The sequence below is a fragment of the Calonectris borealis genome, chromosome 2 (assembly GCF_964195595.1).
Source record: "Calonectris borealis chromosome 2, bCalBor7.hap1.2, whole genome shotgun sequence".
Taxonomy (NCBI): Eukaryota; Metazoa; Chordata; class Aves; order Procellariiformes; family Procellariidae; genus Calonectris; species Calonectris borealis.
The window spans coordinates 44,610,489-44,726,026 of record NC_134313.1 but is presented as its reverse complement, the minus strand read 5'-3'; the positions used below and the strand labels follow the sequence as shown (position 1 = coordinate 44,726,026).

The 115,538-nt window shown below is 40.0% G+C and overlaps 4 protein-coding genes across 9 annotated transcripts; 2 read left to right on the top strand and 2 right to left on the bottom strand.

The window, feature by feature from the left end:
* Positions 1-11,868: 11,868 nt before the first annotated feature.
* On the top strand, positions 11,869-35,698 carry RGS20 (regulator of G protein signaling 20). Its single transcript, XM_075141852.1, has 5 exons — positions 11,869-11,967; positions 25,110-25,258; positions 29,424-29,510; positions 30,370-30,604; positions 31,825-35,698. The coding sequence occupies exons 1-5, from the start codon at positions 11,869-11,871 to the stop codon at positions 32,011-32,013; spliced, it is 759 nt and encodes a 252-aa protein (XP_074997953.1). The 3' UTR covers positions 32,014-35,698.
* A 3,020-nt stretch (positions 35,699-38,718) lies between these two features.
* Positions 38,719-70,876, bottom strand: TCEA1 (transcription elongation factor A1). Of its 2 annotated transcripts, none has more exons than XM_075141849.1 (10): positions 70,790-70,876; positions 63,940-64,002; positions 58,681-58,786; positions 47,480-47,567; positions 46,279-46,427; positions 44,328-44,384; positions 43,184-43,338; positions 41,124-41,270; positions 40,081-40,152; positions 38,719-39,036 (listed from the first exon to the last, which is right to left on the bottom strand). In XM_075141849.1, the coding sequence occupies exons 2-10, from the start codon at positions 63,958-63,960 to the stop codon at positions 39,028-39,030; spliced, it is 804 nt and encodes a 267-aa protein (XP_074997950.1). In that variant the 5' UTR covers positions 63,961-64,002; positions 70,790-70,876; the 3' UTR covers positions 38,719-39,027. The 2 variants fall into 2 exon arrangements, with proteins under 2 accessions (XP_074997950.1, XP_074997949.1); XM_075141848.1 differs by having other exon boundaries at positions 70,343-70,790.
* A 52-nt stretch (positions 70,877-70,928) lies between these two features.
* On the bottom strand, positions 70,929-89,064 carry LYPLA1 (lysophospholipase 1). Of its 5 annotated transcripts, XM_075141856.1 has the most exons (10): positions 88,838-88,927; positions 88,230-88,261; positions 86,469-86,525; positions 85,054-85,119; positions 83,686-83,733; positions 82,794-82,864; positions 82,120-82,193; positions 81,248-81,349; positions 80,465-80,641; positions 70,929-71,018 (listed from the first exon to the last, which is right to left on the bottom strand). In XM_075141856.1, the coding sequence occupies exons 5-10, from the start codon at positions 83,724-83,726 to the stop codon at positions 70,929-70,931; spliced, it is 555 nt and encodes a 184-aa protein (XP_074997957.1). In that variant the 5' UTR covers positions 83,727-83,733; positions 85,054-85,119; positions 86,469-86,525; positions 88,230-88,261; positions 88,838-88,927. The 5 variants fall into 5 exon arrangements, with proteins under 5 accessions (XP_074997957.1, XP_074997954.1, XP_074997958.1 ...); XM_075141853.1 differs by lacking the exon at positions 86,469-86,525 and having other exon boundaries at positions 88,838-88,980; XM_075141854.1 differs by lacking the exons at positions 70,929-71,018; positions 86,469-86,525 and adding an exon at positions 75,983-79,045 and having other exon boundaries at positions 88,838-89,064.
* Positions 89,065-92,045: 2,981 nt separating this feature from the next.
* Positions 92,046-102,600, top strand: MRPL15 (mitochondrial ribosomal protein L15). Its single transcript, XM_075141850.1, has 6 exons — positions 92,046-92,307; positions 95,781-95,938; positions 98,604-98,769; positions 99,274-99,397; positions 100,611-100,991; positions 102,461-102,600. The coding sequence occupies exons 1-5, from the start codon at positions 92,209-92,211 to the stop codon at positions 100,946-100,948; spliced, it is 885 nt and encodes a 294-aa protein (XP_074997951.1). The 5' UTR covers positions 92,046-92,208; the 3' UTR covers positions 100,949-100,991; positions 102,461-102,600.
* Positions 102,601-115,538: the final 12,938 nt, after the last annotated feature.

Here is a 115,538-nt window from a genome sequence, read left to right as displayed (position 1 = left end):
GTCTTTCTTTTTCAACTGTTCTGTAATTACAAGGCATGATAATATTTTTTTAATTCATAGAAGATTTTTCTTCCGCATCCAGAAGCACTGTTCTGAGAATAGCTAGCTGTATTGCTCAGCATTGTCTATAAGCCAATAATAGGGCTCATAAGGCATTCTTTTGTAAAAGTTGTCAAAATAATAATGTACGACACATTAATGGGTGGATTACTTGCATATTAATGGTGTGCAAATTTTCTAGTCCTCAGAGATAATTTGTACTAATTTGCAATCATGTGTTTTTCCAATTTAGTGATTTACATATTTTACCTTTTGAAATAGCCCTGAAACTTCCTTTTTAGCCGTGCACCTTTAAAATGGAAAAATGCAGAATCCTGGGCTGATTAGGATATTGCTGTCAGAAAGAATTTAATGAATACAAAACCCAAAAGATACACTGTTTTTACACTAGTTCCAGAAATTTTTCAGCAAAACAATCCTAGACTGACCTGAACTACAGAGACTGTTTTCATTAATATAAGATGACCTTCTTTAGGTGGAACAAAATGTTGTGCTGGTTAATAAATAACCCACTCAGCCTAAATCTAAATCAACTAATTTGAGATATGGGTAACTTCAGATTTACAAGTATATTAATTTAGGATATCCTTCCACCAACAAGAATCAACTGTTTAGATAAAGGATACTGGGGAAAAACAACAACTCTCTCTCCCTGGAAAACCATGGAGACCTTTTTAAAAAGGCAGCTAGTTTGGGTGTCTGTGAGTCAGGAGGAATTGACCTTTGCTCCTTGATATGTCTCTCACACCCAGACTGATGAAAGTAAATGATTTCAGTAAAATACAAAACTAAAATGAAGTACAACACCAGCTCCAGAGTGATAAGACATAATACAGTTAGTGTTGCTCTGATTTATGGTTTCTCCTAGAGGCCATCATGTGGTAGAGATCACAGGAGCACAGCGTTCCCATCACACCCTGGTTTACTTCCAATACACCTCATGTCCAACTGAAAGAGGAATTGCAGTGTGGTTTTTGGTCAGCTCAGATTTCCCAGGGATTTCTGAGTGCCAGAGGAATCCCTAAGTGCCAGAATAAGTCATGCCTGGATTGCAGGTATCAGCCAGTCCACTCTAATTAGCAAATCCTTCCAGTGACCAGGAGAATGATGTGGGGTGCAGTATCATCAAAGGCAGTTCTGGGTGGGAGCTTGAAAGTCTCATCTGACCTTTGCTGCTAGGATCAACATCCCCAAGCCCTTCCTGGCACGGGTTTACCTCAGCTGCTCTTTAAAACCTCGCTAACACAGACTCCACACTCTAGGCAGCGTGCTGCAGTGCTTCACCATCCTACCATTAAAACCCCATATTTAATCTAAATATCCCTGCTTGCAGTTTAAATCCATTACTCTTTGCTGTATATGTAGTGAGCATGAAGAGTAATTTACTCCTTCCCCTTGCCTGTTTGTATACAATGCTACCTGATATGCGTTTCCCATGAGTGGTGCAAAGACACAAAAGTCATGAATCACATACATGTTTTTTCACAGCAATTTCTTTCCACAAAAAATTCAAAGACTCTGAGGGAAAATAAATGTTTCTTTCAAACCATTTAGAGCTTACTCAGTCCTACATTTTGCTGGCCCCTTCTGTGCAATAATAGGACAGCTTTTTACTCCTGTTTATTTGCACCTCTTCATAATCCAGTCAAAAGAAAGATGCAAAAAGAGATCAGAATATCCTACCGCAAATATCTTAATTTCAAAGCCCAGCTCCAGGTTGTTAGGTGACAGCTGGGCACATCCTCCTGAGAGCAGGTCAAAGTCAAAGCCCCACCAAGCCAGGAAGTGCAAGGGAGAGACCATCACTCTTCTCCCAGAGGCCACACAAGGAATGAAAGCGTATGTACAATATAAGTAACTGTATGTTTCATCACAAGCATTAAAACTCTGCTCTGAGGCAGGCAGAATGTTGTTTTTCCATCAGCCACGTCCAAAAGGTGTGCTGAAGGGTAACACCTGGGAAATGACAAGGATCTGTGAGCAGGTGAGCTGCCGGAGCCTGGCTCGCCGTGGGTCTGTGCCTGCTTACCGACTGATTTTGATGTCGGAGAAGGCTTGGCCTTTCCCACAGCCCGTCCCTGTGCTGGGCTCTGATTCCAATGAAACTTTCAGGAGCTCAAATGTTGAGATCTTTAACTTAAGAGATCTTCAGTCTACCACCAGATGTGGTTGGAAACAGCTCAGCTCAATTGTCCTCAATATTATACTTTTAGTGTTATTCTCAAAATAAAGCTAATCTGAAGTACTGTATCAATTGTTAAAGGTAAGAACAGACTGCAGCAAACCAGGAGCTGCCCCATGACAGCATCCAAGCAGCAGCTGATGATCTTACAAAATGTCACATCAGTTTTCCTGGTTCACTGTTGCAAGTGCTTAATTACGCTCACAAGAAGGATGAAAATTATTCTCAGGAGTCTAGAAGTGTCAGGTGTAGGCTGAGGAATTCATACAGAAAAAGGGGAAGGGCACAACTTTGTTTCGTTATTCATTTGGTTCCATTTGTGAACACAGCCTAATTTCAGGAAGTAGCTGTGATTTTTCCTGTGACATCTTGTGTGATTTACTTTAGGACTCAATAAAGAAGAAAACAGTTCTTACTGTTCCGTCAACTTCACTGTTTCCTTTGAGGGTAATCAAATTAAGACCAAAAACAGTGGATCAGACTTAGACCAAGATAGGATAAAGCATTTGTTCTTGAACTGCATAACGATTGGCATTTCTTATGAGAGGTAGGAGGATTATAATGTTTTAAAGTATTAACTTTCTTGCGTTGCAGTGCTTGATTTTGTAACATCCGTGGTCTTCTCTTTTTATTATCAAACTGATTTGTTTATTCACAAGCATTCTTTTGGGAGGGATGTCTTTGGGGAAGGGAATCTCCTTTTAGGGATTCCTTGCCAATCCTGGAGTTTAGTAGCCCAGATAAGCTTTGGCACTCGCACCCTTTGTGCCTTCTGGTACTTGGAACTTGTGCTCAGATCTGCACGGGTGCTCAGACTGCAGCAGGGGAGTGGCCGAGTTGCTCCTCTCTGTCCCTTTGTCCTGTTTTTTCATTTGCAAATTTACTCCATTTGCAAATTTTGCTCCATTTACTGATCCACATTACCCAGAATTCTGCATGTGAATAATGGGACATCTATAACATCTATATTTAATATGGGCTCTGAATAAGAGGGTCAAAGGGTGTTTCTCAGTTTACATCCAGATCTTCTGGATGGTTTGGCGTGGAATGTTTGGATAGTTCTCTAGTCAGAAGATTGATAAAGTGAGTCACAGCCTTAAATGCCAGGGACGTTTCTTCAAACTAGCATTTCCTTATGTTCACTGAGATTTTTGATTCTGGAAGATGGTTGCTATTTTTATGACAGACTAGCCTTCCTCACTGCACTGTTTATTCTGTTCATACAGACCCTGTGCAGATAAGTGCATGCGCTTCGTTTAAGTATAAGAATAGCATCTGCTTGAATGATTTACCTGACCAACAGTGGCATACTCAGACTATAAAATTGTTTCAGACTCATAAAAAAGCTGTGCTTTCTCAAGTATCATACTGGGTCGTAAGCAGACATACTTTAAACAGAAAGAAATGCCAAACTCTACTGGTTTCTTACCAGCATTTCCAAATCATCAGGAGAAATAAGTTAAAGGTGTTACAGATCAAAGAAGAAAGCATAGGCTATTGCAGGCAGGACACTTTCAGTCCCACTTTGTCTTTTCTGTGTTCGGTCAGGAGGTAGGTTTGAAATGAAGTGCAGAAAGGAGATTGGGAGGGACGTTTCATCCACCCAGGAGGAGGACATGGTCTTTCAAAATGGTAGTGTAACGGAGGGAAACCGCCGCAAGTGTGGGCTGTTAATGAGTTGTTTTGAACAACAATGCATAAAGATGGGATATAAAAATATGTTTGTCCAAATTTCTACCCATAGGGACTGCTGTCCTCCCTCTCTCAGGACACTTCTAGAACCACAGCAAAGTGCAGTGTATTTCCAATTGCAGGGAAACATGACAGACAGCCCGGAGGGGCCAGAGGAGAAGGTCCAGCCTGCAGAAAGGAGTGTCAGTCTCTCTGAGCATCAGACAGGAGAAATGGGGTTTCACTGGAACACAAGTGCCTTCCTCAAAAGCTCAGTAGCTCTGAGCTTTTTTTTTTTCCTTCTTTTTTTTCTTGAGGTCCTCTGTGTCTATAACCTGTAACTCGTATCTGTGGTGTCAAGGGAGACCTGGGAACTGATACCATTTATAAGTCTGCTCCTAAGCCTAAAGCAAGCATGACATTTATAATTTGTGCTGTCTGCAATCACAGTCTCTCTAATCCAGGCATGCACTCCTATATGGGTAGGATCGCATAAGGCATCTCTGAAAGAAAGATTAGTATGAGATTCTGCAAGGAAGCCCCAGGCCTTTCCGCTCACTTCCAGAGGGGTTTCTACATAACAGGGAAAACCTGACCTCTCTAAATCAGTATTTGTTCAGCTCCATTGATAACTTAGTACACTGGAGTAGATATCACCTGAAGTTTTCCCATTTCCCAAATATATGTTCACACCTTCTCCTCACCATTATTCGTATCAGATCAGCTCCTCTTCCTCACGTGGTCATTCAAAGGTCTTTTTAAGGTGCTGGAGAAATACTCCTGGTCACCACCTCAAACTAGTCTGCAATGAGACAAATACAGAGTTTGCTCTTCATGCTAGCATCTATCAGCCTAGAACATTCTCGTTTCTGATACTATTCTTTTTAACCTCATACTCTTTAGCAGTCTTTCATTGCCTGCTCTTTATTCTGTTGTTCTTATTTTTCAAAGGAATAATAGTGCATTTTAGCTCTGATGTCTTTTCGTGTTCTCCGCCACATCCTGTGAAAGAGTTATATTTTCTCCCATCAGCTTTTTACCATGGCTGCATAATTTCCCCAATTCCTCCAGATTTTCTAAGGTCCAAAATCTGATCAAAAGTCAATGGCAGAAGTCACAAGATTCCTCGGGAATCTTGTCAAACTGGAATATTACTGTGCAGCCACATTGTGCAACCAGGCTTTCAGGTACACTTTGAACTACTCTGAAACCTCAAGCTGTTTGGGAACATTGGTTCCAAATTGCCCCATTAATCTTCTTTTCTGAATCAACTCTGGAATATAACTACAAACTACTTTCTATACCTGAAAATTGCAGTCTTGTCAGTTTTGGATTCTTCTTTAATTTTACTCTATTTATAACTTACCAAGCTCCTGTGTGGTAAGAATCCTGTGTAATAATTAGGTTGTGTGCGATCCAGAATATCAGGAATATTCCTGCAGGTCATGGTTGGATAGGTACCTTTTGAATGACATTGATACTATAATGATATTTTTCCTTCGCTAATCATGAAAAGAGGAAAATACTTGTGTCTCCAGTTTTAGTTCATTTAATTTCCATTATGGGCAGAGAAGAGGTACCCCTAATAGCACAAGGAGGAACAGTGCTTTGGCACTAATCCTCACCTTGAATGAGGTTCCCCACTCAAATTGTAGGTGCACAGTGACACCTTCTGGAAGTTTGTAATGAGCGTTGCTGAGCAGCTTCCTTCCATCATCTGGAAACTCACAATTTTTATATGTAGAAGCTAATCTTTTTCTGGTCAACATTTTGCCCAGACCTTTGGTACAGGTTCTCTGATGTCATCGGGGCATACACTAACATTGTCGAGATGGTAGAATTTTTTTCTTTTTAATCAACCCAAACCTGTAGGGTTTTTTAATGATTCCAAATAATTCAAAGGTTTATTAAAAAAAAAAAAAAAAAAAAAAAAATTAGAGGCTGGAATTAGAGATGTATGTTAACCTCATGATTTAAAAAAATGTAGTTGGCATTACATCTTTAAATATTTATTGACATACATAAAGTGAGAGGGTCAGACAGAATATAGCGAGGCTTCAATTTGCCAAACATGGCAAATGAAACGAATGCCATAGTTTCTTAATGCAGTCGTACTTCAGGAAAGATTTCATTTTTTGTATGTGTCATTTTGCAATTTCTAATTAGACCTTCTTTGCCCAAGCTGCCGGCTTCCTGGGTAGTCTGTCAATCTGCCAGAAACTCTGAGTCACCAAGGATTTTAAGCACATGCACTGTGCCACAGAATGCCGTCCCAGGGCTCACGAACCCCGCGGTGCCTGCGTGCATCAGCTGGACTGGGGCCAGAATGGGGAGCAGAGCCGTCCCTGGGCTGACTCTGACGCTCTAAAACCCGTCCTTCAGTCCTGTTACTGGAAAACATCTCCTTATTTCTAATATTTAATTCCATCTCAAAGATTATGTCTCTTTAAGCTTCCCCTTCCTTAGAAGTAACAAAGATGTGATATGTAGGAGCGGAAAAGAAACAGGGTCGTGAGTGGAGACAGCGGAGTAGAGCCTGACTGATACAAATTCTGAGGCTGAGAGTTTTGGCAGAACATACATCTGGGATTGACCAACCCTGAGAAAATAACCTTACGGTGCTGAAATAATTAGCAAAGTACTAAGCAGAGCCATCAATAGCAAACAATTCTGGCTGCACAGAGATCTAAGCCAAGTCCAACCATTGCAATAACTTTGCAAGCATTAGGCCTGACATAATGCAATCACAGGTTTTAGCATAAGACCTTGAGGAAACTTAATCCTCCAGCAAAAGACTAAGAGAAACCCTATGCTCTACATACGTCCTACTGAACGGTTACGTTTTGACAATATGTGAATGACATGGCATTGGGAGGAACTTTCCAGTGTGACTTTCACACTTGGGCTTGCACAAAATAAATTCTACTGGAGAATTGACACATTGCTATTAATGTTTATGAAAAATGAAAAACTAACAGGTATCCTCACACGTGGGATAAGTTAATGCTCTGTGGACTACTCCATGCAGCTCCATGGTTAGTTTTACATGTTTGAAGACTCGGGTTTATTCTGCCTCCCATCAACATTGAACCTACATCTTCTATTTGAAATCCGTTACTAATAGGTCCATTAAGAAAAGTTACTTACACCTGTACGTAAATAATGTTGAAAGAATACAAATATTTAAAAGTTCAAGAAAATTGCTTCCTGTAATATCACTAGCATTATGTTCACTTCAAACTGTGGTTACTTAAAATGCATCTTTTAAAAATGTATATATATATTTATATTTTAAGTTTTTATTAAGGAATAAGGTAAAGCGAATACTAGAATACTGCTGATATATTACAAAAAAAAAAAAAAAATCTAAGTTCAACTAAAGTCCCCGGAAACTCATTTTACTTCTCAAAATATCTCCTCTCCCAGAAAAGCCTATTTGTGATTTGTAACAAATGCACTTTCATGTCAATGAAAATAGTCAAAAACGGCATGTTACTTTCTGTTTGAATTGCTCCTAATTCACTATGAATCAGCTCCATTCAATGGCCTAGAAACTCTCTATTTAACAACTGAAGTGAGCAGCAGACAGTAAAATAGACTAGTACCCATAAGCTGCCATACAAATGTGTATGACCTCTCCTTGGGCAAGGAGCAGAAGTTCAGGTGTGAGGCCCAGCAATCTGTCCTAACACCTTAAAGCAAAACAGGCCCCAAGAAAGCGAATGTGCATTATGTCACCCACTGAAGTGTGATTGCAAGAATGTTGGAATACAGTGTTATTAAAATACAGATACATGTTCTATATTGCCTTTCTTATAACCTGTTCTTAACATTTTCAAAGAGAACAGATAAAAAAAATTACTGTACAAGTTTGTAATAATAATAATAACAACAACAATAACAGGTTTCTTCATTCCCACAAAGACAAAATAAGGAAAAATATATTAACTAGACAGATCTGCAGAAAGAGAGAGGCTGTAGTCTAACAAACATACAAAGGGACAATATTAAATAGCAAGGGCACCCTCAGATATAGTCACTCCTTTCTGATGTAGAATAAAAGAAAACTACTGCATGCTGGATAGACTTCCCTCCTAAAAGTTTATCAATAGCTTATGTAGACTTAATGCGAAATGTTCAGGAAAGTCTAATAAAGACATTTTTTTTCCTAATGCCTTATATATTAGTAGCTAATATCAATATTGAAATTGAGTCATGATTTAATATTTAGCTTGTATGTTACAAACAAAGGTGCCACTATATAGGATTAGGAGGTAATTTTATTAAATACATAATTCATGTGTAAACACTCCATTTTTCATAACGTATTTTTTTGAACCCAGGCCCAATACTCTCATGCCTAACTAGATTGTCAAGATGTTCACATTTTGCTTTCTCTCTGTCGTAGTGAAGTTGAATTACAAAAGGGGCAAATGTACAAAGAGGGGCAGCAGTGGGGACTAAAAGCATGGTCATAGCCATGCACGTGCAGAGCAAGCTACTCTGATGACTGAGGGAAATTTCTTTCACACATGAGAAATGCATGCTCAAATTCCTTTTAGGCAGAGGAAGGGGTTCAATCTCTGTCTTTCAGCTCTTAAAGTCCCTCAACTTCAAACCCCATTTCAACAAAGTCCAAGCACTTGTTTATGCAGTTCTGTCTTATGCAGCTGGACATCAGCCTGCATCCATTAGTCAGGGAGAAACAAGAAGAAGATGCCTATTTTACCAATTTTGAGAGGACTTTAGGCCTCCAAGGCGCTCAGCAGTTTCAGGATTTAGGTGGTTGTGTACATATGCAGTGATGCAGATGTACTTGCCTACAGAGCTAGCTAAAGTTGTCTACAAACACCAAGCACTGGAAGAGGCTCAGCTTAGGTGGCTTTGTTTATCTAACACCATTCATGCTAGGGAGCATGAGTACCATCTTTTTATACAATACTATGCACTATCGCTATGCATCATTAATGTTGAAAAACCTAGCCATCTTCAATAAGGTGACCCTCCTGAGAGAAATGCAAATGATGGAGCAAGACCATACCTTGAAAAGGGGTTACACTGTGCCAGCATTTTAAACTTGCACTTGTTCGAGCATTCCTGCTAAGATTTAGAAAGCCACTTGGGACTGTAGTCTAGGGGTGGCTTAGGGGAGTCACATCCACTCACCGGTCTGAGAAATGACTGCCCTTCCTGGCAGAGTGACTAGAAGCTGGATTCAAAGGCCAGTGGTGTTAACAGGTGTTTTGATCTTGGTCTCTGGACACATGAAGAACCACCTTGGTACACTTACTGAGTCTTTCTTCCCTTTTCTCCACCAAGGAGTGAGACAGTATCATTTCATCCTAATTGTCATGCCTGTAATACCTCCATAGGTCCTGTCTGCGCCTTGACAATTGTAATTCAGCACAGAAGTGTATTTTAACATCCCAGTCGTGCGCTTTGTGCCATGACCAAAAGGGCAGAGATTTGCAGAAGGGCTCCTTGCCACCAGGCAAGGGGTGGAGGGAAATCAACCTTTCTATTTTTTACGCTCTCCCGGGAACCTTGTCCAGCTTCCACCTTAGGTCACCTCTCCAAACAGACCTAGGTGAACTCTCCGCTGCTAAGCAACAGCAAGCTCTCCGTATGTGCAGGAATGGCAGCTTTCCCTGCAGGTCTCAGCTCTAACGAGCACCTTCCCCTGGCACCAACAGCACCACAGCCGTGGTCTCCCATTGCTGTAGCAGTGGCTTTGGCCTTCAAGGGCGGCGCCATCACCATGGGAAGGGCTTTCTTCACCCTGTGTGCAGACTTCAGTTCCTCTCTGTCTCTTTGATGTCAAGAAATTGGTTGTAGGCCAGAAATGGGGAAGATGTTTTGGGAAGGGCTGGGCCTTGATGAAAAAACGGAGCCCAGAACGGGAACAGGCAGAAATCACCGCTAGAGAAAAGGGAGGCGCAGCCCAAATGGCAGTGGTTCATGTCTGTTCCTATGCCGGGCTCATGCCCCAGTAGGGTGGCTTCCTCTCTCCAGGACCATGACACTCAGCAAGGAAGGGTAAGATCACGCTGCCCTGGCGCTTGCAGACCGGAGCGGGCTCGCCGAGCTGCCTGGCCACCCGGCGGCAGGGGCGGGAGGCGGCGGGGCAGCTCCAGGACCCTGGACAGGGCCGGGCGGCGGCGGCGCGGGGCGGGCGGGGGGCTGCGCTCCGCTCGGGGCCCGCCTGCCCCCCGGTGATGCTTACTTTGTGTTTCTCTCTCTCTCTCTCTCTCCCCGCCCCGTCCCCCCGCTCCCACACCTCCCCCGCACGCCGCAGCTTCCGAGGCCGGCCGGGCCCCTCGCCCCGCTCTCAGCTTTGCTCTCCAGCCCCTTCCTGCGGCCGCAGCTCCCCGCCCGCCGGCCCTGCCCGCGCTTCGTCTCGGCGCCCCGTCGAGACGCCCCGGGGCCCCGCCTCGGCCCCGCGGGCTTGGCGGCGCTGCTGGCCGGCAGCGGGGCGGCCGCCCGCTGCCCGCTCGCCGCCCTGCTGCGGGGCCGCTGGGCTGAGCCGCCGGCCCCCGCCCCGGCCCCGGCGCCGCCGCTGCCGCCCAGCCGCCTCCCCCCGGAGCGCCGGAGATGCCCGGCGTGCCACGGAGCCGCGCCGCCGCAGCCCCGCGCTGCCCCCGAGCCGCCCGGCGCTGTGAGTACCGCTCGCGGGGCCGCGTCAGCCCCTTCCTCCTCCCCGCACCGGGGACGCCGCTGTCCGCCCACGTGCGCCCAGCCGGCACCGGCGTGGGAGTCTCGGGGGCGCTGGGTGAGCTCCCCCGGCTGAGAGCCCCGGGCTCCGCAGGCAAAGCCCGCCGCTCCCCATCTGCCGTCCCCTCGCTCCCCGGGTCCGCTGGCTCCAGCAAGGCGGCGCCGGCGGCTGCCGCGCTCCGCACCCGGTGCGCGGGCGGGAAGGGAGCAGCCCCGACGGCAGGGCTGCCCGCCAGGTCTCCCGGGAACCGGGAGCCCAGCTCCGGGAATCGGGAACGCGCAGGGCGTTCATGCACCGGATCTGTCTCGGTTTCACGGGAAGACCGTGTCGCTCTGCCCGGGGACGGCGATGACAGCCGCAGCGGTCCCGTTAACCCTTGTCCTGCCTACGGGCGCCCAGTTTGGGACTGCCCGGGAGGCCGCGGTGGCGGGTCGTTATCGGTGAGACAGTCCCCAAAACGTGGCGGTGCTGGTAAGGGCGCTGCTGAGAGGGCCGCCCCGGAGGAGCGGGGTAAGCGCCGAGCCCGGCGGCCCCTGCCCGCCGTCCTGCGCGGGGCCGGGCACACGCCTTCCCCGGGGCCGCGCTGCGCGGCTGCCGCGGCCGGGTAACGTCGTCCCCCGCTGAAACGGGAGAGCTAGACCGAGAGGGCCCGACAGTGGTGAGCTGTGCGCCTCTGGAAGACAGGAGGCAGCTGGCGGGGAGGGAGGGAAGATGTATCCCTGCAGTTATTTAAAATGCAAGCGTGCTCCAACGCTGGGTTTATAAGCACGGCGCTCATTTAAGGCATCTATGAACATGAAGGCAGAAGTACCGAGCCCCGCGGCGGCATCGCCGCCTCTTCAAGCCCTTCCCACCCCCTCCCCTGCGCACACACACACACACACACAGACACTCGCTCGCTCACACACGCACACACACTCACACACTCGCTCACACACGCACGCTCTCACGCCGGTTTCTCCGGCATTTCTCCCCGCGGCGCCGGCCCCATGGCTCCCCCCGCGCCCTCCCCAGCCCGCTGCCGCGGTGCGGGCGCTGCGGCGGCTGCTCCCGTTGCAAACCGCCCCTGAGCCGCAGCGGCCCCCGGTGCTCGCCTCGCCGGGGGCGGCCCGGCGGCAGCCCGCCCCGTCGTGCCGGGGAGCGCGGGCTGCCGGCTTCGCTCCCCCCGGCTCCGGCCACGGCGAGCGAAGCCCACCCGCGTCCGCGGCCGGCACCGTGAGACGAGTCCGCGAGGCCCGGGCGCATGCGCGGGTCCGGCGAGCCGCCGTCCCCGGGCGCCCAGCCCGCCGCTACCGGAGGGGAAGCGAGCGAGGACTGCCGGCGGGGCCCCGCCGCCGACACCGTAAGTACCGCTCGGTCCCGCCGGGCCCCGCGCCCCGGGCAGGCGCGGGCTTGTCTCCGGTAGCCGCGACCCCCGCGCCGCAGCCGGGGCCGCCCCAGGTGCAGCGGGGCGGGACGGGACGGGACGGGCGGCGCTGCCAGCGGCGGCCCCCGCGGCCGGGGCGGGCGAGGAGGCGCGTCCGCCCTCCCCGGGAGGAACCGGGGGGACCCGGCGCAAACGGCGCTTCCCCCCGTCTCCCGGAAGATCGGGAGCCGCCAGCCGGCAGCGCCCCGCGCTGGGGCTCGCACCGCCCCGTCCCTCCCCACGGTCCCCTGCGCAGGGCCCGGGTAGCACCGGGACGCCCCCGGCCCCGGGAGCGAGGGCACGACCCCGCCCCGCGGGCCCGGCCCCGCCGCCGCCGCCGCTCCCCGGGGCGGGATCGCGCCCCGCTCCGCGCCGCCTCCCTCGCCCCAGCGCAGGTAACAGCTCGGCTCGGCTCCCGCCGCGCTCCCAGGGGCCTTTCCTCCTCTTTTAACGGATGAGGAGGAAGATAAGGGAGCATCCATCACCCCTCGCCGCTTCGTGAGGGGAGTCGCGCGGCATGTCCGTTCTCGGGGCCCTCGGCTCCCCTGCAAAGTTAGAGATGAATAGCAACAAGCGAGTGTTTCCACATAGACTCTTCCAGTACCAGCCTGCCAGATCATGCATCTTTGGGTGAGAGAGAGCGAGAGCTCTTCCTGAGCTCTGTCATTAGTTAACGTCAGTAGGTAAGAAAAAGCAGGTAATGAAAGTTGGACACAACTGCAGAAAGTGAAATGAGATTATCTTTGTACATGCCAGTAAGAATTACAGTAATTCAATACCGATGTAATTTACTTGATGCAGCCGTTCCATTATTTCATTTTTGCTGTTGAAAAATGTAAGATCAAAACTTGTCATACAGTGCCATCAGTATGACGTAACGGCGAGGGGTCTGCTTGTGCCCCTGTGCCCATTGCACAAACAGAACATCAGCTTCAGCACTCCACGGAGCTATGTGCCGTGGTGCCGGTTATGCTATTGCTATACGACAGGACCGAAAATCAGTAACCACTACCTCAACTAAACGAAGCACCGAAATCACTATCAGCTGGGAGAGTCCTAGTTAACCTAGTAGTCAAATTAACATTAGGAGTGTCGTGTTAAAATCAGGAGCGTCTTTCTAAACTAAGAGCGCTTTCAAGCCAACTGAATGTAAAACTAGCACTATGTTTTATAAAATGCTCTAAGAAGAGAGAACAGGTACTTTATTCCCCCTTTAATTTCTTGTCTACCCCTGCCCCCAATCAATACTTATTTTGATATCTTTACTCTGAGTCCCAAATAGTTAATCATGGAAGAATCGCCTGGGCTGTTACACACCTCTCTATCCCTTGGAAAGAACAGTGCACATTTTTCAGAGTGAGTAGTGATTTTTGAGGGCTCAGCTTGAAGTACCAGAAAGGGGTTGTCAGAGTTTAAGGTTTGTGTGTCTCTTGGAGCCCAGGTCACAAACTCATGAACCTGAAGCACAGGCAACTGCCAGTACGCAGTCATTTATAAAAATTCATCTCTGCTTTTTGTCACTAAAAGTTATCCCGAGGAGGCAGCAGGTCTTGGAAATACTGCAGAGTCCTCCTAGCATTCAGAAGCAACAGAGTATTCTTAGCTAGAGGTTCATGACTCTTAACTTTCTGTTTACAGGCATGTTTCAAAATTTGTCATAGCCAGGTGGAGCAAAGAAGTCCAGAGAGCGGCTGGACCGAAATGACAGTGTGCTAAGTCAAATTCTGACCTTACTTCAGCTTTAAATTGATTTTGGTAATACTCCTCCTGGCTGACACGGCTCCATTTGGCACTATAGCCGAGCTCGCGAGGCAGAGGGCAGCTACCGCACTGCCTGCCCTGCCAGAGCAGCCAGATGCCAGCATCGTACAATCTGAAGTGAATCGCAACAATCGGAATCAATAAGAAACAGTATGTGAATCACTATTTAATGCACTCCAGGGTGAGTCATCCCGATTCAAACCAGCTTTCAGACCAGTACAATGTCAGTCAGCTCCTCGCACAGTTCGATGTGAGTCAGATCTCAGCACCGAGTACAATATGAAATGAGTCACCGACCGATACAGCGCCATGTGACTCCAATCCCCAGCGCGAGTTGTCAGAGCTTCTGTGTGATACGAGTCACTTCATAGTACAGTAAAATGGGCTTTTTGGAGACCATTCATAATTAAGCACGATGCAACTAAGCGCTCAGTAGGAGATGATGGGAGTGAGCAGAGCAATCTGCTACGTGCACCGGTTTCACTGTTTGCATAGTAAAGAGGTTTGTAAAATATTAGGATGAATGAATTTTTTTTTTTTTTTTAAAGCGAGCTGCATAAAAATAACTAGAAGCAAATACTTCCTCTGACATTAAAGCTAGCCAAAGCAGGGCTGAAGCAGTGGTAGAACTCCCAACATTGGAGAAGCCTGGGGTTTATTTTGTTTGGTTTTGCTTCTGAGACAGCTGATCAGCCAGTGTGAACTGACATGCATCCACTGAGGCTGACTCCCCCTGCCACAGAAGAGAAGGCAAGGGATGCCAACAGTCTGTGGTGTGCAGAGGAGAAGGACTTGACACTGATTTAACTTAATTGCAGTTTGCAATGACCTGGTTTGTGAAGGGACTCAGCAGGAGATGAAGTTATATCCATACTTGCATTCGTACTGCTCCACTGGCATAGCACCCACATAAATGGCTGGACCAGAGTGACAGGTTGCATTTGTTGCTTTTTCTGTGCAACTAGTAAAAATTCTCACGTCTTTCCCATATTACAGGAGAAATAATGACAGAGAGTGACACTGCTAATTGCATGTTAGAGTAACATTTTCAGTGAAGTCTCTTGTGATAAAATCCAAAGTAAAGAAATACTTTAAAATACTACCAGAGGAGATACAGGGCATCCCTCTAAAAAATAAAAAAAACACCCGCAAAAATCCCACTGAAACCCCAAGTAAGTACATTTCCTAACAAGAAAGTCAGATTTTACTCAGAAAAATACTTCAGTGCAGGAAGTTCTCTGCAGACAGCAGACTGATCTGGTGGCCAGATGTGCAGCACTGAATAGCAAAGAAAAAGGAGCAGAAGACATCTAAGCCCTTGGTAGAAAAAGACCTCAGTTATAAGTGACATGATCAAGGCACCATTACCTGTTACTATGTTGGTGTGATACATTTTCAGCCATTCCTTTTGAAACGTAAAGCAATGCTTTCATCTGAATAGATGAACCCAGCTCCTCTGAGCTGCTGCTTCTCTAGAAAAATGAATTAAATAAAACAGGTAAAGGCACTCAATTTCTGGACATTTTACATAAAAGCATCCCAGAATTGTTATTTAAACTCATAGAAGGATACTACTTTCTCTTGCAATTTTATCCACTTAAGCCTTTGACAGACTCGGGCGCAGCCGTGACATAAGAAGCTGCTTTATTCTGGGTGGCTGCCAGTCTCCTCTCTGCTAACCTCCGTCTTGCATTCGTAAACTCTCAACCATTTCAGTCACCCCACTACAAGATGCCAAATCTCCAATTACACAAAAAAACTTCTGAAAAGCTCTTGCTCTTAACTCACTAAGTGGGCAATCCAATAACTATGCCTAAAGCATGTGCATATGTGTGGGTGAGGTCATTAACATATGTTATAATTCTTCTCTATCTAAAAGAGTACACTGCTTGATGCAGAAAGCCTGTGTGTCAAATTTGTCAATGAAGAGGAAGAAGCACGAGCATTAAGCTTCCTGTTCATATTTCACTTGACAATAAACTGCCACAGGCTTCAGTGGGAGTATATTGCAGCCCCAAGTATTTCTAAATTAATAAAAATACAGATTCAGAGACTGCCTTTGAGCTTGGCCCCAGCTGCAAGCCTCTTAGGACATTAGTAGACAAGGACGGAATCTCTTTCTTCCAACGCACTGGTATTACCATTACTGGGGGGATCGAAAGGGAGAGCAGCAATTGCGAGAGTTACGTACCTTCACCTAAAGCTCGCTGAAACCAATCGGTGGTTTTCACTGTTTTAATGGAGTCTGGATCAGGCCCAAAGTATTTACTGAAAAATAACTGGACTATGATGATCCACATCTGTGCACTCACTCCAACTGGCTGTCAGCTAGCGTTGCAGCACAGGGCTTCACAGGCTGTATGGCTACTGTGAAAGCTTCGTGCTGTGGCCACGCAAATTGGACCCCAGCACAAGTTAAGGCTTGCACACCTGCCTAATTGTAACGTGTACAAGGAGTGCACATTATGTTTAAGTAATTATGTTTAAGTAATAGAATCTTTGCACTTTGAGCTGAGAAAATGCCATTGTGCTTTACCATAAAATGAGGATAAAAGTATAAAAGCTTTGTCTACAATCTTCTTTTCTATGTATTCTTGTGTTTGGGGATTTTTTTATTTGGTTGGGGCTTCGTTTTTAAATTTGACATTTGTGGCTTAGATTTTAAATATTCCTCCTTTGGGAAGGCTATTTTCTTGGCTATCTTCTTCTCAGCCTTTCTACTGAGAGATTAGCAAATACTATAAATGTTACAATTAAGCCAAATATCATCTGAGGTGCTTTTAACCAGGGAAATAATTTTCATTCCTGACCTTCACACTCCTTTGCGTTCATAAGGTTACATACAGAAATGCCTAATAATCTGAATGTCAGATAGGCATGCCTTGGAGTGGAAAAGGTATAACAGACATACTTACTCCAGTACCTCAACATCACTCTTAAGGCATCCAGTAGTTTTTCCACTATTGTCAAAAGTAGCTTTTCAAATGCTTGCTTAAATCCCTGAACTTCTTTTTTAAAATTACCTACTAGCATTCAGTAGTAATACGAGCGTGTATTTTTTATATGAATCATAGATGCTATCTAGCTGGATAAGAAGCAAGAACATGTGCCGCTATTTTTGCTCTATTTTTGGTTCATTGCTTTTTAGGGACATTTTTATAATGGATTAAATTTGTTGTTACCGTTATATAGAGAACGACCTCTCTCTCCCTTGGAGATCCAGAAACTCCGCACCTAGGCATCTGCATAGACGCTACATTAGATTGACTTGAAACAGTGAACCAACCAGAGACAAGCTGTTCAACTCAACTCCTACTCCCCTTTCTCAATTAAGTCTTTGACTAATTGGTGCTCTCCATGCGGGATTTGTCCAGGCAGGACCCGCTGTGCCTAGACAAGTTTCTTTATGTTTCAATGTGTTGATTAACATCTGGAGTGGAGAATGTGGCCCTTCCAGAGACTCCAAGGCTGCAAAATTGATCCAACTCTACACAGATTGCAGGTAGTCAGAGGAGACTTGTAAGTAGCCAGTCACCTGTAAGCCGTCAGAAGAAACTTCCTGCAGATGCAGAAATGATCATGTAGGACAGTCTTTTGTACACAATTTAGGTATTTACGAGATGTTTTGTATGTAGCTCAAGTTAATCACTAGGGATGGATCATGCGTGTGCTGGAGCGGTCCCGAGGAGCGTGGGCCAGCTGGACATAAGAACTGCGCAGTAAAGCACAGTTCAGAGCGCCTCATCTGGTCCAGCCAACACCACCACTACAAGGACCTCTGCAACAGAAATTCCTGTTGCCATTTGAACACTGATTGAGTGTCCTGTTCAAGGATTTGATTCCTCACAGTGACTTGGTATTAGCAAAATCAGATCCAATTGACTACCCACTAAACAGCAGAACAGCACCTTTTAGTCCTTCCCTATCCATATGAACCAGAAAGTCCTATTTTTTCTATTAAATTATGGCTACCAAGCCCTCACCAAGTAGACGTAGGTGTCTTTGATAGTGCTGTCATTACTTTGGGCAGTCAAACTGATATAATTGGACATAGAGATACATTTCATGTTATATCCAGCAATTGGCTAAAACTGTACCCAGGCTGGGGTTAAACAATGCTGGAGATGGTAGAGGTTAAACTCCTTTGGTTAAAGGTATCTCACCTCATTCCATCAGTACTCTAAAAGCACTTTTGGATTCCTTAGAAAACATGTACAACGTAGCAGTCCATCTCCAGTTTTTAAATCCCCTGTGTTTTCTTCTCAAACCCATTTTCAAAAAAGGCACATATCTGCTCCAGATGGTGGAGACAGAGAAGGCAGACCCCAATTCTCAAAGTGCAGAGAGCATCCAGCACAGAGGGTTCTCACACAATTTGTTCACTCTCGTAGCACCTTGAGAGGTCTGGAAATCTGAAAAGATAAAGGAGGCACAGGGAGTTTAGAGCAGTGAAATTTCCATTTTGGCGTGAAGGAGATAGCCAATCAAAAATTGCTTTTCTTTCTCTAGGTTTATTCTTCCTCAGCAAGGCAAATTTTGGGGTATGGATCTCTCTTGTAGTACAGCAACGTAGTAAGGCAATAGGGAATTAAACAACAACAAGAGACCAAGAAGCATCTGAGGTTTTTGAAATCCAGGTGTATTAGGGGATAAACGTGTCACAAACTAGGTTGATGAATCCCTCCACTGGGGCTCAGAAATAAGTTCTCCTCTTGGACCTTCCTCTTACCTTGAAGAAGCAATATAACCTTGCCTGAATCTTAAAGAGGGAAAGCACTAGAGCTCAGTGTGACTACCCAAGTGACTTAAAAAAAAACAAAAACAAAAAAACCCAAAAAAACAAAAAACAGAGCAGCAATTTGAGCTTGAACCTGTGAGATGTTGGTCTTCCTGAACTTGCAAGGACCTCAATGAGAATAGGAGGAGAACAGCATCTCATAGGTCTGAATCTTTAACTATTTAAATAAATATATCTAAAAATCTAAACATACTTAAACTACCTTAGAAAAAATAAAAACATTCATCTCTAAATTTACGTTATAGTCAAAACAGTAAGAGTTCTCTCAAAGAATAAATACAAAACTATTCAATTGGAGGGGAAATAGAGAACAATAGTTTATGCGCACTGATACACATTCACCCTCTGTATTCTCTTAGTAAGATGGAAAAAGTCAGTTTCAGCGATCAGATGAAACTCTCACTGTTTGTAACCACCAGTGTAAATGCATTCAGGAAGCAGAGGAAAGATTTTTAAACAAAACATGTAGACAAATTTTGAAGGCAGGCATTTCAGACAATGCGTAACACCTCTGCTTAGCTCCACTTGGTATTAAGTCCAACCAAGATACGAAGTTACTTTTCCCTGCAGCATAAATACAAGTACCAGGTCAGATCCTCAGCGGGTATAAATCCCCTTGTCTTCACTGGCCCTAGCGAAGTGAGGTAGTTTTTCAGCAGTTGAAAATTTGATGCACACTACCAGTAATCAGCATTAATACTTCAAAATTGAATGTACAAAAACTAGGATGGAATTTTCTCTCATCACAAGATCTTGATGTTCCAAAGAAAACATCCTCTTTGTTGATGGACATACTTATATTTGATTGTCCAGGGAAATAAAACAGAAAATACTTGACACTGGCCAGTAAAAAATCCATTTAAAACCAGATACTAATTGCATGCCATACAAACTGAAAACCTTAGAAAGAACACCTCCGTCTTGTTTTTATTTCAGAGTGTCAGCTGACCAAATAAGCGACTGTCCTGGGAGGCTGGTGTGACAACAAGCTGTATTTACCGATTGCCATTTTCAAAGTGCACACCTGGTCATAAGGAACAGAATATTTTGGCTGATGGAAGAACATTTGCACTGATGTTTGCAGAAAATGCACCTAGTTTATTCATTTTTTTCTAACTGCATTATAAAATTTCTCTATGAGGAGAAATCTGTCCAGTTAAATAGCAGGTTCTTTCCTACTTCAATGCCACATTGACTAAAAAAGAGTCTCCTGTCAGATTTGAGTGATCTACCTGACAGCGCCAGGTGTAGGAGGATGGCTGTACACCTTGTTTTCCTCAGGAATGCACCCTGTTTTCTACAGCCAATAGCTTTGAACTATCGCTTACCCTTGAATGCACTTACTTTTATACACTCTTCAGCTCTCAGAGCGCCTTGAGCTCCAAAGTCTTCCAACTGATTGCTACAACTCATGTTTTCCCTGCCCACAGCTCTGTACATGCATTTCTCTGCAACATCATACTACTGGTTTAAGAAAACTGAGATCATTATTTAAGCATCACAGTCAGGTTGTGGGGACAAGTTTACGCCACCTCTTATGCTACTTATGAAATGCAGCAGCTGGCGAGGGAGCAACACCCATGTGCCTCCTACGCTACTTCCCCACTGCACCACCTGTGGGTCTGCCAAATGTATTCTCAACTAGGACAGGGAAAAAAAAACATTTAGCTAAACATAAGTATCAAAATATGTTTAACAACTTTAAGGTAAGCTATTAGCTCAAAATGCTGTTGATGATTCAGATTTTTTGTTATTAAAACAACCTGATCACCCACAATATCAGTCTAGAAAATAAGGAAAGCCTTGCAAAATTAGCAGTCACACTTCCACTGGTTTTGATTACAGTTGGTTGAAGCTCTTCAGCCTAATACTGTGGGATAATAAACTTGAAGAGGTCGCCAGTCACTGGCGCCATGTCCTATAGCAGTAGGATCCACAGGTGAATAATTCTTCAACTAATATATACTGTTAGTCTCATCATTGATGCAAAGAACACAGGCACTAGATTTTCTAATTGGTTTTACACCTACTGCATGACCCAGTCAGACCATCTGATGTTCCTAAATTAACAACCATGACATTATATGAACAGAAGACCTTTTTATTGAGAGGTCTAAAAAAACCCTTTCCTTTTTGCCTGTAGACCTAAAATCTACGGAAGGCAAAAAAATAGCCGCCTCCATTCCCACAGATCTGCAAGTCAGTCAAGCAATTGTTTGAATTGTTGCTAATGTGGGTTGTATTGTAAAGAAGCAAGGAATTTTGTAAATTCCTACAAATAATATTCACTGGAGTTGATAAATCTACTGTCCGTTGCTGCACATAGCACAACTCAAAACAGTAATTCGAGCAGTTGTCTGGAAAGGCTCATTACACAGCTATGGTGGCTGCAGCAAGAAGCAGCAAAGAGTGATGGAGAACTTTGAAGATCCATAGTGAAATTCTGGATATACCAGAGGTAGCAGAAAAACAACTACAGACATAAAGTCAGGCTTTTCAGTTTGCATCCCATTAGTGGCTCTGTCATTAGCTCACTGCATGATCTCAGACAACTTGCTTCATCTCTATGACTTTTTTTTCCATACACCTTCGAAGACCATTATACTTCCCTGTGTACAGTCATACTCGGATAGTCCCAATGCTTTTCAAGGTACTTTTCTTTGAAAATGAATCCTTAGATGACTTGCACAAACTCAGTGTCTGTGCCTTTGCCTCTATTCCAGCCAAGGTGCAGTTTATGGGAGAGCAAAAGCAGCAGATAGGGAGCTCGTGATAAACTTCTTATATCAACATGCACAGCTGCAAAATTGCAGGGTTTGTGTTTCCCTGGTTTACCTTTTTTTTTTTAATTACAACTTCTTCTTAAAAAGCAAAGAAATCTAGAAAGCCAGTGTATATCCATGAATATACATATGAAATTATGACATATCCTTTACGCAGAGCCTATGACTTACTGCGTCTTCAGGCCTCGTGTCTGGTATGACATGGTCTCAGTACGATCACGATTGGGATGTATATTTGCAACAAATGTGCTGCAAACGTAAACATTTTAACTTTATTTTGCAATTCTGGTTAGAGGATGAACCACAAAAAAATAGACTTTTAATGCAAGACATCCACTTGTCCTGCACATTAATCACTCTTATGTGGCCAAAGGGAGTTGGTCCAGGTAGAAAGGTATATAGGACGATGTGCTTGATGACAGTTTCGTTTAGAGCCAGAGCTGCATTTAGAAAAAAATAAAAAGCAGGGAAGAATAAAGTTAGAAGAACAGTGCTGGGATGGATCACTTACTCATTGCTTGTTCTGTGAACCTGGACCAGCCCGATATGTTTTTGTCTTATGGGTCTCAATACTATCTATGCCAAAGGAGTTTCTACAGCTTTGTAATAATCTGCACCACTGCTCAGCTCTCTACCTTGCTATCCTATAAAATCGAGCCTAGGTTTTATTTAGCCCAAGCTAACTCATTATTTATCTCTGAAAGAAGTCGAGAACAATAGAACATCATAACCTTTTATTGACCAGAAGATCAACATGCTTATCAGTTCCCCTTTCTAGATTAACAACCCAAACTCCTACAATTTTTCTGCGTAAACCTCTTGTTAGATGTTTAGATAGATGCTCTATCTTTCTTGGAATGTGATAGCCATAGCACTTGCACAGAGGAGTACATTACTTCCTGTACCTTACCACAGTATTCCTGCTAATACACTGCTGAAATTCACATCCTAATTAGTTTGTGATCCATTCCAAACCTCTACTGAATGTACAATATGACTGTCAATTGCCACAGGAAATACATGCACGATAATCACTAAACAGCTCTGTAATTCAAAAGCTTGGGATGTCTTTAAGCCAACAGATATATTCCAGTCCTCTTTCTCTTACTTCCCATTACTCTAATACAGCTCTGCTATCACGAAAGCATGCTTTATCTGCTAAAAATATCTTTCAAAACAAATCATCACATAAATGACCAAAAACTACTTGCTTATTCAATGAGAAAGTTTATATACATCTGCCAAAAAATGAAAATGCATCATTTAATCTGGAAAAAAAAATGTGTCTTGAATGTTTGTGTTGCTCAATCCTTCATTTTCCATAAACTGTGAGAAATCATGCAATGATGAACATTCATAAAAACCTATAGTACCAGAAAACTTCTAAGGTGTATGATTCACAGGTGAAACAAAGAACAGAATGCTGCTGGGCAGTTTTTGCCATACAGCTACTTACATACCCTTCCCTGGCATTAAAGATGTCAAAGAACAATTCTAAAGAAGAACCTGAAATGGTAACAGTGGATCCAGAAAGACTTTTTGAATTAAGCCACAATGGGATGAGATGGGGAGGAAGAGGGCGTTCTTCCTATTTCCACAGTCCTTTACCTTTCTCCTTGGAAAAAAAACACACAGGAACTAGCTTTTCCACTCAGACCAACGTCAGTTCAATTGTAATATGGATTAGAGGTATGAATGTGTGAACTAGCCACATAAAATATCTCAAAAGTAAGACTGGATGGATTAGGATATATAAACTGCACATATCTGAATCCAAGTTACATTCTTCTAATCAATAATAACTGTTACTGTCCAAAGAAGCCTGAAATATTGTTAGATATATTATCATTCCAATAATGCTTTATTTGCTACCACTTTTTAATCAAGGTATGAAGATGCTTTATTTTAAAAACTATAGGTATCCAGAAATAAATTAATATTGAGGGGTTCGTTCTATTCCTATGAATCTGAAACTCTGAAGGAAAGAAACCAGAATCAACAAATGTATTCTACATTTCACATTTATTCTTCCACATTTTGAAACAAGAAAGGTGGTGGGTTTTTGGAAGCTAAGTTCTTTTTCCGATTTTCTATTTCTGGGCATTTAGGTATTGCTTGTCAGATTAGGTCTACAGAGTTACAAAATGGGTTATCATTTCTATCTGTACTGTTGTTCTTATATTTTATTCCTCCTGCAAATCAGGTGCATCTTCTGCTCAGCATGTCGTGCATTTTTCTCTTGGGAGAGTGGGTGGTTCTCACAAAAACAAAAACTATTAAGCTCTGTAAGAGAGAAACAAATTCAGCAGAAAAAAAATCCAGCACAATTTAATGTTACATTCTGCTAAAATAATCTCCTTTCTTCTCCTGACACTTCTGTCAAGTCTGTGACAATGTCTGTGCATTCTCCCCCAAGTTACAACAATAGTATTTCCTAAACCTGGCTAAACATTTTAGAAAGGAAGCTTTTAACCCTCCAGCATTCAGCTCATGAGATTTTTTTATTGATAATTTAGTATCAGACTTGAAACAAAGAACTCAAAATCTGCAGCAGCTAGTTTTAGTTCCCCTACAATTGTCATGGCCTCAAAAGAAGGCTTAGCAACCTGAAAAAACCTACACACAAAGGGATCTCACGACACAGGAGGATGACTAGTTATGCATCCAAAAATCAAATACAATCAAGATGAAGACAGACGTACTCATCTTTGTACAAGCTGCCATTTCATCTATAAAGGACATCTGTCACTTAGGTATGGCACAACCCTCAGCATAATAAGGAGAGCATTAAGTGCTGTAGAGCAAGTCTGAAGCTTGTAGAGAGATAGGTCAGAAAGGGACAGGGACTTCAAGGGGACTTGTCATTTCATTAACACCACTTCTCTGCACAATCTGCAGAATTCAGGCTCCAAAAAGGTTTCCTAGACCAGTGCAAAAACCACAACCAGTGCTTCCATCAAAAGGTGTTTCATGCTGTCTTCAGCTGGGGGAGGTGACCTGCATGTTAAATCTTAATGCTCTACAGTCATGTGTTTTCTCCAGAAGTAATTCTTCATCTTCAAAGAAGCACTTGATTCCTTCTTAAGAGAAAAACATTTTAAAAAACCCCGGCAGTCAGGCCTATAAGGGACAGATAAGCGTTGGCCCTTCCCCTTTGCTACACGGCAACCAGCAGGTTTGACACATCCTCAATACTCGCCAAAGGCCAGATTTTCAAGAGAGCTCAGGTGTCTCACTCAAGCATCACTAAGCCTGTGCGTTGGCTAATCAAGAAAAAGGGAGAAAGAAAAAGAAGAAAGAAAAAAAAAAAAAAAGAAGAAAAAAAGAGGCTCCAACTACCTCAATTCTGTAACCTTTTCTTTAGGACTGACCTTGAAGTCAAAACCTCAGGAAACCGTTTGCAACTCCGAGGCTTATATACCACTGTCCTAAGAGCTGCAGCTCTCCGAGACCCCTCACTTCCACCTTTTGCTCTCTCCATCACTGCTCTCTTTGTATTCCCACCCATGTGCAGAATTCATTAGCCACTTGCCTTCCATCACAACACTTAAATAAAATGAGTGAATTTTCCAAAGGATTCAACGCGTAAGAGCTGTGGGGGAAAACCAAGCATTTAGCTTTTCAGTTCCTTTGGAGCTGTGGCCTTCAGCAGTTCTTGGTTAGACTTTTAAAGCAAATAAAAGGGGAAAAAAAAAAAAATGTTTCTTACTTCCCCCTGTTCTCTTGCTGTCTTGCAGCCCATGGGATCAGAGCGGACGGAGATGCGCAAACGGCAGATGTCTACGACCCAGGAGACCCCAGGCGCTGCACAGGCTCAGCACAGCACAGGAAATCGAGGGTCCAATGCCTGCTGCTTTTGTTGGTGCTGTTGCTGCAGCTGCTCATGGTAACCCCTCTCGTTCAAACCTCTGGGGAACAGAGTAGCAGGGGAGGGAGATAATAGCCAGCGCATAGGACAACATAAGCCAAACAAACCACCAGTGTAATTCTGCAACGCTGGGACTAGGAGAGAGAATTGTGCTCTACTACTAGACACAACCTTCTACTCCAGTTTCCTCTTTTCTTCCCTGCCATTGAAATAACAGATTTTTTCTAAAAATCTCTGTAGTTTCTCTGTTGTACTTTTGTTGTCAATACTGTAATGGAAGGTCTGTTTTGTGCAGGACTGGTCCTCCTCAGCCTTGAGCTTCACCAGGGCTTCAACTAAAAACTGAAAGCAATACCAGAATATGTAACAGCTTTGGATTTAGGACTGGGACTTAACAAGCAGCACAGACTGTGTTAAATGGAGTTAGGAGAAGGTGGAAGAATTTGTAGGTCAGAAAATGAGTAGGTGCCCAGCACTGTTCTTTTGTTTTGAAGGCAACTATATCTGTTGTGATTTAGTGTTGCCAACTCATGGCACCTGCAATTCATACGAAGTTAATCCTTGGGATCAGAGACTTTTAAACATTGTGGGTATTTCCTGAAGATAAGCAGTTAAGCAGAATGTAATTCAGAAGAACTGCTGTTACAAGGTATTAAGGAGGAAAATTTATCAGGGAAGCAAAGCAAAAGAGGAAAAGGAATCACTCGATTCCTTAAATTAATTATGTCTCTCTCTTACCAGCTCCTCCAGATCCAAGTGATTTTATTCAAAACTGAAGTAAAGCTTCCCATACTCAAAGTCCTGTATCAATTTGGGCCAAGTGTTAATTAATGGGCAAGACCAGAACTTGCATTGAAATAAAGAAAAAAGAAGTCTTAAACAGCCATAGGACTTCAACCAAAACACAGCAAGCTGAGTGCTTCTTATAAATGCACTATCCACCACATAAACACTTCAGAGCAAGCAAACCTGGCACTGAGAAGAAGGGAAGAAGTCATAATAACCTTGCAGCCTAGGCTAGGAATCTATTCCACCATTATTTTTTTCCAACAGCAGCTGGTAGCAAATGCTTTGGAGAACATCATTAGAAGGCAAGGGAAGAGCAGGCTGATCATTCCATTGCTATTGGCACTCTGCTCATCAGAAACCAAGATACCCAATTCTGCCCTCTCTAATGCAAATAGTGAATATTTTGCAAGGACAAAAGGCTTGCATTTTTTTGCAAGATGCCAACTACTCTGGCTCTGATCCTACCAAGCTTTTCAGCAGGTGCTTAGGGGTAAACAAAGGTAGAGTTTAAAGAGACAGTAAGTACTGTGCCTGTACAGCATCAGAGTTTGCTACCTTGCAGAATGGCATCTATGTTAAAGCATCCCATCCAAATTCCAGTGTCATCTGAGCAGTTGTCCAGTGCAATCAAAGTGGCTCAGTCTAGAGCTGCACATTACAGAAACACACGTCTTTCCATAAAAGGAAAAAATAAGGCACATTTATCTACTAAGTCAGAGTACCTAACATTTGCATTTTATCTTTTAAATTGTTGATAAAGTGCTTTTTTGCCATTTTACCTGATATTTTCCAGGATGCTCATTTTCTGTGCACCTCACTATTCAAACAATTCAAAGAAAGCAATTTACTCAATAGGGTGTGTAAGTACCCAAATTTCATGATGCTTTGAATTCCTGTTTGCATTTCAGAATCATCTGGGAAACCAGTACAGGCTCCAAACAGAGCAGGTTGTTTTAGCTTTAAAATAATTTCTGATTTTTTTGAGAACAATTGTTTTCTAGTAGCAAGAAATGCAAAACAAACCGTAATTAAGCTATTTATATTCCCTATTCATAGAGCCTTTCCTCAAAATAGCTCAAGTACTTTGAACAGAAAAATTATGAATGAGAATAAAAATAACAGTCTACAGGAGTCATGCAGCTGAGCTGCTGAACATCCAATATTCAGCATACTCTTAATAGTAGATTTAGAATAAAGAAATAGTGAAATGGCTCGGAGCCTGTGTTCATTCCTACAGCCAAAACTGAAGCCTCCAGCCTGTTACTCTTCCAGATCCTGAGCAGACGCAGTATTGCACTAGTCTCTTTTAGTTGCCTGTACATTTCTAGAGAAAGAGCCTGCCTGTAAGTCATTTTCTGATGCATGTCATGTTCTCTTAAGGAAGCTTTTGTTACTTTTTATCTTTTTCCCCTTTTGTGCATTATCCTATGAAGACTGTAATCCTTTCTATTGGATCTGTTGGTTCCCCTCAATCCAAAAATAACTCTGACAAGCATATCACTTCTTGTCTGCCTGTGAGGAAATACATGATGTATCAGTTTTCATATTAAAAAAAGGCCAGAATCACTGGTAAAAAGGGTAGTAAAGGACTGAGACCTATACACCCCAAAAGAATAGAAAACTAACATTACTTGCTTACCTTTTTTTTCTGAAAAGGTGAATTGAAATAGTTCATTGATGTATTTAATGTATGGTTCAGATGTTGCAGAGAAAAAAATGTTTGCACTAACTGCTCTCCAGCTTAGCAACAGGAAAGCTTCCCTACCTCTTCAATGCATGGATTGCCTTGGCAAAGAGAAAAGCATCTCATCATCTGTTCTGTATTGCTAACCTCCAGCCATTCCTCAAGCCTTAAAATGTTTCAATTCTCCATCCTCCAAGAAGGTCTCTGCAGATTATGGACTAACACTGGAAAGAGCAAGAGAAGGAAATAACCAGTAAATAGTAAGGCTGCAAATAAGACAAAGCCATGAGTTTAGAAGGAAGAAAGGAAAGAAAAATCAACTGGTTTAACAAAAAGCCTTGCTAGTGATAAATCAGATTCTTAAGAACTAAGGCAACAAAACCGTTACAACATTAGCATTATAGAAAGGTAAGATATAAATGAAGAAATTTAGTTTGATATTTTCCTAGAAGTTATAACAATTGTATTGCTTTAATTCTGCTGGTGGACCCGTTTCATATAAGTTACAGGTTATAATTCACTGGGACCTCTTCCTCTTGACAAATTTTAAGCAGCTTCACAGATTGTATGAATGTATGTGTCTGTATGCACATGCATTTCTCACTAAACTGTGATAGCCTATGAATTGGAACGTAGTCCCCATTCCCTAAAAGAAAATATGTATATCCTCAAATTCAGTCTCAAAAGAAAAAGAATCATCTACAACTACAAAAGGAATTTTTAAAAACTAGTTTAAAAAGGAGAGTTATTCAAATTAACATTTGATAAAAGCAGCAGGAGCTGACAGCTCCCCCCTTCCAGGGGACATGAAAAACTCTCTCTCAGTCATCACTAGTGATGCCAGCAAACATTTATTTTTTCTTTAATCTACAAATAAGCTAATACTCTTTTCCACTCAGACATACTCAAAACGATATTCAGCAATGGTGTATCTGCTCTTTGTGCTCCAGGCCTCACGTTTTGAAGCATATGCTAGCACGTTCTTAAAGTTGCAAACAATTACCACACAATCTGGCTATTATCTATATCTGAACTCTGAAAGATGCTTACACTTCCAACACACAGAGAAGTGTCTAGCTTGCTTAAAACTTGTGCTCCATCTTCTGAACTCTGGCTTTCTTGTAACATAGTATCACCATTGTAAGTCAGAGTCTTGGCCCTCATCATGCCCTATGGATATAAAAAAATAGCCAAGGAGAAAAAACAAGCCCAAGAACAAAAGACAAAACAACCAACCTTGTAATATAACTCACATAAACCCAGTGCATCAAGTCTAACTTAAGTAAAAACATTATATCAAGCATACACAGCATAATAAACATCAATGGAGAATAGATTTGGAATGTGATAAAGGGTACTCGTGTATACATATATGTATACATATATATCCCACAGATATATATACACACTTATGTATACACATATACAGGGACTTGATGATCCTTATGCGTCCCTTCCAACTCGAGATATTCTATGAATCTATGATCCCTGTACAGAAAGCCTATGTGATACAGTATGGAACAGAGTTCAGCTACCTTAAACTTTGCTAGGTTTATACAACTGTAAAACTAATGTCAGAGTATAACTATGGGTAATGTAGCTCCTGTTAGGTTCTGTCCTTTTAGCCTATTTTTTTTTTTAAATATCGGAGGAATACGTTCAGCCTTTTCCTTTATAAAGCTGACTAAAATTTTGTTTGCTACCTTGCAGTCTTACTGTTAGAAATCAAGATGAAGAGAGAGCAAGGAGAACATCTCATGAACTCCAAGCAGAGGGTATTCCAAACTGCGAGGAAAGGTATGGTCTTTACCAAGTGCTCTGTCACAACAGACAGTTGTTTGGAAACAAACCCTAACAAACCATACTAAATAATTTAAAGTGAATTACCTAAAATATGCAAATAACTACTATTATCTATTTGTCATTTATGCTGAATTTGCACCTGTCTCTTACCTCCTAAGGAACCAAAGGTCTGATCTATAATCTTCTACCTTATTTATATGCAGCATGTACCCACATCCCCACTTCCATAACATGGCAGATCAAAAACAGCATTATAAACAGTCTCTCTTTTTTCTGAAATAGTTTTTAAATACATCGTGTTCCCACCCAGCAACTATGTAAAAAGCTAACTGGCAGCACTCAGCCTTACAAAACTAATAAATATAAAGAGGAGCTCAGATCCTCCCCAAGAGTCAGGCAACTGTCTCTTCAGAATTGCTCAAACAGGTAGGAGCACCTGTAAAACTGTAATAGACAGGAGGGTACCTTTTATGGGGTTTGAATCATTGCTTCTTTCTGCGTATTTTCATTCCATTTTTAACAATGATTCAACTATGCCTATTAGGTATAGAAAAAATGCTTAGCTGTTGCAGAGGGACGACTTTGTTGCAATTACTTTGAGCAGTAAACTGCAATTTCTGCATCAAAGTGCTGGCAATCATCTGCATCTGAGCTTTTGATAAGCACACTTTCAAAAAGCATCTTATAAATATGTTTACTAGAGTTTGCACTTGGGTAGTTCCGCGGAGGAATTAGAGCCCCCTGAACCTTGCGATTTTGTTCCATCGTGATGGCAGATACCTCCTGCCAGCTGCAAACAGCTTGAGTAACAATAATTCATTTCTCTCTTCTTGTCCTCTCCTTCCTCCTCAAGCCCTGCTCCTACTCTTGAAGAAGTAAATGCCTGGGCTCAATCATTTGACAAGTTGATGCTTACTCCAGCTGGCAGAAATGCTTTTCGTGAATTTCTACGAACAGAATTCAGCGAGGAAAACATGCTTTTCTGGATGGCCTGTGAGGAACTAAAACAAGAATCCAACAAAAGTATCATTGAAGAAAAAGCAAGACTAATTTATGAAGATTATATTTCTATCCTTTCTCCGAAAGAGGTATATTACTTTCCCCAATATATTCTTTGATGCTGCTTTGCACAGTTAGTTCTAACATGTGTTTAAAGCTACAACAATACTCAGGGAGAACTTCCGCCCCCCACATTCCACTGCCATCAAGTAGAGATTTAGGGGAAAAAGGCAGACCCATCGTTGAGGTGAGATGGTCAAAACTACTTTCACTGGCTGTAAGAAAGCTCTTCCTATGCTACCATGGCATGCTGATGTGAAGTCTTTCATTTGAGGCACAAATATACAGATGATCACTTTACCTTGTTCAACTTAATTTGTTAGACAAATCAGTTTCTTTTTCTTTTGCACTAGGAAGGGGCTGTGTGCATCTCTCCAAAAGCACAGTAACCACAAACAAAGTGTTATTTGCAAAGCACAAATTGCTCAAAGAGCAGCTGATAAAATATCGCATAGAACAAACACACAGACTCCCTGAAAATTTTCAAAACTACTTGTCACTTTGCTGTTAGCAAATATGTCAAGTTTCAAAGACACCTCAGTTCAGTTTGAATATAATCCTGCCAAGCAGGCTGGAATTTTAAACCTTCCAATATCCTTGCAAAACTCAAACTTAATTGTTTGCAGTGCAAGCTATACTTATGTACTTATAAAAATGCTGTTTAAATCCAGTCAGTCTATTCCAGTAATACTAATATCTTTCTACAGACACTAGAGGCTTGCAGAAAAAAAATGACATTACTTGTATGTTGTATGGAATCATTATAAAGCCATACCTGTGGTTCGCATCAATTCACCCTCCTTTTTAACAGGAATTTGATTAAGCAACAGCTTCCCAGGCCCGCGTCATACTGCTTACTCCAAATGCAGTCTCTTTACAACAGCACTAACTCCCAAGGAAACGAACTGTCACAAAAAATTACAAATCCTCTCTACTACGGAGCAGGAAGTTGGTCTGGAAATACTCCGCCAGTCTCTCAGGTTTCAGTAATAACAGGATTGCAGGCAGCCTTCTTCAAAGTCAGGTCGCCTCAGTGAGAACATTTCTCTATCCATACTCAAGATATTACTACTTCCAAATTTCAACACAGTCATTTTTTGCCAAAGTATATTTAGCAGTTTTTACACTCTTGAAGGACACCAGCTGAAATGGTTAAAAAGACTGCTTTTTCAACCAATAAAACAAACCTAAAAACCCACACGTACTACTCACGACTATTATTTACGTGACTTTCTATTTTAATATGCAGGTCAGTCTGGACTCCAGAGTAAGAGAAGTTATTAACCGAAATATGCTGGAACCCTCACAACACACCTTCGATGACGCACAGCTTCAAATTTATACCTTAATGCACAGAGACTCCTACCCACGGTTTATGAACTCTGCTATTTATAAGGACTTGCTTCAGTCCTTATCTGAAAAATCCATTGAAGCATAGAATTTTTTCTTAAATGTATTTATTTTAAAACAAACAGAACTCTGGGATACACCAATCCACAGGGAATTTAGAATTAATCAGTCATTTACCTGAAAATAACTCAGGCAAGTTCTACTACAGACTGAATGACTTAAACCCGCACAACGCTCTGACACAATCAGCTAACTTCAGTTTCTGATTGAATTCAGTGTTACTTTGCAAAAGAGAATGAAGAGAATGAAGGGAAAATGTTGTTCAAAAAATGCAGTATTTTTTCAAACACAGCACGCAACTCAGATGCAAATCTGTTACGACGTTATGTCTGAGGTACAAATGTCAACTGAGCACGAAAACTGAATTTGATTTTTAAGTGGAGTGTTAGAATTTTCTTGAAAACAAAACCAGTTGCCCCATCCACACTGTGACCAAAATGAAAACAGTACTGTCAATATCTGGGTTACACTAGACAAAATTTCACATATCATACCTGGCACAGGTACAATCCACTTGTCTTGGTATATTTAATGCGTATACGGTGCGCTAATGGAAATCGGTATGGCAATCTCAAGTTTATGAAAACTAACGGTTGAAATAATGTTGCCTATAAAAATCTTTTGCTGAAGAATTGTTATTTTACTACTGCAGTCTGCTGAAAGCATTTTTAAGTGCGTATTGTTGATGTTTATAAAGTTAAATTATTTACTTAAGAGGAAGAAGAGTCTGGGCATTTAAATTCCAAAATAAAGCACAAGAATTCTCACATATTCTTCTCTCCCCTCAGTAGGTAGATGTAAAAACCCTTCACTATTCGCTCCTGAGAGGATGGCGGTATCAACCATCTTGGTTTTGTACATAGTAAATTCTCCCATTACCTGACAGATCTTGTAAGGTTTCTATTATAGATACACACACATTTAATTGACGAAGGAAGCTGGAACTATTCTGTTCTGATACAGCGCTATTTCAGGCTGTCCGAAAGAAAAGCAACAGCTCTATCCACTAATAAACCACGTTCATTTACAGTATCCCCAAAGCATTACACTTGATTTCTGGTCATATCTCAAAATCAGTAATCACAGGAAGTACTAGGAAGAAAGTAAGTTAAATCTGCATAATCTGTGTGTAGATCTGTTATTAGAATAACTTTTTTATTTTAAATGACAAGATTCACTACAATTCCACTGTATTAAACTTCGGAGTTTATCGTGGACTTCCATTGAATTGTATTTTTTCCTGCACATTTATTTAAATGAACCAAATGACACATATACGTAGGAAAAGGACATATGGGGAACAGAAAGAAAAACAGTACCGCTAGAAGGAAAGAACCAGACAGGCATAGTTCAGTGACATTTAAGGTAGCTTTTCAAAAACCTACTCTTTGCCTAATCCCAGCACTATGAAAAGGACAAAATGGGGACTTTCTCTGAAAAAAGGAAATGGGAATAACAAGACAGAATTTAGGAGATCAATTAATTGTTTCCTCAATGCATTGCGCAGGAGACATGTTCTCCCCTTACTGCATTTGCATTATTAAACAAATAATGATGATTAAACAAATAATGAGATTTTTCATTACACAGCACCGCAGGAGAAGACCTAACACACGTTAAGTTAACAATAGCTATGCACCAGATTCCATCATCTCTTTCCAAAAACAAAACACTATTCAACATGTCAGCACAGAAAAGTAAACCAAAAAACTTAAGAGACAGCAAATCAAAGTGCTTTTGCCCTCTGTAGCACAACTCTGGATAACTAAGTTAAGAGGAAGCCCTTCTATATACCACTACTTAAGACACGGTCCGGTTAGCAGTTGCCACTGCTTAACGCTGGTTATCTCAGCTGAATTTCTAGTAAATGTACCCAAAGCACTACCAATACAATTTCAGTTTACATAAAGTGTTACATGATAGGTAGTAACTTCAACAAAACAAACTAGATATATCGGTAAGGCAGCATTCATGGGGAGCCAGCAGTCAAACTGATGATGCTGTACTTGTTTTAACCAGGGTGGGTAAGAGTGCTCTAAAACTCTAAGTTGACAAAGTAAGTTTAACTAGGTCAACTTCAGCTTGCTGGAAAGATCAGATGCACACATCAAAAAAAAGTTCAAAGTGTGTCATTTCATGAAACGGAGGATTTCATTTCTTTTAAGTTATCTCTCTTCCCGGCAAAGATACCTCATTAAGAGCTGGAAGACAGACCAAACACTTGTACTTTATATCAAACAATATATTCTATTATTCTGCAAGAAAAAGAAAGAAAAAGATGCAATGAAATTAAAGGGGAGAGAAAACTATATTGGTTTGGGCAGCTCTATGGTTAACATCAGATTATTAAAAGAAGAAAATAATAATTTCTAAGCTTATTTTCCATGTGCCACAACTTCTAAGCAATTAAAATTCTCTAGGTAATTTTCATTTTATTTCTGCATTACAATATGCTGACATTTGCAATGCGCATCTTTCCTGAAAAATCTTAATAGATTTTAATGCTGTGTTTTAGGTTTAAGCTTACACCCAACACCAATGGCAGAATGCTGGGTCCCTAGATACCCTGAGAGTATCTTTTAAAAAACCCAAACAACCAACCCACTCCCCTAAATATCTTGTTATTTTGAGGCTGTTTAATGTTGGATTTAATTGAAGGGGGAGGACACACACAAAAACCCACCCACACAGAAGACAGGTTTTTAACGACATTTCATTATTATATACTTGCTTATTGCACAAACTTTTCTCAGGACAAAAGTGAGTTGCACTGAAAAGGAAAAGTTACTATAGACAAGCTGTTACATGAATAGCAGGAGAAAATAATAATATTAACACAATATATTATTTATAATTCATCAAGTAAGATATTATCACAAAATCAATTTATCCTAGCTTGAAAATAAGCATGGTTGGTTTGTCTTGGCATTTATCTAACTGCAGGATATCATTAAGTTCTAACAACTTTCCAGTCCACTGGCATTTTCTTCAATGTCTGCACTCCACAAGCCAGTAACTCCCGCAGAACATGCATACTGTTAAAGACTGCTCTTTTCACCAGCCTGCTAAGCAGTATTAAAATTGCATGGGCTCCTTCAGCCAACATATTCTGCTTTACACTGACCTTTAAATTCCAAAGTCATTAGCACAATACAAACAAAGAAAAAAAAAATGTTTATATACATATCCTGAAGGGCTATACTATATAAAGACAGATTAAAAATTATCACACAAACATCATGTATTTATGCACTTTCTGATTACAAAGGGTATCTGAAAAAGAGGAAGTGATGAGAAAGACTATCACAATGTGAAGTAATTTTTAAAAAAGTTTACTTTAAACAGTACTTAAGAACGCACGTCTTCTGCCATGAAAGGTATCAGTATGATTTCAATGACATTAATGAAAGATTTCCTATACTAATGTTGTAACTAAATTAATCCCAAACCTTTTAAAATGGTAAAACAATTCAAGATTAGTGGTGATCTAGTGAAACAGAAGCTAATATACAGCTGTATGAAATTGTAATTAAAGAGGTGAAACTCCTCAAGTTTATTTATATGAATGACTACTCATGATCCATTTCAAAAAGCATGCGTTGGAAAGGTAATACAACCACTTTTTGCAGAATGAAGACTTCATGTTGATGAATTTAAGTTCCACCTAAGCTGGTATGGGTTGTAAGTTTCAATTTAAAATTCACGTGTATGACCACAAGTGGAATCCTGAACTCTGGATAAAAAAACAGGCACTTCCTTTGCAACGCCTAGAAAGTGGGCTTCAAAGTGGGATTCACAAAAGCTAAGATCATTTTAGAGCAGATATTTACCTTCTGCTTAGTGCTAGTCAAAAAGAATCATTCAGTACAAGATATTTTAAAACCCACACTTTCTCCTGAGCAAGTTAACAGAATTATATATGAGGAAATGTTTTCTAACAAAGGATCCAGAAGCTGTGTTTTCTGAGCAACAGAAACCTCTAACCTTCCTTACAGATGAAAGATGGCATCCCTAAAGATCATAGAATCATAGAATCATTAAGGTTGGAAAAGACCTCTAAGATCATCGAGTCCAACCATCAACTCAACATCACCATGCCCACTACACCATGTCCCTAAGCGCCTCATCCACACGTCTTTTAAATACTTCCAGGGATGGTGACTCTACCACTTTCCTGGGCAGCCTCTTCCAAGGCCTGACCACTCTTTCAGTAAAGAAATTTCTCCTAATGTCCAATTTAAACCTCCCTTGGCGCAACTTGAGGCCATTTCCTCTCGTCCTAGGCCATTTCCTCTCGTCCTACACACACACACACTTTAAAAGGAACATCGCCCCCTCTTTTTCTCAACTAGATCAGTGTAAAACCCAGCTTAAGTTGTAGGGCACCTATGTTCAAGTCTCTCTTTCGTCTGAGAGGATTCAAATGTCCACAAATGTAATAAACAAACCTGCTATTCTTGGATGGGAGAGATTCATCATCAGTTCTGCCGGCATGTTTCACTGCATAAAATATCCCAAGGTATTGGGTCAGTCGTAGCATAACTGCAGCTCAATAGATAAGCCAGCCAGCTGGGGAAATGAGATACGGTCCCAGGCCCACCTCTACATTCTTCTCCTATACAACCTTCAGACTTTGCATCCTCTCCAGTAGAGGAGGGCAATTTCAGACAACTGGGAAAACCCGAAGCACCTGTTGAACAGAGGTGCATCCAAAGCTCACTACTGGGCAGTTTTATTTTTGGATCTGGGTAAGCAAAATGAAGCATGAACAGAATTTAGGCAACTATGATCTTTTCTGGATCTAGTTCTTGGACTTCATCTTTCACTATGAGAAAGAAACTGTTCTTTTTACCTCGGGGACAGAAGAGAGAAAGGGTGAAGGCTGTTGCCCAGCCATAAGGTGGGCATTTCCCATTAGGTGAAACAACGTTTTAACTCCTACTTGGATACACCTTGGATACATCATAGAAAGCGCGATCGCAGTTCTAGTTCTTTTAATAAAGTCCACATATAATTCGGTAAGTACAGAAAGACAATTACTATATTTTCTCAAAAGGTAATTCTCCTAAGTGTCACAATCAGGCATAAAGATTAAAGGACACGTAGTGTGAGGAAGGTTATGCAAACCAACCTGTGCCTGCCCTGTATATATGCTGTGAGCAGCAGTGGAAATTTAGGTCTACTTGGCATCCAATTTGCAGTCATTTTTAACATAACTTTTTGGACTTGTTCCGTTACAAAGGTCTCCAGACAAAGCACTGCAATTGATATTAAACGTCTGTCATTAGTTTGTTGCTGTCTTAAACAACTTGGAAAAAAGTCAATTAATGCATCTTTAAGTAACTCTTAAGAAGCAATCCTGCCAAAGCACCTACACACTGGCTAAAAATAAACCCATTCTGTTAGTAGAAAAAATAATGTTTTCTGAATTAGGGCATTAATATCAAATAAATTGAGTTAAAAGTGTTTTTATATAAAGTTATGCAAGAAACTTTAAATGCGGAACAATTTTCTGCCTAAAAAATGTTTGTAACTAAACTTCTTCTATTTTAATCATTTTTCCTTTAGCAGAAAAGCCATTTTTCCTTCCGTGCACAAGCTGACTGGAAAAGCTTGCTCTATAAAGTATTTCAAACACTTCTTGTCTTGCAAAGCTCAAGTGTCATCATACTATTTCCAACTGATTTATTATGATTGCCACCATCACGCAAAAAATATTCAACATAGAAAATCTTGGTTTTCCTTTACAGTCAAGGAATTTATTCTCCAGGAGCTGCACATACTCTTCCCATCCCCCCATGAATCCTTTATACATTGCCAGGATAGACCTCCTCAGCTCCAGGCTTCAATAAATTAAATAATATAAACTTAGGTATAATGAAAGAATTTAATCTCTTCTAAAGATGTTGACATATTTTTCCTTGAAAGCGCATTTGAAAATACTTCTAAACATGTGCACTGTTAAAAAGCAGGCTCTAACAAACCAATATTTATATCATTCCACATACGGAATAGACTATAACTTTAACAATTTATTCTCACCTGCAGGTCTATGATTGACATCAGATACTCTACATCTCAAAATTCAGTTCATGAACAAAATCAGTGTCATTTATGTGAAGCGAATTTAATATTACCTCCCCAGCCAGTTTATGTTGTGATGAATTGGTTAGCTGGTGTTATTAGGACAGACTACAACACAATGCATTTACTTATACACAAAGTCTAAACCAAACTTGGTTGTCAAGCACGTTAAGCAAAACTGAACACTCAAATCAAATTTAACCAACTATTTTAAGACATTCCTAGAAATAATACCTACTGATAGAATTTAAAATACATTGCTTTGGGCAATAAAATATATTGCATTGATCAAAGCTGGTTACATAAACAAGCTTAACCAATCATTGCAAAAGAGGTCATCATATCCACCACTAAATTTCCAAACCCCATGACCACAAATTTAATTCTAATTCAGAAACAGTACATACAAACTAGAGAGTTAACTAAATTGTGATTTAGTTAACAACCGAGTTTAACGTCATTAGATGAAGTTAAATACCTTTTCTCTTTGCAAAACTAGTGAACACAGCAGCAAGAAACAAATTCCGTTCTTACAAATGAACAAATGTGGAGAGGTAAAATATATATGGAAGGAGCGTGTATGTTTCAGACCGCAAAAAATACAGTACATTATTCACAGTTAGAAAAAAACAAGCCAATTACCAAAATGTTTAATTGGTAAAAGTTTAATGTCAACTTACTTATAAAAATGAAAAAATATTTTAACATTCACCATACAATTGAGCAACCTGGCCCTACTGACTATCAGCTATAGGAAGGCATTTAAGGAAATGATGGTTGTGTCAAAACAAAGGCTAACTTCAGGCATGTATGCTGCTTTAAAAAAAAAAAAAAAGAAAAAAGAAAACAAAAACCAAAAAACCTCTCAATTTGCAGGAAGCTAGATGCTTAGTCTAGTTTTTAAAGCTAATTACAAAATCCTCTTTCATACTGGTCCAGATGTCGACAATTTCTTCTTCTAACAGAACTGTCAAAAGAAAAGAATTTTTATGAGATCTTCATATAGCTTATTTCTAAATCTTTGCAAGAAGTAACAGAAATATACACCACACTTAGGATATGGAAATTACTAGTTAAAGCATTTGCTTATATCATAACCATTCCTTCACTCATACAGACACTTTTGTAACCACCACCTTACAGAAGGTTTTAAGGACAAACGAACTTTTCCGGGTACTGCATCAAACAATTCCTAAGCTTTATAAATTATTTAGGTATCTTGGAGTATAGATTTGAACAATATTCAGTAATAAGATATGTAAAATAAGATGCATAAAAATTTTTTTTATGCAGTAATCTTAACGTATGCTGTGCAACACAGTTCTGCAGAGCTGCAGCATTCTTAACACAGAAAAATAACGGAATGAGGGTATCATGCATGCTTTATATTGCATTCTATCACATCTTAAGTTGTAAATTTTACAGGCCTTCATCTCAGTGTTTCTCCACTTTATTGGATTACCAGTGTTCCTCAGAAGCTTTTATAATTCCCATTTCCTGAACTTAAAAAAAAATTTAAATCAAGTTATCACTGCCCTATGCTTACCCTGACACAGGAATATGACAGCAGTCATCTCTTTTTTTATCCCCCTTCTAGCAAAAAAAACCAGAAAAAACAACAACAAAAGGTCTGAAAAGGCCTATTCTACTCATCGAAGCAGAGATTAAAAATAGTTAAGAGTATCTCTGGGTGAAGAAAGAGAAAACACAGTGACTAACTTGCCACTACTTTTTATGGCAAAGCAGTATTGCAACTAAACGTCACAAGGACTAAGTCAATGTCCTGACTTCTCTCCCTCTTTGCCACTGCCTACTTGTGTGATCTCACACCTTCAGTCAAAAATACTTTTCTAACCTAAAGCTATTTTGCAATATCAACATGTAATATCATTAACGGGCTAAGAAATAACCAAAAGTCAACAGAAACTCATTTGTCATTTACTGTAAAACAAAATTAAGCACAGAGCCTGCTGTCTGCTATCAAATATGCAGAGCAGTCTAACAGTCTTACCTTCCATCTGTTTCCACATTCATTACAGACAACAAACGTTGTCATGGGTTCATCAGCACTGCGGGTTTGAACCTTTGGCAAAGGCAAGAGCCAGAGCGGAAAGGGAAAATTAGTTATCTTCAACTTTTGTCAGTATGTCTTCAATGTGAAGGTTTAAAATCAAAGCTTAACATTAAGGACACACATTTCAATAAAAATACAAGTTAACTTTCCGTATCAATTGAAACTGGTTTTTTGTCTAGACTATAAAGCAATCATAAACTTATGTTTTGACAGATTTAGTAGCACTAAAATACCAGTTTCGGCATAGAAACTGTGCACATACTTCTAGGAAAAGATTCTGCAGTAAAACTACATGTTCAGTACGGTTTTACATATATTTACTGATGCAAAGGCTTAAAAGTCTCATGATTGAAAAACAGCTTTCTACTTAAAGCATCTGATATACATTATTAAATTATAAACGCAGCTGATCCTATGACCAAAATTACATGCCCGGAAGCACTGCTAAACAAATTAAAGCCCTTCTTCTTGCACGTATTTCCTAATTAAAATAGAAAAAGGTTGTAGGAATGATTGTAAATCAGGGTCTAGTGTTAGTCAAATGGTAGATTATAGATATATCAAAAAAAATGTATATATATGTATATATATGTATATATATTTTATATGTATGTATCATTATTTTCTGCTATTTATTCCCTCTGTAAAGAAAAGTTAACACACATTAAAAACAGTAAATCAGCTCTCCTCCACATGAAACCATATTAATAAGATGTAATAAGAAGAATTAGCAAAAACTCAGCATTGCAAAGAAACTGATGTTTCAGGCTATACAGATACTCAGCTTGGATTTACATAAAATCTTTGGTAAATTAATACAACAAATATCCTTTACGTAAGCACACCTAAGTAGATCCAACTATCTTCACATATTTTGTAATTTGTTAGCATTTTGTAATTAAAACTTTTTTTCTCTGACAATCTTTATATAGGACATAAACTTTGAAAAAGGAAAACGAAGAGTCTGAATAACCAGGTACCTGGGTGTATGTACAGTTCTTCTTTTTGCACTTGCCGCATGTAAACAGATCAGTTTGGGTACCTCCTGTTTTAGCCATCTGGTGCTCTCTGATAGCTTCTTTGGTCAGATTTTTGCGCATTTCTTTCAGCTCATCACTTGCCATTTCCTGTTATGGACAAAGAGCAGAGAGAGTTTACCAGAGAGTTTTTGTTTTAAACAAGTCATTACCACTGCGCAAGGACATACCATTTTTGATTTAGAATCCATGAACAACTCTACTGAAGGGCAAAGTAATTCTACACATTTTTAAGTTTGAAAGACTTAAACTGGGATATTTCACAGCACAGAAGCTACAAAAGTTAAAAATGTTCTTTTTTTTTCTACACAGCTGGGAAAAAAAAAATAGTAAAAATTACAATATCAAACACCTAGAAAAGTTTCTATGCAAATGCATTTCTGAAGTTCAGAAATGTAAGAGAGAGACAAGGTAGAAGAGGACTTAAAAGTTCTCTAGAGAGGAGGAAAAAGATCCTCTCCCTAGGTTAGAAATTTGCATAGTTATCTCATTGACCTACAGAAGATTATTACAGGAAAAATTTAGACTATTTTGACTATTTCCATATTTGCACTGAGACAGCATAGCCATAATTTACATATGTTACCAGAAGTCATATACACATAGTTTCAAAACATTAATCGAAGAGCTTAGATTCACCGATTTCCTTTTTCCTTTAAAACAGTTCTAGCAGGCAGATCTCCACAACGTATAGTAATCAAGCATGCACAGCAAAAATAAGTCGTTCCATTTTTCTTCAATAAAGTTTTACTTCACATCCCACGTAGATGTGGAATGCAAATCTTGTATTAATGCTGTTTCATTTTAGAAGTAATCTTAACACTAAGGGGTTTTTTAGCCATTAAAATTTTAACACAAGACATGAATTAAAACAAAGAATGGGCACTGGACAACACAAAACATATGTTTGTGCATATGTACGTACACACATGTAGAACGAAAAAACTCAAAATATGCACTGAAGATACAATCTACTTTTCTTTACACATTCCTTTATCAGCCTCTGTTTGCCCTAACCTTTACATAAAGCTATAGGGAAGAAAAAAAAAAAACCACAAAAAGATAAAGCTAATCACGATTTTCATTACTTGGTCATAAATTTAATTTCTTTCAGTCTCCAAGATACTCCTTTATACCTGATTTGGGGGGGTAGAATCCAACACATACAAGCAGAACTACAAAACTGAAATCAGATGTTAACCGTGCTTTCATTTTTCTCTCCCATAAAATCTAATTTTTCATTTGACTTCCTAGATTTATTTTGTTTTGTAAAGAGAGTGAACATCTGAACTGGAATTTGTAAAGACAGTGAGCATCTGAACAGGGATTTCTATTCAAGTGTCCAAAACGTTCTTTCAATAACATAAATTTAATTTGATTTAAAGGGCAATTCTCCTAGCTTCTTTCCCCTATCATTTATGGCTTTTTCTATTTATTGTGAAGAGTTTCCTTCAAAATCACTTGAAGTATTCTGTCAAATTTGAGATAAGCTTTAAATAAACACTGAAAATGCCAAGAGGAAAGGGACCAATCTCTGAAACCACAGTGCTATACCTTGCATAGGAGTATAACAGCAGATGTTAGCATTTGAAAAACAAATGGCAAGACAGGCTAACACTTACATATCCAGAAAGGTGAATGGGTAAGCAGCTTGGAGTCACCAGCCAGTCATATTTACATCTTCCTAAACTTAAAAACTATCACTGATATATCATGTGGCCTTTTAAAAATGGCACAACATACAGTGTTTCAGGAAATTTACACATGACAGCTTACCTATCTTCTGACTTACAGACAAAATCAGATATTTAGGAACCATTAACAGACACCACTTTCATTCCCTCTGCCCCAACACAGCCCTGTAATTCAGGCTGTGCAAGCCACAAACAAGCTGCAGTCTTTGAGAAGTGCAAGCAGCTTACATAAATTATTTTTATGGCTAATAAATACAGGCCAGGACATAAGTCCAATAGGGGAATATTAAAGACCTATGCTTTACTTACCTCTGCTGTCATTTTAGCAAACTTGTCAGGAGGAATGTTCCCACATAACACATTTTTCCTTAGGTTAGGATTCTTTGCATCCTTGAGATTCGCTATTCTACTTCGTACCCTATTTTTGTATTTCATATCGGTGTTTTTTAATTCTTGAAAAATAGGTGCTTTGGATTTAAGGAACAAAACATTAACAAGTAAAACAGAGCACTATAAAGGATTCATTTTTTGGGGCAACTTTTCTAAAGCAATGTAATTCTCCACTGTTGATCAAGTCCTCCCCCTCGTCCCAACCAACCAGCACAGCAGACTTCAAATCCTTCTGAAGCCTAACCATAGTTTAGCACATGGTCAGTGAAACATGAATTTTTTGGTAGTAGGATCTCAACTGAAATTGTGAAAAGTCACCCATAAATTTATGTGCAGTTGCTTGACCTCATCCTGAGGATTAATTGATTTCTAAACCAAATATTCAAACACTGGCAGCTCACTAACAGAATTTTAAAACAGGTTTGCAACAGAAACAGGAAATTCCTTAGCAGGAATGATGGTTGACTGTAATTACCGAAGGACATTAGCAAGTTAGAATCATGAAGCTTTCTATGCTTAAGAATTTCTATGCTTAATTTCTATGCTTAAGAATACCCCCACAAAAAAAAAAAACACAAAATAAAAAGAAGTCCAGACCTCTGCTCTGTAACTACCCAAAGACTGCTACCAGAACAACCCTTTTGAAAATTCCAAATTAATTTAGAAATAAACTTATAGAAATGAAATAAAGACATTAGAAAAAGATTAAAACTGTTAACAAGAAAAGATTTTAAAATAACATGGGAGAGCCCAGCATTTTATGTCAGAATGCTTCAGTAAGATATAATATTGCTGCTGCAAGGAATACATACTGAACTAAAAAAAACCCACACACACTCACCTACACACATTCCTATATGTTTTAAGGCAAATCATTTAGGTTGTGCTTGTTTTTTAAACATTAAATTTCTGCACTGATGTGTTGAGCACAGTTTGCTATTTTTGTTTTAAATGAAATTTAAAAATATTCAATATGTAGATCAAGTTAATTAATTTTAACATTATCAATCCTTTAAAAAAACACCTCTTGTTCTAGAGCACATAGATGTACAACAAAGGATATCTTCTTCAATTTGAGAACCCAGCTCTTCCTCATCAGCACCAATAGCAATGTAATCATCTGAGAAAAACAAATATTAAAATATTAGCAACCTGATGATCTCATCAGTGTTCTATATGCCTGAGAGCCCATTTGAAACTCTGAAGCTCAGCAAATTATGAAACAACTGCAGTGAATTTTCCTTTTGTACAGGAAAGTTTAATTTACTGTATACTTACCCTTTCAAAACTTTGTTAACGTATTACTTGGAAGAACAAAAATAAGTGAAATGAAGAGCAACAGAAGTTCAAAAAAGTAGATAAACCCTAAATCTTTCACAAAAACAAAAATTCTGACATCTAGTTGCAAACACAAGTAGTAACAAAAAACTTTGCTACACAGAAAAATTTTAAATATTCCAATAGGCTTGGCAAATACCCATCTGCACAGCATATCTGTGCGTAGAATAGACTATTACAAAAAGAAAACATTTTGTATTGTGTTTCATCAATTCTTTCCGTCCACACAATACAAGCACAAGCAATTAATCTTTTGCATGCATGCAAGAGAAAGATTTCATTAGAAACAGTAATTAAATAACAGAAACAATATTATTAGATATTTAAAAAAAATGCAAAGCAGAAATGTGTCATAAAACATGTAAATTAGAAGAGATAAACCACAGCAATCTTGAAGACAATGCAACACTTGACCTAAAATGTCTCAAGATAATTGTTTATTGTTTCTGACCAAAACCCTTAGTCATAAAGACAGCTGCCTTTCCAAGACAGCTTAGGACTAATTAGACACAGCATGTGTTTTCCTCCTTCTCATTTTAACATGGGTGTACTTCAATGAGTAATCCAAACACCATTTCTCCTTTGATCTCATGCAGAAGGCCATAAAACCAGAAAATAACCTATTTTTTGAGATTGGCATTCAATGCATGGATGATCAGCTTATATGTGCTGTAGAAAGTAACACAGCAAAAAGAGGTTTTGGAAAACTAGCTAAAATTAAGACTACAAAGAATTATGAATACTAAGATGCTATATGCAACTTTCTGGTCACAAATTATTTTAGAAGTCTATGAACTACATATCCAGAGGGACCACAAACTCATGGTCTTTAGTCAGCTTTGATTACTGTCTGTATCTGAATTTATGTGAATTAAAAGAAAGAGTAAAAGAGTGAAGAGGGTAAAAATGGATGACTCAGAAATCTGCTTACAGTGGGTCAGGTTACACTAAGCTAAGAACAGAGGAATACGAGCTGGGTCGTAAGTTCTGCTAGAAGAGAAGGACCCACAAGAAAAAATTCAGGTCATGCTGAGGAGTCCAACTTTTAGTTTGCTTCTTATCTAGCGTATCATTCAATTTGTCAGTTTAAAGATACCCAAGTGTACATGAGGGGGAAAAAGAAAAAAAAAAACAAAACAGCCAAGGAATTTACCGATGCCCAAAAGGCATGAAGACAGAGCAATGCAAGACTCTCTTATTGTGAGTATCTCAATGAAACTTCCAAGATTAAATCAAAACAGAAAGCCAGCCTTCAAAAACCAAAATCTGAAGGCCTACAGGATCTTTGGTGTAAGAAAGGCAGGCATGTATATAGTGGCACTCTCAGTCAGAGATAAGACAAAAATATAGCAGCTTCCACAAAAAGATTTAAATGAGGCATTAAGGAGGCAATAACCTTGCTGAAAAGAAGTTCCGCTGTAGGCAAGATATCAGATGAACAGAAGCCACAAAATGTCCCATATCATCAGCAACAAAAATGTATTTCAGTACATTCCCATGCCGTCAAGGTTACTCATTACTTGCAACTTGAGTGAACTGGCCTATAGGTATATACACACAAATGGACATGAACAGGGTTTATTCTACCCTACGGGCAGGAGAAAAATAGAGTGGGAAGGACTGAAATAGAGAAGAAGGAAATAGTTAAACTTGAAAATACAGTCTACAAAGCTCACCTCCTGTTCTGAGAGCTGCAGAGAGCATTTCTCTACATTTCACTCGTACAGAATCTGAAGTGCTTGGAGCCCGGGGAAAAGAAGGGATGAAAGAATTTGAGGGAGCACTACCCTCCTCCTTCCTGCTGCTGGAATTGCTACTTGAACTGCTAAAAAAAGGCAAAAAGAAAACTAATATTAATGTTTTTCCCTCCTCTTCAAATAACTTTGCTCCAGGGCAAAACACAGGTCTTCTGCTATACCCATTTGATGGTATTCCCAAAAAAGAACACAAGCCACCTTTTTAAAGCTACTTATAGCTCTAGAGTCAATACAATTTTAAAAGTGTCTTTAGAATATTCACCAGGGTATTCCACACAATAGAGACATAGCAGGTATTTCATTCCATTATACGGCATGTAAGTTTTAATTCTCAGTTCTCTACATTAACATGGAATCTTTTTCCCCGCCCCATGGAACTTTACTTTAAAAAACAGCGAAGATGCATCACACTAACATTCAGTCTGCAGTGAATGCATTGCATTCAGTCTGCTTACTGCACTGAAGTGGTACCATGGTCACAAACAAATAATTAATGTAGCTTTGCAAACTGTAAACCAAAAAGTTTTCAGCTTGCATCAGGACAAATGGCTAGAGGTTAAATTTCAATTTGAAAATGGCTGCTGAAAACAGATTCACTAAAACCAGAAACGCATAGAAGAAATGGACTTGGAGGTACTATTTTGCAAATGTTCTTCAGCTCCTACAACATCACTAACATGGGCTTATTTTTCTGATAACATGTATTTTGTGTTTACCAAAAAAAGGGCAGAATGAGATTGCTTATTAAACATAAAAGCTAAGAGACAAAAGTATTCTAAACTCTAACATACGCAATTACCACAAAACTGTGACTGAAAGTTGATTCACAGTTCTCAAGGCTCAGTGCTAGTATTGAGAGAGGAAGGAGCATTTGACAGGCGAAACAGATGGAATAAACAATAACTAGTCTGGCCATACCTCGACCCGTGGCTTTCACCTTTTTTTTAATGTCAGCAGCAGCAGAATTTATTTCCCTACCAACATGCCATTTCTTGTACAACTCTAAGTATTTCAGAAAAGAATGTGGAAGCTGTCTCTAATATGATAAATTTGGACCAAATAGTTTAATGTTAATTGATACTGAGTGAAATTATTTGTATAGTCATGAAGAATTAAGCACCTTTCTTCTCTTGCTTCAGGGCTATTTTGTGAGGAAGATGCAGGCTCCTTTTTCTTTTCTTCAGAATCTTTATCAGTTGAAGGTCCATCTGGAAATACAAAACATAAGAAACTCTCTTTTACCCAAAAATAGCAACCGATTTAAAGCAGTGGTAAAATATCTTTGCTGATTTCTCCTGAACCAGTTGGAAATGCTATCAGCTCCCACTCTCTGCTTTGACCTTCTCTTGCAGTACAGCCTTCCACTCCCCAACACCCTCCCCAACCCAGCAAATGGAAAATATGACAACACTTCAGATCCTTCGAGTCAAGTCCAGCATCTGCTTAAACTGGCAGTGAAGACACGATGAAAATGTAGACTTTTATGATTTATATTTGCCAACTCTGCTGCATGAGGTAGACAATAACTTCTTAAACTACTGCATCAAGTCTCTGGAGTTTGTCCTCCATGTTTTAAATATAAGCTCCTACTAAATACATGTCATTCTTTCTAATTATATTCACAGAATTTCTACCAAAGGACTGAACCAAGTGAAACTGTGGTGTGAAAGCTACCATGGTTGCCAAAAAATATAAAGATCATTTTCATATGCTTTTGAAGGAGTTTTCCAGACATGCACACAGTATTTTCTGTGACAGCTCTTAAATTATTTGCCTTAGTGTTTAGAAATATTTGAATTTGCCCTTCCCATACAGGCTATGTTTAATGATGATTTTATAAAGAATAAAGACAAAAGCTTTTATTAAAAAGGGCAATCACAACATTTAACTTTAGCCTAGCGAGAACACATACATCCTTCCATTGTAAAGAGGAATTCAGAGTGGCTAAATCAAGCTCCTGCTTTGATTTGCTCTCCAGAAAGGCTGACTCTCTCCACTGCCTACAAAGAAAGCCTAGCGAGATTGGCATCACTCACTGACAGTTAGATTTTGTGAATTCCTTTCTCTAAGCCCTCATAAAGCTGCCATTACACTTCTAAATCCGCAAACTATATTATTGGGATAAGCACATATTGCAAACTTTAAAAAGAACTAAAAACAGATCAAGATAAGGAGGGAAATCTGATAAGACTCAGTCTTTCCCACGAAGATGTCCTGAACTAGGTATCTAAATCCTTGTTTAAGCATCTAAAAGTATCTTAATTTCCAGAACATCCCCATCCCCACATTTCTCAGGGGAACTTGGTGGTATGGAACACACAAATTCAGGTCTCTTATTCAAGCACAGAGCTTTTTTTTTTTTTCCTAGAGAGTAGAAAATTACTGTACTGGCTTATTTTTAATAGGAACAATTTACATTTAAAGCTACACAGAATTAAAGCTACACAGAAAAGATATTAAACTGAACAGGATTTTGATCCTTTCCTTAACTTTTGAGTTAAGGAATTTATCAGATCAAATATCACTTTTTTAAAAATCATCACCATAAAAGGCTACCACAGAGACAGCCATACTGGATCATACCAAGCACCCATCTACTATCCTGTCTCCAGCTGTACCTAAAAGAGGTGCCTACAAAACAGTATAGGAAGCAGGCAAGCACACAAAGATACTTCTCCAGAATATTTCCCCAGCCTTCAAGAGCTTAAAAGCTTAGTGATTTCCTCACCCGCTGTTTGTAACTTTGTATTCAATCCTTGATAAATTTCTCCATTAAAGAAAAAAAGGAAAATTAAACACAGTAGATGATGCACTTGAACTGATTGTCTTTAATAAGCTAAAAGTGTTATTCAAAAAAACCTAATAAAGGTATCAATTCAAGTATCAATTCAAAGGTATCAATTTTATAAATAATCAAGTATTATTTATAAAAAAGTAGTTTCACTAAGAAAGCAAACGAGGCTATAAAACTGAATGGATCACAGAAGTCCTTTGCTATGACACCTAAAGTGCACAATACTCAGAGAAAGAAACAAATCCCATTTTTAAGATGCATATTCACATGACTACTCTCTATGGCTACAAATGCTTACATGATATGTAATTTTAAAAAATGCACGTAATGTCACTTTAATGTCATTACCCTCATCCTTTTTTAAGTCCATGATCATTTTTGTCAGAGGCTTTAAGACAAACTGATAGATCAAACAGGTATACTGGGGTACAGCCCAGGTTCTGCAAAGCAGCATAGCTGCTGGGCTATGCTGGGCTCTGCTTCAGCCCATTTATCTCCATATTTTTTTCTAGCACACAAGTTGTCAAATTCAGGGCTGACCTAGGTATCTCCTGCTTATTTTGCACCAAATACACCGCTATGGTATAGCTGGCACCTAGTTTTAGTTTATCAAATACTTCCATTTAGTCTAGCACCATTTCATCAGAGAAGGCAGGCACCTGAGAACATCTGCCAATACCCTGATTGCTTCTTTCACTTAGGGAGGGCAGGGTATACCTGAGGCACAGGGATAAAGCAAGAGATAAAAGCACAGCTCTTCCTACACCTGCAGACCAGTCTATGCATGCATTTCTCAAACCAAGGTCAAACTTCAGAGCTGAGACAACTGGACCATCTTCAGCAAATATGTCTTCAAAACTACAATTTATTTAATCACTTAGAGAAGAGTTTATAGGCACTTTTGTTTAATCCAGTTTCAGAAATCTGAAAATAAAGTTAACAATATTCTCTGTTTGCTTGAAATATTATCCTAAGCGTTTAAGTCATTCACTCTTATGGATCATAAATTGGAAAGCACCGAGAAGATATCCAGTGTCAAGCAGTATTTATTCTTAAACTCACACATTAATAAGGATTTCTTATTTTATTAAAATACAGTATTGACAAAAGAACAGAATGCAATTAACAGCCTGCTAGACAGCATTTCAACTATCCTCTGGGGAAGAAAAAAAAAATTATCCTAGAGACACTAAAAGTCCCTACTAATTAACTTATTTTACGTTCAATGGCCAGACTCTAACACAAAGCAAAAATGACAGCTAATGGGAACTACAAACGACAGAAATTCTAACCAAGACGGGAAAAATGGTCCTCCTGTTAAAGATATTTAAAAAGTCCAATAAGCAAGTGATTCACGTCAGGAAGTCTATAGAAGACCATAAATATTTATATAATATAAATTACAAGTTGCTTTAAAGAGGCACACTTACTTTTTCAACTTCGTACAGCTATTAAAACTTACCAAAACTTTTGTTCAGAAACAAATTGAAATTGTCATCAATTTTAGGATTGAAACTGTAACTTCACAGTTTAGCTACTGCAGCTTCAGAAGGCCATAAAAAAAATCGTTAAGCTTTTTCTTTGTTAAATAAGATAAGCTAGTTTATATTAATGTTTATATTAATGATTCTATGATTCTAATGTTTCTTTAAACTACAAAGAACAAGCTAGTAACATGATCGGACTATTAGCCATTGGAGTAAGACTATCAAATTCTGGCTACTGCATTGCAGTTTCTATCTGGGACTTGCAATTAATTTGAAAGATACTTCTACCTTTTCCAGTGAAATAATCTCTCCAGGGTAAAACATGACATGACAGTGTTCTTTCTTACACAACAAAATTTTTAATGTAATAACATATGGCCAGAGATAACCTAATTAATCTGAATGTTAGAAGCCATTAATAGCTTCATTGTAGGTTCTTCTAATTATAATTATATTACAAGTGAACCCAAGACATTTGCTAGCAACAAGAAAAAAATGAGAAACTAAAAAGAGGTAATGTTATTTATTTATAAATTTAACTTTAAATTACAAAATTCTTTAAGTAAGAATTTTTCACAAATGTTAATGAAAGGTGGCTAGTTATTCCCTGAAAGCACACAAGAATTTAATTTCGTGGGTTATCAGATGGTACTGATTCAGATATCACCACCAAAACTTGGAAAGTTTTCTGAGTATTCAGTTTAAGTAAGTTAAAGGAAAGAGATATGAGAACAGGTAACAGATGGCATAGTCATTAATTTAACAATGACCCTCATATTTAATAATTCTTTAGGCCCCATTTTCCAGACCCGCACCAAAATAATCTTGAGATGTACAAGCAGCTACGCTTGTCAGCAATTCCTCTGCAAGATGTAGTAAGACATGAAGGTAAGGTCAGAAAAGCTTCTTCCTAGTAGCAGCATAGGGAGGAATAATATCTAAAATCAATAAACAACAAAATCATGAACTGTTTGCCATTTTTAAAGATTTTTTTAATCATAATTGACAAAAGAGCATGACACATTAACTTCTTTGTTATACAAGTTTTTTCTCCTATACAGCATGGTGTAATTTGCATCATGTATTATTATCACTCCATTGATAATCCTAACAAATTATAGATCTACTAATTGTACATGGAGCAGTTCCAAATATACATTTGACAGGAGGTAATTTCCACAGCTCATACTTGATATGGAAATGAAACTATTGAATTTATTTTTGCACTTGATTCTACTTGATATCTTATAAATTCATGTACTACTCTTATCAATAGTAAACAATACTCTTAAACACTATTAGACTGTAATTTAGGAACTTGTTTTGTCAATAACAATTTTTTTGAGCAAAGCCAGTAGGTTACTAGATGTCCTTGAACAACTTTACCTAATGACGGCATTAACATATCTGTAAGATAGTCCTATACTGTACCAGCTTGCTCCAGTAGAATCAAACTCAGATTCAAAATAACAAAGGATCGTATGAACAAAGTAATCTGAGTAAAACACTTCTGTGAAGTCTGGCTGGTGCCATCTTCTCTTGCCAACATTAAGCACTTAAACATTCTTTTAAAATAAAATTACTCAGGCATGCACTTTTTTGAAATAGGCATTTCAAAATGTTCATGGCCCCATTTTTTGTTTTTATTACTGGCAATAGATGATCACACTTGCACTTAATGTTAAGATTATTGTCCAATCATTCTGCATTTCCAGTTCAGTGCATAAACTTACTGGAGTTAAGCTTACTTACTTAGAAGTCTGGACACTCTTTTTCACTATATACTCTTAGAGTTCAGTAAGTAATTATTTGTGATGGAGAATGTTAAATTCCATAACGAATTTTTTGTTGTTGTTTTGTAATATAAAGGAACTCTCCTCATAACCTAAATGGGTATGCACAGATTCATTATCTGCACAGCATACTCTATATACTCAGTTATCTGGCAAAACAATCGTTATTTGCAAATCCCATGTTATAACTGAACAGTATTTTATTCTGAGAGCATAATTTGCTTCCTTATCTAAATTGTGACCAACTCAGCTCTGTGGTTTAACGTTCTTACAGCAACATCTGAAAGCGATCTTCCACTGTAGCTCACTCAGTGAGTCACTTCAGACAATGCTTGCAACGCCTCTGCTGGGCAGCTTCCAACCCCCCTGAAAAACCATTGGCAACCTTACATGGTCCCAGAAGGCCAACCGTATCCTTGGCTGCATCAAAAGAAGCGTGGCCAGCAGGCTGAGGGAGGTGATTCTGCCCCTCTACTCTCCTCTGGTGAGACCCCACCTGGAGTACTGTGTCCAGCTCTGGAGTCCTTAGCACAAGAAAGACATGGACCTGTTGGAGCGGGTCCAGAGGAGGACCATGAAAATGATCAGGGAGATGGAACACCTCTCCTATGGAGAGAGGCTGACAGAGTTGGGGTTATTCAGCCTGGAGAAGAGAAGGCTTTGGGGAGACCGTATTGCAGCCTTTCAGTGCTTAAAGGGGGCTTATAAGAAAGATGGGGACAAACTTTTTAGCAGGGCCTGTTGTGACAGGACAAGAGGGAATGGTTTTAAACTAAAAGAGGGTAGATTTAGACTAGATATAAGGAAGAAATGTTTTAGAATAAGGGTGGTGAAACACTGGAACAGGTTGCCCAGAGAGGTGGTAGATGCCCTATCCCTGGAAACACTCAAGGTCAGGTTGGACGGGGCTCTGAGCAACTTGATCTAGCTGAAGATGTCCCTGCTCATGGCAGGGGGGTTGGACTAGATGACCTTTAAAGGTCCCTTCCAACCCAAACTATTCTATGATTCTATGGTGCTGGTCAAGCCATAAACATCTGGTGATTCACAATCTTACTTTGATTTCTTCTCATGTTTCCCATGCATCCTTAAAACGCAAGTTCCAATAGCATTCAACTTAGACAGCAGCCTGAACAGTCAACGATCCTTGCCTAAATTCAAAATGTCATTTATAAAAATAACTCACAAAGACTTCAGATCTCTGAGTATAATGCTTGGTACGATTAACAGTTGTCCGCTTGTGCTGCCATCTTTGATCCATACCATTTTACATGCACTAATAACAGCATAATTGAAACTGATTTCTTAAGCAGTTCAACATACGGTGTTCCGTATTCTTCTGAGAAAGTCAAAACTGATGATAAAACAGAATAAGAGTACTTTGTAAGATTCCCACCTATACTTCGCACAGCCCAGATATCCCTATTTTCCACAGTTATGAGATTTTATGTTCTAATGAATTACTGAGCAGTGAAATCAGAGGTGAAACATTCGTCCTGCTAAGCTTTATTATATGGTCTACATTACGATCAAGGAAAACTTAACTATGTAAGTTTTGAGTACAAGCAGTGCTGTATTTTCAGGAATAATTTGATTTTATATGATAAGTGCACAACCACAACTGTACTAGACCTGGCACAATAACATACACGCAATAATATCTGCCCTGCAACAAAAATTAGAGCATGAACAAAGGTCACATATCCACTGCCTCAAGAAGAAAGTATTCAGCTCTGATTAATGTCAAGTATTTGCTATTTACTTTCCAATTCCTCTCATGTTTGACTTCACTTGATGTAAGCAGTCTTCAGTAGAGTCTCCCAACTGTCTTAAAACAATCTGAATGTGGCCAGCCATCAAAAGGGGAAGGTCCACCTTTCCCCAGCTGTATGTTACTACCGCAATCCCTGCACAGGAAACAGTAACTGCAAACAGGCTGGATCAAGAAACAGTTGAAATCTAAGCCAGAACAAACAAACAAACGGTTTCCAAGTGGTCAGTTCCCAGCTCTGGCCTCCTGGATAGCCCCTTGAGTACTACTGGTAGGAGGGAGCAAGGAGGCAGCTGTGCCAAAGGGAAGCCAGGACCACCCCTTTCAGCAGCAGCCTACACCCAAGATTGACCTGCCCGTGACCATCAGGCACCACGGTCTTATTCCAGACTTCTACAGCATGAACACCCCTCTGGTCCTCTGGCAGGAATAATACTCCCCGAGTTTCACAATGTTTGAAGACTTAAAGATCAGTCAGCTATAAGTAACAATATATTAAGACAAGTTGACTGATTTAAGATACTATGTTAAAAAAAATGAGACAGAAGACTACTATAACTGTCTCAACAAATAAATAGCAATTCCTTTGCCCAAAGGACAGCGATACCCAGAAGGGTTAGCCCTCCCAAAAAAGCAGTATCTGAGGGCAATCCCAAAAGCTGAGAATTCTGTGGGGAAAAAAGAGTATTTCCTCTACTTAGCTTGGGCTTAGCGACCATGAGATGATAGAATTCTCAATACTTGGTGAAGTAAGGAGGGGGGCCAGCAAAACCGCTACCATGGACTTCCGGAGGGCGGACTTTGGCCTGCTCAGGACACTGGTCGAGAGGGTCCCTTGGGAGACAGTCCTGAAGGGCAAACGGGTCCAGGAAGGCTGGACGTTCTTCAAGAAGGAAGTCTTAAAGGTGCAGGAGCGGGCTGTCCCCATGTGTCGTAAGAAGAACGGCCGGGGAAGACGACCGGCCTGGCTGAATGGGGAGCTCTGGCTGGGACGCAGGAAAAAAAGGAGAGTTTATCACCTTTGGAAGAAGGGGCAGGCAACTCAAGAAGAGTCCAGGGATCTCGTTAGGTTGTGCAGAGAGGAAATTAGAAAGGCAAAAGCCCAGCTAGAACTCAACCTGGCCACTGTCGTAGGAGACAACAAAAAATGCTTTTACAAGTATATTAATGACAAAAGGAGAGCCAAGGAGAATCTCCATCCCTTATTGGATGCAGCGGCAGGGGGAACGTTGCCACCAAGGACGAGGATAAGGCTGAGGTACTTAACGCCTTCTTTGCCTCAGTCTTTAATAGTCAGAGCAGTTATCCTCAGGCCACTCAGCCCCCTGAGCTGGAAGACAGGGACAGCAAGCAGGATAAACCCCCCATAATCCAAGATGAAGAAGTTCATGACCTGCTACGCCACCTGGACGCTCACAAGTCTATGGGGCCAGATGGGATCCACCCGAGGGTACTGAGGGAGCTGGCAGAGGAGCTTGCCAAGCCACTCTCCATCATTTACCAGCAGTCCTGGTTAACTGGGGAGGTCCCGGATGACTGGAGGCTTGCCAATGTGACACCCATCTACAAGAAGGGCCGGAAGGAGGATCCGGGGAACTACAGGCCGGTCAGCCTGACCTCGGTGCCGGGGAAGGTTATGGAGCTGTGAGGGCGCTCACAAGCCATGTCCGGGACAACCAGGGGATCAGGCCCAGCCAGCACAGGTTCATGGAAGGCAGGTCCTGCTTGACCAACCTGATCTCCTTCTATGAGCAGGTGACCTGCCTAGTGGATGAGGGAAAGGCTGTAGACGTGGTCTACCTGGACTTCAGTAAAGCCTTTGATACTGTCTCCCATGGCATTCTCCTAGAGAAGCTGGCGGCTCACGGCCTAGACAGGTGCACTCTTTGCTGGGTAAAAAACTGGCTGGATGGCCAAGCCCAGAGAGTTGTGGTGAACCGAGTTAAATCCAGTTGGTGGCCGGTCACGAGCGGTGTTCCCCAGGGCTCAGTACTGGGGCCGGTCTTGTTCAATATCTTTATCAATGATCTGGATGAGGGGATCGAGTGCTCCCTCAGTAAGTTTGCAGACGACACCAAGCTGGGCGGGAGTGTTGATCTGCTCGAGGGTAGGAAGGCTCTGCAGAGGGACCTGGACAGGCTGGATCGATGGGCCGAGGCCAACTGTATGGGGTTCAACAAGGCCAAGTGCCGGGTCCTGCACTTCGGCCACAACAACCCCAGGCAACGCTACAGGCTTGGGGAAGCGTGGCTGGAAAGCTGCCCAGAGGAAAAGGACCCGGGGGTGCTGGTTGACAGCCGGCTGAACATGAGCCGGCAGTGTGCCCAGGTGGCCAAGAAGGCCAACGGCATCCTGGCCTGTATCAGAACTAGTGTGGCCAGCAGGAGCAAGGAGGTGATCGTGCCCCTGTACTCGGCACTGGTGAGGCCGCACCTCGACTACTGTGTTCAGTTTTGGGCCCCTCACTACAAGAAGGACATGGAGGTGCTGGAGCGTGTCCAGAGGAGGGCAACGAAGCTGGTGAAGGGTCTGGAGCACAAGCCTTATGAGGAGCGGCTGAGGGAACTGGGGTTGTTTAGCCTGGAGAAGAGGAGGCTGAGGGGAGACCTCATCGCGCTCTACAACTACCTGAAAGGAGGTTGTAGCGAGGTGGGTGTTGGTCTCTTCTGCCAAGTAACCAGCGACAGGACACGAAGAAATGGCCTCAAGTTGCGCCAGGGGAGGTTTAGATTGGACATTAGGAAAAATTTCTTTACTGAAAGAGTGGTCAGGCCTTGGAACAGGCTGCCCAGGAAAGTGGTTGAGTCACCATCCCTGAAAGTATTTAAAAGATGTGTAGATGAGGTGCTTAGGGACATGGTTTAGTGGGCATGGTGGTGTTGGGTTGATGGTTGGACTCGATGATCTTAGAGGTCTTTTCCAACCTTAATGATTCTATGATTCTATGATTCTTCTTTGCTGCCTAAACTAAGTAGCAGTATCAAAAAATTTGATCTTTAGAGACAAATAAAAAAAACCCAAAAACTTTGATAGGGCCTTTTTTAACTTAAATTAATAACTTGAGAGCTAGGTCACTCAATCCAGCTGCTGCTTTTAAAAGACTTTAGAGTCACTCAAGTTAATATGCAAGTCCATTTCTCCACTTACGTATCTTACCACTTCTATGCATTGGATATAATACACTTGGACTTCAAGTTCTAAGTGGAAATTTAAACATAAAAAGTACATAATTTCCACGATTTACCAGTGAACTCTAATCAGAGCCTTTATAAAGTATGCGTTTAATTTATAATAAAAGTAATTACCATGATTTTAAAAGTATTTTACCAGCATATCTAGTATTATCTAAATTGAATTACTACAACTAATCTAATTAGTATTACCTAACTTTCTAAAGGTAGGTTAAAAAAATGTTTGTAGAGGTTGTTGCTTCTTACTAGAATATAGAAGTTGAAAGCTGTCACAAATTGTCCATTTCTACATACATATACTGTCAGATGGATACAAAGTCATTTCTACACCATTTACAAGAGAGCAATAAAGTGTCTGACAAAATACTCCATAACTGATAAAAATGAGGCTGACTTCAAATGGCAGCGGACTCTAACACCTCCTGGTATTTAGCATATTTTTCTAGACAGAATGGTAAATATTTACATCAGTAGAAAAAAACATAAACTGTTTTCTATTTCAAAATTTTAAGCTTCCTAAATCTTAGTTTACCTAAAATTGGATACAAAGAAATAAAACAAACTACAGCACAGTGTACAAACAAAAATATCCGGACAGTTTGAGATTTGAGTGTTTTCAAATACATTAAAATTAAGTACTACAAAATACCCTTGAATAAAACCCTGCTAACAGAAAGGTTTCATTTACTGCGTTCACTGCTTTAAGGGAAATTAAACAAAAAGTATTAACTCACTGATTAGTAAGTTGTTTAAAACTGCAAAGGTTTTAGAAAGCGCAGAGCTATTTCTCACTAGCTGTAATTTCTAACAGATTTTTAACACCAATTTTTTACCGTTTTTTTCTCTTCACAAATACTTTATACCCAAACTTCAAAGCCTCCACACTCTCATATGAGATTTTGCACAAGTTCTTCAGAGTATCTGTTATATTTGACACAGGAAATAGTCAAGAACAGGTTCGTTAGTGCTTAGTACTGCAGTATAGTCACTGTAGCTCAACAGCAGGCAACGAGACTTCAGAAGTGAGTCATGTCACAGAACCTGACTTCCTACTGCTTGCCAGCCCCAATAAAAATATATTAACTTTTTCTCTGAATACACATTCACAGTAATGCACTGGTGATAGTCAAAGAGTAAAAAACAACTACATCAGTGCAGAAAGTTTCAATACTTACACAGGAGCACAAATATATCTAAAGCAAGGCAGTGTCAAGGATTTGCATCAAGCCTGCATATAGTTAAAACATGCAAGAGCAGGGGGAAAAAAAAGTTTGTGTCACCATACCTAACAGTTTCTTCCAAGACTTGATAAGAGATTTTGCTAAAGATGTAACTTCTTCATCTGTGCTTTGCTTGCGTATCGCATTCACTGACATTCCAATTCTGGTAGACTGCAACAGAAATAAAAATATACACTGTAAAAGGTGACATGAAGATAATTTAATAAGTAAACATATGTATCTTTTTTTCTTTGTTTTTGGTTTTGGGGTGCGGTTTAAGAATATCAGGATGAAATGCTGCAAGCCTTTACAAGATTTATTTTAACAACATGGAGATTTTAAAAAGAAATACAACAGTGTTACTATTTGTTTCCATCACAGAAGTTTGGGGCCAGGGGTGGAGGGTGGGGCAGGAGGGTTAAGGGGAGCCAATCAGAAGATTTTTGCTCCCAAACCATTTCAACAGGCTCTGCAGAACTACTTACCTAAACTAAGTATGACATTCAAAACATCTAACAATGTGAAAATTATATATACATCTTAATGTTATATAAAATTTTTAGCAAAGCTTCTAGCCTCAAAACCTTATTTTTCTGTGAAGCAATGACTGTATTTATATTTTGGCATGAATCAGAAGCTTGCTAACTGCTTCAGTGACTTCATACTCTTAGAATTCCCATTTAGTGGCTGTGGAATAAGCTGTTATATCAGTTGGGAGCAACCACGTTTTAGATTCCCAGTAATTTTGGCAAGACTGAAATTCTTTAAAATATTAAGCATAGAGGGTTCTGCTTTTAGATAGAAACAGTAAGACTAGCCTACCCCTCTGAAAGGGCCAAGATAGTGACGGGCTTTAAACCTTTGGCACTACTGCCACCTATAGAGTGAAGCGGAGATTAATTTACAATTCACTCCTTTTAAGACTTAGAAGATGAGGACATAAATTTAGCTCAACAGCAACATAAGTTTCATTTTAGAAGACTTCTGACTAACAGGTTAATCTAACAAGTAAAACATTTCCACATTTTTAGTTTCATGAGACGAGAAAAGTGTTTAACAATACAAATAAGTATTTTATTATCATTTCATATTTTGATTGATGACTAAATTTTTAAAATTGTTCTTAAGATGCTTAGGTTTGTTGCATTTACTATTTACAAAACTTAAAAAATATAAATTATTCTACTTATTTTTGCAGTAGTTAATCATAAATTTCCTTCTCCTTTAAAGGAAAATTTAAATCTCTGTGGCTCGCTAAAAATGGAAATAATTTGTTCCTGTAAATTACTCCTTACAACCCACATAACACTTTTTGGGGCACCACGGATGTGCTAAATGACTGGAAATGTACTGAAATATTCAGTAGCTATTTCAGCAAAGGAAACACATCAAATAACCTCAGGTCTGAGCATCAGCTCTAAACATGTATTTTGAATTAAACAGATGGTTACTCACCCGTAACTAAAGTGTTTCAAGAGGGACTCTGCTCACTCAGGCTAACAGTACTGGCCAACTCTCTTGACATGTTAAACACATACTCTGGACGTTACGTTCAGACAACAAAGAATAACATGTGCTTGGAACTCCATAAAATACTCATCATACCTGAATGAGAAAAATGTATCTACAAAAAAAAATAACCCTCACCTGACAACTGGGCACAACCACAGCCTACTCTCATCAGCAAAAAGGAAAGACACCAACTTACAGACTTACTTAGGTAAGTAAAAGTCAAAAACTCAAGTAAAACTCAAAATACTCAAAATTAATTTGATAAATTAATTTCTTCCTCTGGTCACACAAGAGAAACAGATTATGGTAACTGTCTAAACCACCAGCTTTCTTAAGGTAGTACATAAACATAGTCCATTTGTTTGCTTTTATAGAGCACTTGATCTGGCCTCTCCTAAAGAGAGGCGAAGGAATGATCTACCAATTTATTTGCCTGCAAACTGACACAGGTAATCACAGAAGATCAGTGTTACATTCTCAAAATGACTGGGCTTTAATGACAAACCACCTGTCAGCATTTGAAATTTCCTCAGTCTTCCAGCCTACAGAGCTGTTCTTGTGAGAGCCATTTTAAGTGGAAAATTCCGATGTTTTTGCCTAGCCCAGTGTAACCTGCGGAATCGCTTTATCTCTGTGCCAGTTTATAAGTGTGCAGGTATATGAAAACCTTCCTCACCCTGTCCAAAATGCATTTTTAATGGACCATTCTTCCCCACTTCAGATTCTAGAGCACTTTTCATCTGCTTTCTGAGAGTACAGAGGCTCAGAAACAGCGTAAGAGCCGTTTTCACCCCTGAGTCATTCAAGCTGTAAGCCAAGCAGCCTTCAGTCGGTATGAGCAACAGGTAGCCTAAGTAACCTATGACTGAACCCAAGAGAAAGCATAGAGTGGCCGCTACTCTTCTCTAAACCAGACCAAATGAGGAAATGTAAGGAAGGTAGTTGGGGAAGAAAAGCAACCACTGAAGCAAGCAGAGGTGTTATCAACTTTAAATTGTACGAGAGTATGAGGACAGAGAATTGGTGAGCACCTGGACCAAAGCAGAGCCAAATCAACCCCTGAAGAATAACCACCACCGGGTTCCCAGCTCTCCCCAGCTCGCCAATGAATTGGCAAGAAGTCATTAGCAAGGACTGTACATCACAGGCTAGTTCTGCATACGTGTGTGTAATTTCCAGTAAAACCTGTTTGTTAAAATAAAGACCGTCTGTCTCACTCACTGTTTAGCTGCCACTACCCACAATTAGCACCAGGGACAGGATGCCGTTAATACTGTGTGGCTGCTAAAGAGATTTGCAATTCTGACCACCGGATAAATCACGTGTGAGAAGGCTACTGGCTCCCTGCCTAGCTGAGCAAGGATCAGCTTGCTTACATAAAACTCGTTAGATATGACACAGTCGTATTATCGTCTGTAACCACTTCAGCTTTCTGTGACAAAAATCAATCGAGAAAGACACAAGCACAAGTCCAGACTACTGATGTGTACCTTCCTATTCCACATACCTGTAAATTGTTCAGAGAACCTTGCCAGCTCAGACTGAAGCAACAGCCATGTTACAAGAAAAATCGCCGCTTCTCTTATTACACAGGAATAATGAAACCATCATATCAGCTAGCAGTGCTTTTCTCAACGTAGCCAGCTTTCAAAACTGCTTAAAAATGGGTGTGGAAGTATGCTTTTCACTTGTGTCACATTTCATCAGTTCAAACACATCAACAGATATCTCAATCTACATAGAGGAAGTTAGGGCTCCCACTTTCTCGTGATCATCACCCTTCTTGACGTTAGCCCACTAATGATCCACTACCAGAGCGATGCATATGATTACTTTGCATTTCAACTGTTGCTCTGAGTCCTCCATTGCTTAAGCAAATTTGGGAGACTAACATAGAAAATTTATAGCAGACTTCAGATATTTGTAAAACTCTCAACAAAAATAATGTAAATTTAAGTCTAAACATGTTGCTAAATTCAATCTTATGCAGCGGAACTGTTTTGTATACAGCAGTGGACACTTAAGAAAAACTTCTTAACTAAGCTACAGTCAATCTACTACACAAGAGTATGCTAAAACACCTGATCCCTTTAGACCTACTGTAACACAGAGAAATCTTCTTTACAAACTCATATGGTGCCCACCCCATACAAATTAAAAAAAATCTTTTACTGCAAATATTATTTCACTCTAAGAAGAGGTACCTGTCATATGGATGGGAATAAATAAGCTTCTTTCAAGTAGGATAGAAAACTGGACAGAATTAATACGCAACCCTATATAAATTAAGTCAGGGTCACACAAGCGCCCTAAAAGGCAGAGAGTTGAGTTTGTTTGTACTTAGCAAGATTAAGAGTCCTCCTCTGTTGATAACATTATTAAGGTTTTCATTGCAACTAAAAAAAGAATGTTATCTACTTGCACATTCTTCAGGTCCTCACAGTTCAAGGGTAAGACTGTTCTGCTGTTCTGTGTAAAGCTTCTCCTTCTAGTCTCATTCTTCACACTAAGCAGAACAGGTTTGCATAGCAGCATTTACAGAATTTCCAGACAACAAGAGATTTTTCATTCCAAAGGCAAAAAACATTATTACACAAATACTCTGTATTAAGATCTGCACAAAGAAACTCAAAAGAATCAGGTTAACAGAGGGTTTTTCTGGGTTTTGTTGTCTTGTGTGGGGCTCGAGGGGTTTTTTTTGGGTGAGGTTTTGTTTTGGGTTTTTTTTAAGGAAGGACGTTGGACATAGGGGAGAAGGCTGCAGTGTCGTATCAGCCATGCTCATTCATGCATGAACGTGACACTTTCAAATTCCTATTTTCTGTCACAAACATTATTAGTAATAACGTACTAAGTACATTCTGCAAATATGTAAGATGCATATGTCAAGAATGACATTGCTACTGACACTTAAGATTTGAACTTTATAATTCTGAATCTGTGACCATTAATTGTCACTTAGAAAAAAGTTACTTTTCAGTCTCTTCCAATTTAAGTGGCTACCACAGCAAATCAGGTCTTACATTTACCTCTGCCATTTGAAAATTTTCACAGAGATAGGACATATCTAGTTACTTTGGAACAAAAGTTGTTTATTGATGAATTACATGACAACTCTGAAGCTTGACATGCAAATAAAGTTCACTGAGTTACTTTTTAAAAGAATTTATAAATAATATATAAAATACTATGTTAGAGATGTAGTTATAAATAAAATTAGAGAGAGTATGCATGCAAATGAGAGATTATACCACACCATCACTCCTGCCCAGAGGAGTAAAAGGGGGGGAGGAGGAGTATAATTACCTTAAGAAATACACTACTTAGAGTTATGTTGGGGGGGGGGGGGGGGAATGGTCAAATACAACTTGCCCGAAGGTATGAACTACGATTCTCCTCACTTACAATCCAAACCCAGAACTAACTACATAAGAAAAGAAGGTACCAGGTCTAATCGGGTGCATTCTCCTTCAGAAGGAAGGAAACACATCACATTAGTGTTAATAAGAACCTAGGATTATATGTAAGGTAAGTTTATAAGCAGCTCTTCCCCTTCGTCCATGACAAAATTTATTATTTTCAACTCAAACAGAAAGATAAGCTTTAAGAGCTTGCTACTGGAAGAAAACACTTAAGATAAGTGCCCTAAATCAGGGTGAAATAGGACTAGTTACCCTATAATAGCACTGATTCTTCCAAGGAGTTTCTACATAGGAATCTACTTTAATAGTGCAGCCTTCTTCCAAATTTGCTGGCTTCACCTTCATCATTATGGAGTTAATAATAACATAACAACAATAAGAAAATCATACCTGTAACAACTCAAGGGTCATGGGAATATTCTTAAGCTCCTTCAATAAATCAAGAGCTCCAGCCTGCAAAAAAGAAAGAAAAAAAGAAAAAAAAGTCAATTAGTAGCAATCGGGTACTTTAAATACAGTGTCAACAACATACTCTCATCTGCCTTCAAGGTCCCAGATGGCATTCAAACCATCAGTTTCCAACTTATCCACAGAAAACTCTAGGACAAGGAACCTTCTGCATCACAAACTCTAAACATAAACAGGCCTTACCTCAGAAATCAAAGTATTCACTCAAAGACTCGAGAAGTTTTATCCCATGTAATTCAAATGCCAGTTAAAGCATTCTGTCAATTACTACTTAACCAACACACATCCTCAAGAAAACAACCTCAAGGGTACTTCACTTAACAGCATCAGAAACAAGCCAGACAACAGCAGCAATTTTCAGTTCAGAACAACCTCACCTGTTTTAGCACAAGAACTTGGGAGTTGAGAAGCTCTGCATAGTCCATCAATAACATGCGCATATATATATATGCACATATAACTATATATAAAAAACCCCACATATAGCCAACATTCTTAACTGTATTTATGGTGGTGCGGTAAAGCCAGAAAAGTTTACTGGTTTAAAAACTGTGATCAGATTACACTGCTTTACTAGATACAGCTATAGCCTCCCCAATAGAAAAAGACAACTTTGTGAGTGTGTCTACCAACAAATGCCCAAATAAAAAAGCTGAGCAAGACTTGCTTTCAACTCTTATTTTCAACTACTAAGTTTAAATATCAATTCAATGAAATACATAGATTAGGCTGCATAGATTAGTGCAGACAACACTCTTCAACCTATACTAGACTGGCCAAACATCAACATGTTCCAAACTAGAAGCCAGAGCCCATCCTAATGTGCTATAACATCTGAGCTAATGCACTCGTTTATTATTCAGCTGCGTGGGATATTCTTTTTTCCTCCTCCCCTGCTAAGACCATAGGAAATGTACAAACTAACACTGTGTCAGCAGCAACTTTCTAGATAGGTGAGTTAATTTCAGAGATTGTACTGTTGGGCATTAATAAACTCTATACATGGCTACTCTGACTAAATTCATTCCTTGGCGATGTTGGCCTTACTTAAAAAAAAAAGTTTTGATAAATGTGAGCTCCATAATTTACTTTAACCTCTACTTCCTTGATGATTTACCACCTCTGTTTAAGTAAAGCTCTGCACCATCCACTTCTTACTGTGCACACAGGTTGTCAGACCACAGCAACATCCTAAAGTTTTGGATGATTTTGCTGTTATTCCAGTGCATATGGTTCTGAACCTGTGAGCTATGAACAGCAAGAAGGCAACTGCCTTCACGTATAAGAGACCACTCTACCCAGGCTAAGCCCATTGCTTTCCTGGTTTTGGGGTTTTTTTTTGTTGTTGTTTTTTGTTTTTTTTTTTTAATTTGTGAAGTTTGGAAATAAACCCTACAAAATTTCCATTTTGCAGATCTTGCATCTTTGATTCCTTTCTCTTTCCTTAACTCTCTCTCAACTCATCCCATTTTTTTTTATTTAATATGCATTTTGCTTGCCTTTATTTTTAAATTCTCCCTAATCAACTTCTAATACGACACCTGTTGCAAGGAAACTCTTGTAATCTCCTGCTGCATCTGCGGGTCTTACAATTTAACCACTAAGGATAGCACATAAAATAACCACCAAGAGGCTGAGAAGGATGAAAGTGGAACTTCTATGTCACATCCAAACAGGCACAGATTTGGACGCTTTCAAATGTCTGCTACAACCTCTGTTTTTTAAACACATCTGACAGCAAAGCAGCCTCTAAAAACGAACGCTTCATTATGTCCCACCTTACACAAACCCAATCCACTTATAAAACTAAAGTTTTATTAATTTGCCATCATAGAAAAAAGTCTTATTTAACTTTTATTCATGATATACAAAACTTTTCCAGTTTTAACCACAGAATTTTAGCAGCAATGATGCAAGACTGGGAAATGTCATGCTGTTTTCAGGTGCTAAATTGAGTTAGCATACTAAACCATTTCTTTCTCTAAACAGCCATAAGCGTGGTTTCTTCTGTGCAAACATAGATCCGAGTAAAGTAAGTTAATTATCTTCACTGCTACAAAACAAAATCAAATTCAAGAAAATTTTCTTAGCCGAAACAAAACGAATGACAAAAATCAATGTGCCATTTTCGAAAACATAATCCAATAACACTTACCTGCAAATCAATTAAGTTATTAGCAAACTGTACACAGTATGTGATGTCAAAATTAACACAGGTTATTGTAGTCTTTCAGCATAACAATGATACTGTAATGCAAAGTAGCACTCTCTTCACCTCATCTTAGAAATACAGTCTAGTCAAAATTTCTTTGCCTCTGTAAAATCCCTTTCCAATTGTACATGTCAAAACAACTTTATTATTCCCAGTCTAAACATTTTCCAAAACTCGTAACTTGATACATAGGAGGTTAACAAACCATGCAACAAGTAAAAAAAACAGGTATTCTCTACACGGGTGTTACTTACATTTCATGCTGTTTTTCGTACCAAATTACCAAAATTTCTAATGGACTAATGCTTTCTAAGCCTTCACTCTTCTCTAATCAACTATTAAGTGTACCAAGAATTAGATGCTTTAAAATGAAATTTAAATTGAGTTTAAACTCACAGCAACTACACAGTTTTTCATTTTTCTTAGCATAAAGTCAAATGCCCTCTTTTCCTCAAAACCAGAGTGGAAGCTGCACAATAAAACTTGCAACTCCTATTTTTCTAATGTAAGACTTCTCTGTTTAAAAAAACCCAACCATTAAGAACATTATTATAAATCTTCTTTTAAAGGCACTTCTATAATTTTATAGAAAATGAAAGGCAATGCCCCATTCCACTAGGCTGGTTGGCGTCCAGTTTACCTTGTTACTTGAAATAACAGAAGTCAGCTTCATACAGATTTAGTAGATTACTCCTGTCAGCTTCTCTCAGCTGATCAGATCATAACACCAGAATGATGTTCTATATTCATATTTTAAAGCTATGCTTCAGGCGATAGAAAATGGAGTACGTTTCTGAAGATAGCAGAGCTATCCAGTCATAATTCTGTTCTACTTAAGGGAGCAAACATTTAATAACATGGACAATTTTACACTTTCTTCTCTAAACTTACTCAACTGTTCTTGATTTTTTTAATCCATGGGTGCAACCTTATTTTTCATACCTATTAATTACAGCAGCTTAATGAAAGAAAAGTGTACTTACGTACAACAAAAGCTATAAGGAAGGCACTACATGTGTTTTAATCCAATCAGTTAGGAGGAGTAATATCTATTTCAAACATGCATCCAATATTTGAAGTAACAGCAGAAATAAGTATCTCACAGTGTATTAAATACAATATCGCATTATTATTTTGTCCTTCAAAACAAAAGAACTGCATACATCACCCCACTAAAATAGTTACGAAATCTGCACAGCTACAATTAAATCCTTAGTCAAGGCAAATCACTAAGAGTCTGACTCAGGAAGGGTGTCCACACGGCCTGCCTTTTCAACTCATCAAAAGAAATGCCAAACAACACTTTGCCACAAGGCACGGAGTCACCTTTTGTATGAGAGATGAAGCATCTCTTGCCATCTGAGTCTTGACAACTTCAGAGTGAAAAGGTATCAAAGCTTTTTTTTTTTTTTCTTTTATTGATGAGTTTCATCAAATCATTCTCATTCAAAGACTTACACCAAATACCTGTTCTTGTTGAGTAAAAATGGAGAAAGGAATACTAAAGGTTGTCAGGAGCATCGTTATCCAGCACGTACTTATGTAAGAACGCATTTCTCAATTCAGCTTCATCTTTGCAAGGCAGTGAAGTACCTCTTCATAGAAATGATCTTAATAATTTTGCTAAAGTTAGCATTTTAACTGCAGGGCAGGATTAGGTAGGAAATCACATTGTGCAATTAAAGAAGAAATAGCTGATAAATGACAAAGACTAGTAAGAAAAATAGAGACACATCTCCTGGCTTAAATACTGATGTACTTCCTCTCCTATCATACAACTAAGGGGTTTTATCAGGGTACACACATGCGCTTTGGATAAACTGTCAGATCTCCACTACCGGCCCCAGAGGCAGCTCAAGCCCTCAGCCTTAGGTTTTTGAGACAGCGTCAAACTAACAACAGAGCCACTTGTGTGCAGTAACAAGCTGGAACTAACGAGCTCTGTTCCAACTAAGCACAAAAGCACAACCGCTTCTGGTGCTGCCCGCGCTCTCGCTCCTGGGACGGGGGTGAAAATGAGGACCCAGCCGCTGGCTCCAGCCAGGCACAGCCTGGCCCAGCTGTGCGCGCTGCGTTCACCCGCACCAGACCCACGCTGACCCCAGCAAAGACACTGCACTGCTCCCTTCAGCTTTGAAAGTTAATTAGCTTACATGCCCTAGAGCGTGAATACATCTCCCCAGCTGCTGCTAGGAATTACATCCAAACTCCTAAGCCTCCCAGATCACAGACAAATACACTGTAGTCACCAGGAACATCTCTGGTATCGCTGCAGCGATTCTACCCAGCGTCAACAGTCGTTCCCATATTACCTGGGAGTTGCCATTTTCCTTCTATTGTCAGAAGTTCTTCCAAATAAAATTGAATTAACTAACTTTATCATTCTCATTGTCATGATATTGAAATATTTCAGTTGGTATGTTTTCATCTTTTTGACATCTCAGAGGAAAGAACCACTACTCCGATTTTAGATTTGGGAAAGTGAGACTGAATTCTTTTGTGCTGAAAAAGCACAAGGAATAGAAATAAAAAGAAAGAGGGAGGGGACAAAAAGGAAAACAAAAATCAAGTGAATAAACATTGGTTGTAAAAAATTCTTTCCACTAGACGAGGCTCCTGTTTCCACACTGTATCGTTAGAGGGTTCAAAAGTATCAGAGCTAAAGCATACAATAATATGGAACATCAAGGATTTTGAAACACAACAAAGCATGGCCTGTGTATACTTGCAATGAATTTGTCTGGATTCTGAACCAAACAAATTTCATTGGTTTAATGCAACCAGTATTTCTATAAATATGCAAATCTGATTTTAAAATGTTATTTATAATTTGCATTATCTTAAACAGCAAAAAAAAAAAGAAAAAAAATCATTGCTGTATTCATTAAGACTTCCATAAACTGAAATTCCACACAGCTCAGTTTTGAACTATCACTAATATTGAGCATTTAATGCGCTATCATAACATATAGAAAATTTTTAATTTTATGTACTAAAATAATTATTTGTAGGAAGAGCTGCAATCACAATATACAAGTTACAAGAGAAAAACAATATGCTCACCTAATAAATAAGCAGTAAATGGATTTTATAATTTATTTGTATGCTATTTTATGTGTAATCATAATCAGGTATTTGACTGTTGCTGCACACGCTGACTTTACTTATTTTGATGTTCTGTAGGGATAGCGTAGATGTTACATGTTATCTAAGTAAGTTCTATATCAAGGGCATACATGACAATAACGCGTGACCTAAGCTAACTTAATTCTACCCAACTGAATTCTACCTCGATCTTGAGACAGAATAACCTGAATTAATAAACACAGTAAAAACTATGCTTATACTTTGTTTCAGGTTTAAAAACAAAAGCAACAACAACAAAAAAAATAGTGGCTCACCTCCCCCATCTGCTTCAGAAGTTTGCCCACACAACTCTGGCCACCCTTAGGCGAGCAGAGTTCCTCAATCACACTTTTAGTTCGCACACCCCACGTAAAACTCCAGCTTTCACGCTCGGAAGCAAAAGCCACCCACCCGAAGGAGAGCATGCCTCTGCAGGCATTCCCCTCTAGCTGACTGGGCTTCCCACAGCACTTCACGCACAACTCTCAAGCGAGGCCAATATCGCGACGGCAATGAATGGCAAGCGGAGGAGCCAGGGTCGGTGCCCGGGCGGACCCTCCTCACGGCTCGGCGCCGCGCTGGAGCGGGGAGAGGCACCGCTCCCCACCCGCCGCCGGCCGGGGGCGATCCGCCGGGGAGGAGGGCCGCTTGACAGGGCGAGGGCCCCCCCGCGGCGGGCAGGCCGCGCCGGCCGGCGGCTCCACGTCCTCCCGCGGCGGGGCGGCGCGGGGGGAGCCGCCGCACGCCCGGCAGCCGCGCAGGGCGGCGAGGAAGGCGCCAAGGCTGCCAAGCAGCGGCGGGGAGAGACAGAGCCGGGGCAAGGGCCCCCGGCCGGGCCCCGGGCGCCGCGCGGCGGGCAGGGGGATGGCCCCAGGCCCGCCAGAAGGAGGGAGCGCGGGGCCTGCCGGGGCTGCGCCGGGGTCCGCGGCGGCTCCGCTCCTCTCCGCGCCGCCGAGCCGCCTCCCGTCCCGTCCCGCCCCCGCTCACCGCGTTCTTCTTCTGCACCATCTTGTCCATCTTCTTGGCGATGCGGATGATCTCGTCCTCCGTGGTCATGGCTGCGGCGGCCCGAGCGCGGTCCGGCGCGGCGCGTGGGAGCTGAAGCCCGCGGAGCAGCCCCCCTCACCTCCCCTCGGGGCGCGGGAAGCGGCCGGGGCCGCCACCGAGCTCTGCGGGCGGGAGCGGAGCCAGGCCGCGGCGCAGCGCCCCGACCCAGCAGCCAGAGCGGCGGCGCCAGGCAGAGCGCGTCGAGCGCCGGCCGCAGGAGCCAGGCAGCGCTGCGGCAGGCCGAGACCACGGGCGCGCTGGCGGGCGGGGGCGGGGCAGCACGGCACGGCGCCGGCAGCCCCGGGGAGGGGGGGGCGTGGGTGAGTCTCCCTCCCCCTCAAAAAAAAGAGCCCAAAACCCAACAGCAGTACGATTAAATACTCTGACCTCTTACACCGTCTCCCTCTCTCCAGCATCGCTGCTCACGCGGGAGCGCAGGCAGCCAGCGCTGCCGGCCGGCCCCGGTGCGCCGCCTCGCTCCTGCACCGCGCTGCGAAACGTGCCGCCGGTAATTCTCTTCCTGCGTTCAAGCTTTCCCTCGGCTGTCAGAAGGCTCAGAATGACAGCAGACACTTGATTTTGTTAGCTTCAAATGGATGGAAAAATCCCCTCTTCCCTGCAATGGAAAAGGTTTTTCTTAAAGTCTATCCCTAAAGAGTTACTTACGTATAAAATAGAAAGAGGATTTCAAATTGCAATTTTAAAGTAAGTTCGGGATTCATAAGTTCAGAGTGAGTGCAACAGAGTTGGAGATAAACTTTTGCATTTGCCAAGTATCACACTGTAATGTGCTATGCTGCTTCCAAGTCTTAAAACTAGTCCATTGTATCACATTTACAAAGTTCGGCAAATTTATATTATGTACCATCAATGACATTCTGTTCGAGTTATATGCCGCCTTACTGTGATTTGTTGTTGGAAAGAACAGCATCGTTAAACCATTCTCGCAATAACACAGAAGTGTTCACTTCAAGAAAATGGTAAGCATACCTGAAGGTTACAGAAAGATTATCCCCGACTAAGATCCAGGAGGATGCTAATACATGCTGCTCCAATCTATTATTAGTAAGCAGCCAAATGCTGTGGACGCCCGGGTTGTAAACTAAGGACTGTAAAACATGCACATTTCAGAGAAGAGGTGAGACAGGCCTTTTCCTCAAAGCGACACTCAGGGAAGTGATTATAGCAAGAACTGACACTGCACTTGTGTGTCGTGTACTTTAGAGCAAGGCTGTCTTGTGTTTCAAAGCCATGTAGAGACAGGTGGTTTTCAGGCACTCCTACACCGTGCTCAATGCACACAATGATTGCAGCATCTGCCAGCTGAAAGGCCTGCACATACACTGACATGCTAAAAGCAGTTAAAATTATTTGGGAGCTCAATAGGAACTTCCCACAGGTTAGATCTGGACCATGAACTGGACAAGCATACAGAAACTTTGGCTGCAGCTTTTTTGTTTGTTCTGCCCAAGGGGAAAAAAAAAAAACAACAAAGGAATGATTCCTTAAGGAAAAGAATACCTTTTCTTTCAGGGAAGATTTTCGTGAGGAAAAAAAAAATAGCAGTGCTCACCACAACATTTAAGGGATTGTGCCAGTTCAGGTTTAATTCCACTTTGTCTAAATGCAGTAACCTGGTACCTGTAATAATCAACTCAGATTAAAGAAGATGCTAACCTCAAATGAAATTTACCATCATTTTTCCCAAAACCACATCAATGATAAAAGCAGTACACAGCGTGTTAGCAGCTGAGAGCTATTGCTACACTATATGGTAAGCAAGCTTGTACATAGTAGGTGCAAGTTAGGTCAGAGATAACGCTATCAGAAAACTAGAAATCTCAAATCAGTCAGTATGGTTAGTTTGAATCTATTTAAGTTCTGGAATGAAGTATCCCAATATTAATTTCTTTACAAAATACAATTCAACACATTCTTCATTGGAAATGCATGGAAAGAGTTAAAAAATGCAGATGAAATCTATTAACATCCAAAATGTATCAGGTAAGGAAATTATAATTGTAAATTAAATGCTACGTAGCACTTACAAAAGGCCTGCTGCAGGACAGTAAGGGGAACGCACGTCACGCTTGTTTAACATCTAAACTAATAAAAGTAGCATCAGAGAAGTATTTCAGTAGGGAAATCAAAGACTAACCAGACGGTAATGCATATCCTTTTTTTGCAAATGGATGCATTAAAAGAAAACAGCTCACATTATTTGTACTGCATGCTACAATATCAGAATGATACTCAATTAACTGAACCAGTATTAACCAGATTCTTTATTAGCTGCTCTATCATCCTCAGGACAGCAATTCTTTATTGCAAAGAAATACGCAGCACTCTCCATGGTTGTTCTCTTTCAGCCAGTTCTAAACCAAGCAGCTTTGTACAGCATCAATCTGTTCTATACCGTGCCACTGTAAGTCCAAAGAACAGTAGGAGAGGGAAAAAAGACCAATCAAAAGTTAAACTATGCAACCTTTTCCTTTCTGTTTAGCTTCTTTCTCCTAAATAAACCCATCAGAAAGCAGAAATAACACACTATCTGTTGCACTGCTTTTACCTGTTATAGCATATTCTCACCGTTCTTTTCCAACATTTTTCTAAAAGATACCATACACGTGCTGCTGCAAAGAACCAACGTCTAACTCGCTAGAGCCTGTCACTTGCTGGACCACAGGATCTTCCATATCACTAAGACTTAATAGGAGAGATGACTCTCCTAAGCGGATGCACATATGAAATGTTGTAGGTTTTTACTAACTAGTCTCCTTTGTTATGAGACACCATATTGAGAAAAGGCCGGGGCAGGCAGGAAACAGTAGCACACACCAACTGTGTAGTGAAGGATCTCTGAAATCCTATCAAGGCACTTAAAATATTCCATTTTCAGGACTAACATTCGGTATGGAAAAAGCTCCTCTAATCAAGTGTTAACACAACTATGCAAAATGTAAAATTCACAGCATTCCAAAAGGTTTTATGTGACCATGTGTTATACCTGTTACGCCTCTCCTCTTTATTTGAGCCTTCAGTGTTAACAATGACTTAGGTATACCAAAACAGAATTTCAATTCGTCTGAATCAGCAAACTGATCCCCAACCTTTGCAGGGGAAGGAGAGACGAGTCCAACCATAGATACATGAGGGGAGCTGTAGCAAATGGAAGTTCTGATTCCTCTTAATGGCAAGATTTTCCTCAAAAATTTCTGAAACAGTAACATGCATCTTGATTAGTTGTTTCTACTGTTCTTCAACAGATAGGGCTTTTTTATTTCCTCAGACCAGCTCTACACTATAATGGTACGGTCTGAAGTTAGGTCAACTATCACTTTCAAATTCTGGCGTTTGCAGTATGCTATTAAGTTCATTTTCAAAATGTCTTCACTTTTTTTTTCAACTTAGTAGTAGTAACTGGAGGCAATTAAACATAAAAAATAAAAAACATTTAAGAAAATGTTTTTGGTTTGCGTTTTTTTTTTGAGGTCACATTATTAGACTGTCACTTAGATAAGCCATATTCCCTATTCTGGGGCAACCTCTACTTAGAAAATACTTAAGCCTTTTAAAGATCCCTCAAAATAATTTTAAATACTACGACATAGCTAGCAAACGATTTCAAGTAGAAGCTACTGTAAGAGTTTGCTCGTATTCACAATCAGGGAACATTCAAACTCCAACTTTCAGACTCCATCTGCTCCATCTGTTAATGCAGACAAGTAGCCTTTTAAAAAAAGAACCTTGAATGACCCCTGAGGGAAGTCTACCTTCTCTCCACATGGAGAAGCTAAACCTCTCACTTAAGATGCCTGAAGCAACGTTCACTACATCTCAGCAAACTGACTAGAAGTTTTAAGTTTTATAAGTTTTGCAGAGAAAGAGGAGGCAATAGGTTGTTCTTTTCTAGTTATTGGAACTAAAAGAAAACCATTATCTACTGATTCACTTTCTGGATATCCATTAAATTATACAAGTACTTCGTTTAAATCAGTTTTAATTAGCTACATCAAAGGCACTTATTTCACTTAAAGAGAATTAATAAACCTCTTATCCCAAAGGCAAACGGTGGTAACATGAGAGTGACAAGCAATGAAAACAAAAAGGGAAAAAAAAAGGAAAAAAAAAAAAATCTGTTCTACAGCTATTATTCTTCAAAGAATCCCATTTCTAAGTTAACTAACAGACATTCTGAAAAATTCTTGAGACTCACCTTCTTCACCAGTGGTCTCACACTGTATTTGATAAAGTTTAACACAATAGTTCATTGTAATTTTTTACTATGCTAATTCTAGGCAACATTTCTCCTCACAGTTATCTCCTCAGGGATGCCAAGGCTGAAAGTAAATAGAAACTGAAGATGACTCAAAAAGTTTTTCATGAAATATACACTGACAAATTACTCTGTATAGTATTGCATCTTTATTGTTACTAGCTATTCTTATACCCTTAAGTTGCCACAATACATTCACATAGAGCGCTGCACCCGACGTGCATTTCCACACATTCACGAACTTCCTCGCCGTACTCCATACTGACTTTTAGACATCACAGCCTATGGAGACAAGCAGCCTTTTAGTTGCTCTAAACTGCTTGTGGGGGAAGGTCTACCTTTACTACGTGTACACTCCATTCCCTCTCAAGTTTCTTCAGCATCTCTTCCCAGATAATCTAAGTTTTCTCTGGAGTGCCCCACACTACGTATACCACTGATCAGCCTCAGGTATTACAGTTAACCTAAAGACCACACGTAACCCCTGACCTGAAAACTGCTTCTTTAACAAATATGTTAAGTGGTACGTATGCTATGCCTAATACAACTTCAAAGGCTCCCCGACACCGCAGAACCTTCAGAGAAAGGTGCAGCAGTACACAGTGAGAAGACTTTGGCTCTTTAGTGTCCTAGAATAAGGCTACTAGAAAATACTTTGATTTCCTCTACCTTTCAAAATTACTGCAAATTCCAAGAAAACAAGCTAAAATAAAATTAATCCACAATATGAAAAAAAATCAAATCATACTTAGCATTCTCTCAACAAGGTAGCAAAACATAAATTGGTGATTTTTTTTTTCTTTTCTTTTCAGTAGCTACAAATCGTTCGTTTGTATGATAGCATCATGCATACATTACCGTGCAATACATTTCCAAGAAGCCTCTAAAGTGCCTGTTTCACAGCACATGAAAGCTTGACTTCTTTCAGGTAAGTATGGAAGAAGTCTTTAGTACTTTCCCAAATACCGACTGAAATTTATTTCATGGTGATAAAAATGGAAAGATTTTACATTTTCCCTACTAGTGAAATAATTTCCCAAGTTAGGATTTCTTATCATAAATAAAATGAGTAAACTAAGTAAATTACATCTTAGATGTTTATATTAAACATAAATGGCTTATACTTCATAACACAAAGAATAAGTGTTCAGTATTTCTTTATAAAATTTAAGATACACAGGCCTTGTACATATGGCTTCATTAACATCTTATACAGTTTGTTCTCAGTCACATCCATCAATGCAAATAGCACCTCTACATAAATGATGCATCCTAATGATTTCAATGAAGTGCAATATACTCCATTAGAGAGAACATGTTTTAATTAACAGTTCTAATACCAGTAACATCGTACAGTACTTTTACCAACCTACTGTGTTGTAATTATACAAGATAGGAGGAAGAGACCAAATCATACAAATCATACCCCACCATAGTACAGACCCCAGTACAGGTTTACTTCAAGAATGGCTGGAAGATTTGGCTTATAGTACATAATTCAACATGTTTGTTAAAAAGTGGGCAACATATTCCAACAAGAAGTCAGACTTCTGACTGCACAAAACTGCAGTCAAATTTAAGTACCATTTTGAAATTGAAAACACGTTAAGGAGTTAGATACCCATTGAAACAAACTGATCTGCAAGCAAGGTATTTTCGTATCAATGTTTTCGTAGGTTTGACAGACATCATCCCCTTTTGGGGAAAGTCTAACATTACAAAAAATAAACTTCATTATTGGACAGTTTCAAATTGTAGTTTATGAGGATAGGACATTCACATTTAGAACACTGACAGTCCAACATCTCCATTTTAATAGAATATTATGAAACCATCATGGAGACAACAGTTGAAGCTGACTTGGATTAAAATGCTTAAGCACTAGAAACTGACCACAAGCTGTGAACACAGTTCACCAAACTGAAGAAAGTGTTATGAAGCTAACACAGAGTAAAGCTAGGACTGATCTCATTTTAACATCTTAAACATATTTTTTAAACTCATTCTAACAGAAGAAAGAATATGTGAAATGAGCACACAGTCAATTAGAAGTTAAACAAGACATCTGAACAGCATTATCAAACAATTTACAAACAGAACAAGAAAATAATAAAGGAAAAATTCGCAGCTTGTGCAGAACTTTGGAAACATGTCAATATTCAGGAAATTATTTAGACAACAAGGGAATAAGGATAAATCTAAAAACTAGAAGAAATAACATATAGTTTGCTTACCACGTTTGCAATTCACCAGGACTGCAAAATTAGCTAATGCAATCTGGGAATGACTCCAAGCTAGGACATATTGTTTTCTCAATAGAACTTTGGCACAAATACAGTAAGAATATTATGGCTTCTTCTGTGAGCTAAATTAACTGAAAGAAATATTGGCATATCTATAGAACAGAGTGACTGAGGGAAAAGACTAATTAAACTTCAAAGTTAATAGACATGCCCTATCAACCACACAGATGGAATATCTGAAAGTGTTTCAATATTTAGAAAAAAAAAATCCTTTTCAATTCTACATATTAAGAGATGTTTAATAACCTAGAGAAACTGGATTAGAAAGGAAAAACAGCTTCCTAAAAATGAAGTGCAATACATGTGGAAAAAAAGCACTGAAAACTGAGAACTTACACTAGATGAACAAGTCAGATTTCTGGCAGCAGCCATGTTAAAAAAGGGATATAAAGGCGTAATTCCCCATTTATGCATTTGTACTGACAGATGCTTCGGATGTAAATCCATATATACTGTAAGAGGACCACTTGATTAAGCTGGGAGAGGAGAAAGTATCTTAAAGGCAGGTATGAAGCACAGTGCTTGACACGACAGATGTATCCAAAATAGGAATATTCTTTGCTTGCAAACATAATATTAGTATAGAACATGGTTATACAGCATATTATGTAGTAAAAACTGTAGTGTATTTTTTAAACATTCCTAGTGCAATGACAGCCTCTGAACTCTACAGAAGAACAGCTGTTTCCAGAAGTAAATTATGGCTCTTAACTGCAAAAAAATCGAGTGTCCATCAACTTCTGTAACCCAGTGCATTCTAGAATTTTAAGCTTCTGAAAGAGGAGACATTCTGTATTTTGTAGATTTATTTTTTTCCCATAGTAGATCTTCATATTCCTAGGCTATACTGAGAAATGGCTATACTGGGAAATGTAGAGTGATATATTTGAAAATAAAATTTTTTTTCTTTTCCAGAAAAAACTCAACTCTCAACATGCAATAAAAGAAAATATTGATGGTATCAATTTAAAGTTTAAGTAAGTTATATCCCAGCTGCATTTATATTTCTACTAAAAAAGAATTCAAATTAGTCAATGTCTAAGGTGAGACTTCAACAATACACAAAACCACACAGCTGTGTTGTTTTCAGTTAGTCACTCCAAAGCAGACAGAAAAATCAAAACTATATGCTGGAATTGCTCATGTGAAATATATCAACATTTCTATACAACTGAAATCTATAAAGAATAAAGCACAAGATGAATATTCAGTACAAAACCAGGAGTTTTTAAATGAAACTCTAATTAATCCTATGCATGTCTTCAGAATTCTGTTCCAAGTCAGCATTTGATGTGAGTTTACAGTAATCAAAAAAAAAAAAAGACAGTAAGTGACAAATGACAGTCTACCAAGGAATAAGTGCCTTCAGAATTTCCACAATATTTACCTATATGAAAACAGTTAAAAATTGAGGTCATTTAAATATAAGAAATACCTTCGCTGACTTTTAGCCATTCTAGAACAACCCTCCTTACCTGGAGTAACAATTAACATTTAATATTTAAAGCTTTGTCCTCGGTAACATTTATTCTACCATCATATGCCCACTATGTTACATGTTGTTGGAATACTTTACGCATCCATTACGTACAGGAAATGTTTTAATGTTTTCAATGAGTATTAAGAACAAAACATGTCTAAAATATAACTAAACTGGTCACATTTATGTTGCTCGCTTAAATTTAGTTTTTAATTACTTGTACAAATAGTTTAAAATTCTGCAATCAAAAAAAAAAAAAGACATCTTAAAACAGTATGCCTAGGTTACATTCTGGCATTGTTACCTAGCTGCCTTATTCATATAGTCCCACCAGTGGATGATTAATACTAAAAAGATTATCATTTCTTGTACATATGTATTATTTAATTCTCATCCTAAGTATAAATTTGCAACACAGTAGTAACACTGCAGGTATAGAAGTAATGCTTCCTATCAGGCATATGAAAAGATTAACACTCTACCACAGTTGATGCTGGTGTATTTATATAGAAGGCTTCTCACATATCATTTCAGTCTACAGGAGGTAGATGTTTGTCTATGAACTGTTTTACATCCATCATCTCCTGTTTAAAGATAAAAGTATGTATTAGTTTAAGTTCCTTACTAATATATATTCAGCTACACTAAATCATGTTTCAACATTTCAGTTATAATGAGCAGCTGGGCTACAAATACTGAGTAATTCGTTACTTGATAAAATCATACCACTTTGCACACAACAAGTCAAGGCTGATAACTCTTCAAGGCACTATGCACTCAAAAGAGGCTAAAATACAAGAAAAAGAGCAAAGCTACTTTTTCTCTCTCTCTGTGAAGTTGAGCTGGCAAGCTACGTATTAATCATCAAGTGATCTGAACAGCACCAGGCTCAGCATGGATAGGATTTGAATGTAGCTAAGGACGTGTATATTTTAGACTTTTGCAAGTTAGCAGCAGTGTGAAAATCCAGCCACTCCTCCTCCTAAGCATTCAGTTTCACCTTCATGATGCTTCCTTCCTTAAGGAAAAGCAACACAGCGAACCAGACTGGGAAACAAATCTATGTTAAAAATAATTTAATTTTAATTTTTTTTTAATCAAGTCCATGTTGTAAGAAAGAGACATTATTAATGTATTTGTGTGACAACTCAATGCTATTACTGCCTAAACGCAATACAACTGTGTAAATGTCCCAAAGAGGTTGTCCAAGGGTACAGTTCCCACAAGATGCAGCAATCCAAATTAACAAAGTTACTGCTGCTGACAAATAGCAGACTTGTTCCTTGCCTCCTCTTCTGTTTTGTGCTCCTACCATTTACTTTGTGTGAGTTCCGATGCTTCAACTCACTACAACTGCAAAAACGGAAGCCAGCAGCTTTTGCCATTTTAGCGAGTTCAAATGGTTCAAAGAAGTTTCTGATCAGCTCCAGGGCTGGTGCAAGAAGGAAGAGAGGGCCACAAGGTCATGAGCAGAGGGAACTAGTCCACCCCTTTCTGGCAGCAGCAAGCCATTACATCAGCTCAGATGCCTGCTGAGCCAGAACCACAAATACAGGTTCTGAGGCTGCCTCTTCCGTAGCATCAACCCTCCCTCTCCATTCCTTCGACGTCTCCATCCATAGAACTAACAAAATTCTTCTCTCCAAAACGCGAAGTTGGATTTAAGCCGTGAGAATCTGCCTTCCAATTCAGTGATTTTTTTTTTTTAGTAAGCAAATAATAAAAATTGGGGGGAGGGGAGGAAGTATTTTATAGACCAAATACAATCTTATGAGGAAGTTCCCGCTAGTGATATAAACTTTTGCTTTGGATGCTTTTTCAGACAGGCATTCAGTTACTCACTAAAATAAGTCAGTAGCATCAAGCACTTGTTATGAAAAACAAACAAACAAAGAAAACCCACAAAAAACCAACCCAAAAGCCCCCCGACCCAATACATACTTGTTTTGAGGGAAAACAAATTAACCATACCCAGCTAAAACATTGTATATGAAGAAAAGTACCTCAATACATGAGCTATGCATCATGCCAGAGTAAGTCCTGAAGGTTACGTTGGCTGGATTTATCATACTCTTTAGCTTCTCAACAGTGAGAGAACCGAACATTAAAGGAACCAATGGGTCACAGTCCCCATGGCACTGAAGAACAGCGATCTCCTTGTTGACGCCACTGATAGGGCCCTGTTAGGGGTGGAATTAGAGAGGAGAGGAGAAGAAAGAGACAGTAAGTGGAGGTAAGGCTAACATCTTCCAGATAAAATAACCCCATGGCACTATGCCCTGTGGCATGACAAATAAGCTGAATTCTGAAGGAAAAAACCACAATCTATAGTCTGCAAGTTCCTTATGAAGTAAGTTCTGTGCCTGACAACACATTAAGTTCAAAAATCTGCAAATAAAATTTTGGCACTAAATTCAGAACAAAAGAACATGATTTCTGGCCAAGTAAAAAAACTCATACTTTGTTTAAATACCTAGTCCCTAATAAGATAGTGCCTTGCAGATGGAAAAAACGGCAGATAGAAAATTCATCTTCAAGGAAAATCCGTTTTATCCTTTAAGTTTCCTAGGAATGTCATTTTAAGCAGAGAGAGCTACTGAATATTTACTCATTTTCCCTACTTGCCAAACTCTGAAACTCCAGGGCCCTATTTTAAAAACTTCTGTCTCATCAAACAACTGTCAATATTCAGTAATAACGATGGCCACTAATTCCTGCACAAGATACAATCTTCAGATATACTCATTCCCCAAGTGTAAATTAGCTTAGGAAAGAAACATAAGTACCTGAGGAAAAGAAGCCCGTAGAGGAAGCCAACAGCTGAGGGCTACAACACCGGCTAATTTTTGTTGTGTTGTAAGAGCGGTATACAATGATAAAGCACCTCCCTAAGATAAAGAGATACAAGTATTAGAATGGTGATGGTAATGTTCCTTTTAATGCTTGTTTCAAGATCTCTGGTTTCTCCTTTAAAAGTCTTTTTCTATTCCAGTCTATTCTTCCTTAGAACCAACACTAAAACCAGTATTCCTGTACAACATTTATTTTGCTTTTTTCCCTCCTCCAAGTCCATGTGATCAATTCAGAACTAAAACAGCAAATTTACCGTAACTAACAGCTGGGGGAAGGGAAAAAAAAAAACACCACACAACCCACACCAAATCCCATGAAATAAAGCACTATCACTCATGACAATATTATCACTACTTTAATATTTTAATTTACTTGCATGCAGACTGGGGAGCTGGTGTATGGACCAATTAATCTATTAACCTACCTACCACAGATGTCTTACAAGTATGAAGGGAAGAATTTCCCAAATAAATCCAGACCATCAAATAGCTATCAAATTAAAGTTAAATTAAAAATACTAGCAAGATTTTCAAGCAAAGCTACATAAGTTACGTGCATAAAGACTTTAAACAGACTATTAATTTTAGTACCTTTTTTCCACATGCATGTTCATTTTCCAGTGAATAGTAATTATTTGCATAAAACTAAAAAACTTCATTTGTTAAGGCAAAGGAAAATTGACACCTTAAAATTTTAGAAGCACCTAACATCAGCTCTTTTCAATTCAAGTGTCTGGATTTCCCCCGTTAGGAAAGCTAGGTTACTTCCCTAGAAAAAGACACAGTTCTTTCCAACCATATCTTACCTGAGAAAAGCCTCCCAAAATAATTCTATTAGAAGGAATTCCATTTTTTACTTCTTGATCTATCAGTGCTTTAACTGCAACATAAAGGCCAGTAGTTAAAAATCACTCCATTCTGTAGAAAGTCTAGAAGAGGAAAGAGACCTTCTCCCTGATGTCAACAGAAAGCTACTGAAAGGAAAATCTAGTCTGCTATACATTAAAAAGTATCAAAAGATGTAGAGCATGATCAGAAATTCCAGTGCCACTGTACCATTTCCAAAGAGAAAAACATGAAAGTAAGTCTCGCAAAAGCCCCACTGCCACGAAGATGGTATCCTCTTCTAACTATCCCGCATCACAAGTGAATGCTTATACGACTCTAACCAGAAGCTCTTAAAAAAAACCAAAAAAAACCTCAAAAAATCAAAAAAGTACACTGGTTCCCATGTACATTTCACATTTGAGAGTATGAAGTGTTTGTACTGGTGAATTACTCTACCTACTCATGAAGTTTAAAAAAACAAAGACACAAAACAAACTATGTACTTAGCTAAACTTTGATCAGCAATAATACAATATATACATATTACTTTCCCTAACAATTTTGTCTTTGGAAAATCTGTTTCAGACTGATAATTCATTTTTAAGAATACACAGAAGTACTATTAAGCCATAAAAAGTATTCCTAAGCATACCATTCTCCGCTGCCTGCTTGATTCCAACTTCATCTTCCTGTGAATCTGGAGAAAGTCCAATGATATCAAACCTTACAAAAATATCAACAAGAGAAGTATTCATTAGAGCATCCATTCTACTTCCTTAAAACACAAGTAATAAAATTGGGATATTTTCCAGATAAAAATGTTAGCTGACATATAATTTAGTACCAACCACCCATAGTTTACAAGAAATAGTGGACAATCTGTGAATGTGGCTAAAAGGCTAGATCTAGTCAACAAAGCTTTTCTGAGTTTTGCCATCTTCTATAATTTCCTGCAGATTAAGCAGCTCAGTTTTGATACTTGCTCCAAAAATGTCAGCAGGAATTTCAATTTATCAGTTGCATGTACAAAATTAAAATACTGTTTGAAGAAATATAGAAAAACAAACACAAGTTACTTGAGGAAAAAAAAACCTGAAGAGGACTGGTTTAAGACCATTGAAATCTACCATATTTTTCTTGCTTTCTATTTAGAACCAATGTTCTAAAGAATAGTTTCTAGATATCCTACCGACCTACCAAATATTACTCACTAGTAGCAATAACATTTCCACTGCAAGTCTCTACTACTACTGGCTATGAATTCACACACAATACAGCCTACACTTGTAAAATAAAGTGGTTTTTTTTATTTTAAGACATACAGATTAGTCCTGAGGAATAACCATTACCACAGATACACAAGGAATTAGAGCATACTCATGAGAGCCCTTTTATAAGAACAGAACTAAAGCAAAAAGCTTTTTATACTTACATCTGATTAAAACTAGCCATTCAAGTTGTTCATGATTTTTAATTAAGAACAATGAGTTCAAACCTCTAGATATCTTTTGATTAGAACTGTCTGCAACTGAACAAATACTTACCATGATGGCATAGCCATGTTCATGTTCAAAGAAACTGGCATAACTGGCCTAGAAATGAGAATGAACAACACTGACATAAGTTACATACTGAAATTTAATAATGCAGATGCAGTTATGTCATGAAATTACGTATCCCTAATTCTACTTTTAAACCATAATTAACATTAGCTACTTTGTAGCATCTCTTCAAGAAATCTCTCTTGAAACCTGCCAGCCCAAACACGTTTAATAATCAGAGCTGAATTACCACTCTCTAAGGAGAGCAAGCAAAGCATTAATGGACTGCTTTATATAAATATATATATATGTGTGTATGCATATATAGCATATACTTATGATATAGATAGACAGATAGATATAACACACACATGTACCTCATTTAGTTATTTCTAAGTAACGGTTATTTATCACAGTTCCATACACATGCTTAGTGGATGAAGGCACCTTACACAGCAGCATCAGCAAACCTAAGGAAGCACCCAAACGCAGCACAGTGGCGGACACGAGTCTGGCCACACATGCTTCTCTCAACACCAGAATCTGCTTAAGCGGTGCCTGCCTTCATTGCAGGACTCATTCCCACCCTCACGCTGCTGTATGGCATCTTTTCAGACATACCAAGACATCAGTGGACCATGCCACGGACCAGATCTGGCTATAGTTTTAATCTACTGAAATTGAGGAATGTAAGTTCTGCGGGGAAAGACTGAGCGAAGACAAAGGGCAAGCAAAAAGAACAGCAGATATTGCTAAGCTCTTTTTGAATGGCTCAGCAAAGCGTGGCCATGTGGTAAAATATATAAATAAATCACAGCCCAGTAATCAGTAATACACCAAACCATTGCTTATTTATCTTCCTATCATCCCTGCTCCACATCTCCCAAGACTGCTGGAGCAAAAGACAATCTGAATTTTGTGTTAAAATAAATTAAGATTATACTTAATTAGTTTTTCTATCATTAAGTAAATACAAGATAGATCTTAATGCTTTATTTACTGACTCCTGACCCTGCTCAGTATTTCACTTCTCAAATTGCACAAAGACAGCTCAAATTGCATTATTTGCTGAAAACATGAATATCCTGTGAATCTTTGAAACTTGCTGTAGGTAACAGGGAAATTTCATCTATTTTTCAGTCTGAATTAGTAACAAAAGCAAAATATAAATAAAAATGCAGTTTTGCCATCAAGTAAATCACACAGCAGTTCCTAAAAATATTTAATAGCATCAGCATTATTTTAGAGTGGGTTTTTATATAAAAATGACATGCAGAGACATCCAAATCCCATTTGATTTAATCATCCGTGCAAGTGGCTTAATAAGTAACTCTACAGAAAAATATAAAACGAGAAAAGTTACAAACTTACGCATGTGGGCAAATGTATTTTACATGGGGGCTTCTGATACCTGCAAGCGCTTCTGACCATCCATGCCTGTTAATAAAAATCATATTAAAAGCCATTTATGTTTTGGCTTAGCTTTTATTTCTATGTTGGTGCAACAGCACAGAGCAAGTATGAAATATGCTGAATTAGATCATTATAAGCACATTTCCAGAAAATTTTTACATCAACTGCAGTATGCTATGAATATAGCACTAAACTTAAAAGGTTTGTTCTGTCTCTGAGCATTTGTTGCATATATACAGCTGGGGACTTTTTATCTAATTTGACTATCACAGTTGCAGCACAGCTGCAGAAATACCACTTCAGCTCTAGGCAAAGCCTGCTCTGTATCTGGCTGGGTTTATTAACTTGGGTGCTACAACATATGAACACAGGTATCCTGCTTCCAGGCAGCTCTAGCCCAGAGGCTGCTTTGCTGCTCCTGCAGAGTTAAGGCAGCTTCTTTCACAGCCAGCTTTGCTTTTTCTGAACCAAATTTCTTCATGTGAGAGAGCAGCAAACCGACCTCTAAGCTAACTCCACATGGAGCCAACCTAATCAATCAGACCTATTAACTTTGGCTCAGCTCGAATGCTCTCAGATTCAGGCAGTCCAGAACAACACTCCAGATTGCAGGTAGGTTTTTTAATCTCAAGCACGTGCTGTATGAATGCACAGAGTAACGTGAGATCTGCATAGCAGATGAGTTATCAAGCTTCCTACAAACCAGAAAACTGGAATGCATAATTTAAATAAACAGCTCCAAAAGACTCACTCCAGGGCTCATCTAGACATGAACCAAGCTGGACCCAAATCTGAACCCGTGCAGAACCACTGCCTGCACCTGCACTTTGCTTTCCAGAACACTCAATAGTACCTGTATTTCCTGATTTTTCACAGTATTCAGTATTCCTAACTCACCCACTACACTAGATACTGGAAAATTGATTCTAAGCAGAAAACACCTGTAACAAATTCATCAGTGACACAGCTGAACTAATCAGATCAACAGCAGACAAGCCATAAAAGCAGGTTTGGTTTAGTTTTAATTTTAATATAATCCTGAAAAGTTAATGTATGCCACCTAAAGTTAAAGACGTTTCAAACACACAGACAGCACAGACATTTGAAACACTGGCTATGTACCTCAGCCTACTTCCTACCAATACTTTTATATACACCATTAACAAATTGTGGGTGATATTACTTGCATAATATTTGCAGTATCACAGAAGGCCAAATAAGAATCTAAAGCAGAAACATGACTGAGAAAAACTAGTTAGGTAAGAATTTGGGGACTTTTTTTAGCCAACTATAAAGACTAATTTGACAAATTTGGAAAGCAACATTGTATACACATTCACGCAGACTCTTTAGAACAATCCTCTATGTTGTACCTTTTGTTCAGATTTTGACAAGTATGTACCAATCGTTAAGTGCCATTTATATAGGAGCTAAGAGAGAAAAAGAACATAACCTCTGTTAGACACTTCTCGGAGTAAGAAAAATACAGTTGGTAAACTGATGTGAGCAATTTAAAAACTCATGTGAAGTAAAACAGGTCAGTTTAAACTGTGGGAAATTATAAAATTGTTAATTAGTTCTCTTCAGACAATTCTTTTTTAGGTCACTACTACAGCTTTTTTTGGAAAAAAAATGGCAGTATGTCAAAGGCAGTTTTAGCTAACCTGATCTGCAGTGGACTAGAGGAACAAATACAGCTAAAACACTGTATTTCCACAGAGGTGTTAGGACTTGTTAATGCATACATTCCGGTATGCTCAGTGCATTCGCAAGCTTGAGACTGCACGTTAGCTTTGTCACCAAAATGGAAATACCACATTTGTATAAGGAATACAATTTATGTTAGAGAGCAAATCTCTGTGTTTTTTCCCCCTTGCCAAAACCAACATCAACCCAATTTGCAAGGGCTCAAATTCCAAAGACTCAAAAGATTCTGCAATCACTTGCTGAACATTTGGTGCCAAGATGCAGGAAGCACTGCTGCCTCAGCTGCATCCTACCAGCAGAAAGGAAGAGGGATAATGCAAACAAGGTGGTGTGTCAGCACAACAAATGAGAGCAAACATCTCTACTTGTAGAATACTGCCAAGTGCATGGACTTGACTCTTTTTAACTTATTAAGTGTCCAGGTTATGCAAGTTTCAATTTTGACAATGCCTTTTTTTTAGTTCTTCAGAAAAAGTTTATGTCTTAAACATTGCAAGTTTCAACCTAGAGGCAACATTCAAGTTCCAGGTAACAAAAACAAAGTTCTTCAAAAAAATACTACGTAATTTTGCCCATAAGGGAGCACAATAGACAAGGCATTCACACTACTTTTTTTCAGTATCTAAGTGCAAATTCCTTTAAAGTCTTTTACCAAAAAAAGCCTTCAACACACTCCTAACTTGTTAATTCAATGGCTTTAATGAATGTATGCTTAGATCTTGGCACACACAAGCTTCAAATGGAAACATTACACCACACCTAGAACGACTCCCAGAAATTCCCTACTCTTTCCATTTCTATTCAAACGTGGAAATAACAGGAACAAGGCAAACAGGGTATTTCACAGCTTGCTTGGGGTTGGATTTTTTTTGGAGTCTGAAGACCATATTTCAGATAGAGAAATCAGTAGACATTAGGTGACTACTTAGGAGTTTGCTTAGATAAATCAAGTAAGCCTGGATTTTAATGTAAGTGTGACATACTGAAGAAGAAACCATGGCGTAACTGCACCTACTAGCAAACCAGCAATCCACAAGTCCGGAAAAAAGAGAACTCTAAATTTAGACAAGCACAGGAATAACCAGGAACCCACGCTCAGGAAAGCGAAAGATCAGAAACCCACAGACTTCTTTTTCCACGGAGTTTGACTCAAGGACAAAAGAGGGATCACATTCAGACCAAATTAGGTAAGTGATTGAAAAGAGAAAAGAAAAAGCATTTGAGGACTTATGCTGGGAAATTTTAAATAAATAGTTGTCACCATCATTCCAGCATACATGAAGTTTCATCTGTTGTTAGCCACTGCAGTCAATTAAGGGCAAAATAAGCAGCTTAAGTAACTTTTAACTGCTCACGTCTTTAAAACATGCAGCCTTATATTTGAAACTATAGTAACTATTAAGTTTGTAATAGATCAGAATACACACCCAGTATCTCCCAATCCATGAAGAAAAATGACCTGAAGAAAAGAAAAAAACCACAGTGCTGTAATATCACTAGACTGTAAACGCACCTAACCCACGTACTACCGACGCCCACGCAAGATCAGACATAGCTCGCAGCACGATACGACTCGCTCAGAAGAAAACTCTGCTTCGTTCACTCCCCACCCCGGTTCTCCCCTCCCTGGCCTCCCCGCCGCCATCAGCGGGCGCACCCCGCCCTTGGCCGGCACACGGCGCCGCGGGGCCCCCACTGACACCGATGACCTTCCCCTGCCCGGCGCCGACTCCAGCCGCGAAGGGAGCGGGACCCCGCTCCCGGCCCGTTTCTGGCAGGAAAGTAACAGCAGAGACCTGTCAACCCGCCCGGGCCGGGCCGGGCCGCCCCGCCAAACCCCCTCACACCAGGCGGGCGGGCGCCCGCCCTCGGCCGGGCCGGGCCTGACGGTGGCGTCGCCCCCAGGCTGTGGGGCCGCCCCCCGCCCGGGGCTGAGGCCGCAGCGGAGAACAAAGCGGGGTGAGGGCCGCCGCCCGCCAAGGCGGACCCCCGACCGCCGGCGCCTCCCCGCCGCTCGCCCCCCGCCCTCACTCACGGCAGCCGTCGCCTTCCTGGCGGCCGGGACGATGGCGGGGAGCGGCGCCGACATGTTGTTGCCGCACATACACCGGGCTGCGAGGCGGCCAGCGGGACACCGGCCAGGAGAGGGGAGGCGGGACGGGCGCCGGGCCAGGAGGGCGGGGGAAGGCGGGCGGGCGGGCGGCCGGCGGGGTGGGAGGAGCGCGGGTGGGCGGGCGGCAGCCGGGGGCGCTGCGGAGGCCGGGGGCGGGGGAGGGGGCCTTGCGCCCGCAGCCCCCCGCCCCGCCCGCGCACCGGGACGCGCCGCCGCCCCGCTCCCGGGCAGCCTCCCCTCCCCCCCAGGCCATCCCCGGACCCGATTGGCTGCCGCCGGGGCGCGAGGTGGGGGCGGGCCCGGAGGCGGCCGCGCGGCTGAGGAGAGCAGTTGCAGCTTGCGCGCCGTCGCCTGGTAGCGAGGCTGCCCGAGAGCGGGCGCCTCTGAGGTAAAAGATTAACGTGGCCGCCGCGGAGCCGGGGCAGCGACCTTTGATCCCCCCCCCTTCGGCCTTGTACATGCCTTCCCGGGCCGGCCGGCTGCGTGAGAGGCGCAGGCGGCGTGAACTGCGGCCTGGGCGGGCGTGTGGGCGCTGCAGAGCTGGAGGGTGTACCGGCAGCAGCTAACGCCTGCTAGGGGTACCCCTCAGGGGAAGTTCGGCTGAAGCCTGGTGTATTGAGAAGTGGCAAGTTTGCACACGCTGGTTAAAAGTCAAGCTCTGCAAAGTTGCTTCTGTCTTTGGGTTTCCAGTGGTTTCAAAGAGTTTGAACTTTCACCTTTAAAACTACCTTTCAAATAGCCAGATACATCTGCCAGATGATACTGCGCTTTTATAGTATAATTTGTACATGTCTGTGGTTTGAGTGTTTCCTGTAAAAATCATTTTTATGCTATATTATAAGGCTTAAGGAGAAAGGGAAATTACAGTATTAAATTGGTAAATATAAAATAGTAAGTCATGGGAAACAGGAAAGCCAACAAACAGCATTGTTAGACAGAACCCATTTGTCCTCGTCAGATCAGATGCCTTCATCACCAAATTAAATCTCTTGGCGTACAGCGAAACAGTCAATGATTCTTACTCATCTTGAAATGTATTGGGCTATTCAGGCACTCTGTATTGAAATTACTGGATCATTCCAGTCCATTCCGAATACTTAGACCAACCCCGAATAAGTATGGCAAACACATTTCTATCAAAATGAAATACTTTGTTCTTTGTCTTCTATTCCATACATCTTTGTCAGATATTTCCTCCCAGAAAGTCAATCTACTCATTGTATTTGCTGGGTGGTATCTGGCTAACATGGATGCTTTTTTGGCAGTTCAAACAGCAGCTGAATGCACGTTATACTTCTTTCACATCCTTTCCACTGGCATATTCCATACCAGGCAGGGACGTTTTTTCACAAAGCTTTTGCTCAACAATGTTAATATTTTTATCAGCATGGCTGCATAAAATATATTGGAGAAGCCTTTGCGCCAGCTGTGTAACTTTAAACATGCAGCCTCTTTTGCCATGATTGTCAGGCTGCTTTGAGACATACTACTTATGCCAGGGGATCCCTGCTATTGCTAAAATTGGGTTATTTTCACAGGTAGCTTCTTGCGTTTTGATTTATCTCTACTTTAGTGTGTGTTCTTGCCTCATGTACTGTACCTGATCCAAATCTTTTAAGAAAATATAGTTTATGCATGAAAGATCCCTAAAAGATTAGGAGCTTCACATTATGTCAGGTGCTTATCAAGTATGCTGGACCTGACACTTGCTGTAGAGCATCCTTTTGGGACATGAACAAAATTCTGTCTTCCCTCTCTACCATGCTATTTGCCACATGAATGTAACTTCTGTGGGGTGGCCTGCTGAGGAACCTCCAGCCTAGGAGATCAGTAGTCTGCTCATAATTAGACCAAGCTTTTAATCTTTTAATCAGTATAGCTGGAATGATCTTACTGAGTTCCTGGTTGCTGGAAGCATGGCTCAGGGGCACTGGAGAAATGCGAGCTCTGCGTAGGTTGGGCATTCATGAGTCACACAGTAGCGGGATGGCCCATGCGGGCATAGGGCAGTCTGCTGGTTACAGACAAATGTTCACAGAACTGAGCTTCTGAAATCCTGAAGGAATTGCTGCAAACATCTGGATTCTGAACCTTTCAAAGACTTGTAAGTTGGCTCTCTATTTACAGTGAGATATCTATCATATGAGTGATACTTTTCTGCCTAATTTCAACGTTCTGCTTAAAAGTAGTGAGAGCTTTACAAGGCAAAGCATGCTCTCAATGATGTATTTTTCCCTAACCTAGTGGCTGAAATGGACTTAGATAAGATGGTTGTCCATACTAGCATTTCGTGCATATTGTTACATTGTAATTTTTATTCAGTTTTTTGGCGGGCGTAAGAAGCTATACAGGTTTCATACTGAAACTCACAAATTTCTGCAACGTGATTTCCATTTCCCCCGTATTTACTCTCAGAACAGGCAGAGCTGTTGCATGACCTTTTCTCCAAGATGTAATCTGAAGCAGACATTCAACATGGAAGGTGGTTTTGGTCAAACGGAAGTTTCAGGACTGAAAGCAGGATATTACACTGAGAGGTACCGGCTGACTTTCACAACGGGAACCGGCCTTTCTGCTCTGTAACTTCTCAGCGGCAGCTTCCCTAATTCCGTTCTTCCCTCCGGTAAGCCTACACCCCTGCGCCAGAGGGTAACTGACCTAATCCCTATAACCAAGATACCGATTGAAACCCTTGTATGATTTTCCAGTAGGTCCACTTTTTAAAGTAATAAAAGTGATCAAGTACTGCAGCGGTCCAAGGGAAGTCTCTAATAATAATGCACATTTCCAGTAAGTATCCGCCTTTAAACTTTTTGGATTGACACAGGGTGCTGCACTTAGTTGATCAATGTTCCGTGTGCCATCAGTGGGTTGTTTTTAGATGCAGCCTGATGGTTTTAAAGGCTTGGCTCTGAAACACTTGCCTGAGATCTGTGAGAATAGTAGAAAAGTAGATACTGGAAAACGAAATGTGGTTTGGGACCTACGCCGAATCCACTGGTATTCTTGGCCAAGACACGATTACGAGAGCCGGCCCATGCTAACGCTTAAACCCCCGCAGCTGCCTGGCTCGATCCCGCTCAGCCGCCGGCCCCAAGGACGCCTCAGGCGGAGGCGGCACGGCAGCACCGCTCTCCGCGCCTGCCGCGCCCCGGCACGCCGCGCCTCTCCCCGCTCTGGCGGGGGAAGCTGCGCGACACTGTTGGGAAGGCGCGGGAGGCGCCGTTTACGGTTCTGCCGTAAAGCAGCTCGCCCAGGAGAGCGTCGCTGCTGCCCTTGGGAGGTGAGCGGACATGAGCGGTAATGGCGGGACCAAGGCCCTGGAGTTGCTGCGGTCGCTGCCCAGGGTCAGTCTGGCCAACCTAAGGCCCAGCCCAGGCTCCAAAAAGCGGGTGAGTGCCTGCAGCTTGTCGGGTGGGTCGCGGGCATGCTTTCCCTCCGGCGGCAGGACTCTGCCTCGGCAGCGGGCACGCCCGGCCCCAGTGGCATTTGCCTTGAGGGCTGTCAGAAAGCCTTTGGGGAAGCCGCGGCAGGCCCGGGAGAGCGGCCTGGCCAGAATAGGCGTGGGAAGGCAGAGGAGTGGGTGGCAGTGTTGTGTGAGTTGGCCTGTTCTTGCCCTTTGCATATCTTGTAGCCGGTGTGTGTGGCTATCCCCACAGAGAACTGGCTGATGAGTGGCTCTAGCAAAACCTCAGGCCCATCATTGGGGGACGGGTGGAAACAGTAAAAAAGTATGGAATACCAAGTGTTTATGGAATGGGGTAATACATTGGAAAAGGGAAGGTTAAAAGGCTTAAAAAGAAAAGGAATGTGATGCCAGCTAGCACTTCTTGTTACTGTTGATTTCTCAAAAACAAAACTAAATGTTCTCTTCCCTGTCTCCTCGTAAAGTGATAGAGGAGTAAAAAAAAAGAAACCAGGAAGAAACCCACCTGGTTTGGGGGAAATATCAGTGAACAGGGGGATGAGGTTCAAGGGCTAAAGGCATAGGAATAGAGAACTGACAGAGAGCACCAAGCAGCAGCACCCTGTCAGTGCTCAAGGCTCCCCAGAGATGCATGCAGAGCTGGTGAGTGCTGCACAGTTGTAACCCCTGAGACCTGTGACAAGACAAAAGAATGGAAATTCTTCCCTGTTGCAGCTGTTGGGGATCCACTGTCAAATTACTTCACTTGGAGCTGTGAACGCCCAGCTTGGCCAGGAACTGGAAGAAGCAGCCCTGTACAGGGCTGGAGTGGTGATTCTTAAAGTTTTTCAAATTAATCCAGGCTCCCAAACAGTATTTTCAGGCTTAGCATCTAGAAGTTATGCGATAATCTGAACTTGAGGTTTATTAGAACTGATGCTTTCCTGCCAGTCTTGGGTCTCAGAACTTTTTGTTTTTCAAGGTAGCTGTTGGGTTTAGGAAAACACTTTTTTTTTTTTTATCTTGAAAGTAGAAATTTTTGTATGCTCACTGGGTCTTTAGCAACTAACTTGCAACACCATATAGGAAATGAGCATTTTTTCTCCATGTTACTGCTAACGGTTTGCCTTCAGTTAGAGTTTGTACGAAAGACCTCAGCTCTGTTTCTCTGGTATTTTTCTTTTGGTGTTTGACAACCTTATTCTGTGCTCAATGTAGTTCTCAAATAAGCAGATTTAAGAGCATTTGACTTCACAAACAGAAGTTGCGGCAAAAAAAAAAGTTTTGATTGTCTCCTCTGACAGTCTAAAATCTGGTGAATGTGCTGATTGCATTCCATTTGTGACCAGATATTGTCAGTGTATTTGTGTTAACTAAAGTCACCGTGTAACCTGATGTGTGTACTGTCAACTGCCAGAAAGGGTGGGCCAGCTGCGTCCTCTCTTTGCCTCCAGGTGCTCACAACCGCTGTATATTTTGTACTGCTGCTAGAGCCAGAGCAGGGAACTGAACCAGCTGAAAACTAGTTAGACAAAAATTAGTTTTCATCTAGTTTAATTCCCTGACCTGTCCAACATGGAGCCACACAACTGCTTGCATCAGCACAAGACGCGCTGTGAGTAAAGAAGTGTAGTGTGTGGGCTGGGGTCAAGTCAGCTTCCTTTGGTAGCAGGGATAATATAGTCTAGCGTAAAACTGCAGTTGAACTCTATACCATTTAGTATGAATACAGGTAAGCTGTGCATCTTAGGTCAGATGATGTTTCAAATATATTAATGCATTTTTTTCTGCTGTAGGTCCATACTGGCTTTTTTACTAATATTTCAGTGCACATTAAATGCTCCATAACTTTGGAAAATTTACACACACAATAAAGAGCATAAAACATCAAATTTTATGTCTTTGTGGTGTTAGGCTAATAATGAAGTACCATGATGTAATGAGCAGTTTCCAGACCTGAGTTTTACTCAATATTCTGTGCTGCAGTCTAACTGCATAGAATGATTTGTAGGATTAGGGGTGCTTGAAGTTTGGCTATCTGAGTGTTGAATACAAAAAATGAGAAATTGAAGAGGCTTACTGTAGTCTCTTCAATAATGAATTATTTACATTATTATTGATCCAACAGTGACTATGCTGTGAATTAATCAAAGTTAGCTTATAAGCAGTACAAATACTGTTTAGAATGTGTTGCTTTCCATGTCTCCCAGCCTGACTGATTCACATTGAGAAACGCAATGGAAAATAGCAAATGTGTGAATTGTGTTGTGCAGATATGAAACTAGTTAGCAACATGACATTGCTCCTTCCACATGCGTTCACACTCCAGTGAATGTTAGCTTAAATGGGAAAAACTTTGTAAGGTCAAATGGATCCATCAAAGTGATGCACAGATGTGATTGTGCTTCTTGGAACAGTGAACTCTACCCCGTGCATCATGGCAGTGAGATTCTGAAGCTTGTGGCTCTGTCTTATTCCTGACAAAGCGTGAAGAAATCAAAGTGAGCCTTAGTGCTGTAAATTCTTCAGTATATGAATTAAATGAAATCACTTTACACAGAAAACTTTGAGTTAGATCAGAGTGAGCTGGCACCACTTCATTTAACAGCAGTCACTCCCTGCTGCTCATTTCCACCCTTGCTTACTGCCTGTTTTGTAATCCTATATATATTTGCATACCCATGAATTATACTGAATGGTGCAACTTACCTAGGTTTTAAATCTAAAAAAAAAAAAAAAACCTTTGCTTACATCTTTGATGGTTCACCATTTAGCTGTGCAAGTGCTTCTGCTGGCACAAATAGGAGGTGAGTGCAAGAAGATTGCTGAACTGCTACTTAATGGTTGCAAAGCTAATTTAAAGTGCTCAGTAAACTAATAGCTTAGTATCACAGTCTTAATTAAAAAATAGTAAAGGTTTAAAATACAATCTTCTCTTTTGATTTGTAGTCAGTAGAAATTGCAACAGTTGCAGACTCTTTAGAAAGTCTAAGTCCATTAAAATAATTATATGTATGCATAGCGTATATAGTCTGTTTCCCTGCCCCTTGAAGTAGAATTGATTTTCTTTTTTTTAATTTCTTTTTTCATTGTCAGTGTTTAGAAACTTCTGAGCACTGAGCAACTTTCTCATGAAATAGGAGGAAATATCAATAGTTAATTCAGGAAAATTCTCTAACTTGGAGAGTGCAGGGTGTAAGAGATAGGATTAAACACTAGTATTCCTTTTATGTGTTCATGTAAACGTTCAGACTATTTGTGGTGCTTGCCTAGAGCTGTGCTCTGCAAAAATCACATTAACTGCTTTTCTGACTATTTTTCCCCTTAGAAAAGAGCTATCTCTCAATTTTTCCTCAAGAATCAGCATTTTGCTCAGTTGTTTGTATCTCTGAAATCTTATGTTTTATAGATACTTATCTCCAAAGTAGTTGACTAAATGTATCATTGTTTGTTTTCAAGGAGAGAAGACGTGGCCGTGGAAGATATGGAGGTAGGAAGTGTGGTCGAGGTCACAAAGGAGAAAGACAAAGAGGAAATCGCCCCCGATTAGGCTTTGAGGGTGGTCAAACTCCATTTTACTTGGCCATACCAAAATACGGGTTTAATGAGGGACATAGGTAAGTTTCTTCACATTTACTCAGAAATTAATCATTGTCTGCTTTTCTTGTCTTTCTCCTGAAGCCAGAATCTAATATGCCAGAACATAAGCCTAACTGAAAATGAGGCGTTCCTCCCAGATTGTTAGCTTCCTTACCAGCCGAATCTCCCATTTCTTGTAAGATTTTTTTTTTTAATGAATTCATTTATTTTCTGTTGTTTTACAGCTCTGCTTATTTGCGCCTTTTCTTTGCATAATCCCTCATATGTAGCAGGTTAGCCTTCGTCCTACAGCTGAGTGCGTTTCTCCTTCAGACCACTCCTCCATACGTACTTGTTTCCCCCTTTGCCTGCCTGCACAGCAGATAACCTATTGAACTGACTGGGAACAGTCCCATTGACTCGAGTGAGGTTGTTAGGCATGGAAGTGTAATCCAAACCCTTGCTTTGTTATTTCTCTTTGCTTTATTCACCTGAAGTTCTCATCTGCTGCTAGCCAAACAATTCTGCTTCTCTTCGTGCCTCTACGTTTTTTAGCCCTGCAACACTGCAGTCTTTGTCTGTCTGTGCTCCATCTGTTCCACCTAGGATCTTAACAAGCTCTTTAATATCAAATCTATTGGATGAAGCCATTAAGTCATCTTTCACAATTGTTCTCCTCAGCCATTCTGCTTGTTTGACATTTCTGTCCCCTTTTCACGTTGTGCTTGTTTGTGCCATGTCCTTCTTTCAGCTTTTTAATATTTAAAATGATTCTTCTAACCAGTCACTGTTCTTAGCTGGAGATCTGTATGCCAGTGTTTTATTCATTTCCTTCACTATATTGACAATTACAAATTTGTTTGTTTGTTTGTTTTTTGTTGTTGTTTAAAGCTCTTCTTGTTTCCTAAGATGGCATGTATGTTACCTTGGTCGCTAACCATTTTGTTGCTTTTAGGTATGGTCATGAAAATATTGTATGGATACAGAAGTTGTTCTAGGCAGTAGTAACAAAAACATGCCACACCTACCAGACAGTTCAAGAATGAAAGGACTTACGTGAATTTATTTGTGAATTGTTAAACTTACAGTTTGATTTTATGTTTCATTTGCTGTTATAACTTCATCAAATAGCTGTGCATTTTTATATTTCCATTCTTTATGCATGCAGTATAATCTACAGACCTGTCCTGATTATCAAAGCTTTTTTCTGTCAGTCTTACTAGTTTTGAAGTGTGATTCAAACTATATTTCCAAGTACTGTCACTTCCTCCTGTTTCCTTAACTTATTTATAATAAGAAGCACTTTTTATAGCTGAAGACACAGTCTAGATCTGTAGTCCCACAAAGCAAATGCTGCAGAATGCAGGCTCTGAGCTTCTTAGGTTAACAGTGGTCACAAGTTCATGAATAACCAACAGAAAAAAATCCAAGTTTTTGCAGTGACAAGAAATTAATAGGGTCTTGCTGGTTTTAACCGCATCTGACAGCACGTGGAAACAAAAAAAGTACTCTGTAAATTCTTTTCAATGTTGTTGGCAAAATTTCAATGCCAGGCTATTGTAAATGTTTTTCTAACGAATATTGTAAGTGCACTTGAGAGAGACTGTCGTGACAGGATGGGAGCATGCTGAACAATGTCTCTGCCTGTTTATCTTCACCTCTCCCTTCTTTCTGCCTGCAGTGGTGTTCCTCTACGTTTTGAACTTTTGCTCTGGTAGGAACTGTCTTGACAGTGGAAATTCTGTTGCTTGTCTTGTCTTACTTAGCTTGCCTATAACAAAGACAAGCGTCTTTGTGTTTCTGCTACCACTCACAGGTTTCCAATAGCAGTGGTTAAACTGAGTGTATGAGAAAGTTTTGAGCATCAGCATAAATGGTATGTAGGCATAGACACTGGGATCGGGAAAACTGTTCTAAGGATTGGTTTGTAAAGTAAAAAGTTAGAACTTCATAGAATGCAAAAGTGGATTCTGCTGAAGCTGATGGCTATTGACAAAATATTCCAATTTCCTTTGGGGATATGGATTAATGCATATTTTCTCAATATTTCTCTTCCTTGGTGGTATTTTGAGGAAGATTCCATTCAAAACTTGTGAGATGTCAGGTACAGTGGTAATGGACTAAAAAAGCTTGTTGTATATAGGCAAGCTGTACCCGAGTACGTACAGGGTTTGGCTGATAGTCTTTGACTAAATTTGTACGGGAGGGGAGGGTATATTTGATTTTGACTGTGGGGTTTTTTTTTGTCGGATTTTCTGAATGTATCAGTGAAGCTACCAAGCTGGATTTGCTTTGAAGATAGTTATTTAGAATCTTGTTGGCTTACCAAGAAATGCTGACACTTTAATTTCTTCATCTTTTTTTTGCTTCCTTAAATCAGTCAGCAGGTAGAGAGGTGTTCTGGAGTAATTGAGCTCGGCAACAGCAAAATGATTAATATCATATTGGAGGTGAGGGTGCGTGAGCAAACCTGAAGGCGTATCGGAGTCTTGGGCTGTAACTAGAGCTTGCATTTGCATTAAATTAAACTTAAAATTTTGGCTTATGGATGGGTGTGTTTTAAACATTTACTTGGTAATTTTAGGAGTAGGTAGAAAGTGGAATACAGTGTGGTATATATCAGTTGACCAGTTCCTATTAAAGCTTCAATTTTGTAAATTTCTCATTGTTTTGTTTGGTTTTTTTTTGTTTTCCTCTCCCCAGCCTCAGACGTCAGTATCAACCGCTCAGTCTTCAGAGGCTGCAGTACCTGATTGATTTGGGTAGAGTTGACCCCACGCAACCGATCGACTTAACACAGCTCACTAATGCCAGAGGCGTAACAGTGCAGCCTCTCAAAAGGGATTATGGCGTCCAGCTGGTGGAGGAGGTATGCATACAAGACACTTACTACTTCAGGCAATATAAAGCGTTGGGTTTTCGGTTTTCCATACCAGGCTGTCAGATTGTCCTTCCCACGTTTTGGAAGCATCTTTGCTTTTCTAAATCAGTTTGCTGTGGAGTTTTCGTGATAATAAATCCGCTAGAGGGCACTGTGTGTTAGCAAGAAAAAACCCAGGATGATGTTTTAAGACCTGAAAAACTACAAAAATAATAGTTAAGGAGCACATAACAAGAGGTTGAACTATTATTTTAGAACAGAAGACTAGAATGTATTGAAAGAAATGTATGCATATTTTAGACAGGCAAACTTTTTTCATTCAGTCCAGGTGACTTGAGTGAGAGTGATTTGGTTACCCGTCTTGGTGCAGGGAACAGACAAATCATAATATTTTGCAGGATTTAATGTTTCATACAACTTTGCAGGGAAGAATAAATGTATGTCCTAAAATACTAATTTTAATGTTACTCTAATATTTGTTGAAATTTACAGGGTGCTGATATCTTTTCAGCAAAAGTAAATATTGAAGTGCAGAGGGCATCTGAGTTAGCAATTGCTACCATAGAAAAAAATGGAGGTGTTGTTACAACATCGTTCTACGATCCCAGGAGTTTGGGTAAGAATTTCTTTTCATTTCTGACTTTATTTTTTTCTAAATGTGCGAAGATTAAATGATCCAAATCAGAGTTTCAAACATAGTTCTTACTGGAAAATCATCAACTTCTCCTGTTCTTAAAAGCTTCAGCAACACATTGTTATACAAATGTTGAACTGTAATGCATCCTCAGTTTCGCTTTTTTTAGCCGTTCACCTGTTTAGCCCTACCAGTGTTAGTAGTCACTTACCAATCAGCCAGTTAAAGAAATCCAAGTAGCTTTGTAAATAGAGCAACTAATAAAAGATTGTTTCTTTGAGTTTTTGTCTTCTAGCTTTCTCACGTGTTTAATAACTCTAAGAAAATTCAGGAAAAAAATTAGATTTAAAAAACACCGTACATGTTTATATTTTTAATTTAAAATACTTTTCCAGTTAAAATGGGGAAATAACTAAGTTACAAGAGCTCAGAATCATTCCAGTCAAAATGGCCATTGTTTTCAGAACACTTTCACTGAAGAATGAGGCTTTGCTTTGCTTGAGGCTGCATCCTGCCTAATGTTCATTCATGGAGTTTTTATTGACAATAATGAAGCTTTCATGTGTGAATGAGGCTGAGAACAAGAGGAATAGATATTTTTAGTGTGCAAAATATGTTACCCTGGAGTGATAAAAGTTCTTTCTTTCCAATCCAGAAAATAATCAAAATATTAAGGTTAAAAGGATCTGGAATGTAACTTGCCAAATTCAGTAAAACTTGAGGAAGAGAGGATAGTCTCACAAATGACTAAATAGGTGTGCGTGCCATTGATTCTTTGTTTGAAATAGTTACAGAAACACTGAATTTTACAGTTGTTAGTACACTGTGTAAATAGCCATGCAAATGCATTGCTTCTAATGTGGAAGACAATCCTTTAAATAAATGGCATCTTCTAGCTTAGTTATTGTGTCTTTCCAAAGTAGGCATTCTAAATGTATTAGAAGTAATGATTCATCCAGATTGTCACTATAAATATCAGTTAAAACATCGTTGTTTGGTTGGTTAAGTGAAACTTGTTAAACACTATCTTATTCTGAACAAGAATATTCTTAAGATTTGGTTTTTTGCTTGATACTTTTAATAAGAGTTTAATAATTTATTTAGCACAAAATACTAAATAAGAAGGTGTCATTTAATGTCTTTAAATATGTATTATAAAGCATAGTATCTAATTTTCTCTCATGTTTGCCCACAGAAATTTTATGTAAGCCAGTAGTATTTTTTCAGCGTGGCCAGCCTATTCCAAAGCGAATGCTTCCACCCGAAGATCTAGTCCGTTACTACACAGATGCCAGGAATCGTGGGTACTTGGCAGATCCATCTAAAGTTGCAGAAGCCAGGCTTGAACTTGCCAAGAAATACGGTTATGTCTTACCAGACATAACTAAGGATGAACTCTTCAAAATGTTAAGCGCACGCAAGGATCCTAGACAGATATTTTTTGGTCTTGCCCCAGGATGGATCGTAAACATGGCAGACAAGAAAATTCTAAAACCAACTGATGAGAGGCTGTTAAAATACTATAGCTCATGAATTCAGGACTGGAGACAACTGCAGGTGTACAGGAAACATCTGGGTATGAAATAATGGATACAAAGTGATGTTTGTTTTTTTTAAGACTCCTGTTATACTAGACAAAACATAAATTTTTGTTTATGTAATCTTCTGCTGTAGCTCTCAACTTTTTTATTGTCATAATACAGTGTATGAAAAGTCTTAACATTTGGAAACAGTCTAGTGTCTGACACAAAGTGTGTGTTTGGACACTTTCTCTTGTGATGATTTGCCAGTTACTTTTTCAGACAAAATATTTCGATGTTTCATTTATGTCAGAGGATGATTCCAAAGAGTAACGAATAATTAGTTGGGGTTTTTTCCCCCCCTCAATTTAAAACCAGAAACATGGTTGTACAAAACTAATATTAGTTTTACAATCATATTACATAGCATTCTATTTTATGTTTTAGAAAATGGTATCTTGAATACCTTTAAGAGGTACACCATCTATTTTTGGATGGGGAAAATTAAAAACAACTAGAAATAACAAAGTATGGAAGAATTAATTAACCTCTTCAATTCCATAGCAATGTTTTGGATTTTGCCACTGCCATCAATAGTATTAGAGCTTGAGAATTCTTGATTTTTTTCTTACTCCTTCAGATGGAATTGAGAAAGACAGGGTGTGCAGTTTAAAAGAACTTTCTATCTAAATTAAAAAAAAAAAAAAAAAAGCTATCTTAAATCAATGGCTTTTATTATTCAAACAAAATTTAAAACTTGCCCAGGCACAAATGCAATGTCATTAATAAAAATGCAAAGCAGAATCCAGAGACAATGAATATCAGGCAGTGACAGTAGATTGTGAAGGATGCGGATGTGATGGACAAAGTACACAATTAGGGTTCAGTTGTCAGCTTGATCACAGATTGCATATGTGACAGTGGACAAATGAATATAGATGTCGTATAAGAAAAGTGATGAACAAATTATTTTTATGGGAAACAGTATTTTAATCACACCAACTTAATATAATCTTAAAAAATATTTTCCAACAAATGTTTTTTTCATCAATCTCTCCAGAATATTGTACTATTACTATACAAGAGTATTCTAGGTTTCATGTGGAAGCTTAGGGCATTGGGCATTTGGGATGATGAACCAAGCAGTAAATTGAAAGATGAGAGAGGAGACTAAGTTAATCTATCAGATCGTGATCTAACTCCTCAGAAGTTAATGAGATGCTTCATAATTACATGAACTTTAATGGAGGCTGAATTTGGCTTTAAAATAGGGGTAATTCGGTTATTAGGAAACAGTCCGGAAGACCGGAACACAAGAATAAGTCTTGCTTTCCAATTTTCGTGTGCCTTTGGAAATGCTACTTATAGTTTCCTGTAGCTGCCAAACCATCCCATCTCCTAGGGAAAGCCTTCTGAGTGCCAGAATCTCCTGTTTCTCCTGTATAACACCTGTATTTCACCTGTGTGCCTTGGGGCAGGGTGAGGGGAGAAAAAAAAAATTTAAAATATCTTCTTTTTCTTTCAGAGAATAACAAGAAGCGGATGAATTTTTTTGTTGGTGTTGGTCAATCAGCCCAGATTTTTGCTTCACTCAACAAACTGCCTTGTCAATTAATATGAGCATCTGTAATCACAAAACAAAATAAAATAAGTCTTCTATTCTCATGCTGATTAAATAATCTGAAATCCAGAGATTAACAATGGAAAGTCACTAATTTTTGACAACTTACTCTTCAGCTTCTATTGTCCGTTGTTAATGTGTGTTGGATGCTATCATTAATGTCATTCTCCTGATTTGTGGTTTAAGTATAGGTGAAACATAGCAAAACAACACCAATATAAAATTGGATTGTGAATAGCAGGACTTTGTTCTTAGTAGTGTTAACATTCATATTTTATAAGGTGCACAACACTTTTTTGGCACATTAAGAATAATACCGTGTGCCAAAAAAAAGTATAGCTAGCGTTAACTTGAATGTGAAGTAAATAACTTTCTCACTTTAGATGTATCCTGTTCTGCATCCTGATGATTGTTGGTTTGGAAACTTAAATGACAAGCAATACTTTTTTTTTTTTACTTTTTTTTTTTTCTTTTTGTTATTACAATACTACTGCCTCCATTTGGGAAGGAGTTGGAGGCGGGGGAAGAGTATTTATTGCCTTCCCTTATTTGTGCCATAATGTTTCTGTTTTTATGAATCAATTCACAATTGTATTTTGTGGAGGTGGTGGTACTCAACAGGAAAGCTACTTAACTGGAAGCGAAGAAGGAAGTTAGTCATATTAGTGAAGACCAGAAGACAAAAGTGTTTATGTATCATTGTGTATTTTTGGGAGGAGAAGAGGGGGGAAGGCAACTTTGTTTCCACTCCTGCTCTTTGTATTGAAATGAACAAATCGCAATTTTTTTTTTCTAAATCAATTTCTTTGATATACACACGCATGCACGCGCTGGTTTCTGTAGGCTTCTAAATGGTTTTCAGGTGAAAGGGTAACTTGGATAAAATGATAACAGTGAAAGAAAGAATGAAAACAGGAAACAGATGTCTGGTGACGTCGAGGGATTGGATAGCACTTATTCAGTGAACGATGTCTTAGTCACAAGGCAGCTGTATCCTGGCTCTGATACTATAACGCTACAAATACCTTGGAGCCAAAACAGCCACGTTCCACAAAATCCGGTCATTCTACTTTATAAAGGTGATCTTTTATCATCTTATAATTGGAGGGGGCAAAAAGGGCTGTATGTTGCTTTATTTAAAATATGCAATGCCTGTCTTTTTTTCTCTCTTCTGTTTACAGTAGCTAATATTTTATAATGGTTGTTCTGATTTTTATTTACTAGTGAAAAAAGTGACAAGGCTATAGAGGATTTCCTGTTCATTTTATCTCGTCAGGAACACAAGTCTCCTGGCAACTGAATACAGAATTATCAAAAGCACAAGTAAGTTATTGACGAGGTTTCTAATAAATCCATAACAAACAGCCTCCCAATGGACTGTTGTTTATATGAGGGTCAGGCTCAGTGATGCAAGACTCTAAGCTGGTACTGGCATCTGAGGCCATTCTCTTTACTTAGGAATATGTACCATGTTTTCATGTTTGTAAGGTAAATGATTGCCTTGGATATCCTGTTTTGATAGGGGTTTTTCATACGCAGCAATGTATTACACAGTAAGAAGCACCCAATCTGCTGTAACCGGAAAAGCACTATCAAGGAGCTGAGGAAAAGAAACGTTATTTGTGCCGTAAAATACTAAAAGGCATGTCAATTTTTATCAACAACATCATACTTTTGAATGGTTCCTTGATAAAACTGATTACATATGTGAGACTGAAATCAAAATAAAGACCTCTGAACGAGTACATACTTTGTTATATCATACCTTGATAATTAGAAATCGCTTGTTTCTTATGAGATAGACTCTACTAACAGCAGCCAGTCAATACTATACTTAGAGGTGGCTGACTGCAGACTCGAAATGAAGCAAGTTAAAATAAATGCATTTTCCCTTTTACTTACATGTACGACAAAGACACGCTGGCTTTTCATTCATTATACTTCATAGTATAATATTCGTGTTTAACAACCAAAAGTTTACTGTACCATTCACTGATTTCCAAAAAGGAATAAATGAATAAATCAGTGACCCTGATCTGAATCTTCGCTGGCAGTGTGCCAACATTGTTTTGACATACGAGCATAATTGATGTTAGTGCTCCAGGAAGTCATATAAAAGTGATCAATTATGAAGATAGCTTCCCATTGCTGTTTTATATTTTCTATTTTATTGCTAAAATTTAAAATGCTAATGCAAAGCTAATTTTGCACTGTTGAACACTCAGAAGTTCTGTAAAAATTTGTTTCTAATTTGAAATTGTTGCACGAGTTCTGTATTTTAAATATTTAAGTGTTATATTTACATATATCTAAAATAAGAAAGATGCTGTGTCTGTCCAAAATGGCCAGTTTAATATTCCATATGCAAATTGATTTCTTAAAATTTCTTGATCGGGGATCAGATGGGAATAGTTTTACATAACTCGCAGTCTGTACTTCAGTTTATTGTGTTATGGTTTAGTCTATGAAAAGATGTAGTTAGAAGTCCTGATGTGACAGAATTCTTACCCGGTAGAGGAAAATTATGAACTTTTTAAGCTCCTTCATCTCCTAGCCCAGGTGGCCCATCTTGGTCCTTTGTAACAGAAATATGTGGCATTGTCTAAAGAATTACTCGTTTCTCAGTGGAAGCAAACTATCCTCAGATCTATTCTGTCTTCTTTCGTTAATATTCCCTCTGTTGCATCTGCATCTTCCCGAGATCTCATCTCACTTCTTCTGTTGTAGTGGTGGGAACTACAGGGCTCAATCATTCTCACAGTGTCATCCTGTCTGGCCCACTCTGGGTTTGAAAATCTGGTTGTTTTATGTGCCTCTGGAGCAGGAAAAGTGTTGATCATTCCTGCATCTGTTTATACGAGGAGGTTTTTCGTGGCTTGAGTTTCCTGGACTGGTGTTGCTTTTGTTGTTAAAAATGTCAACAGCAATGTTGTTTACTTGTTAACCTTGTAGATTCCAAGACACATGCCGACTGAGTTGGAGGGGCCTTTGAGCAATGGATTCAGAGTTTATTCAGAGTCAAGGAACACTCCTAGAAGGGTGTCTGTGCACTTAACTTGGAATTACACACACTAGATACAAGTCTTAATGGATAGGCAATTTTTCATTCAATGCATCAATGCCCAAATCAGTCTCTCCTTGCACTTTTGGAAACCCAGCCTCTCTAAGGTTCATTCTGTTAGGTTTGTTCTAGTTTCATGTTAGGTTTGTCCTGTCTGCTCTCTAATCTATAAATAAGGGCAAGTTAGCCTGAAAGTCTGCCATTTCTTGATATTTATATTTTTATTGTAATTCCTTGGGCAGATGATGACAGCTAGAGGTTTGTGTACATAGAGCAGTCTATGAAAAACAAGTTGATATGTAAATTTACAATAAACTAGTTCTCTATGGGTTTTTTTGGGATGCTAGTGTAGTTTGCCTTGCTCCCAGTATGGAGGACCTTAAATTAAGAAAATAAATTCACTCAATATCTGACAAGGGAGATGCTTTCTTTACTTTGTTGAATGTAGCTGTGGTTTAGAGCTTCAAAAGTTGGAATCCAAGTTCCTTTTTAAAGGAGAACATGTAGACAGTTGTTTAAGCTAACTTCATAGTCAGTAGAAATCTGATTGATACAGTCAGTGGAGCCTGAGAATCGCTGCGTTTAGCCTGAAGCAGACATCTGAGCGACTAAATTGCGCTCTAAGCTCCACTGACTGTGACAGTAGTTTTAACATATAGTGCACCTATAATACACCTAAAACATAAGTATCTGGAACTGAATCCTTCTCTGTGTTTTGAGTGACCCAAGATGCTTGAAGTTAATGGTGGGAAGATCTCCTTGTGGATCACAAGCCACCAGTGTGGATTGCCTAGCTCAGCATGGGGAACTTCCGAAGTTTGATGTACTAGGTTGTGTTTGTCTTTGAAAATAAGTGTGCTAATATAATAATAAACAAGTCAGAGGACATCTTGGTGCCACGAGAGGTGAACTGCTGACAATTAGATGATCTGTGTTATTTTACAACTGTTGGAGAGCACTGCTTTTCCAGGATACAGAAATTGGTGGCATCCTCATGTAGAAGGCTCTGACTCTTTCAAGGTGGATGACTCCCAGTTCACAGCTCTGCACTGGTATTACCATTCAAAATTTGTCTACCTATCTTCTTTGGCCCTCCTGTAATACGTTGCTGATGTTTGTGCTAACTCTACTGTATGCATTTCCTCTGTAAGCAAAGCATGGAAATTAAAGTTGCCTGAACTTGCAAATGAGAAAAAATGGGAGAGGAGGATAGTGTCCCTTTGAGGTGTCTCCTTCAGCAATTGGTGCTTGTAATGGTCAGAAATGGTGACTGAGATAATTACACAGATGTTGTCTCACTGCTCTCTGAGAACATGCAGTCCAGTGTGTCTCGTAGGGTCCCCCCTACAACTCTGTGATGAATTGCAGTGTGTGTATAAAAGACAGATTTGGGACTGATCCTTCTATGGATTTTGACTTGCCATTTCTCCTGTTTTCAGTGATTTCTAGGTCCCTGAAACCTCATAGATGTGTTTGTTTTTTAGTGCATAGGGAATCATTTATCCCTTCTTTTTTGCTTTTTTTTTTTTTTTTTTTTTTGGCAAGGCAATTGCACTAATCACCACAGCAGGCAGTCTGGGTATGGCCCATGTACTAGGCTTGAGACTGTTCCAGTCAAAATATTATTCTACTGGTTTTATGTTGGGCTTGGCTGGCTTGACATTGCTGCCGCCCTGACTTCTAGGACTTGTGAAATGTCTGGACTAATTGTGACTTTGTTGTTGGGTTTTGTTGTTATTGTTGTTACTGGAAGGCTCCAGCCCTTCCAGATTCATCATTAAAGACGAGTGTTTACATCAAATGAATTAGCGTAGTGAGGATGTGAACGTGTGGTGAAATTCTACCTGGGTCAGTTTTTGTGCACTCATTTGTATATATCTGAGGGAATTGAAGCACTGGGATGCTACGATTTTGTCTTTCTTTATTGTGGAAAAGCTTATCTGCCCATTAAGAAAACCTAAGAAGAAAATGGAGGGTAAAAAGGTGTCAGGTCATTTTTTTCTGCATCTTGTGAAAAGCCCATGTTTTCCCAGTTCGAATTGTTGCTCTCAGCTGAGTTGGATGACTTTGCTTGCAGCATATTAGGAAACTGCAATGGCAGCAGATCACTATGGGCGATGACATGCAGCTATGGTACTGTAGTTGGCCCTAGTGAAAGAAACGATAATCTGTGCAGACTTGGGAAGATGAGAATCAAGGTATGAAAGTCTCCATCTGAAGAGATTCCAAAATCGGGAACGTATGAGTATTCTGCAAACACCACTGAAACTCCGCTGCATGTTTAATTACTCTTTGGTTTTGCTGACTGTACTGTTATGAACTGTAAGTATTTAAGAAATCATTTAAAGAATACATTTTAGGTTTTCTTTGTTGTCCTTAGAGTTTTCAGCCCTGCAGGGATCTTGTTTCCAAGCATTGTTCCTCTATCGAACAAGGCTAGAAGCAAATTTGAGAAGTGGGAGCCAGCATTTTTATGTGATGGCATTATTCCAGGAACTGGTGCTTTAGGATAAACAGTAAATATTGTGAGGCTTGCAAAACAGTTACTGATTCGTTGCTTATACCCTGCTGATTTATTCATTGTTTGAGAGCATAACTCCTCTGCTGTCGCTGCAGTTGACCTCCAGTCACGTCTCTTCGGCATGAAAGAAACATGCTGTTGTTTCCAGGGTAATAAATTTTATATTACCAGGTACATAAGCAACTCACACAAACAACATCCTCCTCTGCTCCTTTCCCCCAATTACAAGGCTGCTATGATCATTTGTAGTGCTGAGAGTTGCATCTGCTCACTGGGATAGGGAGAAGGTCCAGTGTCCTTCTGGTACAGACAAGGCTGACACCTAGTGACCAGACGCATTTATTCCTATGGGAATTTACTGAAGTCTGGTTCAGTGACTATTCACCCTTTTCTAAGTCTGGAAGGTTTAAACTTCAAAGTGAATAGTTCATTTATTTCATCATCACTTTTGGCCTTTGTTTTCAGTGTTTCTAGTGTACTCTTTAAAGATGAAGTTAAGGTAGTTTGAAAGCTTGTTCAAGCTTAATGTTGGAGCCATGAAGGTTTTGCATATAGTCTCCTGGGAGCTGTGCATTGCAGCTGCTCTGAGCAAACTGTGAGATGGCTGACAGCAATCAGCAGTAAGTTCGGAATACAGTCCTTTTGTGGTTTTTGCGTAGTAAAATCATGGCTGACCTTGCTGTTTGGTTTCTCTTCGCTCATCCTGTTTTAAAGAATCCAAAATCAAATGTAATGGGATATTCTCTGAATTGCAGAATTTTCTGTCTACTGATGTCTGCTGACCAGGGATAGCATCTTACAATGACGCTGCCACCTGGAAAGCGCTACCTGCTCCATTGTCATTGCAGATCCTGCTGGAAATACTTGGAGTTCTGTGCCTTAGCAAACTGCGTATTAAAGAGGAAGAGTGAAACCTAGCTAAAAGACTCTTCCAGAATGCTTCTGATTTTTCTTTGGTTATCTAGATTAACATTTCAGGAGTATAACATACTGCTGAGAATTGCGTGTGACCTTTACTAAAAGGAGTAGCCGTATAAATTTGGGGAAACAGCCCACCAGTGTGAACCAAAGCAGTCTTCTCTGTGTAAGAATAATCATTGACTCCAAAAGTAGACTGCAGAGGTTCTCAGTGGTTCCCCACATTAATGGGCTTCACATGAAACCCTATATTGAAGGCCTAAAGAAGCCTTCCTGGAGCAGTCCTTGGAACTGGAGGAATTTTTTGTCTCTTAAATGTCTTTTGTCATTTAAATGTTTCTTGAAATATTGGAAGTAAACATTTTGGTTGATTCAGCATGACTCTTTGCTACTAGCACTGTGTTCGGCTACACAAAGAGTCAGAGCTCAATGTTTTTCTGTGGCTGAAAGGAAACTTTGATTCTTCCTGAATGAAATAACTAGGAACTTGCACAAGCCCTGTGTTGTTGAACGGAAAAGGCAGGCTTTTTTTCCTTCAGATAATCTTTTATATCTGACTCAGAACTTTACGTATGGCTCAGGTTCTGTATCTGTGGCATGTTTCTAATTAGCCCATGAAAAAATAAAGGTTCTGTATTTTACAGTCCACTGATTTTTCATCTGCTACCCGTCTCTGATAGGATGTGCCTCTGGAGAGAGGGCAAAAACTTCCATCAAAGACAGCAGATTCCAGTCTCTGAGCAATGAGAGCCTCCACATAGCCATCGTCTTTCTGTAAGTCTGGGATTCAGGTGCTCTGACATTGTGTACATGAAACTAATTTTTTTTATGCAGAGAAGTTCACATGATCGTGGCCTATTTTCCATCATCACAGCTTTCACAGTTTTGTTCCAGGGCTGCAAGGGCATCACCAAGCCTGGCCATCCCTGCCTGACCCACCGGCCAGTGTCTTGTTCCCATGCCCAGGGAGGTACCCGATGCCAGGGGCTGGGGCTGCCCGGGTGCCCCCGGCTGCCCTGCTCCTGGCTGGGGCAGTGGGACAGGACGGGACAGGCTGCTGCCCCCTCACGGTGCCGTGACACTGGGAATGCGAATAGCAAAACTGCCCACACACGTACAACGCAGTTCTTTTCCCTCTTTGAAAAACTGACGGTGCAATTTGGCAAATGTCTCAAAACTGTCACGCAGTAATGTTTGCCTGAAGGGAAGGCTGCGTTTTCTCACTCGTGTTTGCAGACATCCTTGGTGTTTCTTCAGAAGGAGCTCACAAACAAGGTTAAAGGGTAACTAACTTGCATAGTCAATTTGAATAATTATTTTTAAAATTCACAAAAACTGACTTCTCAATTTCATTTACACTGAAAAGCTAATGATCGGTTATGAACAAGAGTCACAGAACAGGTAAATGTGACTTTGACCAGGTATGAGTAATAAAGAGACTTCAAATTCTTCATTTTGAAAGCTAAATATTGGAGACCCTGAAGGCCTTGAATGTGATCTTTGAGTTTATAAGGAATGCAGTACATAATGATTTAATGATTCCCCTTCTTTTTCTTTTCTTTTTTGTTTTTTTTTTTTTGAGGTAATGGGAGTTTTGTTAATCGGTCAGACTAAGCCAATTGTTTTCATTATTTCAGACCACAAGTGCGGGATTCCTGCCTTTGTTCAAAGCAGCGTCGTGGGGAAAAATAAAGCTCTCCAGTATCAAAGTAACTTCTTGTGCCTACAGGGAATAAAGCAGGGCATCTATTACAGCGCCGTCTCTGCGGACAGGTAGACATCACTTCTGGAAAATCTACTGGGAGCCTCAGGCAACCTCTGGAGTCCTTGTCAGTCCTGTGCTGCTCTACTTACACTGGTAGCAGTAATATCCAAGTAGTAGGTGCCTTAGGGTAGAGCTAGGTCCATACATCTGCTCCAACATAACGTGTGGCATGGAGCTCCAGCAGTGCAGACATGGGAACACATGCAGGCATAGCCAGGGGAAATCACTCAGAGCAATGCCTTACGCTCGGAAACTCCCACTGAAACCCCCCTCGTGTGGTGGCTACAGTCCTCCAGCAATGTCCCAGCCCAGCGATGATGGCACACAGAGAGCCCCGAGACCCAGGCAGGTGCTGATGCACCTCCAGTGCCGTGACCTGGATGGGGAGCAGCTTGTGTGCCCCCCCCACCCTGGATCACTGGGTTGAACTGCTTTGCAGCTGGTTTGGGAGCTGAAGGGGTGGCCTGCCCCCTGGTCTAGCAAGGCGCTTTGGAGGAGTTTTTTTCTCCTCTGACAGAGCTCACCTGTGAGGCCCCTGCTATCAGCTGCCATCTGGTAATGCAGGAAGAGTTATATTTCCTTTCTTTGAATAATGGCAAACCCAACCAGGACAGTCACTGGCCTAGCTCTGCCTGCTTGTATGACCAACTACCATCATACCAAAGAAGAGACTGATCTTTCAGGCTCACGTGCCTTTGTCAGAACATTGCATGTGGTATTGTAGGAACCAACAAGTAAGGCATTGAGCTCTGCAGCTTTTCTTCTGATTTTATTGTATCCAAAATCGCAAGAGCTTTGGTGATACTTCTGACTATCCAAGGAATCGGGCCACTTATACTTCCTTTTTATATTACAAGCTTTTCTACCAATTTACTTGGATTTTACCTGTATTTTATTCATAATGCAACTGGATTCATCATACGTTTGCAAATAAGAAGTACAAAGGCATTTCCTAGTTTCAGTCACAGCCAAAGTTAAAGTTAAATGAAAGTTAAACTAAATGTACCGGTTTGATCTTGGTTCTTCTCGTGACTCAGGATGTCTCCCCACTGCACATTCACTTGAATTTTACACAGCTGTGTTCTAAAAATACCGATTGCTGAAACCTTAGATAGATAGAAAATTTTACACTGTTGAGATTATTTGTTTGTTGGAGGTTTTTTAACAGAAAATCACCAGGAAATGCATGATTCTACACTGAAACACTATTTTTGTATCTCTATCCACTAACATTGCTTATCAGAAGTAGTCAACTGTTTGTGATCATTTCTGTTTATGGTGTTATTGACTCCTTTTTGAAACAGGAATTTTTGAAAATTCCTAATTCTACTTTCCTATAAAAGCTTATCAACTAGTCCAAATAAAGACATCATCATGAAGTATAGGCTCATGCATTAAGCTATAAAGTGTCATTTAAATAATGATGGAACTTTTGTGCTCACTGAGGAATGACTGAATTTCTTTTTGTATGTTAGAGCAGTTTGTTCAAATGATTAACATGAACAGAAAACACTTACTAAAAAAAGGAGGTCAAAGGGAGAATATAAAGGTCTCATATGAATGAAAAATTTATTATGACATAGAAGAAACTTTAAAGGCTATTTAGTTTTCCTGGGATTCAAATGTTTTCTCTCTGCCCACTTCAAGCTCTTCTGTGCCGTCCTTCCTAGGTTGCTAAAGCCTCTGACCACATGAAAGACATGTCTGAGGGTCCCAAGGACACAAGTCATCCTGACTCATGGCACATTTCTGTTCTGATTAACCCCTCTGTACTAATTTGTTTGGATTAATTAGATTACATATATTTTTGGGGTTTTTTCACATCCAGTCTGAAAACAAATCTACACCAATGTCCTGTATTTACTATGAAAATGTTGTCGTTTGTTACCTCTTGACTGATAATCAAAATCCAATCTTAGCAGCTTGCTAAGCTACTCCCTGGCTATTAATTTGTTTCAGTAAAAAGCATAGTGCACATAAACCGCTGATTTTATCAAACTGCAGCCTGGCAGCTGAAAATACACCATCCCTGTATATAATCTTCACAGAGTTTTCAAGTAAAACTTTGACCTGGGTGCATGATAGTCTACAGATATTTCTGGAAGGCTGGTAGTAGTAGTCCGTTGGTCACAAAGTTTGGGAGGCACGGAGCGAGCAAGAGCTGGCGATGCCAGCATAGCCACTTCTTCCATAGGTAGCAGAGCTCTCAGCTGCAGGCCCACCCAGAAAGGACAGGAAAGGAAATACGCTTCGGTAGCTAACACTAATGCCAGCTGACATTCCTAGAATGTGATGGCTTCTTATTAAAACCTCATACAGTCAGAAGCTGACTCCCTTAATCAGGTTCAGGGAATGCTACGGTCAAGTTTTCCTGTGTTTTAGTCTGATTTCCTAAGGAAAGAAGCGGTGTGCAAGAGCACATGCTTACCTGTCTGTGTACGCATTTGGCTCCCTCGCCATTTTTTTTGAAACGTTTTGAACAGTTTCAGCCCTGCTTGACAGTGGAGTGGAAGTGTCCAAGAGAGAAAGGTCCCATAAGCCCCATGAGGACAAGCAGCCGGACTGGGAGAGGAGGCTCATGTGTCCCCAGTGATAGGCGGGCTTAAATGTGAATTCTTCTCATTAGACACCAGCAAACGTAGGTCCGAGGCTTCAACTAAGGAAGCCAGGCTTCAGCAGGGGTGCTGCTCATAAGCCATGGGTGAGGGCATATGCCTCCTGCCCCTGGTGCTGTCTGAAAGATGCATGCAAAGGTACTGACTGGAGAGGGAAAGAATGAAATCAAATCCACCCAATATCCTGTCAAAAGTAAAATAATAGAAACATTTTTCCCCAAAATATTTTTCAGTCGCAGCAGTCTTAATACTGCTTGTAACAGTAGTAAGAACAACCCTTTCAGTTGTGGTGTGATTTATACAAAGTTGACAGACTTTTAAGATTAGAAAAATTATAACTGTAACCTTCTGCTTTCACAACAACAGGTCTAAAACTTTCAAAAGTATTCCAAGTGTATTTAATACAAATTCAGCTCAGTAAGTTGAATTTTTACATGCTGCTTTGTTCCAGTTTTGTCTCCACTTACTCTCTGCAATTTTTTCACTTGCCATTCATAAACAAGGGAGACAGATTTTGTTGATCAGTGCCAGAAACAGGTAGATGTAAAGCACATACAGTACAGAGAATAAAAAATATTGGAAGCTGCTATTAGCCTAGGAGAAGATTTTCATTAACAAGATAATTTCCTAATTTTTTGTGAGATGAACATTCCCCATTTATGCCATGCGTGACTTGGTGGTGATTTTTATCCGTTACTCAGACAAAAAAAGAATAATGTTTTGCATAAACTTATTTTGCAGATGTGGACCATTTTCAAATTGCCTTTAAAAAGTCTCTCTTTTTTTGCTACTAGTTTTCTTTGGGAGAGGAACCAGCTTCTTTTCCACCCTGGCTGGAGCTGGGAGAATGCACCTGCCTGCGTGACTCAGTGGAAAACGAGGAGGTAACTCAGCTACGCGTGGGGCCAGCAGAGCCGACGCGTGTTTCACTGCTTAAGAAAGAGGCTGGCTGGTCCTTCCCGGCATCTCCCAAGGGGATTTAGCCACCAAAATATGCTTATTGCTAAAACAACAGCACTGACAAGGTGGGGCAGCTGGCTGCCCTGCAAGGGCCGGGGCAGAGTGGGCTGCCTCCTGCAGCTGCAAAGGCATGGGTGGTGAATGGCCAGGGGTAAGGAGGGGGCCTCCAGCCTTGGGCTGCGTTTTTCAGCCCTGTGGGTTCTGTGCCATCAGTGAATAAGGCGGCTGATACATGTATTTCTTTCTGACACCGCTCAACAAAATCCATCTCTCTTGTTCAGGAGTGGCAAGGGAAAAAAATTGCAGAATGTAAGTGGAGACAGGTGCAAAGCTGGAACAAAGTAAAAATTCAACTTATGGAATGGAATTTGCATGAAATACGCTTGGAATAGTTTTGCTAGTTGAAGTGGTAATCTGCAGAGCTTTGCAAGCACAGCAGTATCGGTCACTATCAGCAGGAAGATGCATACAGAGTTGTACAGAGGGAGGTATACCCGTCACCCCTACCACCTTACAAAAAATGAGAATTAAGGCTGAAGTGTGGGGAGGATTGGTTTGGGATTTTTTCCCCAAATTAACGTGGAAAACTTGGAAGAACGACAGCAGTGTAGTGGCCGCTGGGGGGAGATCTTACCCCGGCCCAGGGCGAGCTGGTTAGCTCCATTTCTGGGTCAGGTATTGAGATTAAAAGTCTCTAATTTGGGAGGAAAAGTCTCAGGGGTTTTCTGAAGCAGGAATACTTCAAAATGTGCTTTGCATCAAAACAGAGTGTGCTGTTTAAAATGATGGGAAATGTCCCCAGACGTCTTTTTGTAATTAATTGGTCATGAAAGCTTTTAACGCTTTCAGTCACGCATGGAGATTAATGAGGCAACAACTTTGGGGGGAAGGAAAGGAGAGTTTTGAAAGATAATGGTTAGTAAATGGGAAAGCTGCTACTCTATTACCTTTACATTTCCTGGTGTTAAAAACTGCAATCTTTGAGGATATCTGTAAGTCAGAAATGGTAAGATGAATATTCTCATTACACTGAAATAATGAAGTGGTGGTGAACCCTTTAAGATTGTCAGGAAAAGAAGTACTAACAAAACAATAAGCAAAGGCCTTTTGTAAAGATACTTTTTCTTTCTCTTAATAGATTT

What these genes read in the sequence shown, in the direction of transcription:
- RGS20 (XM_075141852.1), top strand. Translation starts at nt 11,869, where the DNA reads ATGCGCGGGTCCGGCGAGCCGCCGTCCCCGGGCGCCCAGCCCGCCGCT. An exon ending in TGTTGCTGCAGCTGCTCATG is followed by an intron (nt 25,259 to 29,423) that starts GTAACCCCTCTC and finishes GCTACCTTGCAG; the next exon opens with TCTTACTGTTAGAAATCAAG. An exon ending in CTATCCTTTCTCCGAAAGAG is followed by an intron (nt 30,605 to 31,824) that starts GTATATTACTTT and finishes TTTAATATGCAG; the next exon opens with GTCAGTCTGGACTCCAGAGT.
- TCEA1 (XM_075141848.1), bottom strand. Translation starts at nt 70,411, where the DNA reads ATGACCACGGAGGACGAGATCATCCGCATCGCCAAGAAGATGGACAAG. An exon ending in TGGTGCAGAAGAAGAACGCG is followed by an intron (nt 64,003 to 70,342) that starts GTGAGCGGGGGC and finishes TCTTTTTTGCAG; the next exon opens with GCTGGAGCTCTTGATTTATT. An exon ending in GGGTTCTCAAATTGAAGAAG is followed by an intron (nt 43,339 to 44,327) that starts ATATCCTTTGTT and finishes AATCCAAAGCAC; the next exon opens with CTATTTTTCAAGAATTAAAA.
- LYPLA1 (XM_075141853.1), bottom strand. Translation starts at nt 88,906, where the DNA reads ATGTGCGGCAACAACATGTCGGCGCCGCTCCCCGCCATCGTCCCGGCC. An exon ending in CCAGGAAGGCGACGGCTGCC is followed by an intron (nt 88,262 to 88,837) that starts GTGAGTGAGGGC and finishes TCTTTTCTTCAG; the next exon opens with GTCATTTTTCTTCATGGATT. An exon ending in AACATGGCTATGCCATCATG is followed by an intron (nt 82,865 to 83,685) that starts GTAAGTATTTGT and finishes TATTTTTGTAAG; the next exon opens with GTTTGATATCATTGGACTTT.
- MRPL15 (XM_075141850.1), top strand. Translation starts at nt 92,209, where the DNA reads ATGAGCGGTAATGGCGGGACCAAGGCCCTGGAGTTGCTGCGGTCGCTG. An exon ending in GGGTTTAATGAGGGACATAG is followed by an intron (nt 95,939 to 98,603) that starts GTAAGTTTCTTC and finishes TCCTCTCCCCAG; the next exon opens with CCTCAGACGTCAGTATCAAC. An exon ending in GCGTCCAGCTGGTGGAGGAG is followed by an intron (nt 98,770 to 99,273) that starts GTATGCATACAA and finishes TGAAATTTACAG; the next exon opens with GGTGCTGATATCTTTTCAGC.